This window comes from Solanum lycopersicum, chromosome 2 (assembly GCF_036512215.1).
Source record: "Solanum lycopersicum chromosome 2, SLM_r2.1".
Classification (NCBI taxonomy): Eukaryota; Viridiplantae; Streptophyta; class Magnoliopsida; order Solanales; family Solanaceae; genus Solanum; species Solanum lycopersicum.
In genome coordinates this window covers 51,926,852-52,065,548 of record NC_090801.1, presented here as the reverse complement: position 1 = coordinate 52,065,548, position 138,697 = coordinate 51,926,852, and the positions used below count along the sequence as shown (strand labels likewise).

General features: G+C 30.7%; 7 protein-coding genes, 1 long non-coding RNA gene and 1 pseudogene across 11 annotated transcripts; 3 read left to right on the top strand and 6 right to left on the bottom strand.

The window, feature by feature from the left end:
* Positions 1-19,124: 19,124 nt before the first annotated feature.
* Positions 19,125-19,601, bottom strand: LOC112940985 (uncharacterized). The gene is made up of 2 exons (XR_003245819.2): positions 19,513-19,601; positions 19,125-19,414 (listed from the first exon to the last, which is right to left on the bottom strand). It is a non-coding gene; the product is annotated as an uncharacterized lncRNA (long non-coding RNA).
* A 9,097-nt stretch (positions 19,602-28,698) lies between these two features.
* On the bottom strand, positions 28,699-33,312 carry LOC101244450 (probable esterase KAI2). The gene is made up of 2 exons (XM_004233401.5): positions 32,745-33,312; positions 28,699-29,445 (listed from the first exon to the last, which is right to left on the bottom strand). The coding sequence occupies exons 1-2, from the start codon at positions 33,110-33,112 to the stop codon at positions 29,001-29,003; spliced, it is 813 nt and encodes a 270-aa protein (XP_004233449.1). The 5' UTR covers positions 33,113-33,312; the 3' UTR covers positions 28,699-29,000.
* Positions 33,313-53,313: 20,001 nt separating this feature from the next.
* On the bottom strand, positions 53,314-55,645 carry LOC112940984 (probable esterase KAI2; annotated as a pseudogene).
* A 3,400-nt stretch (positions 55,646-59,045) lies between these two features.
* Positions 59,046-64,823, bottom strand: LOC101244153 (probable prolyl 4-hydroxylase 9). 2 transcript variants are annotated; one of them, NM_001309797.1, is made up of 8 exons: positions 64,367-64,603; positions 64,034-64,147; positions 63,012-63,169; positions 62,436-62,538; positions 60,877-60,972; positions 59,838-59,903; positions 59,625-59,744; positions 59,046-59,252 (listed from the first exon to the last, which is right to left on the bottom strand). In NM_001309797.1, exons 1-8 carry the CDS (start codon positions 64,487-64,489, stop codon positions 59,166-59,168), a joined length of 867 nt encoding a protein of 288 aa, NP_001296726.1. In that variant the 5' UTR covers positions 64,490-64,603; the 3' UTR covers positions 59,046-59,165. The 2 variants fall into 2 exon arrangements, with proteins under 2 accessions (NP_001296726.1, XP_019067505.1); XM_019211960.3 differs by having other exon boundaries at positions 59,060-59,252; positions 59,639-59,744; positions 64,367-64,823.
* A 1,437-nt stretch (positions 64,824-66,260) lies between these two features.
* On the bottom strand, positions 66,261-71,960 carry LOC101244737 (uncharacterized). Of its 3 annotated transcripts, XR_740192.4 has the most exons (6): positions 71,547-71,960; positions 69,817-70,671; positions 69,042-69,127; positions 67,956-68,096; positions 67,109-67,338; positions 66,261-67,029 (listed from the first exon to the last, which is right to left on the bottom strand). XR_740192.4 is itself a non-coding variant. In XM_004233403.5 (5 exons), exons 1-5 carry the CDS (start codon positions 71,805-71,807, stop codon positions 67,191-67,193), a joined length of 1,491 nt encoding a protein of 496 aa, XP_004233451.1. In that variant the 5' UTR covers positions 71,808-71,960; the 3' UTR covers positions 66,261-67,190. The 3 variants fall into 3 exon arrangements, 1 of the variants encoding a protein (XP_004233451.1); XM_004233403.5 differs by having other exon boundaries at positions 66,261-67,338; XR_011214621.1 differs by lacking the exons at positions 66,261-67,029; positions 67,109-67,338 and having other exon boundaries at positions 67,963-68,096; positions 68,924-69,127.
* Positions 71,961-72,945: 985 nt separating this feature from the next.
* Positions 72,946-79,034, top strand: LOC101245224 (uncharacterized). The gene is made up of 3 exons (XM_004233404.5): positions 72,946-73,277; positions 73,478-73,518; positions 78,643-79,034. Exons 1-3 carry the CDS (start codon positions 73,205-73,207, stop codon positions 78,760-78,762), a joined length of 234 nt encoding a protein of 77 aa, XP_004233452.1. The 5' UTR covers positions 72,946-73,204; the 3' UTR covers positions 78,763-79,034.
* Positions 79,035-84,091: 5,057 nt separating this feature from the next.
* Positions 84,092-88,051, top strand: LOC101245520 (phototropic-responsive NPH3 family protein). The gene is made up of 5 exons (NM_001346597.1): positions 84,092-84,287; positions 84,394-84,463; positions 84,942-85,502; positions 85,831-86,367; positions 87,284-88,051. The coding sequence occupies exons 1-5, from the start codon at positions 84,193-84,195 to the stop codon at positions 87,836-87,838; spliced, it is 1,818 nt and encodes a 605-aa protein (NP_001333526.1). The 5' UTR covers positions 84,092-84,192; the 3' UTR covers positions 87,839-88,051.
* Positions 88,052-88,544: 493 nt separating this feature from the next.
* Positions 88,545-91,286, bottom strand: LOC101245817 (uncharacterized). The gene is made up of 2 exons (XM_004233406.5): positions 91,035-91,286; positions 88,545-90,059 (listed from the first exon to the last, which is right to left on the bottom strand). The coding sequence occupies exon 2, from the start codon at positions 89,889-89,891 to the stop codon at positions 88,902-88,904; it is 990 nt and encodes a 329-aa protein (XP_004233454.1). The 5' UTR covers positions 89,892-90,059; positions 91,035-91,286; the 3' UTR covers positions 88,545-88,901.
* An 18,188-nt stretch (positions 91,287-109,474) lies between these two features.
* Positions 109,475-118,809, top strand: LOC101246108 (casein kinase II subunit alpha). The gene is made up of 10 exons (XM_010318867.4): positions 109,475-110,037; positions 110,136-110,265; positions 112,047-112,241; positions 113,411-113,568; positions 115,009-115,099; positions 115,382-115,447; positions 117,746-117,828; positions 117,904-117,967; positions 118,055-118,123; positions 118,380-118,809. The coding sequence occupies exons 1-10, from the start codon at positions 109,670-109,672 to the stop codon at positions 118,437-118,439; spliced, it is 1,284 nt and encodes a 427-aa protein (XP_010317169.1). The 5' UTR covers positions 109,475-109,669; the 3' UTR covers positions 118,440-118,809.
* Positions 118,810-138,697: the final 19,888 nt, after the last annotated feature.

Genomic DNA, 138,697 nt, shown 5'->3' with positions numbered 1-138,697 from the left:
TACTATTATCGAGGGTCGTGTCGTGCGCCGCGACAGATGCATGGACAAATATGTCCCCCATGGGTCCCGGACTGAGAGACAGCGGGTGTGTATCACTAGGTCAGACATGCATCATTATACTTGACATTGCATTCCATTGCATTGCACATACTTACCATTAGCAAACTTGATATCGTATTTTGCTAATCTTCTGATTGCCTTTCTGCGGAACTTGTGATTGATCAATATTGAGCTTGTTATTGCGGATATGTAATTTGTTGAAGTATTGTTATTGAGGATATGTAATTTGTTGAAGTGTTGCTGTTGAGGATATGTAATTTGTCTAAGTGTTGTTGTTGAGCTACGTGCTATGTAAACTGTGAGCTGTTAGGTTGGGTTGATTTTAATGCAGGTTGTAGTTGTGGAGGTTTGGTTGGGGGTGGTAGGAGTACCCGTATTTTATCCCCTTAGCTTGTGTTTAGACGTTTTACTTGCTGGGTACCGTGTGGTTTGGTACTCAACCCTTGCTACTACAAATTTTTTTGTAGGTTACTAGCCCGGACTTTGTAATATTTCCCTTCTCCTTTTCTGAGGTTTCTTGGAGATTTGTCAGGTAGTTGTTTCCATCGCAGCACACTTTCTTCTCCTTAATTATGATCTTGTTCTATTCTAGAAACAAGTTCATTTGAGACTTGAGTTTTTCTTTTGAATCAATTGTAATACTTTAGAGGCTTGTACACGTGACTACCAGGTTTTGGGGTTTTTATTAAGTTACTTATATTTTATTTCCGCATTTTATTGTAATGGTTGAGTTTTAGGCTGACTTGTCTTGGTGGGATAAGACGAGTGCCATCACGCCTATTTTTGGGTCGTGACAAAATGGTATCAGAGCCCCAGGTTCATAGGTCTCACGTGTGTACAAGTCGAGTCTAAATAGAGTCTCGATGATCGGTACGGAGACGTCTGTACCTATCTTTGAGAGGCTGTAGTGACTTTTAGGAAATATCTTCACTTCTTGGACTCTATTGTGCATAATTGGTCCCATTTTGATTCTTATCGTTTCACTTCATTCGCTCTCATTTATGTGATGACTCGTGCGTAGTTCCTTTTGTGAATCATTGACATGTCGTGTATTGGTTTGATGTTAGATCTGGTATTAAGGTAAAAATTATATACTTATGAAATGAATGCATGATCATATTTGAAACAGTTGAGTAAGGTTAGTTATCATTGTAAAATAATAATAATAAATATAGTACTTATCTGGTATATGCAAAATATGGAGTGGTTCAACAATTAAAAGTTAAATGTTTGAAGAATTGACTAGATAATAAATAGTGTAATACAATTGATATAGTTGTCATATCATTAATGGGTTGCTTAGCAAATGATGTTGCACCAATTTAGGTCAGAATCCATTCTGTGGTTTCACAGATTGAGTGTATACCAAAGAAGTTCATGATACGACTATTACAATGGTACTGATGGGTACTTGGTTAGAATTATGGAGTGTGTCACTTTTGATATTGACCTTGCTTACGAAAAGATACATATAGCTTGGGCTAGACACATAACTAATTTGGTGATAGTTTATGATTTTTTTAAATTTGGATATGATCTTCTCGATAGATATGATATGTTCTAGTGGTGGATGTACGAATTTTCACCATGTGTTGCTAGTGGTACATGAAAACGGACATGTTGATTGTTAAGTGCAAATACTAACTACTTAAGGAGTTATCTATTGTATTACATGCCCATATGATAAGATTTGGTGTTGAATTCATATTCAAGATACCAACTAGCTTGTTAGTATGAGTGGATGTGTTAAGCATTATTTACAAAGAAGCTTTTAGTGGTGGATCTTTGGTATGATATTGATATGTTCAGGTGGTGAAATGTCTTTTGTGGATTGTAAATGAGTGTTTAATTTATCATAAACTCCATGGAGGTGGACATATGGATGATAAACTTATAAGTAAAGGAAGTCTCAAAAATTATACTTGTGTGAATTTAATTGAGAATTTTAGTAAGAAAGTGCATATAAATTGAGTAAGTACCTTGGATGGTTGGCATAGCTATGTTCGGATTGTCATGTTAATGGCGAGGCTAAATTCGTAGTTAGGGAAACGATGAACTAAGCATGATGATTATGAGATTTTATGACGCATTATGATTGAAATGCAACTATATGATACGGGTGTTGGTTAAAACGATTTTTTATGGTAATGATGTGAGTATCTAAGGTTATGGTTGTTTCTATTTCATAATTAGTGTGGTTTATGGTAATTTTTATAAGGAGTTGGGATGTCATCGAATAAAATTGAAAGGAGCTAGAGCCATAATGAAAAGAATTAGTGGTATATAGTTTAACTTTCAGAGAGAGGATAAAACTAGGTTATTTTACTTTATTCGCAAGGGTTAAGGATGTATGTTCAGAGGAATTTGGAGAATTGGGTTCAGAGACAAGTGATTTTACCTGTTTCTTCCAGATTATGATATAATATAGTGTCACAAGACCAATAGATTGATTAAAAAAAAAACTATTGGATAAAAACTTGAGAAAGGAGTGTACGGACGTTCAACTCGAGTATGATCATTAATTCTTTTGTGGTTTTGAGTTGGTAAGGAGTATGATAAGATTTTTAGAAAAAGATATGGTAGGGTCAATGAAGAGGCGATCAATGATAAGCTAAAATATGTTAAGTAATTATTTTTTTTAGGTATGAGCTAATGTTGTAAGATAATGGGATTGTGTTACATGGTTGGGATCAAAACTTCAAGTTTACATGGTGAGTTTAGATTTGTGATAGTGTATCTTTTCAAGGTATCAATTGGTAAGGTAAGAAATGATCGATCACATTGAGTATGAAGCATTTAGAAGGACTTAAAATTTGAGTAGTACATTTGGTTACTTTTGATTGTTATACCTAAGGTCTCCCATATTGTTGGCCAAAAAAAAATATAAGACTGGTAAGTGAGTTAGCAAAAAGGAGAAAATTATGGTGTATTGAAGAGTTGAAGTTATTTGAAATTTCCGTCGTAGAAAGATTTTAAGAAAGGCAAAGGAACAATAAGACCTCTCATACAAACATTAGATTCGGAGGTGATGGTTGTAGTGATTTCGCTTTTGAGTTTAGATATGACTATGAGATGTGAACTAGTTCGGCACTTACTTACTATGGGTTTATTATTAACTTTTCTAAATATTAAGTTTTGATTGGGTTACAATAAATGACGTATGGAAGATTATACATGGTTATGTAGAGCTAGATTGTTCAGAATGTGATTAAGTAACAAATGGATGTTAAATAGTGTGGACCTACGGTTTTACATGGTTAATGAGGATTGGAGGGTATTAAAAGTATTTTATTGACGAGATAAAATAGATTGTTATAATGTGTTACATAGTCATTTTATGGTGAATAGAGGTTATGAGATTATAGTATACATGAATATTGGAGTGATCAAGGGTTTCTTTGAGTTATTGCATGAGGTAAATAATGTTACAGATAGTGGTTCAAAATTGTATGTGAAAGTTTAGGTGAAGTTGACATTAAGTGTGACTTAATTATTTTACCCTAAAGGAGAAATATAGATTTGAAATTAGTGTTATCGGTCTTGGGTGTGACTTATATCTATCATGGGACGCTTAAATGAAAAGATAAGAAACCATAGTTCAAAGTCTTGGAGACTACAATGTGCTTGCTAAGAAGAATGTGATACTACTGACAGTGTGAAAGTAAGGTAAATGGTTGGTGTGGTTATGATATTTGTTAATATTAAGAGTGTTGGCTTTGATGGAGTACTGTGAGAAGTATGCAGTGTTTGGCAAATCCAGCATGTGTAAAATTGTAATGGAGATCAGACTGGTTGATTTTGGGTGGGAAAAAAAATTAAATAAAAAAAATTAAAATTGAGGGATGTAGTAAGATGAATGGAAATATTGATATGGAATTTAAGGAAAAAGTATCTATTGTTATCGACCTTGATTCCGTATATTCTTAAGTTGACCATCTACTTCGTTTTGGACATGATTTGGAGTATGATTCATTGCATATGCCCACATTTTTTACATCTATGGGTGAATTCCTAGTGGTGGATCAAATGTACCGATCTTCTTATTTCCTCTTCATAGAGTAGGAGCCTTTGACAGAATCGGTCATTTCATTTATGATAATTTGGCGTTGTTGAATAGTTCAAGTATCTCAATATGTATACAGACACAACATTTATTATGAGAAATTATATAAGAAACATGAAGAGTTACAATTATCTAAGAATGTTGTTAGAGGTTTTGCATTTGAAGTATATCACTCACTGGGTGATTACTTGATCTTAGTCTTCTTTGGGTTAGCTAAATTTGATTCTCTATGGATGAATACTCAGTGTCTAAAGATAATATTTTATTTTTTTTAAATAAACTTAAGCTCGTGAAAAGATTGTGTTGGAAAATAAAATTGTTATAAGATATGTGATGGTATGTGCATTATAAGCGTCTGGTGGTTGGTTCAGGCTCACTTATGGTTGTAATCCGTATTGATTCAAAAGATTATCTTGGATATGTGGGAAAAGATTCGCCATGGTAACTGTGTGATTGTTCATAAGATGGTTCATAATGAATTCATGTGTTAGTTTGTGGCTTGGTAATAACTCCTGATTTGTATGTTTGCCAAAGCTTGATTCGAAAGTTTAGTTCTTAGTAATTGATCTTGATGAAATAGTCTTAGAGAAGAATTCACTTAGAGAGAAGAACATCCACCTAGTAGGTCATAACTTAAGCTTTTAGTATACGTCAGCTATTCTTCCTTCTTCTTCCTTATGTTCGAGGACAAACATGATTTTTAGTGGTGGATAATATAATGATCCAGATGGTCTTTTTTGAAAATTTCAAATATTTATTTAACTAGAGTAAATTAATTAAAAGTTAATTATTAAATAGTTAATTTTTGTTAAAGATTAATGGATCAGATTTTTAATTTATTTAATACCACTTGACTATATATAAGAAAATAAATTATTAGGGTTAAAATAATTTATAGAAGAAAAAAAAAAGAGGAGAAGAGAAGAACAAAGTGGGAGCGACGACGACAAAATCAAACGGTGATCTTTATTGATACACTTCCTTGTGAGTTACTATCTAATTTACAAAAAAATATAATATTGTTATAGCATAAAGTACATAAGATGGATAAATTGTATAGTTGGTTGTTCTAGAAGAATATGGGGTACATAATATATATAATTCTTTGAAGTATGAAGGATAAAGGCTAACATTACTAAGTACCTATTGATTTCCTAAGAATTAATATAAAAATCTAGTGCTAATATTAGTAGGAAACAAGAATACAGAATGATGGCATGTCTCTGCATATCACATGTAATAGGGTGGTTGTTAAAATAGATAATTAATTATTTGGTGTATCGAATGATTTAAATTTCCTTAAGGATATGCTAATGGGAAGAATTGAGACTTACCCATAGATTTAAACTTTAGGAAATTGATTATAGGATGGTGTGAGCTTTTGAGTCTAGGCTTAACCTATAGTAATGTGGGTGTTGTTAGTTTCGAAACCTTATTATGAATATATACTTGAATAGATTACATCAATTTGGAAGGTCAACAGAAAGGAAAGGCTCAAGTCCCAGAGTGATTATTCGCTTGGTTAAGGCAAGTGGATTTCTAAACTCTTGTTAAGTGTATGAAATGCGTGTATGTCCTTCTGGTACATGTTGGGAGTAACGGGATTGGTGATGGGTTGACTTGTCCACATTGATTAATTTTAATGATGAAAAGAATGGGGATAACAAAAGGCAATGTGATTAATTGTTTATGTGTGTTGTGTTGAGAAAGGGTTGAAGGCTTGTTGAATCATTGTTGATGTAACTTCATATTTGTGTGGTTGTGAACTGTGCGATGTTATGAAAATGGTCATCTCCTCATTATATGTGTGAACTTGTCATCTGCATTATTCTGAGGCATTGGTTGTGGCAAGTGTAATGTGCATTGAGAAATAATGGGTACTTAAGAGGATGTACCATTTCAAGGGACGTATCGCGCGCCGCGATGGATACTATATTTTGAGGGACGTATCGCGCGCCGCTATGGTTACTATTATCGAGGGTCGTGTCGTGCGCCGCGACAGATGCATGGACAAATATGTCCCCCATGGGTCCCGGACTGAGAGACAGCGGGTGTGTATCACTAGGTCAGACATGCATCATTATACTTGACATTGCATTCCATTGCATTGCACATACTTACCATTAGCAAACTTGATATCGTATTTTGCTAATCTTCTGATTGCCTTTCTGCGGAACTTGTGATTGATCAATATTGAGCTTGTTATTGCGGATATGTAATTTGTTGAAGTATTGTTGTTGAGGATATGTAATTTGTTGAAGTGTTGCTGTTGAGGATATGTAATTTGTCTAAGTGTTGTTGTTGAGCTACGTGCTATGTAAACTGTGAGCTGTTAGGTTGGGTTGATTTTAATGCAGGTTGTAGTTGTGGAGGTTTGGTTGGGGGTGGTAGGAGTACCCGTATTTTATCCCCTTAGCTTGTGTTTAGACGTTTTACTTGCTGGGTACCGTGTGGTTTGGTACTCAACCCTTGCTACTACAAATTTTTTTGTAGGTTACTAGCCCGGACTTTGTAATATTTTCCTTCTCCTTTTCTGAGGTTTCTTGGAGATTTGTCAGGTAGTTGTTTCCATCGCAGCACACTTTCTTCTCCTTAATTATGATCTTGTTCTATTCTAGAAACAAGTTCATTTGAGACTTGAGTTTTTCTTTTGAATCAATTGTAATACTTTAGAGGCTTGTACACATGACTACCAGGTTTTGGGGTTTTTATTAAGTTACTTATATTTTATTTCCGCATTTTATTGTAATGGTTGAGTTTTAGGCTGACTTGTCTTGGTGGGATAAGACGAGTGTCATCACGCCCATTTTGGGTCGTGACATTTTAATACACATATGTGAGATTTAATCTATTTTTTCTGATTACGAAACAAATACTTTATTTACCTCTGCTATTGAAGTTATGATTACAAAATTTAAGAAATATTTTTTTCCTATTCCTCAAATTTATTTAACTGCAATTCTTTTCAACCCCGAATATAAAAAATATGGTGCAAAAGCTTTAGTTGAATGCATTTATCAGAATTTTGATATTCAACCTGAAGAAGAACCTGATTTGGTAACATGTCAAAATAGTATAAAATTCTTTGATAAAGAAATGTATGATAAATATTCATTCTTAGATAATGTTGAAAATCCTCAAACGTCTATGAATCATGTAGATGGTCATGGACGAGTGAAACATAAACTTGGTCTTGAATCTTCTAATAAATGTGAATTTGTTAAATATCTTGAACAGGGTACGGATGATATTACAAACGATGAAGGTATACTGCAACTATTGAACTGGTGGAGAAATCGTGGAGCTCAATTTCCAAAACTTAGTAGGATGGTGACGGATGTGCTTGCAATTCAAGGATCATCAGTAGCTTCGGAGGCAGCTTTCAGCGCGGCAAGATTTCAAATTGGAGACCATAGATATTCGTTAGCAGAAGACAGCTTGGAGATATCAGTGTTATTTAGAGACTAGATAAATGCTGAGCGTAGAAATCAAGGACTTCCAAAGTTACATAGTCAATTTGAACTTTTCATAGATTCAGCTATTGGATGTGGTGGTGATGATGGCATCGAACTTCAAGATCGTCAATGAGCTTTGCCAAGACCAAAAGTTGATCACAATCAATCCAAACCTGAGTTAGAAAGAGGATTTACGGGACTATACAACTATTAGTATTACATTCGAGACATAGTTGAAAACAGAACTCTTCCTAGAAGGTGGTTGCGTAAGCTATGTACTCTACTAATAGTTGTAAATTGAAATTGTAATTTGTTACAAATTTAAATAAATTAAATTGATATTTTTTAATTTTTGTAATTGTTTTTATCCTTATTTTAATTTAATTTTTTAAAAATTACAAATTTTATTTATTTAATACAAGTTATAAATATAATTTATAAAATAAATATTAATGAATATAAGTAATAACTTATAAAGTATAAACTTCAAAAGATTTAAATTTTGAAAACTTTATTAGACTTTACTTGCAAACTTAACAACAACAAAAAAATTAATAAAATATATTTAAAATAAACTTAAGTAAAAAATTATAGTATAAATTTAAAAACTATTAATTTATACTTAAAAAAAATAAAAAGTAAAAATAATTATATTTTCGTAATTCCAAAAAATATCGTCCCGTTTATCCCGTCCCGTTCCATCCCGGTCCATTTCGGTTCATTCCGGTTCCATCCCGGTATATAGTGGAACGGGACGGAACCGATGAATCATCCCGGTAATTCCGGTCTGGTTCATCCCAATTCCGATCAACATACCGATCAACGGGTTTCGGTCCGGTTCGGCACCGGTTCATTCCGGTCCGTTGACCAGTCTTAGTTGAGATTTGGTAGATATATCAATTGTAGTATTACTTGAACAAACATGTTGCATGTTCATATTACCATTCTTGGGAGCTCATGAGTGTAGAAAAATCTTGACGAAATATGATTTCTTCTATCTGCTTTTATGAATCTTCCCTTCAAGATCAAATATTTATGAAAATTCCTTACTTTAACTTCTTTAAGCAAATAATCTATTGCCTTTTGAAAACTCTTCAAGAGTTTCAATTCTAGTTATCAACTTGCATAACAATATTTGTATATGCTTCATGCATTTTGAATCTATTTAATCCTTATGAGGATGATAAACAAGTTTTCCAAAAACTTGTATATGCTTTAGATTTTGAACTCATTGGATATTTTCATATCAATCTTGTCAAGTAACAACATTCAATATTAGATGTATGACATCTTTTAGTGCCTAGATTGCAAGTCAAATAAGTTTTATGCTTACCAAGATGCATCATTCCACTTTTCACTTGATAATTATTTCTACACAAGCATGTCTTAATAGATGTAGAATTCATATCCTCATTATCTTTTACAATATTGCGTGCTATTGTATCAAAGATATAATCAACGATATATCTTTTTGTATCGATTCACAATACGACAAAACTTATTGAGATCTCATCACTTCATTATTTTTAGGTAGCGACCCCTCTCATGAGGTTTCATAAAGTGTTATGTTGTAGACTCTCCAAGAGCACATTATCTTCTTATTATGATCATTTTGATTCTTTGATCTTCTCCCCTTTTCAAGGATTATTTTATTTAGAATTAATTAGTCTATCATAGACTTTATCCTTAAGGGACATTCAATAAGAGTATTTACAACTCTTCTACTGCTTCTAGTCTCCCCCTTATGTTAGACAATGGCGAATCTATCTTTGTGCATCATAGTATATTCATTAATCATATATTGCACATCAAAATTATCAGATGAAAACTATTTGGTCCCTGACCATAAACCAATTAACATAGAAATTGATCATAACTTATTGGTTTGATTCATACAATTATGTTTGTATGTAATATCATATTTCATATCAACATATGAAACTTTATTTTCGTAAACAATGATTTTACTATTTGAGACATGTAGTGTCACATCATCTTGAGTATTTATCATTATTATCAAGATAAATTGTCATGATTACACATTCTGAAATTGTTCTCTTAACTCAGTTATTTTTGCACAAACAATTTTGTGAATGTCAAACTACATGTTGACAACAAACGCACATGTAATTATCTTATAGATGCATCTTTTTATTATATCACATGATAGGTAAACGGGCCCATATTCACCTTTTATACTTTTCAGAATTTAGGGATTTAGTCCCAATTTTTGTTGATCCAACCAACTTTATCACGAGAACAAGCAGCGTAAAGAATTCTGGAAGAATCTTCTAGTTTTTTCAATGTATGTCCATTACTCAGTATGCACATCTTTGGGATGACCAAATTATTCATGCCAGCTAATAAAATTAGTAGAACTCGTAAACTCCAAGTTTACTACGCCATGTGCCTTTTGCTTTAGTAAATTTCTGATTTACTATTATAAGAGTAAATTTCAATTTTATTATTCCAACAGTAATTTTTAGATTTATTTCTTCTCAATTACTTTATCCTTTAGGTGAGTCGTGATCCAATCATTGAGTGAACTAATCTGAAAAAAATTGTGCATGTAACATATTATTTGTGCCAACATTTGTGCAAACATCAAGTTTCGAGATAATAATAGGCACACATGAGACCATATAGAAGAAACATTTATTAGAACCATTAAATATCTAAACAATCCACTAAGTGGATGACTAGGTCCACAAATATCTGTATACGTTCCTAGAACGCAGAGAATTCAATCTCAACTTTCGTTTATAATGGTCTCACAATTAACTTGTCTTATTAACAATCAGTACAACAAAATTCAAATCTAGCATAGTGGCTTATCACCTCATTCACTCTAAGGAATGGATCTGTATTTTTACCATTTATCAAAGGCTATCATTCTTCATGAATGGAACACAATCATCTAAGTACATCAAATGATGATAACTTAGTAGCTCATTCCATATTCATGTGCATCATTTAATCAATTGTCTTCTTTTAGACATTTGTGCACTGCTAAATTCACTTTGGGGAATGGATATGTTTCAACGAGATATATTTCATGACTAATTTTATCAAAAACTAATTATTTTCCTTAGTCATCATAATATTATCAATATGGTGCATTGAGACTCAAACCCAACGTCTTATGTCATAAATCAATGAGGGACTTGAATCCAACATCTTTCATCACAAAGCATCAAGACTTCTGATGTCTTACCCTCTTGGTGCGATTGGACGTAAATCCATCGTCTTATCATTTTGGTGCGATATAACTTAAATTCATCGTCTTGCCCACAATGAGGCTCAACCTCAAGCCTTTGAAAATAATTGCAATTTTATCACTTTTGATGATCATTAAAATGATTATATATTATAATTACACACAAAACTGAGACTAATGATTTCTTGTAATCAACACTAGCAGTTAATAGATATAGTTTAATAGATCACGTATCTCATGTAGAGATTGAAAACATATCTTTCACTAAATTGTGTTTATTTAATTATTAAAATAAATTAAGGAATTCTCTTCCCAGTCGGTTAAAATTAAATGTATAGAAAATCGACAAGTCTCTTTAAATACTTACTTTAGATGGTACCTCCAAATTTGTTACATAAATAATTATAACATAAAGATAAATCATACCTTGAAGATATAAGAACCTTATTGCATAATATATGCAAGGTATCTTTTGCACTTTTCCCGTCTTCTTCATAATTCTTTAAAAATAGAACAATCGTGCTGATAACGTGTTATGAAACTATATAAATTTAGAAGAAGAAGAAAGTAGGGAGAAGAGAAAAGACTTCTTATTTCTCTTGAAGTATATTCAGGATTCATAGATCTTTCCCAAATCTTATTTACAATGAAAGAAAACCCTTCATTTATAGAGAAAACCTTACTTGGTCCCTAAGTAGGATTCCTAACCATATCCCACAAGGATTCCACATAATTAGATATTCACTATAATACAAATTGTTTATAACACTTAGAAAATTTTTACTTCTTGCTTTGTTATTTGGAGCTCAACAAAAACTCTTTAAAAAGTTCATGATTTTCTATTTAAATTACAAACTATGCCTGCCATTAAGAATATGGTGGGTCTACTTTTTTGTTTTTTCGTTAATTTCATAAGACATGGGTCTCATATATTAAATATTTTTTACCTTTTTATTGTCATACATGTATATTCTCCCTATTTAATTTTATTTGTGTGTTATATAAGAATATTTTTTTATTTTTATCTATTCATTTTCATATATTAAAAACATCGACTATACAATAATTTTTTTTTAAAGAACGCTCTTTTCAATTAAATTACACATTATGCCTAAATAAATATAATATTTAAAAATTACGTAAAATATACTATAAATTATATTATTGGTTATTAGTATTATTATAAAATACAATTTAAAATAAAAAAAGTACATATAAAATATTTAATTGACTCATAAAATTCATTTCAGTGCCATATAAATTAAAATACTATAAAATAACATACATAATTGAAAAATTATATAAAATATATTATAAATTATAATAATTAATAATTTAAATATCATAAAATAAGACTTTAATTTAATTAAATTATGTCTTTAATTTTAGTCATAATCTGCTAGGTTCTGAACCCATAACCGCTGAACCAGGCCCTTTGCTTTATTTAAGAAATTTAGATAAATCCCTAAAAGTCCCATATCAGCTATTGTATGTGAATTTGTGATTAGATATAAACAATTACGTGGCAAAGTATAATCACTTTACGAGGTAGTATAATCTCTTTGATAATAAAATCCTGACTTTTTTATTTTGTTCCGTCTTAAATTTTTAGTACAATTAAATCTCTCTGATTCTTAATAACTTCTCTATTTTTAAATTGACATACTTATTAAATAAATTAATAATTTATATAATAAGTTTATTATTTTATCTCGATTAATTATTAAGTTGATGAATTAAAAATTAGAGATTTTTAAAAAATTATACTTTTTAAAAGTAATTAATTAAGGATATAAAATTTTATTATTTTTTATTTATTAAAATAAATAAGTAATTAAATATAATTAAAAAATAAATAAAAAATTAAAACACAGACGGAGTACTAAAGTAGAATATGATAATTTGCGGTGGACTCGTATTGAACAATGGAAAAGGTGGAAAACCATACTGAAAGAAAGAAAAAAAACAATTAAAGAAAGCAAATCAACAGGACAAATTAATGGAAAATTATTCTTTCACATGTCACTAGCATCCAATTTCTTCTTTAATTTCTTCCCACCAAACAACCCACTAGTTCTATCTTTTCATAATTTTTTTTTTAAAAAAAAAACTGTAAATAATAATAATTAATTGATACAAAAACTTTGAATATTTTTTTTTTTGGTAAATTCGTAACACAATGAGGTTTATGAAAAACATGGTGGTGGAACCTTTGTCACGATGAGTCTACCGTGCACGCATAAATTTAATCAAAGTTGATAAGTTGTTTTTTATTTAACCTTTGTGTTAATATTCATTTGTGATAGTAAAGACAAGCACCTGATAGTTATTTTTTATTTTGGGCATGTGCAATTAATAAAAGTGAACAAATGCTTAGCTTGTGCATGTGACCAATGTGACACTTATATATATATAAAAGTAATTAATAGGGCTAAAAGGAGTAGAAAAGTTTAATTTGAAAGAGCATTAATTTTGTTGGCAATATCATAACAAATGGTACCAATTTCCGTTCTTGTTGTATTTGATGTGTACAAGTCATTTTTTTCTTCAATGGGTATTCATATCATTTTCAACACGTATACAAGTGATTTCTTTCAACATCCTAAATGTACAAGCAACCTTCATTTCAATTTTTAGCTTTCGAATTAGAATCCTTTTACCTTAGTTTGGTTGTCGCTCGTTCAGGTGTTTTTGCTTCTACTCTAGTTTTAGAAGCATATGATAGGTGAAACGACCGAGCAAGGAGATTGCTCCAAGTTTTGGTGGATATATTATTCCTCACTGTTGCAAGAGGGATTCAACAGTTGTTGATTTATCAATTATAAGTCATTAACTCCTTATGGAACAAAAATTAGTAACTACTGCAATAACTAATTAGTGTTGCTCTGTTTAAATGTACTATATCATCTAATCTACAAATTACACTGCGATGCTCTGGGGTATAATAATGTCCTAATGCAGGCTGGTCCGTTAGGAAATGTCCAGTCCGAGCTGCTATTCGCCCACATTGTTCAGTTTTAAGAATGGGTGGGCATTTCCACACACGGTTTATTTCAATGGTGATTATTGTGTGATGCCACTGCCTGACTCATATCCATCTTTGCCAAATGGTACTAGTAAACGGGAGGCTTCACTGTTCATGACATACAACGTCTTCATACTTGTACTAGCATTATTGATTACATAATTATTCGAGTTTAACTTTGTTTGTCACTATCATTTAGTTATGTTCCTAAACTCCAAACTTTAGCCAATACCCAGCCCAAGTTTGATCTCATCTTTGCTCAATGATAGTTGTAATTCTTATAAAGAGAAAAAGGCATAAAGACACCGTTAAAATTGTCTTTTATTTACATAAAAACACCTTATGGGTTGTTACCAAGCACATAAGTGCGTCATGCAATATATTCACTACACCAATTTAAAAGCTTCATGTGTCATTATTTTTTTTCTTTATTATTAAGTATTTAATAAATTTATGTTAGCTTCCCCAAATTTAAACCAAAATAATCGTTGGTAACCCTAATTTTTTGATTTCATGGTTTTTTCCACAGCAAAATCAACATTGTTATTCTTTGTTTGACGATTTCATCATCCTCTCCAAGAAAATAAGATACCACTGTTGGCTAGGATCTGTTTTTGGAGCTTTGAAAAAATGTGCAGAAACTTTTGGGGCAATGAAGAATGTGATGTTATTATTCAATAAATTCAGAGTAAACACTCCCGAGCTTTGGATACTCATGTCTAAACGCACCAGCAACAGTCCATGCCTTAAATATTGGACGCAAGCGCTACTTAGATCTGGGCATAATTAGAGCAGATATGAGCTTTGCTAGCAAAAGGGTTACAACTAAAAGCAATCCCACATTCAAAATCTTGTTGTCACCTAATTCCATATATAATTGAATAAAAAAACCGAATGAAGAAAAAAAATGGAAATTTCTTGATGGTACATGCCAAACAGAGAAGAAAAGGAAAGAAGAAGACTTTTGTTCAAAGAATAGGGTCGTGGCGGGTTGAATTATATCATAGGGAGTGAGCACACGCTCCACTACATATATGAGGGAATGAGTCAAAATGATCCATTTACAAAGATATTAAATAGTTCGGTGGGGTGATAGGACACTTTGAAAGTTAAGGTGTCTTTATGTAAATACGGGACTATTTCGATGATGTTTTTATGTCTTTTCTCTTTAAGAAATACTTAATATAAATGTGTAAACCCACTATTATCATATGATATAATAATATGATAGATTTGAGCACCTCTCTATGAGAGGATAAAAATTTAAATCTAACAACAATCTTGTTTTTTTAGTAACACCTCTCTAAGTGGTTATGAGTAACTATTTTTACGTTTCAACTAATTTTCTTTTTTTTTCTTTAATTATCAAAATTTTCAAGTGTGTTACACTGAAAATTCTTTGAAAGAATAGTAGTACTTGTAAATTTTTTATATAATTAAATCAAATATGTATATTAAAAAAAATAGTAGTATTATCTATGTTGGACATATAATTTTTATAACTTGATGATTTATATTAAGAATCTAAAGATCATATCAATTAAATTTATATTTAAATGCATTTTTCATAATAGTGCATTCTTCCAAAATCATGAAGACGCCTGTGATTCAATATCTGACTAAGGAGGTGGAAGAGAATGATGAGTCTATGAAGATTGAAGAGTCAGATGAACATGACAAGGGTTTAAGTTAGTTTGCTTCAAATATTTGTGGTACTCTTTTGACATTTAATGTTTTTTCCCTCTATTGATTCGTAATTTCATGGTGTATCAAAGTATGTTTTGTAGATTTCAACAAACTAATGAATATATATAGTCGTACATATGAATAGTGTTTCTTATTGGTAATGAGTTTTATAATTTTTTTCTCAATTCTTATCAATTGCTTCAAAATTAAGTCATGACATTAACTCCAAGTTTCAAAATAAATAAATAATAATAATAAAGAAAGAGCGATACAATCACAAACACAAGTTGACTTCTTCCCCTTTGCATCGCAAGTTGCGCTAGGGAGACCTAAACTTATTCTCTTTTTAGTCTACCTCATAGAAGTTGGTTATTGGGCTGATGTACAAAGAAAGGAAAGCTAATATATATGATGAAATGAGGCTGTTAAAAATATCAAAGGCAAAAAAAAAAGGTACTATATATTAAATACGTAGTCTATATACATTATTATTTATCAATATACGGTGAGCGTATACAACAATATATAAGAACGGAAATTGAGTTGAAAATCCAAAAGATCAGCAGCTAAGGCCCAAATTCTAACCCAGGCAGACAACAATCGAACTTGGGCCCAAAATCGTTCTTTCATTTTTTTTATTTGATTCGTTGTTGCAACTTGTCGACTCTAAATATTTTAAGAAAAATTAACTAAACATCATTTTTACATATTTTCTATTATTTCATACCATTTCAAAAAATTACCAAAATTTCTCTTTTCCACAGTTTATCTAAAATTTCCAGATATATCATTGTGAATTATCAAACTATGATTTTTTCGTTTTTCATGCCTAAGATCATTCATGGTATCACCAATTAGCTCCATCACTCTATTTTTAAATTTCAAGTATAGATATAAGTATGAATCAAATTATATATATTTTGCAAATTTTAAAAACTAATGAATACAGGTATAGTCATACACGTGGATAGTGTTTCTTATTAGTTATGAGTTTTGATTTTTCATCAATTCAAATAAGTTGGTTTCAAAATTAGGTCATGCCATTAACTTCAAATTTCAAAAAAAAAAAAATAGAGAAGGAGCGATGCAATTGCAAACACAAGTTGGCTTCTTCCCCTTTCCATCTCGAGTTGGGCAAGGGAGGCTTAAGCTTATTCTCGTTTTAGTCTACCTCATAGTAGTTGATCATTGGACTAATATACAAAGAAAGTTAAGCTAATATATATGATGAAAACGAAGCTGTTACAAGTACCTAAGGCAAAAAAATGGATTGTATACATTGAATACATAGTCAATATACAGTAAATGTATATAACAATATACAAGAACGAAAATTGAGCCGAAACCACAAAAGATCAACAGCTAAGGCCCAAGTTCTGACCCGACAACGATCAGACTTGGGCCCAAAATCCTTCTTCCCTTTTTTTTAAAGGGAAAATTGTATATAATAGCAAACTAATAACCTAAAATAAATGGAGTAGCTAGGGTTTGATTTAATTGTGCTCCATAGCAAATGTTAGCCGAAATTTGCCAGGTGCCTCTCTCCCAAAAGTCTCGCTCACCACTCTCCCATTCTCGCCTCTCTCACTTTATACACAGAAGTGTATAATTTCTGTTTCTGTTTTGTATAAAGCGAGAGAAAATTGTATATACACATGCAAAAACATGTATCTTCGTGTTACACACTTAATTATACAATTTACAAACATTTACTTCAATTCAATTGTAGACAAATGCAAATTTTATACAAATATTGCAGAGAAAAAGGTCAACGAATTATACAATTGCAGTGAAATACAATTTTCTCTAGCTTTATACAACAGAAGTGTATATATTGTGTTTTTGTTTTTGTATAATCGAGAGAAAAACATATATCTTCTTGCTATACACTTATAATTATGCAATATACATACATTTTAATTCGATTCAATTGTATGCAAAGAAAATTTTATAAAAATATTACAGCGAAATAGGCAGTGAATTATACAATTGCAGTGAAATAGGATAGTGAATTATACAATTGCAGCGAAATAGGCCAGCGAATTATACAATTTAGGCCAGCGAATTATACAATTGTATATGTATAGCGAATTATACAGTTTTATGTTTGCTATGGAGCGCAATTATGCAAACTTTGTTATAGCATACAAATATGAATTTTTTGTTTGCTATATATGAAAGTTGCCCTTTTTTTTATTTGGTTAGTTATTCAATTTGTCTAACTCTGAATATATTAAGGAAAAATTAATCAACTAAACATCATTTTTACATATTTTCTATCATTCTCCAACATTTAGAAAAATTACAAAAGTTCCTTTTTTTTCACAATTTTCTCACTTTTTCAGGTATATTATTATACATTATTATCTCACGATTTTTTTTCTTTTTTCACATCTAAAATCACTCAGGGTATCACCAATTACCTCCATCACTCTATTTTTGAATTTCAAATCTTTTCTCTTTCCAATTTATATTTATCGTAATTTACTCAGCTTTGATCATCATACCTCTCTCTCTATGTAGAAAGTGAAACAAAAACACTATTTGGGAAAGTGACTCTCCGCTTTTCTTGTGGATATTTCACTTCCTATCAAAAACCTTTAGTTTCCTGTAAACGCTTATGAGCATGTGGTCAACTTAAAAAAGGAAAGATAAAATGTTTCAACCAGTTTAAAATTGACTTGTTGACGGTGATTGAACTTTATGGAGTTGGGTAATAGTGTAATTGTATCCTTTTTTAAAAAAAAAAACAAAAACTTTTTATCTACAAATTTAGTCAAAGATTCATTGTGAAAAAAGAGGCCCAAAAAATTAGGGGGAAAGGTCGAGTTGATGGTGGCTCTGGTAAGGGTTTGGGTTGAGATCTATCGGTGACATCGTTGTTGAATGTAAGAAAAGCTATGAGAGTTATTACAAAGCAACAAAAAAAAAGTGTAGACACATTTCTTCATCATTTTTTTTACTCTTAATAGATCAGTTTGATGATTTTATTTTCTCGATTTTTTGCTGTTCATCTTTTTTTGATACATTATTTTTATTTCTTAAATTAATGTGTAATTCCTTCGTTTGAGGATTCGATAAAGACTTTGAATCAAGATTCATGAGTGACATCATTGTTGAAAGCGAAAAATACCTCTCCATTAGTTGATAGAAAGCAAAAGAAAAAGTGTGCATGGAAAGACTTCTTCGCCTTTTCTTTTTTTTTTTGGCTCTTAGCCAATCAACTTATTTATTTATTAATTGTTTCTTTCAACGAATTTTTTAATTTATCTAGTTGATTTTGATTTCTAAATTAATTTATGATTTATTCGTTTCAGATTGATCTATGATTCATTGATATCTCAAAGTAATTATAACATTGATCAAATTATTTATTATTTTATTTTAGTGCTTAAAACATTATATATTTTATATTTTTGTTATATTTTAAAAATCATTTATATTGTAAATTTTTAAAAAATGTGTATAGATATAGTCATACAGATAAACATTTTCTTCTTATTGCTTATATTTTCCTCAATTCAAATCACCTAGCTTCAGAATTAGGTAATTAGATTAATCCAAAATTTGAAGAAAAAAAAATAGAGATAGTGAGCAATGCAATTACAAAAAAAGATATTTTGAAATAAAATTATACTTTTTCATTTATCTTTTCTTCTTTGTAGAAGAGCTAATAATTTGTGTAATTTGTAGTAACTAAGTAAGAAGATGACAAGATATACTGAGGGTGCAAATACAAGTATAATGTCCTGGACCTTCGTCATCACACCTTGAACCAACTACAAGTTTTCCATAACGTTGTTTACAAAATGATAAGCAAGATGGTGATAGTTGTGAACAAGGAATAGAAGAAGAAAAAAATTCATCACATGTATCATCGCCATTCACTTGTTTTATCATCAACATGCCTGCAAGATCAAGATTACGAATTACAAATTTAATTAGTCGCATATGTTAATTTAATTTTGAACAAATATAAATAAGAAAAATTATAAATGAATACAACCATAGATACAAATAATGAGAAAAATAGAACAGCGAAAAGATGCACCAAAATTTTCCATTGAATAATTTTGTGGTGAATAAAGTAGTCCCTCTACATTTCTTTTATAATGGTAGAGCCTCAATGAAAAATATTTAATTAACTTGCCAATTGAGGAAGATTTACTTTTGAAGTCAATATATATGAAGAATAATATGGAAAAACTATTAATTGTAACAACAAATATATACATATGAATAATATGGAAAAGTATTAATTGTAACAAAAATATATACATATGAGTAATATGGAAAACTATTAATTGTAGAACCAAATCTTAGATGTACAAAAGTATAATTTATTTTCTTAGATTTCTTGCTACAATTAATAATAATTGTTCAAAGAATAATTTATTACAGCAACAGTCTGAAGAATATTGAGAACTATTAATTGTAACAACAAATCCTATGTGTTCAAAGTTTAGTTTTTTTAGATTATACTTTTCCATAAGAATCGTAAATTTGAGGGGTATACCATGTTTTTTTCCCATGTAAAAGATAATAGATTTTTTGAAAATTAATTTTGAAAAAATATTTTTTCAAAAATAAATTGATTTTAAAAGTTTTATGAAACATGCTCTAAAGAAGCAATTATTTAAAAATTTGGCCAAACGCTAATTTGCTCAAAAATGCTTTTTAAAATACGAAGAATGGCCTAAAGTATGCTTAAACTATTAAAATTGATACAAAAATACTATTCATTATGATGCATTCATTATGATGCGCTCTTGAAGTTAACCTTTGTAGCCCTTTTATATCTTTATCATAAACGACCCTATTAATTAAATTAATTAGTCTTCTCAGTTAATACAAGCATGATCTAATTCGTTTTTTATTAAAAAATACAAGATTACAAAAACAATGCTTAAATCATTCAAAATATATATACTTTGGTGTAAAAATATAATGATTAATGCATCAGATAGGAAATATTTTCATCAAATTCCACCAAAAGAAAACCATAACAAAACAAATGGGGTGGAGTGAAGTTCTTCATGAGTTTTACATTGATTCAAATATGTTATGCTAGTATATTGTAATATAATTTTACATTTTTTTTGGAAAATCATTTTGAAATATAAAAAGTATTCTTACAATAAGTAAGAATACTTGATTAAGTAAATAAGGTGAGCAAGTACTAAAAATCATTTGAAGGAGTTCATGCCGGGAAAGGAAATAAAATTCTCTCTAAGTTGAAAGAAATATATGGTCATTTGAAAATTTAGAATTAGAAAGGGACATAAATTTCAAAGGAAGTGTTGACACTCAATTTTGATCATGCACAATATATATTAATTAATGAGCTTCCTAAATTTCAAACGATTTGAAATAATTGATTTTATAAAATTCAAAATATTTTTTAAGTTATTTTTATAGTTTTGTCACTTTATTATGATTTTTAAATAATATATGTCTTTACATAATTATGTATTTAATTAGTACAGTTTAAGAATATTCAAAAATCGTCTAAAAAAAGATTTTGCTTAAATTAATTAGTTTAATTATTTAGTTTATATTTTTGAGTTAACATTTTATAATTAAGTTAATTATTCTATTTCGTTGATATTAAGAAACTCATTAATTAATGGGAAAATTGTATATAATAGCAAAACTAATAACCTAAAATAAATGGAGTAGCTAGGGTTTGATTTAATTGTGCTCCATAGCAAATGTTTGCGAAAAATTGTCAGGCGCCTCTCTCCCAAATATCTCGCTCACCACTCTCCTCCAATCTCTTGCTCGCCTCCTCACCTTTTATACAAACACAAGTGTATAAAAATTATTTCTAATTGTATAAAGCAGAGAAAATTGTATAAATACATATATTTTTGTTCCCCTCACTCCCCTCTTCCAGATCTCGCTCGCCACTCTCCCAAATCTCACTCGCCACCCTCGCCTTTCTCACTTATACAAACAGAAACGAAATGTATAAATTGCGTTTCTGTTTGTATAAAGCGTGAGAAAATTGTATATACACATGCAAGTACATATATTTTCGTCCTATACACTTATAATTATACAATAAAAATACTCCCCTGCCCAGTTTCTTTTGCCTTTCTCTCTTTCTCGTTTTATACAATTTTCAAATTGAATCTAATTTCTCTATTTCTCGTTTTATACAATTCGATTCAATTGTATATTCTTTGTCAAGTCTCTTTTGTCTTTCTCTCTTTCTCATTTTATACAAATTCAAATTGTATATAATTGTTCTATACACTTATAATAATACAATTTATTTTATACACTTCATTTTTATACAGTTCTCTGCCTAAATATCTTTCTCTTTCTTGTTTTATACACTTCGTTTTATACAACTTGCTTCAACTGTATATGTATAGCGAATTATACAGTTTCTATGTTTGCTATGAAGCGCAATTATGCAAGCATTGCTATAACATACAAATATGAATTTTTTATTTGCTTTATGTGAAAGTTGCCCTTGATTAATTTATATTATTTAGTTTTTAACCGAATCACTAATCAGTGCAATTTGGTTAACTTGTTGAATTTATTGGGGAACTAAATTGCAATATATTGGGCCATTTCCTAATTGCAAATCTAACCTATTTTATTGCACCATTTTTGCCCTAAACCCATTTGGGACAAACCAAATTTTGGGTCTTTTATTATGTTCCAGCAAACTAGAGCCATCAATAGGTTTGTTGGGTCAGCTTGGCTTAACCCGAGGTTTAATAAGGTTAGATTATGATTTATGTAGCCCATTTAAGAAAAGGATTTTTTAGTCCGGCTTGAATAAGCCTGCTAATTTATGGGCTTGAGAAATATCGGTAGAGCCGACCCGTGGATCAATATAAATTAATTAAAAAATATAATATAATATTAAAATTTAAAGTTAAAAAGATTCCAAACTCAAAACAATTAGGTTAATATTTCTATTTAGATATTTATACTTTTAATTGAAAAAAAAAAACTTAATAAATATTATAAAGATAATTTATTTGTGCATATGATTAACAATTAGTAATAGTAACATCATGTAATATTGTTTTGTCGATATTTATGATAATATTTTTAAATTATAATATTTAATTTAATTTAATAATTATAAAAAATATTATTATTTCAAAAGTGGGATGACCCGGCAACCCTGCAAGCCTACGTACGATTAGCCCGGATGAGGTGGGGTAGCCCATATTCACAAGCTAACCCACTTCAGCCCAACTGTTTCTCAACCAGCCCAGGCCCACTAAAATACAATACCAAAGAAAACCCATCAGAATACATTTGTTGATCATAGTTGTCTTTTTTGTTAGATTCTTGTTTAAATGTTGGTGTCTAAGTCAATATTTCAAAACTTGTTTAGTTTTACTTGATGAATGTTTCTTTTAAAAACGGGATCATGAATGTATAATACTCCACTAGATCATTGCTTTTAAATTATTATTTTTCAATGCTAGTACTATATATAATATATCAAATAAAACAATTGATTATATTTTTCATAAATCTTAAGTTAGATATTTAGCCCAAACTTTGATGAGAGGAAGGTTAATAATCAAACCTAAACTTGAGTGAGTTAAATAAGTTATGATTGCATGAATTATAATTTTGACCAATTTGAACCTAAGTTGCTAATAATCAAATTTGACTTAAATATGCAAACGAAAAAAAGTATTTTTTTTTAAGTAAAAAACTATTTCTACAAAATTAATATCGTAGAAAGACCTTATTAGAATTGGTAAGGTAAAATCTAGTCCTCCTTACTTGTATTTATTCTTGTTGAGGATTTTATCTTATTAATAAAAAAAGGGATAATGCACAAGTACTCCCTTAACCTATGCCCAAAATCTCAAAGACACGCTTATATTTATACTAAGAACTTATTACCTTCCTGAACTTATTTTAGTAATAATTTTATGCCACTTTTCAACCTACGTGGCACTATCTTGTGCGCCCAACGATGATTGACTTTTTTCTACAAGATAGTGCCACGTAGGCCGAAAAGGGATATAAAATTACTTATAAAATAAGTTCAAGGGGTAATAGAACTTTAGTATAGTATAAGTGTGTCTCTAAAATTTCGGACGTAGGTTGAGGAGATACTTGTGCATTATCCTTAAAAAATGATTAATACCATAAAGCTTCACTCAAGAAAGTAACAGAAAATAATTAGTTATAAAGCACGTGAAATATGATGGTGGTCCACGGAAGACATGAACTTGACTTAGGAAGAAAATAAAATAAAAGAGTTATAGTAGGTGGTGATGATAAGAATTGGAAAGCTCCGTACGACCCTACCTCCATTTCTTGATATTGCTTAATAATAATATTATAGACGATGGCCAAGTTAAGGATTTGTTTGCACATAAAAAAAATAATATTTATTTATTTTTGTTAATGTATTTGAGCAATAATGTCTACTTATAAAGCATTCAAGTTAATTTTTCTTTGTGTTCAAGTTTATTAGAGTAGTTTATTAAGTAGAGGAGATAATATCTTATATGATCGCTCAACTTCGAAAAGTTTACTTAAAAAGTCATTTAACATTGTTTTTTAACACAAAAGTCACTCAACTATTGGTGTTTCACTTAGAAAGTTACTTTACTATTTATATTTCACTTACAAAGTCACTTAATCAATTTTAACAATTTTTTCATTAAATTTTGTAAAAATACTAATAAAATATTTAAAATAAATAAATAAGATGCTTATTTTAATTATTGTTTTTTACTATCTTTTCGGATAATGCACAAGTACCCCTCAATCTATACCCGAAATCTCAGAGACACACTGTACTATACAAAGATCCTATTTATTAGGTTGTACTATTTATTCTCCATTTATTCTCTGTAACAAAAAATACTCTGAATAATTAATATATACCCCACCGCCGTGGAAGTTTACTTACGTGATGTTACCACGAAATATTGATTTCTCTCTTTCTCTCTCTAGATCTCTCATCTCTTTCTCTTGAAAGTTCTTGTGTTCTTCATTCATCAAGTGTGTGTGGATTCGATCCTAACACTATTACCCCCTGAACTTATTTTAGTAATAATTTTCTATCCTTTTTGGCCTACGTGACACTATCTTGTGGGCTCAACATTATTTGACTTTTTTTTCAAACACGTAGGACGAAAAGAGATAGAAAATTACTTATAAAATAAGTTCAAAGGGTAATTCTCTGAAATTGCGAACATAGATTGAGAGGGAAATATGCATTTTCCCATAAAAAACAGTAAAAGATCGTTACTGCTACTTTTTTTTAATAACTTCTTATCAATTCCAAATTTTCTTTTTTAGGTAATCTTTTAACAATTTAGTTTTAGTGTTTGCAATTGTTACTCTACATTTTTACGTATTTAATTGGAGCGCATCAATAAATAATTAAAATAGATATCTTGTTGTTTCTTTAGAAATAGTTTAAGATAAAATTTAATGAAAAAATTATTTAAATTGGTTGAGTAACTTTATAAGTAAAATATAAATAATTGAGTGACTTTCTAAGTGAAACATCAATAGTTGAATGTCTTTTGAATTACAAAACAAAATTGCGTGATTTTCTAAGTAAACAACTTAAAGCTAAGTGACTTTCTAAGTAAAAATTCAAAGTTGAATAACCTCAAAGTACATATTTTTTAATTTCATAATTATATTCTTGTTTATGTAGTTTGATTCTTGGGAAAAGGGTCTGTTATACCCCTTTGTCATTTAAATCTGATATATCTCTTGTTATGAAAGTGATTGATATATACCTCTACTTATAAACAAATTGCTCACATATACCCTTTTCCTCTAACGGAAATGAAAAAATAATTAGTTTTAATCTATTTTTTTATTATTTTTTTCTAAAAAATATAACCCCTTATGAGTAAATTTAATCCTCGTCAAACATATTTTTTTTACTTTTTTTTTGTTTCAATGACTAATTTAGAATTATTATTTTGGTAATCAAATTTATTTATGTTTCACTAATATTCTTGTAAAACTTATTGTAGATGACAAAATATTTTTTTCGAATACAAAAATCAAATTACAATGTAGACAAAAAAAATTTAAATTTTTTTTCTTTAAACTAAGGAATGAAAGAAAAAATAAAATAAGAATTTTAGAAAAAAATAAAATAAGAATAAGAAACTCAAATAATTATAAATAAAAGAAGTCGAAAAATAATTTATGTATGAAAGAAATTTAAATATACCTTTAACTTTGATAGAAGAATCACATATACCCCTAAATAATTAAAAAAAAATAAAAGTAAAAAATATAAATTTAAAATTAATTTTTTAACTTTCGTGAAATAAAGGGTATATGTGAGCTCATTTTGTAATAGTAGGGGTATATGTGAGCCGTTTGTATAACACTAAGAGCATATATGAGTCACTTTCCTAACGAAGGTATATCAGGTCCAAATGACAAAGTTGAAGAGTATATCAGACCCTTTTCCCTTGATTCTTCTTTGATTTCACAGGTTAAAAAATTGAGATTTTAAAAAAGAATGATTGTGGAGATTAGAGTGGAACCTATAAAGATATGACATTTGAGCTTAACTCAATAGCAAAAGTTAGCTTATGAGGAAAGACTTGTTCAAATCTATATAAAAAGGCTATCAATTCATTCTCCAATCAATAGATCGGGAACCTAAATGAAGATGATCCTAAAAATATGGCACATGAGTCTAACTTACTCTAAAAATTAGCTCATGAAGAAAAGATTATTCAAGTTCATAAAAGGAGATCTCCAATTCATTTCTCAATCAATGTTAGATTTTTATCCGCTTTAACCCAATGTAAGACCTCTGTTAAAGTATGTGACAATGCAATGTTATATCAAATTAATGTATGTGATTTTATCTATAAAATCTAAATTCACAATTTTTTTCATACTAAAATAAGTTTAATAAGTATTAGTTACATTACTAAATATTTAAGAAAAATTAAAAGTAGATTATGTATTTTAATTGTCTAAATTAATGTAAAACTAAAGAACAAATATTCAATATTATTTTCATTCTTAGCGTTAAATTGATTTTCTTTTTGCATTACTATTCATTTGATTGTGATTCAAGTTTTATTATAATTATCAACATCTATGAACTATAATTTTTATTGAATTATTCCGAATTCTAAGTTTTAAACTTGAAATAATATACTAAAAGATAAAAATTATGAAATAGTATAAGAAATATTTTAAAATAATATTAAAGTAAATATTTTTATGTATAAATAAAATTTTAAAATTACATATATAATGTCGGATTGATTTTTTTAGTTAAAACCAAACCAACCCAAACATAGTCAGAGTTTTTTTTCGATACCAATCCACCAGTCGAGTTTTTTTTTTTCATTTGACTCGATTTACAATTTAATTCGATTTTCAGTTTGATTTTATATATACCAAATTGTTTTTTCTATTGAGTTCAAAATTAAGTTATAATCAGATAATAACTAAGATTACAATCTTGAGACTATTATCAGGATATATCATCTATCCCACATTTTATGGTATAAAGAATTTCATAATTATGATATGAAAATTTATCTCAATTTTAATTAATATCTTCAACTGTACTTAGAATAAACATATTCCAAATTTTATGCTAAACTAACTCCTCCAACCAAAAAATGATCAATTCATGCTACTTTTACCTTAACACTATATTTATATATTATCTGATTTAACATAAGCCTACAAGTTTTTCAAAAATATAAAAATAAAAAAGCATACGATTAAGAGACTAACCTTGAAAATCTTTAATTAATTGTATTCGATTAGGTTCAATTTTACGATTCAAATGCCTAAATTGAAAATTTCAGATCTAGCCTTTTAAAATTGGAAACTACAGATCAATCTAACTCAAAGTTGAAATATGATTAATTATCAATTTTAATTCGTGAGCTTATGGCCGCTAATGGTTTTTCCGTTGATTTTGACTAGTCTTAAAATTATGAAAATGGTTTGTCTGGCCTAAGTAAATTTATATTGGCAAAAGGTATGAGTAGCTTTACCATGATAATGGATAAAAAGTGAGGAAATGCAACAGTTATATACACTTATTTATATGGAGATATAAATGATTACATAGGAGTTGTCTGTTACTCTATTACTGTAGTGATATACATGGATATACACTAATATACTTGACGATATACATTGATAAAAGTAATTTTTTTTTAATCAAGTATAACATATATATATATATAGGAAATGCAACAATTATATACACTTATTTATATGGAGATATAAATGATTACATAGGAGTTGTCTATTACTCTATTATTGTAGTGATATACATGGATATACACTACTATACTTGACGATATACATCGATAAAAGTAATTTTTTTTAATCAAGTATAGCATATGTATATATATATATGTTGCCATGGAATGGTTTGAACTCGTGAATCATGAGATAAAATGTTTGGTGATATTTTTGGGCTTAACTTCTATAATTTTTATTTCTTTTTCTGATTCGAATGTGAGAGAATAGAGAGTTGCTCGGATAGTAAGCGCCCCCACTTTCAATCGTGATGTTGTGATTTCGAGCCACTAAGGAAGCAGAAGGCTAATACATGCATACAATGTGTTTAAATTTATAGTTCATTTTACTTTATTAAATTACGTATAATGCATTTTGCTTTAACTTGATGTAAACACCCGATACGAATAAATTTTTTCCTCTCTTGGGTTAGAAGAATTGGAGGATTTATCTAATCATGCAAACATTTTTGAATTTTAACTGCTAAATTTAACTATTCGTTAAGAAAAATTAACTTCATTGATTGTAATGCGCAGAAGTTATAAATTTAGTTTGACGTTCCAAACTTTATTAATAATCATTGAGGTCCTTTTAAAAAAAAAAACTTACTTTACATACGAACGTTTTTGTCTTTTTATTCCTGAAAAATGGATTATTCCATTTATCCATGTTGATGAAATCCTTCACTTGTCCTAGGGTACTAAATTTAATCTTTGATTTTAGATTTTATCAATAGTTATTAAGTGATGGATTATACATGTCAATTTTCTTTCTTCTTTTTTGATTGTCAAGTTTAAAAACTTAAAAAAGAAACACTTTTAAATATTATTTAATTTTGTGATATTAAACATGTTATTTAAAACGTTAAAATTAAAAAATTAAGAAACAGAAAAACATTAAAAGAAAAGTAAAATGAATGAAAACATTAAAATTGGAGAATAATATTTATTAATTAGTACCTTAATAATATAATAACTCATAAAAACAATCGAATGAGCGAGGATTTGTAAAACAAGAAAAATGCTAGCCCATGGATCTACATTTTGCCTCAATGCATTTATGGGTTCCCTCAGCTTATACATCCAAACATATTAGTTTAAACTTAGCACACACATTACAACTAGCTTGACAAGATAGTCAAATTTTGTACAATTTGCATAACAAAACAACAACACCCCTTATTATTATTACTCCAACAAAGTGAAGTAGTTACCTTACTCTAGTAGTAAATAATCAAAGAGCAATATCATGACGAATATGGCGAAGCAGCACCGGAATCACAACATCCGGTGAGCTGAGCTGCGGAAGATGTCCTTCGGTTGACATAACCTCAACGATAGATTCGGAGCCGAGGTTCTGGCTGAGATATTCGGACACCACCACGGGTACGGCCAAGTCCTTCATGCTCTGAATTATGTGAAATGGGACAGACACATGAGGCAACAAATGCCTTAAATCACTTAGGAATATGATTTGTATTACGCTTAGTGCAATGTCTGGTCTCATGTTGAATAGTGTCCTGCTGAATTCTTGGATTGCAACAGAATCCATGTCCCCTCCAACAACTAACGGTGCAAATCCTGAACACCAGGATTTGTAATTTGTTTTTACTGCTTCGAATAGTTGATCAAGCTCTTCTCGTTCAAATCCTCCGTAGTACTCCGAGTCGTTCAAATACCTAAAAGCAATGACAAAATCATAATTTGTGACATATATATGCACACTAAGTGCCCGTTTCGATTGACCTATTTTAAGCCATTTTGAAATGTTTAGTCAAAGTTTAAAAGTGCTTATAAGAACATATTTTAAAGTCAAAAAATCAAAAATAAGTCAAAAGTTATAAGTTAAAAATCCTAACTTATGATTTTTGGATTGTAAATCATAAGCTAAAAGTCAATCCAGACAGACCCGAGCTTAGGAAATTAAAATTTCTTTCATAATTTCATCACAACCTTTTGTGGTTCGAATCGAGTTTTTAACAGTTCCCTAATTACCTAATAACCAGTCAAACAAATACAAAATTGGACCAAAAATAATTGCAACAATAAAACAAGACAATGGGAAAACAAAATTGCAGATGTAGGCCCTGCATAAACAGAACATTTCCCTAGAAACTGTTTTATTAGATGAGGTAGGCCTGTAAATTAAATACTAATTAAAAGGAAAAAGATAAAGGAGTATATAAGATGTGGTGATTGAAAACTTAAATTCAAATCAAGTAGAATTGCAATCATAATATTTCCTTTTTGTTTCTTTATGTAACGACCTGTTTAGTCGTTTTGAGCAGCAGATTTTATTTTTGGAAAAACAGGCTGAGACGACGGAACCTACGACGGAACGTCATGGGCACGACGGACCGTCGAGGGTGTCTCGTCCCAAAACACTTAGAAATTCTGAAATTTGGGTGCTGAAATCGACTCTCTGAACTCTGTGACGGACCTGCAGGACGGACCGTCACAGGCACGACGAACCGTCGTGATCCACCGTTTCAAAACACTTCAACTCTTGAGAATTTGGTACAGGGAACGACTCTTTGAACGTCGTGACGGAAGTGCAGGACGGACCGTCGTAGGTACGACGGGCCGTCACAGACTCCTTAAGGAAATCGAGTCTCTGACGAACCTGCATGACGGACCGTCGCAGGCGCGACAGGCCGTCACAGGTTGCGTAATCCCAGTTGAAGTCGGAATTCTGGTTAAGTTTTAAAGGGGCGTTTTGGACTATTCCTGCTATAATTATATATTTCGTGGGTCTATATTAATAACTCAATTTCTTGGGGGATAAAAGAGGTAACCTTAAGTTAATTAGTGGGCTATTATTGTCATCTTTTATTCTTAATTATATACTAATTAGGGTAAAAGAAAGAGGGTTTGAATAAAGAAAATAGAAAGAACAAGAGAAAGAGAGAGAAGGGAATCGATAGAGAGAGACGATCGAGAAGGGGAAAAACACAAAGCTTTGGGAAAATTTGCTTGCTTGATCACGAATCTTCGGTGGAGGTAGGTTATGGTTTCTCTTACGATATTCGTAGTAAACTCTTAATAGAGAATGATATGTATTGATAATATTGTAAACCCTGCTATGTGCTTAATTGTATGCTTGCATGAATGTAATTATATAATTGTGATTATATAAGCATGATGAAGTTATTGAATCCCAAATCTTGCAAAATCATAATCTCTTTGTTAATAATGAGGCCTTGGTATAAAAGAAGGCGTGATGAACTAAAATAATGGGATTGATGATGCCTTGGTAAGAAAGAAGGCTTGATGAATTGATGGAAGGAGATTAGGGGATCGTGTCACGAACCGACACGTAGAATTAGGGGATCGGGTGTCACGAACCGACACGTAGTATTAGGGGATCGGGTGTCACGAACCGACACGTAGTATTAGGGGATCGGGTGTCACGAACCGACACGTAGTATTAGGGGATCGGGTGTCACGAACCGACACGTAGATTTAGGGGATCGGGTGTCACGAACCGACACATAGATTTAGGAGATCGGGTGTCACGAACCGACACATAAATTTAGGGGATCGGAGTGTCACGTACCGACACAAGAGAAGTAAAGATAATGAATCTTGAAAGATGTTAATATACTCAATCTAATGAACATGATTCCCAAATGAGTATGGTATTGAGGCTTGAGTCCTCATGTGTGAACTTGATGGTAATTGTTAATGATATAGTATTTGTTGTTGCTACATGTTGAGTATCATAGTTGATTTTATGATATTACTTGGTATATATTGATTTCTATTTTGAGTTGGCCGATGATATCTACTCAGTACCCGTGTTTTGTACTGATCCCTACTTTTATGTTTTCTTCTTGTTTATTTGTGGAGTGCAGCAAACGTGCCATCGTCTTCAACTCAACAGTAATTCAAGCCAGTCTTACTACATCGGAAATTCAGGGTGAGCTAATGCTTCTAGCTTGGACTGGATCTTCTTCTTCAAGTCTTGATGCCTTGAACTTCCGGCATGGACTAGCTTCTTATGTATTTTTAGCTTTTAGAATACTCTTAGTTTAGTCATTTGATCGTAGATGTTCTTGTGATGATGACTTCCAGATTTTGGGGAATAATAGATGTTGAATTTTAGAAGTTAATGAATTGGTCTTTATTTAATGAGTTTAAGTCTTCCGCATTACTTTCTGTTGATATTATATTGAAATGTTAAGGTTAGATTGGTTGGTTTGCTCACATAGGAGGGTAAGTGTGGGTGCCAGTCGCAACCCGATTTGGATCGTGACACTTTATTTGTGGAAAAGAATAAAGGACATTCAAGTATAAACTTACCTGGCTTTTTTGCCCTCCCCCCTTCTTTTTTAAGTATAACAAGACATGACCCCTCTTTAGGTTATCAATGGAATAGTTAAAAAAAATATATCATTCACCCTAATAATGATATAAAATCAATAACTACATCATATTTATTTTGGATCAATATATATGTATCTAGTATATGTATAATACACTATATACTAATAATAATAATTATTATTATTATATTTTGTAAACTTGATGATCCAGAGACTTCTACTATGAGTTATCTTATATTTGTCACTTAAAAAAAAAACAGGGGTTTACACCCAAAAGAGAAGGAAATAAACATGTAGAAGTAAATTATAACAGCTAATTGCACTCCCTTCATCCCAATCTATGAGATACTTTTTGTTTCTCAAAAGTGAATTTAATAATTTTTTGAAATTAAACTAGATTACTTTAATAATTTGAAATTAAAATATTTTAAAACTATGTTAAAAATATTATAAGATCGTAATTCTTTGAAAAACACATCTTAAAATATAAATAAAAACTTTGAGAAACAAAATAAAATAAAATATAAAGTAAGAATCTCTCTCATGTCATGTTCTAAAACACAGATCAAAATCTATACAGTTTAAATTTTTTTAAAAAGAAATCACATAAAATGAGACAGAGAGAACAGAGACGAGACAGAGATAAATTGTACCTTGGAGAGGCAGATACAGTGACAATTTTAGTGAAAAGATCAGGTCGAGCAATGGAAGCAATAGCACCAACCATAGCAGAAACAGAGTGACCAACAAAAATGCAACTGCGTATTTGAAATTCTTCTAATATCGCAATTACATCATAAGCATATCCTTCTAGCGAAGAGTAACGTTCAAAATCAAAGTAATCTGGATTAGTTGTTCCAGCACCCATATTATCAAACAAAACAACTCTATACTCATCAATCAAATGCGGCACCAGATGCTTCCACACCGACTGGTCAGTCCCAAACCCATGTGCTAACACTACTGTCTGCTCACCTGAACCTAAAATCTTCACGTTGTGTGCTTCTTCAACTATCCCCATTTTTGTTTGTACAGAAATTTTTTTTTGGCAGTCGGTTTCGGTTTTTGGGTACTTCTGTTGGTGGGAATTAAATGAGATAACGTGGCCGTGGTGCGGACTATTTAAAGCTTAATTTCGTTTAGGAAAAGTCGGATCCTAATATAAATATCTGGTACAGAATTTAAAATATATATATATATATATTTTATAAGAATTTAGTTAGATTTAAATATGAGTCTAATGTGAGTTTTAGATAGGAAAATAAAAAAAAATTATAAAGATTTAATCAGTTTTTAATGTGATTATCAAATGCAGAATAAAAAAGATACTTCTTCTGTTTCATTTTATGTGACACTTTTTATTTTTTTGAGGATCAAATAGTTTAACTTTGACCGGACATTTGCCTATGAAATTTTCAAATTTTTTGAAATTAAATTTATCTATTTGTAAACTATGTAAAGAGTATTATAAGTCATAATAATCGATAACTCAAAGTGTTATCAAAAACTTATGATCAAAGATGAATTTGATTGAATCTCAAAATGCGAAATATATTACATAAAGAAAGACCGAGAAAGTATTTTATAGGAATAATATGCAGCAAGTTTGATATGCGAAGGTGGATGCAGATTAGGTTAAAATACACTTAATATTTTTTTATGAAATATAAATTTATTTATGTGTCGTAAATATATTTGTATGAAGTTTGTAATAAAGAAAATAACAAACAAATAGCTTTGAAAATAATTTAGGACAGCTTTTGGAGAACGCTTATAACAACTTTTTAAGATGCAATTAGGCAAACAATTTAAAAATACTATAGTTAAATTCTGTGTAAAGTCTTAATAATATTTTTCTTGGAAAGTCTTGTAATAATTTATTTTTTTCTATAAATAGAAAGTTAAATTAGTTTATTCATACATCAAATGAATTGAAGGAAAATAATATCTATCTTGTCTACCTCTTGTTACCTTGTATTTTAGTGTTATTGATTCATAATGGAAAATTTTTATGGAAGTTTTAATAAATAAAAAATTATTTATTCATAATTTAAAAAATACGTGTATTATACTTGGTAAAAAAATATTAAAGTTCAACTTATTAAATTAAATCTTGCAAGACCAATGGATGGTTTTCGGACCATAACAACTACAGCTTTCGATTTTGTTTTAGTTTCTTTTTTTTTCTAGGTTCTATTTTTTGTTTTTGTTCGATGATTTTTAGGTTTCTTGGGAAAAATAAAAAAGAATATTTAACATCTAGTTTCTTTTACCCAATATCCAAATCTAATATTAAAATTTTAATAAAATTTAAATCACATATTATAAGATTTATTTAGGGGTAACGCTCCTGACAAATTTGTGATATAATGCAGTTCTTTACCCTTGTTATATATTGTATTTTGGATTATTATTTGTTTGTACTTTGTGGTCTGTGTTCAAAAGAATGAGAGGGAGATGTGTGATTACCACCACCACATATTTTGGAGTGTTATCTCTTCTTCCTTGATAAGATTTTCAACATTTGACGCCTTTCTTGTATTTCTACGGTTTAGTAGGAGTATTAAATAGATGGATTATAGAAAAATTAGGCTAATTAAAATAAATTATGTTAATAGAGTAAGAAATAGATCATATAGTCTAACGGAAGTTTCATTTTTTTATAATTTGTTTTAAGTTATTTATATGAGGTTGTTTGATAGGATATATGAAAATGATAATATTAAATATTGTGTATTAATAATATTTGTATTAGTTATAATAAGATTAAGATTATCTTTTTATATAACATTTAATTAAATGTATTAAATTGCATTATTTTGATAAAAGATATTTGCTTACAAGTATATCTCCACAAATATAGGAAGGATATGGAGGGATAATTGTGTCTTTTATCATACTAGTAGATGCATTAAATTATTTTTATTATTAATATTATAAAAAAATTTATGTATTAATTATATTTGTTTTTATATAATTAGTGCATGTACAATAACAAGTTGAAAAATTACATTAATAATAAACAAAGGCAATGTATATGCATTACTATTTTAAGTGTATGGTATAAACGACCCCTAACACTTCCTTTTTCTTTATTATGACAATAAATAATAGGACATCATTTTTAACAAAGAAATATATTTAAAATATTTTAATAAAGTTTCTCAGGTCAATTTTAGTTATTTATTAACCTATATTTTAAATGAGTGGAACTACCTGAATTAAAAATAGATTGAGTTGATAAATAAATTAGTTAAATTTAAATTAATTGAGTGAATTATAATTTTATTTTAATTTAATTTATATAATATTATTTGACTTAATATAAGATTTAAGAAAAAATAATTTGGAACAGAGAAAGTATTGATAGTAAGGATAAGATAAACATAAAAGATAAATTATCTCTTAACCTTTTAAAATTGAAAAAATATTGCTAGATAATTAATTGGGAAAATTTCATATATGGCAAACTTATTAGATTAAATAACATTATATGGGTATAGTTTACCTAATTACATAATATGAGTATAGTTAAGTTATTAAAGGTGTCTTTAATTTTGTATATAAATTTTTTATTATTATTTATACAATTCTATTTTAAAAAGTTGTTTGTAACTGAAGCATTAAATATGGTAACAATAAATCAAGATAATGCCACAATTTTAGGGAAACGTCCCTATTTTCAAGCCATACGTTCAAATTCAAAAAAAAAAAAATCTGTTTATAATAAGTCATGTACAAATTAATTTCTGTATATACATACCTACCTATACATACAAAAAAAAATCAAAAAAAAAAGTCATTCACAGATTATTTTCTGTTTATATATATGAACTTACCTTTTTTGTATATAGTATATACCAGCACGTATTCAATGTCTTTTATTGTATATGCACATTCAATTAGATTGCAATAAATATACATATACAATCTTATTGAATAAATGTATACATGTACAAAAATGCATTTTACAAATTTGTATAACAAGAGATATATGTTATTCAGGTTTTTAATTGTATATAGTATATACTAACACTTATTCAATGTTTTTATTAATTGTATATGCATATTCAATACATTATATTCGATAATTTATATATAACTACTACAATATACAAAATTATAATCACATATGATATTTTCCCATCTATATACAATCCCTACTACCAGCTATTAAAACAGACATGTACATATCAATTTTTGTATATGTATGTAAACTTAATATATACTAACTTCAAAAATTTGTATATAACTAATAGAATATACAAATTCTAATCATATATTCAATTTTTCCATCTGTATAACTAAGTCCAATTACTATTTTGTATATATATACAAAAACCAAAAATAACATAAATATGCAATATACTATATACAATTACTCACATGGAATATACTATATACAATACTTAATTTAATGGTTTTTGTATATTGACAACTAATTAACAAAAAAATTGTATCTAAATTTGTGTTTTAAGACACTACCTCATGATTATGAAGTTCTTCAGATCCGACTTCACAATCATTTTCCTCTGATTCAAATAGTACAACTTTCCTCTTTCTTGTACCTTATACAATTTTAATGCCTCTAGCTTTGGCATTTTTAATAACTTATTGAACTGCCATAAGGTCGTTTTTTTTCTTTGATCTCAGCTCTTCCATGGTTTGTTCTTGTATAAGTTGTTTTGATTTTCCCAAATACCCTACATTAACCCCAAATTCTTGAGTTAGCCCCATTGAAAAGGATGGTAAAATGTCAACAACATTGACATGCAAAGGACTACCTCTGGTAATCCTCAAAGATGTAGACGATTCGTTCATTGTTTGACGAATTTTAGATCTATCAAGAACAAAAAAACGATTATTTCATCAAAATATATGAAGAAAAAAAAAACAGAACACATATACAATTTTTAGATAAGTTAGAAAAAAAGGTAAACAACTAAAATTAAGGATAACTTACGAAATTGACTTCAACTTAGGGAGGAGACTTCAACTTCAGGAGGGATTACTGAAATTTTGGACAAAAATTCGAAATTCAAATCTGATATTGGAGTATTAAATGTAGGAGAAGACGTTAGAATAAAGAAAGGAGAGAGAAAATTAATTGTGAATAGGAGAGAGAAAATTAGATTGTGTATAATTATATACAAAATTAGAAAATAAGATTTTTATACAATTGGTTACATAATAGGTTGTGGGCTCCCATTAATTATAGCAAAATAAAATAAACTATAATTATATAATATAAATAAATTAAACTACACCCCTAATATATAATTAATTATGAATGTTTGTCATTTCATATAATTTTCCCTTAATTTTAATATAGTAGACAACTATTATTAAACGAAGAGAATAATTAATAATTCCTAAATCATTTATACTCATGGATTCTGTGATTTTTTTATTAGCGTTTTCATAGTCATCAAATTAAGTGACAATGAAATTGTACAAAGAGTCCAAAATTTTGTCAAAAGTGTAATGGGAAAAATATGAGTATGTCATATTTTGTTTATTAGAGGGTTAATCTAAGGTAGTCGTTATTTTTCCTGTCAAAATTGCCTTTAAAAGCATTAATAACTACTTTCAGTTGTGAAAATAAAGGTGAACAGCTAGCATTAATTAGATAATGTTGAAATATCATCAACCAATTAATTCTTCCAACTACTTTACTTTTCTTTTTTTTTCATCACACGTGTCTTAAGAAATTATGACTTATATTTTATTTATGATATCTAATCATTTAAAATATTTTTTCTTTAATAAATAGTTTTTCTAAATTTTATTTATAAATGAATAAAATAATTCAAGCAGTCATAATATTAAAATATGTCTATATTTTCCTTGCTTGAGTTTTCGTGGTAATCAACTAATATTTAAAGGAAAATTTCAAACATAGCAAAGATGATTGATATTATAATGTTTTATAATTATATTTTGAATAATTGTATTTTTTTGGTTATAGTTTCATTAATTAAATTTCATTGTTATTGTTTCATTTGTTATGGAAATTCGTGATTGTATGTTTATGTCTATTTGTATCTTTCGCTTGTAAATATATATATTGGGTAAGTATGTTTAAAATTTATATCTATATATTTACAAAAATATTATTTTTTCGCTTGTCAATATAGAAACAAGATAGTTTATTATGAATTTTTCATAAATCGTATACAAATAGCTAAGGCAAACAAATACGAAGTCCTGAATTGATACAATCAGAAATCGACTTATACAAATTCTGAATTTATACTTCGTAATTGAATTAGACAAATTCAGGATTTATATAAATCAGACCAATTATACAAATCAGGCTAATAACAAAATTGTGTGAAACTATAGCTGCTAATTATAATTTCCCTAAACAGTTGATGTAACAATTAATATGGTTTACATGGTCGTTATTCTGCACAATTTTTCTTAATATTTATTACTCACTTTATCCAATTCATGTGACACATTTCATATTTGGAGATTCAAACAGATCTATCTTTAATCGTAAATATTTTATATATCTTTTACATATTTTGAATTGTCAATTATTTTGACTTATAATACTTTTTATGTAGTTTACAAATATATAAATTTTATTTTAAAAAATTAAAAATTTCATCATACACAAATTTTCGGTCAAACTTAAATTGTTTGACTCTCGAGAAAATAAAATGTGTCACATAAGTTGAGACAAAGAATATACTAATTTCAAAAATTTATATTCCTCCGTTCCTTTTTATATGTATATCTTTCTATAAATAGGTAGTCCATAATACTTCCTGTGACCCTAATCACTTGTCCACATTTTCTTTTTAGTTAATCCTAGTTACTTGTCCATTTTGACAAATTAAGAAAGACCTATCATTTTTTGCATATTATACCCTCAATTAATTACTTTGAATATATTTTCTTAAAAATATTAAGTTTTTAATCATCTACATCATAATTAATAGGGATAAAATGATAAATTCACTATGTCAATTATTGATTTCTTTATAGGTGTGTCAATTAAGAACAAAGGAAGTACTTGTCATAGCATAAAATCAATACATAAATTATCATATTTTTTTTTTACCCTTGTGAGTTATTAGTCTTGTATATATACATTTGACCAACTTAGAAAAGCTAAGCAGTGGCGTCTCTACACCTTTGGGGGAAGCAACCGCCTTAGGCCTCAAAATTTGAAGGGACTCAATTTTTTTAAAAAATAATAGGTTATAATTTTTTTTAAAAAAAACTTCGAGTATTATTTGTAAAAAATATAAACTTTTCATAAAAAAGCAAAGAAGTGATAGAAGTTTGATAAATTATGAGTACTATATCTCAAAAAAGATAAAACAATTGACTATAATAAACTTCATAAAAAAATATTCTAATTTAAGACCTCCATTCGAATTTGACTTTAGGCACCGATTTAATAGAGCTGCCCCGAAGCTATGGTTAAATTAATTAATCAAAATAAATTACTTCATATTCATCGATTGAAAACTTCAGTTCCAAGAAAATTAAATAAGGGTAAAATAGCAAACTTACTTAGTTTCTTAATGCACGTGAAATCTAAAATTGTGACAAATAAATAAGAACGGAGGGAGTATTACGTAGATTAAATTATAGAATGCACTTGCTTATATTTTACTCCTTTTGTTCACTTTTTCTTGTTACACTTTGGCACACCTTTTAAGTAAATAATTAATTATATACTCTCTCTGTCAATTTTTATTTGTTATGTTGCGTTTTGCGAAAGTAAATTTGACAAAATTTTAAAGTTAAATTAAATTACGTTAATTTTTTTTAAATAGATATTCAAAAACTACACGAAAAGTACTATATAAATTGTAATTTTTTGGATATCAATATCAATATGAATCGGCATCAAGATTAGGAACGTGATTATAGATTTGAGTGAGTTTTTGGGTCTAAACTAGACATATAGTGATAAGAGTCGTGTTAGTTTCAAAAATCTTATTGTGGTTATTTATTTGTATAGATTGCATTTATTTGGAAGCCTAATGAAAGGAAAGACTCAAGTATCGAAGTGGTTGTTCGGCTACTTAAGGCAAGTGGATTTTAAACTCTTGTTAAGTGTATGGAATGCGTGTATTTCCTTGTGGTTTATGTTGGGAATAATGAGACTTGGTGATGGGTTGACTTTTCCACATTGATTAATTGTAATGATAAAAAAGAGGCAACAAAAGACAATGTGATTAATTGTTTATGGGTAATGTGTTGATGAAGGTTTGAAAGCTTGTTGAATTATTGTTGATGTGATATCATGTTTGTGTTTTTGTGAATTGTGTGATATCATGAAAATGGTCATCTCCTCATTATTTGTGTGAACAGGTCATTTGCATTATTCTGAGACATAGTTGTGACAAGTGGTATGTGTGTTGAGAAAGAATGAGAACTTAAAGAGGATTTATCATTTCGAGGGACGTATCTCGCACCGCAATGGATACTATATTTCGAGGGACGTATCGAGCACCGCGATGATTACTATTATCGAAAGTCGTGTCGTGCGCCATGACATGCATGACCAGATATGTCCCCTATGGGTATCGGACTGAGAGACAGCGGGTGTGTATCACTAGGTCAGACATGCATCAGTATACTTGACATTGCATTCCATTGCACTGCATATACTTATCATTAATGAGCTTGATATTATGTTTTGCTGATCTTGAGAATGCCTTCTGTGGAATTGGTGATTGATGAATACTGAGCTTGTTATTGTGGATATGTAAGGATATGTAATTTGTTAAAGTGTTGTTGTTGAGGACATATAATTTGGTAAAGTGTTGTTGTTGAGCATATATAATTTGTTGAAGTGTTGTTGTTGAGGACATGTAATTTGCTAAAGTGTTATTGTTGAAGTCATGCAATTTGTCAAAGTGTTGTTGTTGAGGATATATAATTTGTCTAATTGTTGTTGTTGAACTATGTGCGCTGTAAACTGTGAAATGTTAGGTTGGAATGCAGGTTATATTTATGGAGGTACGGTTGGGGTGTAAGGAGTACCCATATTTCATTCCCTTAACTTGTGTTTAGAGGTTTACTTGTTGAATACCGTGTGGTTTGGTACTCACCCCTTGCTTCTACAATTTTTTTTGTAAGTTACTAATCCGAACCTTTGTGACATATTCTCTTCTTTTCCGAGGCTTCTTAGAGAATTGTGAGGTAGTTGTTTGTCATCTCAGCAGGCCTACTTACTCTTGCTTATGATTTTGTTCTACTCTTGAAACAATATCATATGAGATTTATATTTTCTTTTGAATCAGTTGTGATACTTTAGAGGCTTGTACACATGACAATCATGTTTTAGGGGTATAATTTAAGTTGATAGTAAAGTTGTAGTAGATGAATTTTAGGCTAACTTGTCTTGGTGGGATAAGACGAGCGCCATCACATCCATTTTTGGATCGTGACAAATATATCTTAAGAAAGATTAAATAATTGACTATGATAAACTTCATAAAAAAAATATTCTAATTTAAGACCTCCTTTCGAATTTGGCTTTAGACCATCAATTTATTAGAGCTGCCCCGAAGCTAAGTAAATTATTCATGTTCATTGGTTAAATTAATTAATCAAAATAATTTACTTCATATTCATCGATTGAAAACTTCAGTTCCAAAAAAATTAAATAAGGGTAAAATAGTAAACTTACTTAGTTTCTTAATGCACATGAAATCTAAAATTGCGACAAATAAATAAGAACGGAGGGAGTATTACATAGATTAAATTATAGAATGCATTTGCTTATATTTTACTTCTTTTGTTCACTTTTACTTTTTTTTTCTTTTTTTTGTCGTGATTTTCGGATATCGCTTTGCGAACCCAACTAGTTGTACCCATTGGATCCCACTGTTTCAAGCGGGGTGCACCACAGTTAGTTTCACGGGGCCCTGAAAACGTGACCGATTTGTAATGCCTCCAGTGGCCCTGCTGGAGCTCGAACTAGCGACCTAAAGGACTGCTCAGGCCTTTACTAGCCGAGCTACCCCATAGAGTTTTTTGTTCACTTTTGCTTGTTACACTTTCACACACCTTTTAAGAAAATAATTAATGATATTCCTCCTCTGTCTATTTTTATTTGTCATTTTGCGTTTTGCAAAAGTCAATTTGATTAATTTTTAAAGTTAAATTAAATTAGCATTAATTTAATTTTTTTTAAAAATAATATTCCAAAACTACACGAAAAATACTATATAAATTATAATTTTTTGCATATCAATATGATGAAAATATATATCGTATAATGTCGGTCAAAGTTCTTATAGTTTGACTCTAAAAAGAAAATCATGACAATTAATTGTGGACGGAGGGAGTATAATATTTTATTAAAATATCTCCTATTAAATTATCTATTGAAAAATAAGTATTTAATGCTAAAAATAAAATATGAAAAAAATTATTATTTTTTCTTGATATGTGAAAAATGATAAGTAAAACGAAAAATTTATTTTAGAAATAAGTGACAAATAAAGGTGAATGGAGAAACATTTTTAAAAATAATAATTATTTTAAATTTATTTTAGGAATAAGTGACAAATAAAAGCGAATGGAGAAATTTTTTAAAAATAATAATTATTTCTTTTAAATTATTTATTTTTAGTATGAAGTTCTGGAGTGAGTACGAGATTAAAAAAAAGTCAAATTGTTTTTGTTACTTTCGGGGTAAAAGAATTCATAATACATAAACATGACTCTTAACTTGGCTTTATTGGACAACTGTGCCCTACAATTTTGAGTGTGCACAAGTAGACACTTAAACTTGTATAAAATCGAATAAATAAACACACATGTTCTGCGATATATTACAGATATGACGCCATGTAGGACATAATATTGGCATATAGGGTGTCATATAGGACGAGTGTGTCTATTTGTTCAATTTTATACAAGTTTAAGTGTCTAGTCGTGCACACACAAAACTAAAGGTCATAATTGTCAACTAACGCTAAATTAAGGATTATGTTTATGTATTATACCAAAAAAATATCTACGCAATACGTGACTTATAAGATCTGTACAACGAATAATTTATATCAAATCGCATCAACCCAATAAAAATAAATTTAAAATAGCTTAGAATAGACTCGACTAAATTAATATGAATATTCATTTAGCTTTAGTCCAACAGCTTGTGAGTAATTCACGTGCAATTTTGCAAGTAGCTTCTTGAGAAAAACCTACAAGTAGCTACGTAGTTAGCAGCTTTCCAAATACTTTTTTTTTTGTTAATTTTATAAATAGTTTTTTTGTAAGAAAAGAAGTTTGAAGAGAACTAAGATATCTCTCCTTCCTAAACTAATTTTCTACTAATTTGTTGGATATAAAAAGTATTATTTTTGAAAAATACTCTCTTAGGAAATAATGATTTTTTATTTAATTTTTTTGTTCGATAAATAAATAAAAATTTTGTCACATAGAATTATACATGTTTAATCTTATATAAGTTACTATGAGAAGTGGGGTACGATAGAATAGGAAATAGTAATATGGAATTGTGAAGATCGGACTACGAAGATGAGATTTTTTTTAAAGCTTTTCGAACATGCAAAGATTGCAAATATTATATGTTCTTCCATATTAAACACACCATATATCGCTTGTTATCTTATATTTTTATGAGTATTTTATAACAATTATATTCACTTATATAAGAAGCATCAATTTAGTTCTTTTGTTTCATGATTTTTGTTTTTGTCTGTTTATATCATGAGTTAATTTAGCCTACTTTTCGCGTTGTGTTTAAAGTTAAAACTATCAGAGATCGTGAGTTTGAATTTCGTCGTTATTCTTTTGTCTTTTTAAAATATTTTAATTTATTAATTTTGAATTCCTTTTTAGTATATTATATCTAAAAATTACATATATTATTATAAATCACAAGAATTAATAATTAAAATATTTAAAAAATATATTTAAAATTTAGTTGATTTTTTTAAAACTTCATACGTGTATATATATATGTATCAAATAAATTGAAATTAAAAAATAATATATATTATTTAAAAATTATATAAATTACAATAATTAATAATTATAAAAAAATTTAAAAACACATTAAATTTATGTAACTCTCTTATTTTTCATTCACACTATATAAATTAAAAATAAATAAAATAATATATATTAAGCTCGCACTTGATATTGACTCAAACTAACTTATGGACAGAGCGAGAAAGAATGAGAGAGACATAATGGACCCGCAAGCACCTTACAATGTAACACCTCGCAAGTTGGTCCTGACTTGTGGTCCGTTCGTGTATTATTCTGAGAATGAATTACTTGTCACTATGCTATGAGCTGCTTTCGTCTTTCTTACCCAAAACATTAATTACACCTATCTAAATATCTCAAATTTCGACTACTTAAATTTTCTCCGTTTATTTTTATTTGTTATATTATATTTTTTAAAAGTTTATTGAATTAATTTTATATATTTGATATTTCAAATAATATTTAGATATTTTTTAAAAATTATATAAAAAATATTATAGATAAATTAATTTTCTTTTACATATTAATATGATGAGAAATACGTCGTATTTATAATTTAACTTTAAAAAAGAAACTATAACAATTAAAACTGAACGGAAATAGTATTAAATAAAAGAAAATTTTGGTAGAGAACTACTAGTTCTGAACTAGGACTTGCGCAATGACAATGTGATCCGAATTAGTTATAACATTAATTGGCTTCGAATATATAAAAATTGAAAATTGATAAATTAAATTGATAATATATAAAGGGTAATGCTAAATGGTCAGAAAATTTGGCCAAAATTTTAAAAAATATATAATATCTTTTTTATTTTAAAATATATTGATCTTTTTTTTATTTTTTTAATTAAAATGTCTTAAAAGTTAAAAGGGTAAAAATGTTCAAAAAGATAAAATAACATGCGTAAAATACCATGCTAGCTAAATTCTGACCAAATTTTCTTTCATATATAAAATTAAATCGATCGATCAACAACCTTTTAACTCCTACTACATTCAAATAGCCAAAACTGAATATTTCTTTTACTGATGAATTAGTATGACTCCTCTTACAGCTAAATTATTAATTATGTTTAGAAGAAATGATAGCAGTAATACATGCAACATTTGATAGTAGTCCTCCTTTCTTCATTCTACTTGAACTCAATTTTCTTGCTTTTTTCTATCACATGCTTTGACTATTTTCGACTACATTTTTATTGACAAATTATGATATTTTCATCAACGAAGATTTGTGGAATATTTAAATAGATGCATTATGATTTAAAAAAGGTACGGATACAAAATTACATACAAATGTTAAAAATGGATATTGATTGAAAATAATTATGTGTTAAAATAAGCATATGTCATAATATAAAAATTAATATCAGGACCCAAGAGTTAAAAATGAGGCTCACGCGTTGAAAATTAGTACGGTTAAAAATGAGTTAGAACATAATTATGAATTTAAAATGGTTGAAGCTACTTAAAATATTATAGCAACGACAAATGGGCCGTTTCTAGTACTTCCATAACTAAAGGTTATTTGTGACGACAACTAAAAGTCGTCACAATAAACAACATTTGTGGCGACATTCATTGCCACAATAAGTAAGATTTTACGCCACTAAAAATATTTATACATCATATATTTTGAATTAGTCGCTACTGAAAGCAAGTATCTAATGGCGACTATGTCGCCACTAAAAGCCAAATCAAATGAGCGACACCTTCCATGTCACGACTAAAAAAGGACTTTTAGTAGCAAAAGTTGTTGCCACAAAAGCTAATAATACATTTGTGACAAGTTTTATCTCGTTACTATATAAATACTTTTACAACGACAATAATTACAACTAAATTAATATACCATTTCTGGCAAATTTTACCTCGTTACTAAGGAACAACTTTAAGCAAGAAGCCAAGAACAATAGTCACTACAAAAACTATTAAATTTGTCACCTCTAAATCGTATTTAATCAACCACCATACCACGACCCAAAAGGATAGTAAATTTTCAACAAAAATAAAATTCTCCAAAATTACTAAATAGTTATTCACAACATTCAATAATATTTTACATCGTTGCAAAAGTGTTGTCAAACCAAATATCGTAATTACTCAAACTATTCTAAAAATTGAAACACATACTAGCTAGTACATAAGTGATTTGCATGCCTATATACCATAAAATCAAAAAAACTTTCACTGAAAAACAAAGAATTATTTTGAAATTTTCATAATCTAATGCAAATTGTTGTGCTGAATTCGAGATAATACGAGAAAATATAAACGCGAAAAACAAGACAACAGATTTATTTACGTGGTTCACCAATAAGTTGGCTACGTCCACGGGAAGAGGGGGGACAGTTTTATTATGGAGAGGCAAAAAACAGAATACAGAATAGGGTTTGCCATAGCGTCTATATATAGTGCTAAGCTACGCCCTAACAGGCTTGGGCCCAACATACAGAATTGACAGATAATTAAGGGCCCAATACAACAACATTGTATACCGTCGGGCCGGGGCGTCTCCGACCCCCGGACCCCAGGCCAGGGGAAGCGTCGCCCCCCTGGACCCCCGACTCGCTGACCGGGCAGCGAGACCCCCGTCCTTTCTGTTGTAACGGGTCCGATTCAAGGCATTCAACACAAATAATGTAATAAAAATTTTGAACTTCTCTATAGTAGGGGTTCAATACAAACAACCAAAGCTTCAAGTTAGCAAAATGAATAAGGAGGTTGTCATTGCTCTTTATTCCACAGACAATTCTCTTAAAACAATACAACCTTGAAATCAGAATTAGGATGCAAGCATGCAAGCAACACCTTTATCAAGTAATTTTATGATAGAATGAAAAAGAAAAATCTTGACTACATTTCAACAGAGTTGACATTACACAGTTAGCATGAAAATTTTTTAAGTTATTGTTCTAATTATAATTATTGTGTATATTTTCAAATGCACGATAAGTAGTATCTCTGGATACTTTCTTCAACTACTAGATAAAAAGAAGAAAAGACATACAACAACATATAAAATATAGCAAAATAACAACGTAATACAAATAAATAGCAGTAGAATACAATCACTCAGAATTCAAATCAAATATTGTACTAGAATATAATCTTCAAAAGGAACCACAAATTTATCATAAAATACACACTTCTACACACCAAAATTGTAATTGAGCCATATTTTGAAAGTTGAACAATTATATAAATTTATATTTATCTCAGGAAATTTTGTCCAACTCTTTGTGTGTGCCATTCAGAAACCCAAATTTAGAAGAACAAAGTCAACTACATATATGGATCAAGTCCTAGAATAATTGTCAAAAAGTAAGAAAGAAGAATAGTCAAGGAAAGGAGAAACTTGTTTAGAAAGAAAAAGAACAAGTACATATTGCATTCTAGTCATGAAAGCGACCATTTGTTCTTTCATCATCTCTTCTTGTAACACTTCGGAAATTTAAGACATGTTCTAGAGCCTAACTAAGTGTAATACGGTTTAGACAGTGTTTGAAAGTCTAATTTAATGAATACAAGTCATTTAGGAAGTCTAGAAACCAAAACGTCCATGACGTCCGGAAATTAGTTCAAGGAAGTACTAGTGTGCCTTAGCCTATTTGACTAGCTTTTAGAAGTAGAAAAATGATGAAAATTGGTGAAAGGGTGTCTAACATGTGTTTAAGTTGATTCATGATCGAAACGTCTGGGGACGACTCCTCAAGGACCAACCAAGGGCCCTTGAGGAGGACCCTTGCATTTAGGGGTCAAGAAACTACCCAAGGCAGTGGGCACCCACGAAAGGGAATCGACTAGGCGTGTTTTGATAGACGGGGTGTCGATGCCATCCGTTGACCAACACGACAATCATGGTATATGCTAAGTTATGTGGTAATTCAAGTCAAATTAAATGAGTCACTACAATCATGTCATGTGTGTATGTGAGATATTTTGACCAATCACATAAGAGCTTTAAGCGTGGAATACAATTCGACCGACCAATCAAATCACATAGGTAGACCACTCCCTACAACTATAATTAGGGGTCTCCATTATTCTTAAAGGGAGATTTTTTTGAGAACATGCTCTCGTGGATCAAACACAAATACTTCTCAATAAGCTACAAGTTCAAGTATTCAAGCACTTGAGTTCAAAATACAACTCAAGATCAAGTCCACCAGATTTAATAACATGCTCAAAGGCCCTTGAAATCAAACTACAAGTCAAAATCAAATTCACAATTCAAGATTATGACCAAGAACAAGCTCAAAAACCCTTGAATTTAAGTACAAGTCGATATCAACTCCACAACTTATGATCAAGACCAAATTCAAGAACAAACTAAAAAGTCCTTGAATTTAAGTACAAGTCGATATCAAATCCACAACTCAATCAAGACCACTAGATTAAGAACAAGCTCAAAAATCATTGAATTCAAGTACAAGTCGAGATCAAATCTATCAAATTCACAAGTCAAAAGATCAAATCAGTCAAAATAAAGATCGAGCTTAAAGACACTTAAGTTTATATTCGAAAAAGAAGAATCCGATGATTTATAAATATTGTAACACTTAATACATTTTGAAATCAAATACTCTGTCCGTTTAAAAAATAATGATCTCATTTCTTTTTTAGTGTGTTTCAAAAAGAATGATCCTGTTTTTTTTTTTTTTGACAAAACTTTAACTTTAACTGTCCACATGACATGTTTAAAGATACAAGATTAAAGGACATTATTACATTTGACATAAATTTAATTTAGAACCACAAGATCAAAAAGTCTTATTTCTTTTCTTAAACTTCATTTAAGTCAAACTAAATCATTCTTTTTTAAACAGAGGGAGTACTACATTTTGTTACTCCATTTTTTCTGTCTTGATATTTGTATTACTCGGCTCGAAAACTTGTTATTTACAATACCCACACCTCCATTACCTCCTCATTATCTTCCACATTCCTTAATCTTTCCTACATTTTAAGGATTATTAGTATGTTTATAATTATCTTTTTTGTATGCCTACATGTAACACTATAAATTGAGGTTTTAAAGATTTGGGAGACACTTGTGAAAAAATAAGAACTTTCATCTCTCATCTCTACAATTCTTATTTCAATATTACTATTACTAGTTTGCTTTTATTTCATAATACATTATCAAGGAGAATCGCTAAATTGATTATCTTCATTAGTTTATTCCACTTAACTATAATCATTTTAATGGATGGTAGTGCATTAAGAATGGCCTCATGACTGATTCTTTGGCAGGGGTACCTTATTTTTCTCCCATATCAAGACATTATCGAAAGGAAGGTTATATTTTAGTAGTCAAGAAACAAGACATTTTAAAATGAATATACTTAATGCCAAAGTCTTTTGAAAATATGGGAGTTCTTGGATGGTCCAAATTACAGCCAACAAATACCTAGAGGGGTTGGGATTGAAGTATGTGAAAAAGCCAACTTTATTAATTTGTAAGTTGAATTGTATAGTTTATACTAAACAGGAAGATTTCATATTCCTTGTCTTAGCATCTCTCTAAACTACATCAAAAATAATCATTAACGGCAATTAATTAATAATAAAAGTTAATTTAATTACTACTGAAATGTATTTTTAACATCATTTAACACACTTTGTAAATGTCTCTAAAGTCTAGAAATCCAATATCAATAAATATTTTATCACTCTTTGTTAATCTATAGTTATTATCGCTAAAAAATCAATCTCGATAATGTATTTTTGCCGTACTTTATTAATCAAAGGAATACGAGCAAGGAATCTGGCAATAGTAGGTCAGGCAGGGTTCCCTTCTCCCTAATAATCCCTCGGGCGAAGGTATTTAACCGTTTGTAGCATGAACGTCAACAAATAATATTATGCTATGCATTATATAAAATACATAGGTTTACCCTTAGGATATAAAAAAACATACATAAATATCCAAATAATAACATTGAAAACTCGCATAATTATCGAAATAATATTATCGAAAACTCACATAAATACAAGTAATTAAGCTCTAATATAGTGGGATTGTATTGTTTATCTTTTTTTTTTAAGCACACGGATCAAGAGATCATTACACAAATATTAATCTAATTCCTGCCTTATTCATAATAAGTAGATTGTTGCATAATTTAGTATAGGTATTATATAATACCACCAATTAAATGTGGCATACGTTATACGATAATTGAACCTTGTATGAGATAAATCAAGCATTATAAGATATATTATCTTATGCGCTATTTAATATTAGTATTAATTATTTCAAATTATCAACCAAACAAAATATGTGTCAAAATTAAGGTGATGTGGCACCTCTTTATGACCTTCATTTGAATTTAACTTTTTTCATCTTTTTTTTTTGATTTTTTTTTATAGATAAATTAATTATTATATTATTAAAAGGTCACTTAAATTTATTATAAATAAATATTTTATTAATGGAGGATCATTTATGATAAAAACTCTTCATATTTTTTATTTACTTATCTCACTTATAATAAAAGGAGAAATATAATTTATTCATTTTTGACTTTTTTAATTTTAAATTAATTATTTTACTGTAAAAATATATTACTTTATTTATAAAAATAAATATTTTATTAATGTAGGACCATTTATAAAAAAAAAAACTCTTTATATTTTTTTTTCTATTTGTTTATCTCACTTCTAATCATAAAATCATAATCATAATAAATTTTCTTTTATATTTTAAGTGTTTTTATTTTTATTTTTTAATTTATTCACTAGGAGTTACTACCCATGACTTGCCTCTCTTTAATTTTTACTTTAAATAATATTCATAACTCTCATAATTTTTATGTCCCATGACCTCCAAATTAACTTTGTAAGTTTATGATGTCTTATGGTATTTTGTAATTTTGCCTATAAATTCGTATTAGTTTCATGAAGATTCACATTCACAATCATCATATCTCTTCTCATCATATAGGTTTGGTTTGTAACAAAAAAGGAAGCACATGAAGGTAAGAAATATTTCATTGTATATTTTTATTTTTTATTCCTCTATTTTTGTCTATATAAATTTGTATTTGGTTTGTGAATTAACTAACATGTAACAAAAAAAAGTATATGAAGGTAAGATATATTTCATTCTAAAGTCTTTCTTTTTATTTTTATGTACTTAGACATGCTTTCTTAATATATTATTTTTTATGTTTATATTATAATTTATCAAGTAAGTATGGTTGGAAAAACATCTATAATTCTTACCAATGTGTTGCCCCTATGCAATTGTTCTTTCTAATAGTTAATTTTTCAGATATAATATAATTTGATTATAATAATTGTTAGATTTCAAGAAATAATTATTATTTAGTATGGTTAGTACTATTAAATGATAATAGACGAATATATTAATATAGTTTATAGTTCGTTCTTTCTTTTGACATAATTATTTTTAATTGGTGTATGATTTTTTTTAATTCAGTTAGTTGCATATAATGAAGAGTTTGACATATGTATCAAAACATGATGGTGGATCTCTTTGCAAAGGAAGATGGTAGGAGGAAAAAAAATGAAGCATAATCTAGATTATTTTTTCACTTTGAATTGTATTAGCAACTTAGTTATTTTTGCTAGAGTTTTTTAAATTTTTATTTATATAAATAATTTAGCTAAATGTATTATATTGTCAATGCTAATCATTTGATCCTTTACTTTCTCTTTGTTATGAAAATTATATTAATATAATTATTTCATTTTAACAACAACAAAATTTATGATGATTAGTTTCATTTGTATTATAATTTTTAAAAAGTAATTAAAAATAAAATATTATTTTGATAATGTCATTTTTTGCGTATGTAACAATATGTCACCATTCTTTTTGCTTTGAGAGTATTTATAATTTTTAGTTAATCACCAATTATTATGTTTTCTCTGTTTTTTTTTTTTTGTATTTTCACCCCTTATTTTTATTTATTTATTTTATATCTAATATCAATACATAATTAGTATACATTTCAAGTCTAATAAATTTATACATTTGAATTATTTATAACTCATGTCTCTTCATCTTACTTGTAACGTTTGATATTAAATATCATTCATAACTTTTATATGTTTCATTTTTTGTAAGTCCTATAAATATTTAATTAATGTTTCAAAAATGATAATAAGCAAATGTAATAATAAAAGTTTACAAAAATCAATTTTGTTTTGGCGAAATCAGAGTTTGAATAGAAAATTAGTACTCCTACAAAAGTTAGAGAAAATTAAGACATATAAAATATTTGCAACCTAATACAGTGTATTGTTATTTCAACATATTATCTCTTATTCCATTTACTTCACCATCGTGAATATTTTGTTCTAAAATATACATATACAAAATAAATAAATATATTTTATATGTTTAAGATAAATCTATGATATAGCAGACGATGAGAAATATTAATATGATCTATATATTCGATACTAACCTAAATATTACATATTTTATATTATTATCTTATAAATATTTTATATAGTCGCGCGAATAGTTTCACTAGTTATTTAATATAGGTTAACCTAAATTAAATAGCTACCAGATACTCTCTCCATTCATTTTTATTTGTTTTATTTGACTTGACACACTCATCAAAGAAAACAATTATTGATATAGGTATTTTAAGCAAAAAAAAAGTGTTTTTTCTTGATTTAACAAAAGTGACAAAATAAAATAAATTTTTTTATTAAAAATAGGGAAAATTGTATATAATGGTAAACTAATAAATCAAATTAAATGCTATAATCACATTTTAATTTAATTGTACCCTATAGCAAACTGTTTGTCAGTCACCTCTCTCCCTTAAACTCTCGCTTGCCACTCTCCCTCTATCGTTCGCTTTCTCTCACTTTTGTACAAACACAAGTGTATAAAATATGTTTCTGTTTGTATAAAGCGAGAAAAAATTGTATATATACATATATTTTCGTTCCTTTCTCTCCCCTCTCCCAGATCTCGCTCGCCACCCTCATTCTATCCCTTATCCAAACAAAAACGAAATGTATAAATTGTGTTTCTGTTTGTATAAAGTGAGAGAAAATTGTATATACACTTGCAAATACACATATCTTCGTCCTATACACTTATAATTATACAAAACACACATATTCCCCTGCCCAATTTTCTTGTCTTTCTCTCTTTCTCGTTTTATACATACACACATTGTACAATTGATTTATATACAACTCTTTCTTTTGTATATGTATAGCGAATTATGAAATTGGTTTCTTTGTATATGTATAGCGAATTATACGTATTCATGTTTGCTATGGAGCGCAATTATGCAAACTTTGATATAAAATACAAATATGAATTTTGTGTATGCTATATGTGAAAGTTGTTCTTGAAAATAAGCAACAAGTAAAAGTGAATTATTGTGAAACTTCGCGATCAATAGTAATATCATGAGAAATATGACGAAGCAGCACCTGAATAGTGACCTCCGGTGCACTCAACTGGGGGAGATGACCTTCGGTTGAGATGACTTTGACAATTGACCTCCCGCTCAGATTTCGGTGAATATATTCCGAAACTGCCACTGGCACGGCCAAATCCTTGGAACTCTGAATAATGTGACAAGGAACCGTAACACGACAGAGAAAATACCTTAAATCGAACGTGAAAATTGTTCGAAAAACACTTAATGAGATGTCTTGTCTCACATTGAATAACGTTCTGCTGAATTCTTGAAATGCCACTGAATCCATGTCGCCGCTGATTACTAGCGGCGCGAAACCGTCGATCCATGACTTGTAGTTCGACTCCATCGCTTGACATAGTTAATCGATGTCTTCCTTTTCGAATCCTCCATAGTATTCATCTGAATTTATGAACCTATATAAAGAGGAAACATTTGTATCGTTGAGAATATAATTAACTACTAAAATTATGTTACGAAAAGTGTATTCCTTTTAACAACTTAAGCTCACACACTTCAGCATAGTATCAGAGCAGATAAATATGTTAAGATAGAATCTCACCGACATTCATAATAAAAAGAATATATCTACGTGCTTGCCCATGAAAAAGAATTATACCCACACATGAGTGAATGTGTTGAGAATATGATTAACTATAAAAAATATGTTTTCTCTAACAGCTTAATTCTTTAGATAAGGTAATCACTTATAATTGTATTCCCTTGAGGTTTTGAACGTTTTGGTAAAGATGCACAAATAACCTTGATTAGTTACAAGAGTAATAGTCTGAACTTTTATGTTATTTTTCTCTTAATCATTTCACTTCATTAAAAGGGCATTAGTAGAAAGTGACAATTTATTTAGGCCCTAAAATAGTTTCTCGACAGTTCATACTAGAGCGAGTAGTAGAGTACACTAAATATATTACTATTCTTACAAATCTTTTAAAAGTATGTAAAATATTTTGAAAAGGTATAATATATAAACATGACTCATAACTTGGCGTTAACGGGTAACTATGACATTTATTTATGGGTGTGCACAAGTAGACACTTAAAATTGTATAAAATTAAACAAATAGACACTACAACAAAAATGACCATTAGCGGCATTTAATTTTTAATTGTCGCTAAATATATATTTTTAGCGGCAATTGTCACTCTTTGTATATGTTCCTAAAGCCTTTAGCGACATTGGTTCTAATGATGCTTAACTAATGCCGGTAAAGACTTAACATTCTTTAATAGTGTCAATATTTAATGTCGCTAAAAGTTGTTTTTGTTGTAGTGAGACACATTTGTTCTACATGACACCCTACATGAAAAAATTGTATCCTACATGGCATCCTACATGTATTATGTCATGTAGAATACATGTGTCTACTTGTTTGATTTTATACAAGTTTAAGATTCTACTTGTGCGCACTCAAAGTTGAAAGAAATAGTAAAAATATTACAAAGTATGAATCAAATGTACTTAGTATTAATTTGAATCAAGTAAATGCATGAAATTCTTTCATACCACAAACAATTATAAATAAATAAATAAACAAATAATTGCACTATATTATATATCATATATAAGTTGAATATAACCTATTTAAATTTGAATGGCAATCACATTGATGATCTCACCTTGGTGAAGCAGAAAGTAAGATGAGTTTGGAAAAGAGATGAGGACGAAATATAGAAGCAACAACACCAGTCATGGATGACAAAGAATGTCCCAAATATATGCAAGAATCAATTTGAAGATCCTCTAAAATGGCAAATAAATCATAGGCATATCGTTCAAAATCAAAAGAATCTGGATTAGTCGAACCTGAGCCCATGTTGTCATAAAGAACAACACGATAATCATCGATTAAGTAAGGAATAAGATGTTTCCAAACTGATTGATCAGTGCCGAAACCATGACCAAGTACCAACGGTAGTCTTGCCTGACCCAATAACTTTAACATTGTGAGCCTCTTTAATTACTCCCATCGTACTCTTCACACAACAGATCCACTCTGAAATTTACTTATATATTTATATTAATATATATGTTTGGTCGTAGAATAAAGTTGTGTGGTGTGGAAACTAAACTCCAAAAGGTAATGCATGCATATGCCATAATTATTAAATAAAGACATAACAAAAAAGAAGCATATGCCATAATTTTTGATCATTTTCATATTGGCAAGCCACATAACTTGACTTTGGATAGATCTAGTGGATCGATACTGGGGTCACTCGAATCAATTATTTTTCAATTTTATTTGACTTGGAGCATGAAAGATCTTCGATAAAAATATTTTTTTTTGTCAATATATTCTCTCTTAATACTCAAGTACTTTAACATAAAGTTGTAAAGTGTAGATTTTTATGTGAAATTTTAAGAAAATCACAAATAAATGTTAGATTGAGAATCTCTAATTATAATATAATAAATTTAATACTCATCTCTCAAATAGTTATGCAATACTTTTTGCTTTTTGAGATTATTGATATTTTAGAATATATATTTTAATTTTGACATATTGATATAAGAGCAACAGTAATTTATGATATTTTTCTTATAATTTGTTAATAATTGATTTTAGTTTTAAAATACTGAGATAATCTAATTCAATTTAATTTTAAAAAATTAGTTATATAACTCTTGGAAAACCAAAAATACAGCATTAATTGAGTTGAAAAGAATTAAAAGTTCTAAGGATCAAACCCTTTCGATTAACCAAATTAATATTATAAAAATATACTCACTCTTTTTAAAAGAGTGATCTGATTTGATTTGACACAAAATTTAATAATATAAAAAATATTTTTGAATCTTTTGATCCTAAATTAACGTTATGTCAATTGTACAAAATTATCATTTAATCTTGTGATCTTAAATATACCATGTGAAAAAACTAAAATAAAAGATATTACCAAAAAAAAAATCATTCTTTTTAAAAAATTAAAGAAAAAACAGGTCATTCTTTTTTAAGCCGAGAATATGACCAAGACATGATCAACAAAGTAGATGAGGATATCATTATTGTGTTGGCCTCTTTTTCCAATTTATATAATTGTTGGGTCTATGAGAAAAGTCTACTTGCATTTAATAAGCATGCTAAAAAGTTTTGTTGCACGCGGAAACCTTCACCTTTTCAAATCCATTTAAAAAAAGTAATGTATATTTATAGGGATCTATTAAGGCCTGTGGGGGTGCCACGCCACTCACAGGCTTCGACAGAAATTCTATTTATGTATAAGTATTTATATATATAATATATGTATAAATAATAAACGTGTCACCCATAGAACAAAAATAATCTTTGGTGCAATGGTAGACCATCTACTTGATAGGTCTTAGTTCGTGGGATCGATCCAGCTAGCAACATTTTTTTTAAACCACAAGGCACATTTTCTTTTGTTTTTTGATTTTTTTTTACTTATTAACTTATCATTAAGTATTAACCAATAATTATTTTTAACTAATTTAATTTAATTCTTTGACTTTTTTTATAAGATTAAATATATGATAAAAAAATCTCTTCACCGTTGAAATCCTGACTCTTCCTTTAAACTTTTGAACAACAAAAAATTGTCATCAATTAAAGCTTCAGCCTTTCGTTCATCGCCCAATCATGCTCTCTCGTTCAGCCACAAGACGAATAATTCTATCTGAATCTAAAATTGATTTAATCAATGAGTCTACTGAGTATTAGAGACGAATCCAAAATTTGAAGATTTTGATGCACCAATACTATCTTAATTTAGGTAGTTAACAAAATTTTTACTATAATTAACGAATAATGTAGTATTAGATTAGTAACTAATGGCTAAAATATGATTTATAAGCTAAATTTAAAATAAAAATAATGAAATTAGACTAAATCGTATTTCCTCGAGTGGTTCCTCAAGTTTATACCAACTAAACAAGGATACCCCTTCGCTTCTTATGGGTGCACTGTTGATTATATCATATTTTATGTGAGTTTTTCATTATAGATATACATATATACACGTAATTACGTTTTTAGGTTAATAGATGCACGTGCACCCCTATCAAATCGTGTGGGTTCGTCTCTGCTTAGCACTATGTAGATCCGCCTCCGCTTGACATCCAGTGACTCTAAATCTTAGATCCGCCTCTATTAATTTATATCTATTAATTCATTTGAACTACTCATTTTATCATTAATGATATGGTTTAGAATTGCACAAAATATTTTTGACTTACACTAGATTAAGTGTTTTTTTAGAAAAAAAAAAGAGAAAAGAAATCTTCCTTAAACTTCAAACTCAAATAAACTATATCATAATTGAAATGAAGAAAACATTAAAATATAATTTGAGAAAAGGGTCTGATGTACCCCTCAACTTTGTCATTTAGAGTTGATATACCCCTTGTTATGAAAGTGACTCATATATACCCTACTTGTAAACAAATGGCTCACATATACCCTTTTACTCTAACGGAAATGAAAAAAATAATAATTTTAATCTATATTTTTATTATTTTTTTCTAAAAAATATAATCCCATATGAGTAAATTTAATCCTCGTCAAACATATTTTTTTTTTTGAATTTTTTTTGTTTCAATGACTAATTTATAATTATTATTTTGATAATCAAATTTATTTATGTTTCACTAATATTCTTGTAAAACTTATTGTAGATGGCTAAATTTTTTCTTCGAATACGAATTAAATTACAATACACACAAAAAAATAGTTTAATTTTTTGTTCTTTAAACTAAGGAATGAAAAGAAAAAAACAAAATAAGAATAAGAAATTCAAATAATTATAATAAAAGAAGTCAAAAAAAAATTTATGTATGAAAAAAATTAAAATATACCTTGAACTTTGATAGAAGAATCATATATATCCCTAAATAATTTTTAAAAAAAAATTAGAAGTAATAAATATAAATTTAAAACTAATTTTTTAACTTCCGTTAAATGAAGGGTATATGTGAGCCGTTTGTATAACGGTAAGGGCATATATGAGTCACTTTTATAACGAGGGTATATCAGCTCCAAATGACAAAGTTGAGAAATATATCAGACCATTTTTCCATATAATTTAAAAAGAGGTGGACCCTCGTGGATAGATATTAGATATGGTTGACAATTACATGTATTTGAGGGATCGTTTGCTTTATTTATGAAATGAGGAAAATGTCTTCGTGTAGCTAGCTAGATATTATTGTCAATGTAGTTTAACCTTTTCCGTGAGTTGCGTCCTTAAATTGAAGGCACGCCGACCAATTGATTTCGTAGTTTTTTATTTACAAAAATTATGTCTATTTTACAAGTGGTTACACACGAGAAAATCTGAAAAGATTATTTTTTTTCTTGTTCATTTCGTAAGTGGTTAAGAAATTTTATTTTCTCCTCAAATTGCCATGGAATACAACAATCCAGGCATGTGCTTTGCTACCATATACTCCCTCCATTTCAATTTAGGTTTTTGATTGGGCATCAAATTTGAAAAAAGAAATAATGCCTTTTAAAAGTTATGGTATAAAAAAGTCGGAGAGATGGAAAATGAAGAACTGGAAAGGATACAATAAATTCACATTATATAAATCTATCAACTCGAAAACTGTTTTCTTCACTCAGGTTAAATTACTAGAAATACATAATGAACAACACTTTATTGTACAGGCATTTACTCGTCCTGTTCTATATTCCTGATCCACTTGGTGGCCACCCATTTTTCTCCTCTTATTACTGGGCAACTACCGTGAAGTGATGTCTGCATTAAAATTCAAACAAACATGAAAATCGCAAGGCCATGTATGAATAATGAAAGTATGCATTACATTGTGTTGATCATCCTCTTCCTTGGTAATTTATATACGATCATTTACAATTTCTTGCATCTGGAAGAAGTAAAAGGAAGGCGAAGAGCATATTCTAATTGCATTAAGCAAACTAACATAGCAGCATTAGAATTTAGCAGCTACAGATGGCACAAAGTTCGCATTATATTCCAGCTAACCTATTGAGGATCAGCTCTTTGAAACAAATTTCTTAACTGACTGATTACTCCTTTCTATGTGTTATTGATCTTTATAACAAATCACCAATGAACAATCAGAACAATGAATGCATTCGAATAGCTCACCAAATCAATTGTACCATTTGGAAGCAGTGAGTAGAATAGAAGTCCATCCCCTCTGCGTGGCTTCACTTTCAAACCAATACACTTGCTGTAATCATAGGTACCATCCATATTCTGCGCGCTCTGTAGATGAACCACAAAGGACCATTTACAAGTCAGGCACACAAAGATAGGTAGTGATCGGCAGAAAGAGAGTAGAGAGTAACTTGATCTCACCTCAAAAGGGAACACAGTTTCCCCACCTTCTTCAACATCAGATAAATATAATAAGAAGGATGCAACCTAGATGAGATTAATGAAAGTTTAGTCCAGACAAGTAAAAACAAGCATTCCTTAACATTAAATGCCAGTGAAAAAATTCTCGACCAATGAATATGTCATGGTTAAAAGCGTAGTACAATCCCTGTACTTGCTCGACACATTTTCACCTGATGGTTCCAATTTCCAAGATTGAAGTTAAGATCAGAAATTTTCCATGAAGAAAAGAATAAGTTGGATATAGAGGATGTCACATCAATGGCAAGATAAGAAACCAACAGAACAATTATTATCATCTTGATTATTGAAGAGAAATTACTAAAGCAGTAATGGAGAACACGATAACAATTGAATTTCTTTAGTCAAAAGATAAAACAATATCTTCTAACTGAAAAAAACAGTAGACAGCGACATGTTTTGAAGACTTTCCATTAGGAGTGATATTTAGATTGTACAAATAAAGATGGTTTACACTTAAAGCATGCAACTAATTTCTTTTGATAAATTTTCTCATAAAATACATATGCTTAATGATAAAAAAAACTGCCCCCATCTTTGAAAAACATATTCCAATCAGAGATAAAGCAGCATATTTATTTATCAATTTTGTCATCTGACACATGCTAGAGAGAGTTCAGCAAAGTACTGCACAGAAGGACCAGCATTTGCAGTTTTGAGGTAAAGCGAGTAAAATGCCATATTAAAAATGTGGAGTTGTTGCAACCGAATTCTGCTTATTTACGACATAGAACCCAATACTTAAATCAAACACATCAAAGTTTTCTATTTTAATTATATGTAATCCTGGGGAGAGGAGGATGTATATGAGTAACATGGAATCATGGATAAGCACAACATCATCATGCACAGATAATCAAATACTATAGTATTCCACCATCCATGATGCCGTTTTGTGTAAGATTTCAATTGAACTACAAGAGAAATAGTGAGTCAATTAGAAAAAATAGCACCACTGCAAAATTTAGTTCATACGAACCCTTTGGCTCTTCTGAGGGCCATATTGAGCAGGATCGAAAGCATCATAATGTGACTGATATCTTTGCCCAATTTCATACCGCAAAACATTAAATGCCTGAAACACGTACAAGTTCACCGAAGAGCAAAGGTCAAATTATTCAGCTTCAAGAAAAATAATGACCGGAGGAATATAACACTTGGCATCGCCTGAAGCAGATAATCATTCAAAATCAGTAAGAAGCGATAAAGAGAAAATTGAGATACAATCACACCAATGTTTATTAATCTACAATGATCAAGTTAGCAGATTGACAAGCTGTAAATTGTCACGTGTACTAGGAACAAACATGTGTTATATATTTGGTTACTTGCAAAGCAAAATCCAGTAAAGAAATTGACCGAAGTATTATGGAAAACCAGCTCAAAACCTCCATACCAGGCAATTTCAGATGCTAATCAAACCGCAGATATTTTTTTTTTGATGACCGTGGTGTCTGGACCACCTTTCGCACACGTCCACTAATTCCACAGTATACCTGCCAACTCCCAACAGCAACAGGTACCTAGTAACTCTGTCCACCAGGGCTAGGACAAATAGAAAGAATCAACTAGTGTTTTTTGTCTCTTAGAACTGCAAACTTGACCCACTGACTCATGGTTTTGTCCTTTGAAAACGAATCTCTTGTTAGAAGCAGTGTATCCACACCATTATGAGATCTATGATCACCTACTCTATACCATAATCTCTTGCATCTTAGCTACTTTAGATTTAACGGCCTCAAAGTCACCTGCCAAATTCGGTAAACTGTCATCCGAGTTTCATTGCATTACCATTCTGAATTCTTTTATTACTTCACCGTAGTCTGTAACTTAATAGGCATTACTCTGAACTTCAAATTTCAAATATCACTTCTCAGATTAACATGACGAATCAGTGTTTCAGTGAGAAGTATTGATCTTGTATACAAAGGCTAAAATACTCCTTATCAAAATGAAAAATGAGGCCCACTTCTTTTAAGTTCTTCAGTATATCACTTGATAACATAAGATTACTTCAACAGCTAAATTGGATCCATTTCTTTTAAATTCTCAAAGCTATCAGAAATAAACATTTTAATCTTTTTCTTGGTATATTCGCTTTTAAGAATTATAAAAATTGAAGTCCACATAATTTATTCTATGCCAATCAAACGAGATATAAATGGGAAGTTCATATTATAGTTTTATTAAGATATCTAACTAGTTTCAAAATCACAATCTTTTTTTTTTCCCAAATACTAGCACTACACAAATGATGCCAACTAAACTAGGATGCAGAGTAACGACAGTTTTGCTGTTGCACTGAGCAAGATAGGTGGGGTAGCCGTTTGGATGGGGCCTTTTTTTTTTTTGGCGGGTGGGGGGATTTAGAATGATTTTCTTCCAAAATTCTGCCACTTATCAAATCAATAATATCTAAGACATGGAAGCAAAACCAAAGACTACATGTGGTGAGATGAGCTTAATGCAATTTTTTTATAAGCAGTTCTTATGAGCTTAATGCATTTTATATAAGATATAAATGTAAGTGAACTTTACCTCACCATGTGTCTTGGGGATCATTGTCGCTCTTGCAATTTTCTCCTCAATAAGATCCAAGATTCCAGTTTTGTCTTCTGATGCACTTATAAACGTGCCAGAACTAAAGAAATTGACAAGATAATGTAAATCTCATGCACGGTATGTAGATTCTTCTCAAAGATACTAACACATGAAGCGCAAAGTTCTATCATATTCTTATATTTTGGAGCAAATTACAAAATATTAGAGACAAGTCATTGAAACTTTAAAAAGAACAAATCACATGTGGTTTTGAACATAGTGAATTCGCTGTCTTCCAAAACAAGATGATAAATGAACACACACCATATATTCAGTGACCTAGTTTAGCAGAAATGGGAAGGAGAAGTCATGTTTGAATTGATTATCGTTTAGATCTTCTGACATTATCAAATAAGTTTTGGAAAAAATTACCTAATTAATAAGAATCTGATCACTCTGAAATTAAGACAATGTAAAGACTTAAATAAAGGTCTCGGTGTTCATGTTCAACATTGATAGAAAGTTCGCATAGAAACTGATTGACAAAAATGAGAGTTATGGAGTCGTATATACCTCGTTCTAATTCCTTTGGTGGTCTCTTCTGTTTCTCCTTTGCGAAGAGCCAATGATGATGGTTCCAAACTTGTCTTTGCTATCTTAATTATGCTCTGGCATTGTTCTATAGACGCAAAATTGGGAAAGTATAATGCACGAGGGAACCAGCTTAAAACCTACGCAAAGAATGTAAATATATTTACAGGCAAATGCAATATAAGAACTTAATAATAGTTAGACATAAAGAACCCTCATAGAGTTTATAAGTATAGAATGATTTAAATAATTACAAGTTTAGCAACATAGATTTAAGTTATAAAACAAGTTAATATGGTATCTTCCCAGCTATTGCAGAGATGTGACCTACGTACATACATGATGCGTTTGAGTCAGAGGCAAAAATCTCAGACCTTGTTAAGGGTGACTTATCAAACTGTATTAGAATGGACAATGAAACTCCTTGATCAAATCCAATGAAAAGTGAAAATTTAGGAGGATATATATCAAAGCAAGATTGCTCTGCATGTCTGATAAACATTTCCTAGATGCTTCAGAATTCAATTTACTAGCTAATAAGTTTGTAAACATGGAGAAAACCTGGGTTTACACTTGATGAAACAACCTCTGAGCTCTTTCCTGGTATCTATCTCATAGCCTATCTTTACATCAGCATAAGAGTACAACTAGATTATTAACAAATTCTGCCCCTGAATAATGGAGCAAATGCAGTTTAAAACTTGATATATACTATAGTGCCAGTTTGAACATTTGTTATTACTCTACACATGTTACTTACTTCAAGCCCCTTTGTGCTAATTTGAGCTCAAAATTTAGGGGACAATATTAGAAAAACATCTTAGACAAATATTCCTTATGGAAACTCTTCAAATAGAAATCTATTTTACGAATATGGCAATCAATTGACAACTGATTACACAGCAGAATCTCTGGACACTTCAGTTCGCCCTGCTCAGAAACGAGAACTGAAATCCGAAACAAGGAGAATTGACAGTTTCGCAACTGAAACAAGAGAAACACACCTGAAAGGGGATGGAAGTGAAGGAATCATCTCCAGACACACCGGTAGGCAAGGGATCAAAGTCCTTCTCCAGATCAACAGATTCAAGCACCCTCGACCTTACATTAGGTACATCCTACCAATTACCATACCCAAAAGTTCAATCAGCACATATATACAAACAGCGCAGATCCAGATTTACAAAATTAGTAAGCACTACTAGCTATTCCTTCTACTTAGTGACAGCAATTGCAGACTTGGTACAAAATTACATGTTCAATTGCAACTACTAAACAAATAATGTACCACAAAACATGTAATTAAGTATAAATAACGATTTGAAAATAGAAAGCACCTGCTGAGAGAAGAGAACAGAAGCAAATAATCCGAGGAGGAAGAAGAAGAGACATAATAGAAATACGGAAGGTAAGCCTAGGTTCCACCATCCTCCGATGACTGATTTCCCTCTGCTCTTCATTTTGATTGGAATCGCTGGGGGAAAAAAACTACTACTTGTATTAGTTCACAAAGTCCGGCGATCAAATGCCGACGACCTTTGACTTCCGTCGGCGGGTGGAAAGTCCTCAATTCTGATTCAACGGAACGTCGTCTTCGTTTCCTAAAAGGGAAGCGCCTAGCACGTACAGTTTGAATATTATCAAATTACAATTTAACCCATAATGTTTTACGAATTTGAAGATCACTACTCAATTTTGAAGAAAAAAAAATAGTACTAATAATTACTCCATCTGTAAATATACAGTCAGATACACTTTCCCGTGTCCAAGTAAAAAGGGAGAACCGATTACACTTGTTACGAAAAACTTTTTTTTAATGGCTCGAACCTGTTTAATTAAGGATTGTTTGGTCAATTATGATATCATAATTTGAAATTATAAGATGAAAATAAAATTTATTAAGATATGCGATATAAAATTATTATATTGTATATTTTCTCATAAATATAAGAATTTTATAAGTTGTAAACTATTAAAATAAGGGAAAAGGGTAAAAAAAGTATCTTTAAACTACGTGAAAGGAAAAAAATATCTTTGGCTGTAAAATGTTTTAAACTATACGAAAGGAATAAAAATGCCCTATGTTTGTTGTTTGCTCCAAAAATGTCCTTGTCGTCAATGATTTGATCCAAAAATGTTGTTATTGTTATATAATGGCTCAAATTGCTCATTTTTCAAATAAAGATATTATTATTTTCTTTTTAACACATTCTTTTTCTAACACTATATTTTTTTAAAAAATAGCATATGTTAATCCTACTTCATATCAGAAAAAAATAATAAGTATATTTCTTATTTGTTATTATTATTTTTTATCGTTATATAAATATAAATTAATGACGGATATATTATAATTTTATATATATAAAATATATTATACGTCGAAAGAGTACATGAAATTATTTAGTTTTAATTGATAAATGAAGTTAAAAAATTATTTTCTGCATTTTTATTTGTTAAAATGATTTTAGAAGAAATAAAACAAGAATAGTGTTCTTCAATAATATTTTAATTAAAAAGAAGATATGTTTAAAAAGAAAAAATACATTTATTCGTAAAAGGACATTTTAAACCCATTTTGTAACTATAAGGACATTTCTGGACCAAAATATTGATTACAAGGGCATTTTTGAGCTAAACTACAAACAAACTGTTCTTTTCACACGATTTAAGGACATTTTTGACTCTTTTCCCTTAAAATAATCACTATTATTTCTCATAAACATAAGAATCTCATTGTATATTACTCACATCGTTAAAGTGTGCTTCTCAAACTAATAAGTGATAGTTTAAAATTGAAACTCACGCTTTCACTGAAATTAAAAAAAAACACTAATTTAACTACTTATCTCAAGTAATTTGATAATGTCAAACGAAAAATAGGAAATGAAGTTGGTTGAATCAAAAGAGGCACGCTATGTTACTTTTTCAAAAAGGAAACTGAGTTTGTTCAAGAGAATTTTCAGCATTGACAGAAGCAAATGCTATTATTCTCCTCTTTTCACCTAGTGGAAAGCCATACTCCTATGGCAACACTGGTATCGAAAAAATAACTGAAAATTTTTATAAATGGAAATTAAATAATTCCCATGTTGTCGATCATGCTGAACGAGATCGAAAAAATTCTTGAACGAGATACAAAATTCCCATGTTGTTGATCATGAAGAACTAAAATCTTGAACAAGATCGAAAAAATTCGAAAAATGAGGTATAGGAGACCCACTGATGCGGTATTGGAAATGGTAGACCCACTTAAATAAAATGATAAGAAAGCCACTGTAGAACTGTTTACAAGATTTGTGTAATTGAACTCAAATATACTAAACCAGTAACTAACTACTGTGTTATTTTTCATAGAGAACTATTTGATGTTCTAAACTGTATAACAAGCAAAAAAGTTCAAGAATCATAAATAGTATATAGCAAGTGCGCATCAATCATCTGACCAAAAATCTACCTGCAATGCAAGCCAGCACACGAGAATTATAATTGTTGTCATCTGTGCTAACACCATTGCCTCTCTCTGAAATCTCAATGCTTCACTCCTTTGGCTTGAGGTGTTACTTGGTTTCTACGTAAGGCATCAAATGCCTTTTCAGGGACATAATGTTCTGATCCAAATATGGCTTTCAAGATATGAGGATCAGCATAGTTTAGCATTATGTTGTGTCACCGAAGACCAAGCCAAAGGCAGTACGCATGTAGTTCTTCACACTAACGGAGTATCATTCTTGATGGTGCTTCAGCAATTCAATTTACTCCATCCAGTAACCAATATAGGTCGTGGCACCAAAAATAAGAGACCAGGAAATGCAGCAGGACAGCAATCTCATTGGCAGTTAAAAGAGTTTAAGCTGCATCAATGTGCTTGGTGAATCAATGGCAGCATATAAGAAAAAAAATCGGTTGTATCCAAGCCTCATGGTGTTTGCTCATTAATCCACGAGCCATCCTAATGGACGCCCTAGCTTATATGAGGATTCTTTAACAAGAGTTTCACCTGTTCATCAGCTCTTTTTGAGAATTGTAAATATGGCTTTTAACACTTCCTTTGTGCTAATGGAATATAGATTTGTTACCTTTATCAAAAACAAGTACAGTTCCCTAATAACTTCTGGGGCTGAACAAGGATATGATGATAGAGCTGAATGTCACTAGGCATTAGCGTACTAGTCTCTTGCACCAGCTGAAAATTCTAGATAAGTTCAACTCCATAAGATCCTTCATTCTTTGTTTATTTCTCCTTGAATGTTCAATATCTAGAGTCCTGTAGGCAAGACCAAGCAAGTACATTGCTGGATGTAATCTCCTGCACAGTCAAGAGTATATCCGCACATTAAATGTTACTGCTTTCAAGCTAATGGGACATTCCTACAAAATTTCAAATGGCAATTCGTTTCTGCAACATCAAAACTTTCATATTACAATTGGAGATATTCCATATTCATGGGACATAATGAGAACGATAACCGATTCTAGCCAAGTGGCTTCGGCTAGGCTCATAAGAAATAAAGAAAGATTTCACATTAATCTTTTCAAGCAGGGTGCAAACACATCCTGCATTGTAAAATTAGAGTAATTTATCAAGATGCAAAACATCAAAGCATAGTTAACATATTACAATTGGAGATATTCCATATTCCTGGGACATAATGAGAACGATAACAGATTCTAGCCAAGTGGCTTCGGCTAGGCTCATAAGAAATAAAGAGAAAGATTTCACATTAATCTTTTCAAGCAGGGTGCAAACACATCCTGTATTGTAAAGTTAGATCAATTTATCAAGATGCAAAACATCAAAGCATAGTTAACAGCACAATTCATAATATACCTTAAAAAAATCTGCCACAGTGCCACATAGATTTATCATTAAATGGGTGGAGAATTTCAATTCATGTGTTTCAGGCTTCTACGCCAGATACTTACTTCTCAAAGTGATCATTTGCCTCCAAGCCATCCCAATACCTCTGAGATGGCACATTTCGGCCTTTCTTATCTCTGCCAAACGTCTCCACATACCAACCTCCAATGTCATGCATGCCACATCGAGGTTCAAATAGCCAGAATCTGTTGGAGAGAAAAATCATTACTAATAACATCAATAAGCAAAAAACCTGAGAGACCTATATCTCATATTAATAACAAGAAAAAAAGTGTTCGACTAGAAAACATTCTGATATGAATACTTTAAGCCCAATGTTCTATGCATTTCCTAATTTTAAGTTATGAATAATAAAGAAAATTCACAATCCAATGGCATCATCTGCAGGTCAACTTATATGGCCCACTTGTGTCTCTAGGAGCCGGAAATTCATTTAACTACTAATGAATCCAATCTAAAGAAAATCTAACAAAATTGATCAGCTTGATATATGGACACTGAAGTCGGAAGTTCCCACACTTTCAACAAACAAGCACCAAAGCTACCAACATAGGATGAGCAGAGCCTTGTGATATGAAATGGAAAGGAGACCAACTATGACTTTTCATGACATTGAAATGCAATAAACCATTATTACTAGCATAAGATTAGCTATTAGCTCTCTAACCTTTTGTCTTCTAATAGTTAACCATTATCTTGTTTTTTTTTAAGATTACACTTGTTCGCCATAAGCTTTCATAATTCCACCTTCTGAGAAAAGAGTAACAAAAAATGAAAAGAGAGGGAGAACAGGAAGAGAAACAACAGTGATAGAAGTAGAAAGAGAGGATATCAACCATGACCCACAATTTTTCTCAAAGTTAAATACGGATGACTAGACATCAATAAATGAGTAAACCATGACTTCCGTTAACAAAGTCATTCCTTTTCCATTATTCTTTTCCATCCAACAAAAAGCAGATAGACTAAATCCAGTTCAATAATAAGATTCTCTCTAGGCCCACCTCTTCACCTTATATTGAAGCTAGACAATAGGCACTAACGTCATGATAGTTTGGCGAAAATATAGGAAGAGAATAGTTAGCACTCTTGATGAGCATTGACTCAAAAGGTTATGTTATGGACTTTACTTGCTCGGAGGTAGCTTAGCTTTGCTGCATCTGCACTCACAGGTTAATACTTCATCTCCTAATTGATACCAGTGCATGTGTCTTACCTGAAAAAAGAGAATTTGACGCAAGTTAAAGTGGAAGATTATGAATATGATACTTCAAGCCAAACATACATCCATTCCAAGAAAAAATTTCGATAGTTGCAAGTCAAATATACTTCAAGACCAACCAACAACTTGAAGTCCAAATGCCAAAAATCATAGTGAGAGCAATCTGAGGACTGCTTATAAAAAAGTACTAATAAACAACTAGTATGCCTCAGTCCCAAGCAAGTTGGAGACAGCTATCTGAATCCTCACTAACCACGTTCCCGTTTAAATTCATCTCAAGTTAACACTACACAAAATAACAATAAAATTGGAAGGTATTAGAAGTTCTCCATATTTCCTACTGGCATAAAAACCGTTAATAAGGCTAAAAGACTCTTAAAAAGAGTAGCACCAAAAGTAAATATATTAACATGACTAAGACATATTCAATAACCATAAGAATTCTAAGCTTGCTTATCAAAAAGCACGCCCATAATTTTTTTTATTGCATTCAGACAGTGACATTAGAACGACACTTCCAACCTTATGAAAATATTTACAGCTACTTCTCAGAAGCACCTGCCAATTGGCATATAGGAAAAGAGAACTCCGCACCAACTCGCCCTTCCGCTCCCCTCTTTATCTAATGAAGGATATTTGACAGGAAAAAAGCTATAGAGAACAGTAGACAATATTACACTCACCAGCAATGTTCGATGCTTCATAATCTCATGGGTTTTCACACCGTTGTTGTCGTAAACATCGCAAGAACCTTCTTCAGGACTGGTCCCCAACCCTTTTATCATTCCCAGTGGAATGACAGACTTCCATCCGAAGTCCATTAGGTTACTTTTGGGGACGTCATGTGAGCTGAGGTAAACATGAATGCAGTCATCAATACCTTCATTCTGTATCCCATTATATCTACTCCTAGGTGGAACTCTTGTTGCCATAGCAACAAGCCTCCCTCCAACATGCAATTCTAAGTCTCTGTATGCATCTGATGTATAGTACTTGGAACTTCTCAATTGCTTTTGATCAGAACCAGCAGCAGCCGTCTCCGAATGCATTTTAATGGGGATGTTTTCAAGGGAATGAAATAAGTCTGCTTCTAAGGATGTCAGTCTCTCCATAGAAGCATGTGACAGTTCAGGGACATTTTTTGCTAAACAGACCATCCCGAAAAGATCTCGCCCATAAACCAGGTGTAGAACCTCAGCTGTTTCATATACTGATCGCTCCTCAGCTTCAAAAAACTCAGGAAGGAGATCTGACTCAATCTCAGGGCCGTAGAATGCTAACTGTAATGCTGAGTAAAAATCTCTTTCCAGTGCTTCCAAATAGCCTGATCCAGATACTACCCTTTTTTCAGCCAATATGTCGTTTATTGTTTGTCTATACCACTTTAACCATTCAACAACTTCCATTTCCTTGATTGCCGTGCTATAGGATTCATACATGCACATTTTAGAACCTTGTCTAGAATGCATATGAACAAGTGCTTTCCGGAATGAGAGATACTCGTCATAATGCGCTCTCCTCTCAGAATCGGATAGAATCTGCATTCCATTGGTTATCCAAGTAAATACTGTACATCTCTAGTACATTAAAAATTATCACTCTTTACCATGTATATGTGTGACATAACATTTTGTACTAATTCAGAAATTCAAGAGGACGTCTATGATATTAATTTATTGAACTAAGTCACCAACTAAGAATGAAAAGCCTGCCACAAAGCATATGCTTATATTTCTCTAAGTTCAATTGAACTCTCAATCAAAATTAAAATTGCGGCTCTTTCATATCCCAATTATTTTTACTCCTCAATCCTAAATTGAACTAGTTCAGGTCAATTATATGACTCGTCCGCATCCACTCCGCTCTGTTTGCGAATTTAATGTTCAGATAAATCATCATAATTGGACTATTTTTTACTCAACCCCTCCACAACTCGCCTACTCTATCCAAACTTGGAACCAACTACACTTCGCAAAAATAGGTAGAGCTAAACATCCAATGGTCTACTATACAAAATTTTAAATCCTCACTTTGAGCTAATAACAAATGTTCCATATGATGAATTGAACTAAGAACAATTCAACAAACATATTTATCCTAATAAGAAAGCACTCCATCCATCTCATTTTACTTGGCCCTGTACCACCATTTTAGCACATCAAGAGGTTTTTATTACTTTTTCCCAATATTAAACAACTATGTGAAATAGTAGTAGTTTCAAAGCATCGGTAATAAGTTAAGTTTAGAAAGATACACCTCGAACAAAACTTTCTATAACTTTCTTAAGAGTGTGTCAGGTAAGGGTCAAGTAAAATGAATCGGAGCAAGTAACTCAGTCAATTGAGGCAGAAAAATTTATTGAGGAATATGATCATAGTGAAAAATGAAAATTGTAAGGCAGAAAACGCATAACCTCATATGCAGCAAGTATTTCAATGAATCGCTTGGAAGTAGAGGAATTATGCGTGGAATGAGCAAGGTCGGGATGAGTCTCCTTAGCCAATTTACGAAAAGAATTTTTGATTTCATCAAAGGAGCTTGTTTCTGATACACCTAGAAGCTCGTAAGCGTTAGGTCCAGCAAATTCTGAACGAATCGATTCGGCTCCTATAGTAAGCCACCGGTTTGTGATGAATCGGGGATGACATTTGTGTAGTAGCAGAGAGAAAGCCATGTCATTCGATAAACCTGAAATTGTAAGAACCTGAAATTGATGATTATGACGGTAGAGAGAGTGAAGAAGAGGTTTTTCCGATGGAGAACTTCGTTTCTAAGATTAGGAGCCTATTGTTGAAGACGGTGGCATTCTTTCTTTTCTTTAATTAGAGAAAGTATTAAAAAATGGTGAATTGATATAAATTATTTTTTCCATTTGAAAAAGAATATTTAAAAAAGAAAGCAAATTATGTTAAATATATTAAAATGTTTTTTAATTTTGTAGTCTTCAATATGTCATATCGAAAGTTAGAATTAACTGTCATCATTAAAAAAAAGGCTTATTTTTTTTAAAAAAAAAACTAAAAAGAAATAAGATTATTCTTTGACCGTCTTAAACCTACATATATTTTCATATATTCTCCATTTGTAATGTGACATAACGAGTAACCTCAAACTCTTATTAAAATATCAGAATTTTAATTAAAAATTTGAAAAAAATAATGAAAACAACATTAATTTTGGCAAGAATTTAGAAATACTCAAATTGCAAAATAAAGTATAACTTTGAAAATAATTCAATTTCATACTAAATTTAGTCATATTTTAAACACTTTTTTTTGTTAATATTTTACCAATGGTTCAATTCTATCGACAGTTATTTCCCCTCGCTCTTGGAAAAAATGCAACTAGGGAGATTTTTTTATTTTTCGCTTGTAACGTCTTTTTCTTGATCTTTTAACATTTCTTTTAACTTATCAATGCTAAGTCACGAACTAAAAGATAAATATAGCAAGTAATCTTTATTTTTTACTTTAAAATTATAAAAAAAATATTAAGTTAACATAATTAGAAGTACTTTAAAATATTAATTTATACAATTTAGGGGAAATTAAGTAAACACCTCATAAAATAAAATAATTACAAAGATACACTCATTTATATATTCATATTTCCACTAAATAATTACTATACTTTCAAATAATTTCACTTAATTAATACTAAATAAGTATTATATATTGCATTGATATCATCAATAACTTTACAATTTATGAGAATTTTATGTTTATGAAAAAATATACAATATAAAAAATCAAAATTATATATTCAAATAAAATATTAATTTTATATCATAATTTCATGTCGCATAATTATACGAGTTATTTGAACATCGTCTTTGTAGAGTGCTTGACACACAAGAAAAGATCGATTTTCTAGTCTTTCGTTTAGTGGTAAGAAAGAAAAAGAGTATTATCCGAAATAATGAGAGTGTATATTAATAGCACATAAATCCCATTCAACTTAAAAATTGCACGCATAGAAAGGAGCCCTGGCATTCCCCGCCACGCTTTAGCGTCGAATTAGAAAGGAGCCCTAGGGTTTTTCTCTTTCCGACCTCTGAGTCTCAGGCAAATCATGGGTGGAGGCAACGGTCAGAAAGCGAAGATGGCTCGGGAGAGGAATCTGGAGAAGCTGAAGGGTGCTAAAGGTATTTTCCGTTTTTCCATCTACACGATCAAAATCTATTTATCTGTAATCCAGATCTTACTTGTATTACTTTTTGGTAAAAATTAAGTCGTATTTGTCCTTGAATTATCCCGATTTGATCTCAGTGTAGGTAGAAAACCTCTTAGATAAATAATTTAGCTCTATTTTGTATTAATTTGTTAAATCATCTCATATACGCAGGAAGTCAGCTCGATACGAACAAAAAGGCCATGAATATCCAGGTAATGTTTTCAATTTCATTTTTTTGCAGTAAAATATTGCAGTATTTTTTGCAAATTTAAGTTTTGATAGGAAGTATATCACATACTAATTATAATTATAAGTAATTGAACGAATTTGAATTCATGAAATTTGCGGAAGTTGTACATAAACTGACTTGGTATCAGCCATTTGTAGACTGAATGACCAACACTTCCCCGTCCAACTAAACCTGGATAGTAATGAAGTTGCAAATATCTTCAGTTTTGAAAAAGTTTCCCCTTTTTAAGCTATAAATATTATTAATACTAATAATAGGATAAAATTTTTCCGAGGGGGTGTTTTAGTGGTTGAGGAGTTGTGTGACAGCCTTGAATGTCAAGATTTGTATCCAACAGAGGTGATGTGACGTGAGTTAATCCCCTATAACTCTATGGGAGAAGGTGAAAAATTGTCTGTTGCCTAAGCCTTAGTGGACATAGTTACCTGTGTAGCTGTGCAAATAGCATATACGTGGAGCATTACTCTTGTATGAGTGGTTGATAATTGTCTCTAATATGCATCAATGAATGATAATCTTTTGATCCGTCAAACTTCTCTAATGTGCAAATTAAAATATCAAAGGTCCCTAGTCCCTATTTACATTTAGTATTTCTTCCTAGTTCTTTTCACTCTTTTCTTTTGCTCCTTTATGTGGGAAGTAAGGGAACTCTCCTCAATTTGTAGTTAATGTTTCTATTGGATTACTTGTCAAAAAAAGTTTCTTTTTGAAGTAAAACGCACTGCATTGATGTCTGCATTGTAGTGATGTGTTTTGAAATAAAAGGTGAAAGAGTTAGCTACCTTGTGTTTTTCCATTAACTTTTGTATGTCCGTCCCCCCCTCTTGAATTGTCCTATAGAACACTCTATGTATAGCTGCAACTTGGACTTCTTCTTTTCCCCTTTGTTAGAACTTGGTCTAGGTCTAATTTTGAGACCCCATTTTGTTGTTACAGTTACTTCTGAAGCTTAGAGTTCTGGATTTTAGATTTATTTGAAGGGGCAATGTTTATTAGCTGTTTTTCTGAAAGAAATGTATTATGTTGCATTTCTAAAACTGAATAACTTAATTTCTGTTTGTACCTAGGTGGAGATACTAGTTTCTGAAAGTTTGAATCTGAAAATTTGAAACTAAAAACTACTGGCAAAAAGAGATTTGCAATTGAAAACCAATGTTAACTAGGAAAAGTTTCACTTAATGGAGATGCAATCATCGTTAAGAAACTTATGTAACTACGTAAGTGAGAATAGATACATAAAGGAGGATAACAAGACTGTTGGTAGGACATTGAAGGGAGTTCTGAACTTTTTAGTTTATGAGGAATTTGATTGAATACATAATTTAATGTGTTAAGTTGACTGACATATCTTATTAGATTTGAAAGAAATTATTATTGTAATGCTAGCAAATTTAAGCTTAATATAAAAAGCATCATGTGAAAATTGAAAGTATAAATAGCCTAATGAATTTGAATTCATGAAATTTGCGAATTATATCAAACTTCTCTTCTTTCAAATTTTTTTTGAATGAATTAAGAGGTTGTATAACAAAAGCATCTAGAAGATGCAAGAATTTACAGAGAGAAATAGGCGATTACTCCTGTACAACAAAAAATAGCAGGGTCTGAGTTATAACCTATAGCAAAAACTCAAGGCTGTTAAACCATTGAGAGGGAGCTAATGAAATCTAAAAGGAGAATTACATCATTTACAGAGGACGGTTGCTCCAACTAAAATGATTCGTTGAACTTTTAGATTTCAAGGATCAGTTAGGAATTGAAGTCTCATCATAACATCCACAGTTTCTTTCCATCCATATACAACAGAATGTACGGATGGTACCATTTACAAGATTTTCTTGATGGATCTATCCACTTCTCTTAAGTTCCAACTTTCAAATGCTTTCCTGGGTGAGTTGTGTTGACCAGCTGGTGCCAAAAACTGCAAAATACATGGACCAAATGCCTGCTGCCACAGGGCAATGTAAATACAAATGATTCACTTCATCTTCTATAAGATGGAACATGAAAGGAATACTTAAGTTGATGGGTAATATGCATATTTTAAACTTTATCGCCAGCACTTCCTCTTCCAACTTAAATTGGAAGTAATGAAGAAGTTGCACATATATTCAGTTTAAAAAATGTATCCATCATTGGGGGACTTGTGGCTATTAATTGGATATAATTGTTCCCTTGACAATAGTGGCTTAGCAGTTGAAGAGTTGTAGTAATAGCTTTGGATATCAAGATTCATTGTCCAATGGAGGTGACATTTTGTGAATTCTTCCACCCTACACAAAAAGGGGTTGAATCCTTCTCATCAGCATATCTATGTTGCGCGGATTCTTCTTTTCGGCCGCCGGACCCGACACGGGTGTACGGTGCGTGTCAGATTTGGTCAATGCCATCTGGATACTTTGAGCAGAGTTGAGTAAAATTTTTTTGGGGGGGAGGGGGTGGATTGAGAATTCGAAAAACTCGTCAACTTAAAAAATCGCACTTCGGTGGCATTATGGGAGAGAGACGATCTGAGATGGATCGAACTTCGGCAGAATTTTGGGAGAGAGAGAGAGTAGGAATGAACTACGTTTGGCTGTTGAGGTCTTGTTGTTTTCTTAGAGGCAGGGACGACTAACGAGGCAGATGAAATAAAATATTTCCCTTGATGGCGGTGGCTTAGCAATTGAAGAGTTGTAGTAACAGCTCTGCATATCAAGATTCATTGGAGGTGACATTTTGTGAATTCTTTCCTCCTACACAAAAAGGGGTTGAATCCTTCTAATCAGCCTAGCTATGTCGTGCGGACTCTTCGTTTTGGCTGCCAGACGCGACATGGGTGTGCGGTGTGTATCAGATTTGGTCAATGCCATACGGTTTGAGCAGACTTGGGTACATTTACTTTTTTTTTTTGGGGGGGGGGGGGGGGTTGGATTGAGAATTTGGAAAATTCGAGGACTTGAAATTGATCGAACTTCGGTGGCATTACGGGAGAGAGAGAGACGACCTGAGATGGATCGAAGTTCAGCAGCATTCTGTGATAGAGAGAGAGAGAGAGTATGAATGAGCTAGGGTTGACTGTTAAGGTCTTGTTGTTTTCTAAGAGGCAGTGGCGAGTAACGAGGCAGATGAAATAAAATATATAAACTAGTGTTTTGCAGAGATTTTTAAATTTCTTGTATACCCTTTATGGGTTGCACCTACACATTTTGGCCTATCCACTTCTAATGACATTTTACCTTTCATGGGCCTACTCTTTGTATAATCAGTGTTCTGGACTTTTATTATGTAGTGTAAAAATTCTTTAATAACTTGGACAACATATCTTAATATTATCATTTACACATAATTCTTTTAGCTTTATAATTGGTTAGGAGCTAAGACTAGGATAACCATTGTGACATTTGACTCCAAATTGAACTCTACAGAATATCTCTCAAATTTAGACTATTTTTATAAATCAATTTTTATAATGTTGAATATTTTAGCCGAATCCCCTTACCTGTGTTTATTCGGATTCGGACCCCGGAATCTTAAAATTTATATTTGCCTAATCCGACGCTCGGATCCACACCCGTCTTGGATACCCGCACATGAGTCCAAGCAACATAGCAGCCTGGTCTTGGTAGGCAGGGCTATATGGTGTTGCCATACCTGTGCCAGTTGCACGTACTCGGTGGATTTGTCGAGGTGCTTGCAAGAAAATGAGTCCAGATATTAATGCAATAAAAAGGAATAAAAAATAGGTAGAAGTGTCATAAAAATAGAATAACTGGGGGTATGGCCCCAGTTAGTGATAAAATAAGAATAGGGAGGCATATATGGTGAATGTTGTATCCTGTTAGTCGTGTATTTTTGCATTTTCCTGTTTACCTTTTGTGTTTGCCATTTGGGAATGTCAAGCATATTGTTCGGGAATGAGTAGTTGAGGATTGGTTGATTGCTGATTTACAAATATCTTTTTGTCTGTCCAATAGTGGCACTAGCATATACAATAGCACCCAAGGGAGTGACTAGTGGTTAATAACCCTAAGGTCTTAGGTTCAAAACTCAGCAGAGATTAAATAACATTAGGTGATTCTTCCCATATGTCCTAGCCTTTGTGGATAGAGTTACCTAGTACCTGATGTTGGTTGGAGGTGGGAGGTATCCTGTGAAAATAGTCGAGGTGCGAAAGCTGTCTCAAGACACCACGATCAGAAAAAAAAAAAGAGAGTCTAACAATCTAATGCCCCCTCAGCATTGAAATATGTGCTCATTGATTTATTTGTATTCCACAGCGAGTTTTTTCATAACTATATGCTAACATATACCTGATTTAAGAGAAAACAAACATTAGCCAGTTCCTTCCATTGTTTTTGGCTGAATATTGGGAGATATAATTTGAAGTGATCTAATTTCTTTTGAAGGTTCTTACTTTTTAAAAATCTTTCAGTAAGCTTATGTTTTGTCAAATTGTGAACTACTCCTTGCCTAAACTTATTTGAGAGGGATAATTTGAATATATTCAAAGTCAATTTACAGTTTACTGTTAAATAGGCCAATTTGTTTTGGCTAGTTCAGCTTTCTTATTGGTTTTGCTCAACTGTTATGGCCTCTTGGTTTCAAAAGAGTGTGCGGAGTCTGTAATACCATCAGAATATTTCTAAATCATAGCTCAATTTCGGAGGAGCATTTTGATTATGTTTTATGATGTCATAGTGACTAAAATTCTTGATGTACTACTACTGTCTCTGTTATTCATTAAGCAAAATATCACATGAACCACCTATACTAACTTCTTCTCTTTGGCATATTTACCTCAACAGTAGGAGGTAGCGATATCATTTCTGTTGTCCAACTGTTGACAGATGAGGGACTAGTTGCATGAGTATATTTTTCTTGTAACTGAATTCCCTAGTTGGATATAGAGTGGATTAGGAAGTTCTATTTCCATGATTCTCAGTTATTAGCGAGCAGGCTTGTTTATTACAATTTTTTATAGCTTATGGCTAATGTAAGAAATTTTTTCTTAGCCATCAGTTAAGTTGGTTTGATGCCTGCAAACTCATACATAAACTTTCCTTTGGTTTATTGGTTAACTCGTCTGTTTTGTAAATGATGGCAGTGCAAGGTATGTATGCAGACATTTATGTGCACAACATCAGAGGTGAAGTGTAAGGAACATGCTGAAGCAAAGCACCCAAAATCTGATCTCTATGCTTGTTTTCCTCATCTCAAAAGTTGAAGTCCTTTTATGTGTCAAACATCCTTGCAGAAAAAAAAAGTTGGTATGATTAATGATCTACCAGTCACTAAATGCAACAGTCAGCTCAATCACGCTGTGAACTGTTTGTAGTTATTGTGTGTGTGTTTGTGAGACTTGCAACTTGTGTTAATGGTTCGTCTTAATAATGAAGCTTCCTGTCGACAAGACAATGTCATATGACATGAAACAAGCAGTTGCTGAAATTAAAACCTATATGTTAAGAAATTAGAAACCATTTGAGAACATCTAAATTCCAGTTTTCTTACTACTATAGTAATTAACCACCAAACCAATGAAGCCTCCATTACTATATCTTAAATCACTATGCTAAACGAACCTCGAAGATTGTGAATGGAGCTCTAGAATGTTCTCAACTCCTGAACATCGGGACAATAAAAATTGAGGGAGTTATCAGTTCACAGCTCCAATTTTCAAATATCATTTTTTAAGCTTATTATTTTATTAACTCCTTTTCAAATTTAAGAAAGATCAATGTCCAAATTAATGCCTAGTAAGGAAAATCTTAGTTTTGTTTCCATGAGAGTTCAGCTCAACAAGTAGTGCTTTAGTTTGATGACCCGTTACGTCCTTATGCTATTTAAAGACGTAAACTGTCTATCTGGAAGCTTACATGATGAAGTATATCAGCATTTGCTTCTCGATTTATGGATAGTTTCTTGGAAAAACTCTAAAATATTTTTGCTAATATGTAGGATTTGTGTAATAATGTTTGCATATTAGTTCTATAAAACTATAAATAGAAGGACATTCATTAGTAAAATCGTTAAGCAAAGTTCAATTAAAATTCTCCACAACACAATTCTTCCTACCAATTCTATGACTTGGCATAGCAAGATTATGAACAAGTAGTGCAAAAACAGGTGCAAGTTATCTAGTACCGTATGTGTACTTGGTTGAAGATTGATAACGTGACATTTAACTGTATTTGGTTGTTTTCATGGACTCATTAGTTCACACTCCAAAGAAACCAGCTGTATATTAGACCTACCATGCAATTATTTTTTTCAATTAATTGTGCCTTGTTGTGTGTGTTTTCCGCTTTATGTTTTCTTGCCCAAAACTTTACGCTGTTTTGAACTTGCTAAAATATATGCCCATTAGTGGAGATCAAGGGTTGTGGGATCGGCCAGGGGGTCGGGTCTTGAGTCGAGGTCGGGGCAGGGGTTCGGGTTTTGCATAGGGGCTAGCGTCAGGTCTCGGGTCTGGGGTCAGGATCGTTCTTGGCTAGGGGTGTCAAAAATGAACCCAAACATAGATAACCCGCCCAATCCATCCAAAATTTTAAGGGTTGGGCTCAATATAATTTGAATAGTTTCAATTTCAATTCATTCAAGCTTAATTCATCTTAAGAGAATTTTTAGTTGAGTTCAATTCAATCTCCAATTTTAATCCATTTTAAAATTTTTTATTAAAATATGTTCTCATATTGAAGGTATGAATTATTATCTATTTAACATCTTTTAGGATTCATCTATCCATTTGTTACTTTTTACAAAATATTTTCGAGTGAAAATTCAAATTGTGATTATAAAAGTTAAATATCAATATATTAAATTATTGAGAGTAATCGGGTCAAATTGGCCGGGTCTTTTTAGCCCATTTGAGCCCAAAGTGAACTTGGACGGATCAAGACCCAATTTGATTTCTCTTTAATCCATTTTAATATTTTCAATTTCAATCCAACCCGCCCATTTGATATCCCTAGTCTTGACCTACACTTGTTGAAGAGAGGGGCAAAATGTGTCCACAGATACTGGCCTGGTTTTTCGAATTTAAGTGAACGGAACACCGACTTTTATTACTCATTTGTGTACGAACAATATATATAATACATTTCTTTTTCGATCGATAAATTACTAAGATAAGTCATTGTCACAAAACTAGGGTCACATAGCTCTGGCTTATGCGAGTCATTTTTAGATAGTATGAATCGAGGTGAATCCAGAATATGAAGACAATAAAAATTAAGGTGAATTCGGGATATGAAGACAACGCAGGCATTCGTTGAAGATGAATGTATGTTAGTTGAAGCGAGACAACACTATCTCGTCTAAAAATTTAGAGAATTAAGCTACGCACTATCGTATAAATATAAAATTAAATGTAATTAAATTTGATGACGTGAAACAACATGATTCCTTTTAAGAGCTATTACTAAACAAAGTACTGTTTCCTTTTGTTAGGTATTGAGTGGTACTTGGTGGCTAATAAATTGCGGTAGCCTCTGTCACATCTATCACAATTACAGCTCAAAATTATGAGTATCGATCAGATACTGACCACTATTCCCCTTGTTAGGTATCATTTCGGACATTTAATTATATGTCAATGACTTGTCATATAAACCTCACGTACACCACAAGTTACAGTACTTGTCGAGTTATCATAATAGTAATAGTAATATTTTCTATAGAACTTACTCAAAATGAGTTCACTAAGCTATTTAATAAATATTTCTATTCGATCAAATATCATCATATAAATTGGATGAAGCATTAAAAAGAATTCATTAGGATTTTAAACTTGCTCAACCCAATGTCCTTAGTTTTAGGAGCAGAGTGAAAGATAGCGCCATGCAACATCCAAAGAACGTAAGTTTCAATTGTTCGGAAAAAAAAAGGCGTGCTTTCGATTCAAAACTATATTATTTTATCAATCATGAAAAAAGATTTTCATATTATGTACGTATCTCACACGATATTAATTATATGAGATTTCTTTTTGTTTAATCGCGATTAGTGGAATAAAAGTTTGTGGAGTACACAAATCAGTTAAGATATTCCGATAAATGAAGCCTCTGATGCTTTCATTGTGCTCCATAGATCAGGTTACATTAAACATTAATAATTACTAATGGTTGTTTAAGTATCAAATTTATCCATGTCACTAAATTCTATAGTCCCCCTTTATGCCTTGGCCACATTTAGCCTGACATTGACAAATTAAATCCCACTTCTCAAATCTCACTACCTGAATTTCGTCTTATTTACGCATGCAATATGTAGATAGAGGTTGAAGGATTTAAAGATTTTTGATGTATTTTTGGGTATTTTTGATGTATTTTTGGGTATGTTGTAAGAATTTAATGGAAAATGGAGGAAAGATGAAAAGAGAAGAACTTGAAGAGCTGTGAACTTACAAATTCTCTTGTGCTTTAATGAAAAAGCACTTGTCCCACATCAATAGTGGAAATAAAAATAGAAGACTTTAAATATAGAAATACTCCTATTAATTATCAAAAAGATTGAAAAAAGAACCCCACATAAAGAAAAGCAGGCTTCTAGCTTTTACTGTTAACACCCGGTATAATGATAAGACTGTTTCACTTTTAATTAATCAAAGATTTCGAGTCCGATTCCTAGATATAAATTTTTTTTTATTGAGGGCGTCCCTCGAAATGGACCAGCAACGTGCGGAGCATTTTTCCCAAGACTTAACTACCTCCAGTCACTACATTGTTCAGGTTTTATTTTGAATCAACTATTTTTATTCTGCCCACGTGGACTACCTAACTAGCAGACACAACTTAAATATAAATATTCAATTGGGACATGAACGTAAAACCTTACTTATTAAAATGACCAAAGTTCCATCTTATTCCTTATCCATATCAGAATAATTGAATTACTGGGATGGTTTTTGCCCGTTAAGAAAAAAAAATTAGATATAAATATTTTTTTATAATTTTTACCTTTATTAATTATTGTTAAATTAATCTTTTAAATTACTAAACATTTAACATAATAATTAATTCCATTACTAAATAATTCAAAAATGTCTTCAACTCATCACATAGAATTTAATTCAAAGCAATTTATTTTTCTTAAATTCATTACATAGAAAATTCAAATAGAAGTAAAAATAATTAAAAATTAAATAATTTAAAAGTAATCTTGAAAACTGAACAATTAAATTAATTTAAAATATGAAAAATATCCCAAATCATTTAATTATTTTGAAACAGAGGAAAGTACCTAAATTTCGAATTGTAACAATAATAAAATCATAAGTATTGTTCGTATGTAATTCAACGTATGTTATTGCGGATCAATCTTAAGTACTACTAATTCTTTTTGACAATTCGGGTGGTAATTGAACGAGTCAAAGACAATAAATGGGTCATATGACTTAACCCGTTAACTAATTGACCATAACTCAATTCATTCACTTTTTACTAAGATTTAATTGATATTTAAAAAAATGGTACCTAATAAATAAAAATTATTTAAATGACTTAATATAACCACAAAATTTATCATCACTCAATTTAAATTATATATAAATTTATTTGTTAATAAATATAAATAAACAAATCAATAATCCGATCGATAGAAAAGAAAATAATAGCATTATTGACCCAGTAATAGTTTTGGGATGAAAATGATCCACATATAGAAACTTGTTTTCTTTTGGCACCATCCTCTTGGGCATCTCTGCATGGCCTACGTCCAACACACACTCAATTAAATCATTTACTACACATATTTTTCTATTCAATTTTATGCGATATAATTTGCTTTAAAATTCGTTTCAAAAAAAATGTTATAGTTCAATATTTATCAATAATTAAAAAAATTAAAATATATCTAAATTTTAATCGAAATTGTTGTAACAATTTCAAACTTTGGACGAAACATATTATCTTTGCACTACTTAATTAATAGTATATTTTATAAGTATATAGATATCCACGTGGATATCATAAATATTGCATCATTTTATAATAACTTATCGGTACTTATATATCTTTAAAATACACTATTAAATAATGTTGGGGTAATAAGTCCTACCCAAAGTTTGAGATTGTTACAACAATTTCGGTCAAAGTTTTGATATATATTTAAACCTTTTTCCCTTAATAATTTAACTTTCAACTTCTAAAATCATCCTTAAAGAGATACCCCTCTGTTACGATTTATTTATCTGGTGTTAATTTGACAAAAAAGATTTAAGATTTTTAAACTAAAGATCTGTAGGATGTACCAAAATGCATGTTTTTTTCAAAATTAATGAAATATAACGGAGACGAATAAATTAAAACAAAGGTGTAATTTACAGTCACTCGAATATTTAAGACCTGTTTTCGGCCAAAAATTTCAAAAGTATTCCTCTAATTTTAAAACTAAGTATCCAATCAAACACTTCCATATAAATTGAAACGATTGGGAATAATTTCCATAGTACTATCTATGATTGGGGCCTATAGTGGGAATTCTGCCAACCTTATTGATTGTACCTTGTGTCTGATGATATGATATATACTAAAGGCACTTGAATCAAAAGATGCAGGCAAGGACATAGTAGTACTGGTTTTTGCTTCATCAAGAATTATACTTACCAAGTTTTTTTTTAATATAATAGACATCAAGGTACTTTATAATATTGGCCATGATGGATCTTGGTTCAGAGCAAACTACACAACCCTCTACTCATGTTAACAGAAAAGTGCTTCTTTCCAATGTTATGAAAAGGACTTCTGAATGGTATTCTATCTTCACTTATAAATTTTCCTTTTTTTTGTTCTTTTCCATCTACTATTTATGCAGTTTTTTCTATGAATTAAGAGTGACCTTTTTATAATATTTACAGGATTTTATCCCAGGATATCCCAAGTGATATAACTATTCATGTTGGAAGAACTTCTTTTGCTCTGCACAAGGTACAACTACTCCATCAAGATTGCACTTTTCAGTAACTAGTTATACTTATCATGATCAGTTCTTATAGTTATCTTTCGGAAGACTTAATAGTGGAACGAATTATTTAGGTATGATACATAAACTTACACTCAAACTTGACCTCAACTGACAAGTAAACACTCCAACTTGTCACTACTAAGTCAGTTGAACATTTCAACTTACAAAACGACCTTCTAGGCACCTCCAAAATTTATATATCATGTTAGTGTCGGGTTTCCACGAGGCACAGTGGGGACGAGTTGGAGTGTTAGTTGCCATTAGAGACTAAGTTGAGGTGTCTAAATGTGCACTCTCAAAGTTGAGTGCTTACGCTTACTTGCCAGCAGATGCCAAGCTTGAAATATGTTTGTTTATCTATTATGTCTCTTTATTTATATTGTCGGTGTATAGAAGTTAAAACGTTCAAATAAAGGTGCAATCTTTGATGTGTACATGCAGTTCCCACTAGTCTCAAAGTGTGGATACATAAGGAAGTTGGTCTCAAAATCCAATGATGCTAAGCTTTCTACAATTGAAATCCCTGACATTCCTGGTGGACCAGAAGCATTTGAACTTGCAGCAAAATTTTGTTATGAAATAAACTTTGAGATAAGCCCAGAAAACATTGCATTGATTAGATGTGTGGCAGAATATCTTGAGATGACAGATGACTATGCAGTTGGAAATTTGGTAGGATTAACAGAGACCTACTTAACTGAAGTAGGACTTAAGAGTATTGCAAGTTCAGTTTCCATATTACATTCTTCAGAGAAGCTTCTTCCCATTGCAGAAGATATAAAATTAGTGAACAGAAGCATAGACACAATTGCATATATAGTCTGCAAGGACAGTCAATATGGCTTGAATTCCTCCACATTTGATTGGTGGGCTGATGATTTAACTGTCCTAAGAATTGAGTTTTTTCAAAGGGTTTTGATTGCTATGATGGCAAGGGGATTCAAACAGTATGCACTTGGACCAATATTAATGCTCTATGCGCAGAAATCCCTTGGAGGTTTGGTGAGGTCTCATCCCTTGAATAGTCCTTTATGCTGGAAAGTTTGGGCTAATACATTCCTTTAAACATATACATGAGCAACTTTAGTTCTTTATGTTAATAAAAACTAAGCACATTTGGCTTCTGTTATATTTAAAACACACGGCAGTCATAAGGTCGTGTGTTCCAAGTATAACAGAAACTAAAAGTGCACAGTTTTAATAAACGCAAAGGACTAAAACTGCTAAGGTGTATGTCTGAAGGATTATTTTAGACCAACCACCAAACATAAGGAAGTAATTTTCTTTGTTAAGTGAAATATTTGTTAATATGGTTATCTTGTCATTCCAGGATATATCAGGAAAAGGGAGGAAACAGATTGAGGCAAGAATAGAACATGAAAAGAGGGTTGTTTTAGAAACTATTGTTAGTCTTTTGCCAAGGGAGAAAAATGCCTTATCAGTTAGCTTTCTCTCATTGCTTCTCCGAGCTGCAATATATCTAGAAACCACAGTTTCTTGCAGGGTTGATTTGGAGAGGAGAATGTCATTGCAACTTGGACAGGCCGTATTAGATGATGTATTATTTCCTTCATATTCATTGACAGGGGATACATTCTTTGATGTTGAAACTGTGAAACATATTATGATGAATTTCCTAGAGTATGAAATGGTGGGAAATCGATTAGGCTTCAACGATGAAGAGAATATGTTTCCATCAGCAAGTGACATGGAGAAAGTAGGGAAACTAATGCAAGATTACCTTGCTGAAATAGCCTCTGACAGTAATCTATCTGTTTCAGAGTTTATTAGTGTTGCTGAAGTCATTCCAGAGCAATTAAGGATCACAGAAGATATGATGTACAAGGCCATTGACATGTATTTGAAGGTATGCACGTAAAAATCTTCGATACCAACTACCAAATAATACTTCCTCCGTTTCAATATGTTTGTCTTGTTTTGACTACTTGAGACTGAGTTTAAGAAAGTAGTGTAGACTTTTGAATCTTTTGTAGTGTTAAACTAATATACGTAGAATGTACCAAAATGTCCATTAATCTTGTAGTCGGAACACTTAAACATATCAGGTGAAAAGTTGAAAATAAGGAGTTGTCAAAAAGCAAAAGAGACGAAAAAAGGAAAGTAAGACAAACAAATTGAAATGGAAGGAGTTGCTCCTTATAATCAACTGATTTAGTACCTTGATAGGCATATGTTCTTTAATGACATAAATGATTTATAGATTGCACCCGAAAATGTTGTTGTTTGGGATGTGAAGTAGTATTTGAATCATTATGATTTCTTGTATAAATCCATTAATGGCCTAAAACAGTTAAGTCACAAAATATTTTTGCAGTATACAGATGATACTAAGGGAGATTACATGTTTCTGCCTAGGCATTTGCAAGATCTTAAACATGTTCATGTTCTGCATTGACATGTTTCTGCCTAGGCATTTACAAGATCTTAAATATGTTCATGTTCTGCATTGATGTTCTTTTAAGTGTGTCATTTGTAGATCAAAAGTACTGTTCAACATTCAGTTTCATTTGATAAGGTTTATAGTCTAGCTGCAGAAAGAAAAGGGTTTTGAAACTTCAAATCATGCTATAGTATGTTATTCTATACCTATGTTGCTATATCAGGATAGCTACGAAGAATATTATCCACTGTGGTATGTCACTTTAACATGATAGTGTAAGAAAAATTATATATATTGTGAACTCATAAAACTAAAAATCCAAAGTAAATAACCCTGTCAGAGATACCTGTCGCTAATTTTCTAGCTTTTGCATAATTTGAAGGCACATCCAGCTCTAAGTGATGTTGAGAGGAAAAAAGTTTGCAGTGTTATGAATTGTCAAAAGCTAACTCGAGAAGCTTGTGCTCATGCTGCTCAGAATGATAGGCTCCCTGTTCAGATTGTTGTGCAAGTGCTCTACTATGAGCAACAACGCCTTCGCCAAGTAATGGATGTTAGTTTAGTAGGGGCAGATCCTCCTCTTCCTCCTCCTCGTCCATCTAAATTCAATTGGTTCTCCAGTGGCATTTCTCCTGTTACAGACGAAATCTCAAGTCTAAAAAGAGAAAATCAGGATCTCAAATTTGAGCTAATGAAATTGAAAATGAAATGCAGAGAAATTGAAAAATGTGATGACAAATCAGCAGCTAGTACCCCTTTGGGGATCACTACTCCACCTTCTGATAAGCCTCGTTTGCCACGAAAATCTTTCATAACTGCCGTATCCAGAAAGCTTGGGAAACTGTATCCATCATTTGGAGCTGACGAAGTCACAATTCCATCGCCCAGCAAAAGGAAAAACAAACCAAGAAGAGATAGGCGTAATTCCATATCATGATGCAACTATATTTTCCATTAGGCTGTTTGTTCGTCTTTGTTTTAATGTTTCTGCGAGTCATGTTGTTATATAAGTATATAACTTCTGCTTTAATCATAGGTCCTGTGATATTTCTTGCTAGGCTATTCTGATTGTAATGGCTATTGTTCTAATCTAATGTTGCCATTATAGAAGCCACAAACTTTATCTGATATATTTCAGGTAAGAACAAAAGGATTTTATCGTTTATATTATACTCTATGAAAGAATTCCATCCCAGCTATCTCACCAACTCATTACAAGTCTAGTTCTTATCATCCGCGTTTTCAAAAGGAAAACACCAGTGCATGATGAGAGACCGTATTCCAGATCCATAATGAGACATTAAGGTAATAATTTAGGAAACAAGATACAAGAGGTTAATATAGTATACGTTAAATAAATAACTCCATTTACAAAGATCAAAGCAGACAGTTAAGCAACCTGATGGGAAAGAAGGAAAAGACTAGTCTTTGAAAGTGGATAGACCGTTCACTCAGTGCTTCCGTCCACTTCTAGTAAGACGGGGCTTAACTGGAGCAAGAGACTTGACGGCAGCAACTAGAATGAAATATTAACTAATCGTGGAAATGCTGATGTCAGGCTCACCTATCAGAATCGGAACATACCACTTTTTTTTCAAGTTTCAACTAAATCTTTGACCAAACGCTAGCTAAGGAAATAATGGTACAAAGAGGCTAAAAATTAAACTTTATTAACAAACAACAATCAGTTACATGGAAGACTATAACTATTAGTTAGAGAAGCCTACTAAACTCTATTTGTAATGGCTACAATCTTATAAGTATTGATATCTTGCTACTTTATGAGGTAATAACAACTCCCAATTTAGAAATAATCAGCTCTTAGAGTATACACAACCTAACCTTGATCCAAAATTTTGCATAGCTCTAAACGACGTTGAAGCTTAACTACTGCTTGTATAAACTGCATCAACACCACTGTTTGACCAACTTTTAAAATCACAACTCAAGTCATCACTTTCAGATGGACTTGGAATTGCAACGACACCAATATCAACGCACTAATTGATCGATGGTTCTTCATATGCATGCAAGGAAATTTTCTCAAGCTGTATTTGGCTATCTTCCCCCAGTATCCTGGGATTCAACTCCATTGCAGAGCGAAAATCCAGCATTGAAACAGAAAAGAGATCACTCGGTTTCTGAATGTACTTCATGGGCCTTGTTTTATTTGAAACTGAAACAGCTTGGTCATGGATGCGCTTGTGTTGTGATTTTGACCCTGCTAAGTCCATACAAGGTTTTATTAATCTCTTTAAGAAAACATCAAGCCCATTATTCAACACATTTATGGCATCTGTTGATATCTGTACACCTTCTGTTTCCGACTTCTGTTCCAACCATTTCTTTAGAGAGTTGGAGTCTGGCAACTCACGAGTGCTATTACAAGTTTCAGTACCGTGTAAAGGGCCTGATCTGTGACATACTACTTTCCTTCTTCCCATACCACTCAGGGAGATGCCAAGGGGAGCAGTTACATGGCTTCTACCCAATGGTAGCAACTCAGTAGCACTTTGATGCTCTCGTGCTTTTGGTGCATTATCTTCACAAGCAGCAGAATGGGTTTTCCAATGAGGCTGTGGAGGACATGCCCGGTCCTTGAATCGACGATCACGAAGAGTAGGAGTTCTCCCCTTTCTAGGAGACTGAGGAAACACATCCCTGCATAGTGACTGGAGAGTGCCTCCTTGATATCCATTTGGAACTTTGACATTAAATGAAGGCTGCATTGTGCCATTCTTCGGTGGAGGTGTCTTAGCTGCACAAGCATTTCTTATAATTGCTCGCATAAGTGCATTATGAAGGCAGATATTATCTCTACCCAACAAACCAATGCAGAACTTCTCAAAATCTGACTTGTTAAGCTTTAGACTCAAGTATTTGCTTAACGCAGTAAAATACTTCTCCGCCTTTTGTTGACCAATCTTCCTTTCAAGCCGAAGCTTCAGCTGATAAGTGTCAATTCGGGGGCAATGCCGATTTGTGGGCATTCTTACTCCCGTATTCACTTTGAACACTGAACAGAAGCAGTTAAATAACCAGGGAAAGTACCATGAAATCAATAGGATAAAGAGCACCTCTGCTCAATCAATTAACAAAGCCGATCACAGCAGCAAAAATCCACTGTATGTTTTCCATATATCCTGTGTAATCAAATTCTGAAAGAAAATTTGTAAACAAAAGAAGAAAAATGAATCTCAATATGTATTTCCAATTGCAACAATGATTTATAATCTTCTAAATTCCATATTTTCAACTGAAAGAAATGAAACAAAGTAAAGAGTTCATAACTGCGGTAAGAAGTCGCTACAGTACTCTCAATCCAAATATCCAATGAAGAAGCACATATAAGAAAGACAAATCTTTGTCTTTTTCTATACACAAATTTGTAAGGCTCCATGTGATAGTAATCCACCTCATGGCGTATTTAAGTAAAACTACGTTTTAGTGTCACCTTACACGCACCTCAACTAATTCCATGGGATACCTGATACCTCCCACCACCTATAGGTACTACGTAACTCTGTGCACCGAAGCTAGAACAGATTAAAAAAAATCACCTAGTGTTTTATTTCCATTGGAATTTGAACCTGAGATCTCGTGAAGCTCAAACCACTTCATTGACCACTAGGTCACACCCTTGGTGAAAAACTGTAGCTATAGAAATCAAAAGCACAGAGGATGATTCATCGTCCACTACTTAATCTTTTCACTCCTTAATACTCATTCTCAAGAAATCCCTCATTCCATATACTGATCATTAATCACATTACATAGACTTTAATTTCAATATATGAGAAACAAAAAGATAAATCATATACACACAAAAAAAAAAATTGTTTTAAGTTATTGTAAGGAGCAGCCATAGTAAAACAGATAAACTCATAATTAAATACATTGTAATACAAACAGGGTTTATGCATATTCCAAAATTGACACTAAAATTTGCAAGAAACAGTAAAAATAAGTAACAAAAACAGAAAAGAAACGAACTTTACTACACCCCAAGTGAAATTATGGAGTTCAAATTCAAACCCATTAAGAGTAATCACGATCAAAACCTCAATGGAACTCAAAACAGTAAAAAAAAAAAACCATAGTAAATAGCAATAAGAAGAGAGAAAAAAAGTTACCTGAGCTAATGAAGTAGTAATGTAATGGAGAAAAGTGGGGTTCAGAGTTCAATTTTGGAGCTTGGATGGAAGATTAGGGCTTGTAAGCTGAATTTTTCGAAGCTTCTGCGCCGGAAGTCAAAGGAAAGTCAAAGACACGTGCGGGTTTACAGGTGCGGTGTAGTGAATGAGTCGTATGTTGTTTTTTTATTTGGATTGGTTTTTTTTAAGGATTTTAAGTCATTAGGGACTGTTTGGAAGTTGGAACTTGCCAGTATGTAAAAAAAATTGAGTTTGACAAAGTACACATGACATAAGTCAGCTAGTTGCTGGAGTGGTCGGTTCTAAAAACTAGAAGTGAGTAGCAAGCAAGTATAGGACCAAGAGTCTGTGGGGGTGGGGGTGGGGCGGGGGAGGAGGAATATATTAGTATGACTAAATTATTTTAATTTATTTTGTGTTTGTAATTTAATATTGTATGATTTATATTGACTTAATACGATCCTTAAGAAATAAATTTATTAGGAGTGTGTTTTAATTTATTTTATATTTTTATTTGTTCATTTATAACTTTGTCATTTTTCTTGAGAAGCAATAATTGATGTGAGTATTTTACTTAGAAAAAGTCATAAACCTAAAGTTATCGTGAAAAATCAGTTACGCGCTTAGACTATTATGACAATTCATTAAATACCTTTACTACTTTAAAGGGGATTTAATACCACCCTAAGAGGTGTAACACCACTCTCAAAGTATGTGGTGTATTACACTCGCTGTTATCTCAGCGATACGAAAACGTCATGTCAGAAAGTATAAATTTTTTGTTATAAGTATCTTTCATGTTTCTTTCTTTAATATTAATTAACTTTTTTTTATTAGCTATATTTACATTAATTAGTTTCTAATCAATTGGTAAAAATCTCTAATAATTATATCTTCTTCATAACAAAATTGCAAAGAAGGAGCTTTTGACAACGGCCGCCAAGAAAACTTTTCAAAATTCAAAGTTAATTTATGTAGTGAAAGAATTTCTTCTGTTCCAAAATGAACCACAAGAAGACTGCTTCAGATTCTTCCATTGATTGATCATGAATATCGAGCTTCAATTGCAAATAATTTTCAGATCCAAACACATTTAGTTTTCTTTTGTCTATGTTCTTTATGGTGGTTTCTTAAAAGATATGAAGGAAAATTCCGTTCACTCATCTGGTTTATTAGAAAAAGTCTCACCATAGCTCCACGATTGAGAAACTCTTAAAATTTTACTCCGTCGATAAAAGAACAAACACAAATTAAAATCCACAAATCTTGAGTCACCCAGTACTATTTTGATTTTTTGCAGGGAGGTTATGAGTAAAAAATGGTGTTTTTGAAGTAACTTGTTACTACATTGATTCTCGTTATTGATTGATCTAAGCTTATTTGAATGTGAAAAAGATGAGAAGGGTAGAGTATGAAGAAGAAGAGATGTGGGGATGGGATATAAGGAGAATTCTAATTTATTTAATTTTTTTATTTTAATAATTATCTGGCGTGCATGATTTATTTTTAGTTTATTTTATTTTGCCATGTCAGTTTTAGGGGGTAAATAAATTCACTTTTAATAGTATAAGTATGCAACAAATCATCATGATAGTTTGAGTGTGCAACTGACTTTTCGGTACAAGTTCAGAAGAAAATTTATGTCTTTTCCCTATATTTTTCTATGAGATTATTATATATTCTACCTCACATTAAATGACTTCTTATTGAAATGATATATAGTCACACAAATATCTAAAAATTGTTTTGAACCATAAATTTCTAAAGACTTTTTTTCTTAGACACCATCCAAGTTATATAGCGCCACGTAAAAATGAAATTAACAGAGCAAAAAAGCAAAGTAATAGGAATGTTATAGTAAAATGGGGAAAAAATATAAATTTCTCCTTAAACTTTTACCGAAAAATCAGTTACATGCTTAGACTATCATAGTGACCTATTATACACCTATACTATTCAAAAGTGAATTTTTAACCCCTTAAAACTGACGTGCCAAATAGAAAAACAAAAATAAAAAAGAGGCGCGGCAGTTTGAAAAAAAGAAGTTATAATCCTCTTTTCTACCCCCACCCCCACGCCTCTTCTTCATCACACCCCACCCATTGTCTTCTTTTTCTTCATTCTTTATTTTATCACACTTCTTTAATTATTTTTTTTATCACAATCTAAAAGCATTTTTTTTTATTCACAATTAGCTAATTTTCATAGATATGTTAGTGAATAATTATTTATCTAGATAAGTTTCGGTTGATTATTTCTATCTTTTTATTTTTTTGACTTTGTTAAAGAAATTTTGGTTGTTAATCAATTTTTGGGTTTGGTGATGATAGAAACTTTATAAATTTGGTGGTGATGGGTGGCGGGTGGCAATAATTAAAATAGGTAATTGAAGGCGGTGAAGAAGAAAAAATCTATATTGATAAAAGTGGTGATGATATTAGGCGTTGGGTGACAAAGAAGAAGAAGAATTGAAGGCGATACCGATAGTGAAGAACATAACCAATAGTGAAGGTGGGTTCGGATATGATTTTCCGATGAAATGAGAATTGTAAAATGGGTGAGATTTAGTGATGAAGAAGATATAATTATTAAAGAATTAAAATAATCAATTTGGGATTAATTAGAGTAAAATATAGTTAAGAAAAGAAAAGTTAATTAATAGAGAAAATAAAATAAATATAATTTATGACATGGCGCTGACGTAGAGCTGATGTGGCAACGAGTGGAATATACCACATAATGTGAGAGTGGTGTTACACGTTTCAGAGTAGTAATAAATTCACTTTTGAATAGAATAGGTGTGTAGTAGGTCACTATGATAATTTAAGTGTGTACCTAACTTTTCGATACAAGCTCAAGAGAAAATTCATCTCTTTTCCCTAAAATATAAGATTATTTTGTTTTGCGTTTGGTTGAAGTCAGTAGATAGTCATGAAATTATTTATCTTATCAATTATACCATAGTGATGGTATAAATTATCTCATATACGTGATGATATTACTTGTCCCAAGATAACTTATCTAGTTTATTCACAACCGAGGACCCCTAAGGGTGAAAGAAAAAAGTCCAGTCTTACATTATATCTAGGCTTAATACATATATTAGACTCTAAACTTGACTTTAAATTTTAACTTTGACCTCGAACTTTCATAATGCACAAACAGGCATTTTAACTATCCAACTTTTAAATAAATAAACACATGGGTCCTACATGGCACAATACACGTAGGACACCACGTAGGACAAAGAATGACATGTAGGATGACATGTAGTACATGTGTGTTTATTTGTTCAACTTTATACAAGGTTAAGTGTCTATTTGTGCACATCCAAAGTTAAAAGACATAAATGTGATTTGAAGCCAAGTTAAAGGACACACTTATATATTATGCCTTATATCTAATTATATTAAGGTAACATTCTTTTTAGCCTTCAAATATGAATAATTAACTCTCACTTTTTAATTTATTTTACCACTAATAACATCTTAGTTAAATGTCTTTTTTCCCTCGTTACTTAATATTTTATCTTTTAAAGCTACTAATATTTTTGTATAATCATGTTAAGTGATACTACTATATTTACATCTTTTCTTTAAAATCATCTTAAAGAATAAAAACTTCAACAAATATTCATAAATATAACTCTCATACTAATTTTATGTGTCACTTATTTTCTTTTTATTTTTTTATAATTTTTTTTTGTTTTTATCGATGAAAGAATTAAAAAAGAATATCTTTTATTCATTTTTTAAGTAGCTAAAAGATCTTAATTTTTTCCAATCTGAATGCGAGAGAACTAGGCAGAGCCACGTGACACAATAAAAATATATAACAATAAAACTATTTTATGATGCATTCGATCAAAAATATTGATTAGTTGTTTTATCGAAAAAATTGATTTCGAAAAGAGCTTGTTTTATTAAAAGGTATTTTCGACTTTTGGGAGTCGCCACTTAATTTTTTAAGAAAAATCAAGAAAACTTATTTTTTCAAAACAACTAAACAGAAAATAATCGTTTTGAAAACTTTAAGGGGGTTCGGGATTTATATTAGTGTCTTAGAAAGGTGTTTAAGGCACCTAACACTCCGTTAATACGGTTTTCTAGCGATTAACTTATTTGACTATTTTTGTTAACTTTTGCAATTTTGAACTTAGATTTCTCAAATATAAACAAGCTTACAAAACATTGTTGTTTTAAGATTCCATTTAAAGTTAAACCTCTTAAACTTTTAACTCTAAGCAAACTAGTGAATTTGAAACGTCTATTGCTTTAAGATTCAATTTTGAGTTTTAAGTTTGATAAAATAGAAAGACGTTTCGACGGGGTTTGGAGTTATTCTAACCCTAAACTAAAGGCATTCAAAACAAAACATAAACAAGTAGTAAAGAGAGAGAGAGAGAGAGAGAGAGAGAGAGAGAGAGAGAGAGAGAGAGAGATTTGGGTCCAAATTCGGGTTCTGTTCGCCTTGACCGAATTTTGGACCCATTTTCTTGTTTGGTTTTTCGACCCATTTCACCTGTCCTAATCTAAACATATAAAATAAAATACAAGAAAATAAAATGATAAGGGCTTAGGCCCATTACAAATAAAAATACAAAAATAAGCATAAATAAATTCTCCCAATTCGCCTTCCTCAAGCTCCTCCAGTCTTCATGGAATTCGATTTGTACGTCATGCTTTGGTGGGTTGACTCGGTAATAGGAAAGATGTGAGTCTTTAAAACTCTCTCGAATCGCATAAGTGAGAGTTCATAGTGAGCCCCCAAACGGATTTTACATGTCATAATGAAATAGGAAGTAAATTAGGAAATGCTCTCTCTCTAATGGATTTTCAATTTCAATTAGAAACACGTAATCACATGGCCAAATAATGAATCTGCAAAATGATGCACTCAAATAATACATGAATCAAACTTATTTTCTCTATTCTTGTACTAATTAATCCCCTCCCTTTACCAAATTCTTACTTCATTGACGGAAAGACCAAAACTCAAATCCTATATCGAGCAAACAAACCAAAATAATAATGTTTAATTCAAGACGCCACCTTAGGAGACAACAAATACTTTTAACACAATAAGATATCAAGCTAAATTCCTATTCAAAACAAATCAAAAGCAAAGCAAAAAAAAAATAAAAAAAAATAAATAAAAAAATATAACAAGCAGTATGCTAGCAATACATGAAAAACACAAAATTTCTAAAACAAGATTTCACCTAAACATGGGAACGAAACTAGTATTAGATAGTCATATTATTAAACCAAAAACAGTGTGCCTCCCACCCGTTTTAAGAATGAAAACCGATATCAAATGCAAGGTAAGCTAAGGCATGGTAACATACTTCAAAAGTAAGCCACTGCTACTTCCTCCAGCTTCATAAACATTATCGTAATCATAAAACATAAGCTCAGTTACGGAACAACACATTTAACAATTTCGAAACGAACAAGTAATTTTAAGGAAAATCGTAACATAACTCAGTAATACCATCACTAAAGAGACCAATGTCATGCTAGAATCGAAATATTATAACACGACACACAACACAGCCATGACAGAAACAAAACTAAAATTTTGTCAAAACCCATGGAGTCAATGGACGGTGATGTAAAGATTTAGCCTTTCCGAGCGATCCCATAACATTAATCAGGCAAAGAAAGTCGTGAAACTAGTACTGAATCAAGCAAATGAGGCCAATATATATATATACTAATTATATACATAATTATGTAAAATATATATATTATCTAGAAGTTATAAGAAATGACAAAATTACTCAAGATAACACGAACTTTATATATATATTTTTTTAAATTTATAAAACTAATTATTTTAACTTGTTTGGAAATTTAAGATGCTCGAAAACTAATCTATACCGGCGCGGGTCAAAATTGGGTGTCAACATTAGTTTTAAAATTATTTTATTTTTTATTTATATAAAATAGAGGAATTAACTAATCATATGTAAAAAGTGTGATAACTAATTTCATATAATACCACACACACACACACACATATATATATAGTCAGAATGGTCTCGTGGATCCTTATACTTGTATGCGTTTGTATTGTGAACCCTTTTACTTAACAATTTATCAACTAAACCCTTATACTCAATAAAATACAACATATCAAAACCCTCTAACCATTAACCAGACTTATGTGACATTAAGATGGTTGAGTTGACAAGAGTGTGACTACACGCAGGTAAAGGCGAGTGGACTTCATATTTAAATGGAAAAATACCCAAATACCCCCTCAACCTATGCCCGAAATCTCAGAGACACACTTATACTATACTAAGGTCCTATACCCCCCTGAACTTATTTTATATGTAATTTTCTACCCCTTTTAAGCCACGTGGCACTAGTTCGAAAAAAAAAGTCAATCATCGTTGGGCCCACAAGATAGTGCCACGTAAGCTAAAAAGGGGTAAAAAACTATTAATAAAATAAGTTCAGGGGGTAATAGGACCTTAGTATAGTATAAGTGTGTCTCTGAGATTTCGGACATAGGTTGAGGGGGTACTTGGGCATTATCCCTATTTAAATTATAAAAATATTTTAAAATAAAATTTTCAATTAAAAAAACTAAAATTATAAATTAAAAACAAAAATAGGTCTTCTTCTTCCTTGAACTCTAGCAGCCATCCCCACCCCCGTTTTCCTTCTTCTATACACTTATTGTCTATCACCTTTATGCATTTGCCGTCACATTTCAAGTTATTATCACTGAGAAAGAAAGTGTCGTTGATTTTATGATGGTGCTTGTCAGAATCTACTAGTTCAAAATGGAGTAAGAGAGACACGATGTTGATCTAATTTCACCAGAATGGGAGGCGGCGGCGAGATTAATTGGTAAGACGAAGAGGATGGAAAAAAGAAGGCGGTCCCTGGTGGGTGGCGCGGTGTCTTTCGGTTTAGGGTTACTAATCTTATGGTGATTGAAGAAAGATGGAAGGAAAATAGTGAGGTTCGCAATGGAAATGGAGAGCTGCAGGTCTTGCTGGCAAGAAGAGCGGTGGTGGCAACGACTTTCGCCGGCGGATTTAAGTGTTACATTAGGGGGGGGGGGGAGGGGTTGTGGAGTCCCAAAATTATATAAATTAAAATCTATTATTTTATATTTTACTTAATAAAACTTTGTTTAATAATTTTTAAAAATAAATAATAAAGATAATTATGACATGTAATTAATTTAACTGATGTGGATTTGACATGTCATCTATTCAAGGCGAGTGGACTACACACATGATAAGAGGGGTTTGAAAATATTCGTTTAATTCAGTTTGAAGGTTTACTTGGTAAATGGTTAAGTACAAGGATTCACAATACAAACGCATACAAGTATAAGTGTCTACCAGATCATTCCGCTTAAAATATATTATGGCTCGTTTGGTTATAGATTTTCCAAATAATATCCCGGGGGAGGGGGGGGAGAATTTGGCAAATAGTGTTTGTCCATACACTTTGTCATTATTTGACAAATATCCCAAATTTTTAAATACTAATTTTTCTAATATTTCGATCAAATCTCATTATTTGGGATCTTTTAAAAATTGAAACTTTACCTCAAATTTTTATCTTTTACAAAAACACCTTCTTTTACCAAACGGTCAGTATGTAGTCAACTTATTTAATTAGTATTATCACATATCCTTTGTAAGACTACCTAATTATTCTCTTTCATCAATTATTAATTTTCATATTTTTATTTTTAAAGTCAAACTATATAAATTTTGATTAATATTTTATAAAATACTCTTTTATATATTTATATATAAAAAATTATAATGTATAGTATTTTTTATATAATTTTTAAATATTTAATTATTTTTAAAAATATTAAACTAATAAATTTAATTTAATTTTAAAAATTAATGAAATTAACTTAAAAAAATGTAATATAACAAATAAAAATTTTGGTACTTAACCTCCTCTTCCTCTTTGGCGGCTGCGATGCCAAAGTTGTTTTAGGAATAATCAGGGTGTCCCATCAACTTTGCCCCTCATTTTTCTAGGAAAAAGGCACAAATATTGAATTTTTTTTAATAAAAATTTATTTATGATGTCAGTTCAAAATTTAATTTATATGTTATTTTTATTTTAAAAAATGTCATTCATATTGTTATAAGTAAACTAAAAATATTTTCAATGTCAATTATAATTCGGTGTACTAACTATGATAATCTACCCCAAATAAGCTAATCATTTGCAAAAGCATTTTGTTTTTTTTTATTGAAAAAAGTAACCAAGGGTGACAAAAGAATTTTAAAATTAAGAGAAGCAAATAACACAAGTTTTAACCATTGAGTAAATATGATAATTTTAATGTTGATGCTACTAATTTTGTTATATAGAAAAGACATAAAATCATCACTAAAATTGTTATGTATTTTTATAAAGACATCTTAACTTTGAAAATGTCCTATCACCTCACAAACTTTTTAATATCTTTATAAATAGGTCATTTTGACTCATTCCTTCATATGGGTTAACGAGCGTGATGCTCACTCTATTCAATCCGTTTAATCCGGTCTGATTTTTTACTAAGGTAGAAAAATCTTTTTTTCTTTGTTATTTTTCAACTTTCCAAATTCTTGATATTTTCTTCTCACTCTGTCAAGATTCTTGGAGGAACAAGAAATTGAATTTGATATTTTCGATCAAAATCTAATCACAAGATTTATGAGGGTGTCCCACCCCAGTATGACAAGCTAAGAGGATGGTTATTCTTGATGCTTAAAAGGTATTGAAGCTCCAAGCTGCACACAAGTAAGAGGAAAGAAGAGAGCCAAACTTCTCTTGGGAAGCTTTCATCAAAGGTTGGATGGAACCATTTTCGATAAAGTCAAGGAACTCGAGAACAAGAGGATGAGGAAGGAGAGAGCTCAGATAGCGTACGATAGGAGAAAGAAGATCAATGAATCATCTTAATCTCGACCTTTTTCTTTGTTATATTGTCTTTCTGAGTGGTGTATTTTCAGTTTTGCATTGTTTCTCCGACTCTTTTATCGTTCATTATTTTTTGTGACGAAATTGAATCTGAAACTTTAAGTGATCCAAAAGAAGAAAAAAAAATTCTACTAAAAATTAAAAGAGAAAATAAATTCTTATCATATTGCGTTTTGGGAAGATGATGAATTTGTCAAAGAGAGTACCAATGTTGATCTTGTTTTGGAAAAAATAAAGAATATGAGATCATGAAAAGTGGGCTATCAATGGCTCTTTTGAGTTTTAATATGGCGAAGATGATATAAATTAATAAAACAATTAATGATAGAGAAATAAAGTGGCATGTGACACTTTTAAACTGGTTAATGACATTTAAAACATTACATCACGCTCCTCATCTGCGTGGTCACAACGCAGAATAGAGAATGGGTCAAAATGGCTCATTTACAAAGATATTAAAAAGTTTTATGGGGTGATAGGACGCTTTCAAAATTAAGGTGTCTTTATGAAAATACGGGACAATTTCGGATGATAAGTTTATGTCTTTTCTCTTTGCTATACAAAGACTTTATCTTTCCTATCGCTCCGTTCATTCTTCTGCCACCGTCATTATCACCATCACCTCCTTCTCCTCCTCTTTTATCGCCATCATTTTTTTCATCACCGCGATAGAAAATAGTTAATGACGATAGATAATTGCAGCGAAAGATGACAAAGAACAAGAAGACGGAGGAAGAGAGAAAGAATGAACAAGGTTGAGGGAGATTGAAAAGAAAAAAGAAGAGGGGAAAATTTAAAATTTTAAAATTTAAAAGAGGCGGGGGGTTCAGACTTTTTAAAGATTAGTATACACCCCAAAGTTTTTCATTAATTACATTTGATCAAGTCAATGTCACCGGCTTTGATTTAGGGCCCGTTTGGATGGGCTTAATAAAAGCAGCTTTAAAAATGTCACGATCCAAATCAGGCCGCGACTGGCACCCACACTTACCCTCCTATGTGAGCGAACCAACCAATCTAAACCTTAACATTTCAATATAATATCAACAGAAAGTAATGCGGAAGACTTAAACTCATTAATAAAAATCAATTCAATAACTTCTAAAAACTCAACAACTATTATTATCCCCAAAATCTGGAAGTCATCATCACAAGAACATCTACTTCAAATTACTAAAGCTAAGAGTATCTAGAAGCTAAAATACATAAAAAAGCTAGTCCATGCCGGAACTTCAAGGCATCAAGACATGAAGAGGAAGATCCAGTCCAAGCTAGAAGCATTAGCTCACCCTGATATCCGAAGTAATGAAGACTGGCTAGAGTTGCGGTTGAGTTGAAGACGATGGCACGTTTGCTGCACTCCACAAATAATAAAGAAGAAAACATAAAAGTAGGGGGTCAGTACAAACACAAGTACTGAGTAGGTATCATCGGCCAACTCAAAATAGAAAACAGTATATATCAGATAACATCATAAAATCAACTAATATCCTTAGCATGCAGCATTTACAATTACCATAACCCATGGTTACAACACAAAGCACATCAATGAGGACTCACGCCTCCTCATCATACTCATTTGGGAATTAGGTTCATTAGATTAAATATATTAACATCTTTCAAGATTCATTATCTTTATTCCCTTTGTGTCAGTACGTGACACTTCGCTCCTCAATATACTATCCTGGTGTCGGAACGTGACACTCCGATCCTCATTCTATCCAGGTGTCGGAACGTGACACCCGATCCATATTCTATCCTGGTACCGGAACGTGGCACCCGATCCATATACTATCCTGGTGTCGGAACGTGACACTCCGATCCTCATTCTATCCTGGTGTCGGAACGTGACACCCGATCCATATTCTATCCTGGTACCGGAACGTGGCACCCGATCCATATTCTATCCTGGTATCGGAACGTGACACTCCGATCCTCATATACTATCCTGGTACCGGAACGTGGCACCCGATCCATATTCTATCCTGGTGTCGAAACGTGACACTCCGATCCTCATATACTATCCTGGTACCGGAACGTGGCATCCGATCCCCTAATTTCACTACTTTCGTTCATCAAGCCTTCTTTTATACCAAGGCATCATCATTAACAAAGTAGATTAGGGTTTCTTTTTCAAGATTTAGGATTCAATAGTTTCATCATGCTTATTTCATCACAATTTTATCATCACAACATGCAAACACATAATTAAGCATATAGAAGGGTTTACAACACTACCCAATACATATCATTCTCTATTAAGAGTTTACTACGAATAGTATAAAAACCATAACCTACCTCCACCGAAGATTAGTGATCAAGCAAGCAATTTCCCCAAGCTTTGTTCTTCGTTTTCTCTCTTCCTCGTTCGATCCTCTCTCTCTCTTTGTTATTTCTACTTTTCTTATCCAAACCCTCTTTCTTTTACCCTAATTAGCATATAATTAAGAATAAAAGATGGCAATAATAACCCACTAATTAACTTAAGGTTACCTCTTTTAATCCCTCAAGTAATTAGACTTATTAGCATTAACCCACTAACTTTATAATTAAAGCAGGAATAGTCCAAAACGTCCCTTAAAACCTTAAAGAAATCCGACTCCGCCTGGGATTACGCAGCCTGTGACGGGCCGTCGTGCCTGCGACGGTCCGTCCTGCTGCTCCGTCACAGAGTTCAGAGACTCAATTCTCTGAAGAGTCTGTGACGGTCCGTCACGTCTGTGAAGTTCAGAGAGTCGATTTCAGTACCCATTTTTCAGAATTTCTAAGTGTTTTGAAACGAGACACCCTCGACGGTCCGTCGTGCCCATGACGGTCCGTCGTGGGTTCCTTCGTCCCAGCCAGTTTTTCCAGAAATAAAATCTGCGCTCAAAACGACTAAACAGGCCGTTACAAAAAAAGTACTTTTGAAAGTGCTGAAACTTATTTTTAAAATAAGCAGTTATACATTTGGATAAAAGTGCTGAAGTTGTTATGCCAAACGTGAAAAGGGAAAAATAGAAGAAAGAGATGTTAGGGTTATATGGGTAATTTGGAGATTGTATAAAAATATTAAGGGAAAAAACATAAAAATGTGGTCAACTTAAAACAGCTTATAAGCTAAAAAAAAAGAACACCCCTACCCCAGCTTTTAACTTTTGGCTTAAAATAAGTTTTTTTTTTAAACTTAAAATAAGCTATTTTGAGTATTGTCAAACAGTTAAATAAGTTAAAAACCAACTTTTAAGTCAGTTTGACCAGCTTTTAAGCTGAGCCAACCAGGCTCTTAAAGACTTTAATGACATCTTTTTCCAGGTCTGCTTACTGGATATATAACTTAACTTAATGATTTTAACTGATTATCGATTTTTAAATTTACTAATCTGATAGCCAATTAATAAGACATTAATTGATTTGATAACGAACTTGCAATTATCAAACAATTATTAGATGATGTATAGAATTGGCAATCAAGCTTGAAATTTGAGTAGTTGAGTAGCTAAAACATAGAGCTAAACTGAGCAAAAAGAATCTAATATTTTGTTATAAATATAGTGAACGTCTATCTATTAAAGAAAATTTAGATACCTAATTTTGAGACCAAGTCAATTTTTTCCTATAAATAAAAGGATTCTCGTCATTATAAATCATCATTTCGAGAAGAATAATAAGTTTTACCTCTTCTGATCTCTATTTTATTCTCGTTATATTATATAGTTTCATAACAAAATTAATATTATATTAAGATTAATAGTTATAACAATAATACAATTCTTTGCCCTATTATTATTCTAAAATATTTGGATATATATTAATTACAAAAATATCTAACTTCCTTGTAAAACTACTAATATCTCATAGATACCCTTTTATCCTTGTGAAAATTCTTTGCCCTATTATTAGGCATTGGAATTGCCCCATAATTGAGCAACTTAAACCCCAACTTAGCTTTACAAGCTGTGCAATGCTAATTAATCGTGATAAACAATACAAGAAGAACAAATACGTAATTTATTATCACTATATATTGGATAAGTGATGATTAATAATCCTTTTAATTTTCTATTCCAACACTTAATTTTGTGTCCTCAAATATAATGTAAAAAATATGTAGTAGATCACTAACAACACCGTCGATCCGGATTATTTATATTTAGGGTAGATTAATAATAGTCTCATAAATATATAAACTTTGAGCATTTTTTATCTTTTAATTTACCAAATATAAGTATTTTCGTATCCATCAAGTTTAATATATTGCAGTTCTTAAGTTTTAGGAGAAATGTGAATTTTTTTCATTTAATTGAAAGGAATCGCAATTCAATAAATTGTACTATACACTAAAAAAAAGTAAATTAAAATAGCACAAAAATAAAACTACAACCCCCAAATCTGAGTCCAATTGATTATCTTTTTCACGTAGTTCCCTTTAAATCTAATAACTTTTTTTAAAAAAAATATTTATGGACACCAAATTCAAAAGGGTTCACTTTAGGCAAAAGTTAAAGGACACATACTTGTCAAAATATTTAAATAAAATACATATTTTAAATTAACGCAAATATAATAGCATCTCCAATCATATTTTGAAGAGTAAAATATAGAAGAAGAGTTGGAGAGGGTTGAAGAGTCCTTTTTTTATTTTATTCTCTAAAAATAAAAAATAAAAAGTTAAATTAAAATAAGTCAGAGACAATGCATATATGTCCTAATTTAGATTTTATTATATGGTCAATATTATTTTAAAGGCAAAGAGGAAAACATAATACTTTGACAACCTGTTTATCATGATTGCTTGACGGTTCAAATATAAATTAGTAATGAATTACCATAGTAAGTAAAGTATGATCCTCGCATCTATGACATCTTTTTGCTAACAAACAAACGATGTCTTTTCTTCTTCTTCTTTTTTTTAAAAAAAAAAAAATCAATTAAAAAAAAGACTAATCTTTCCTTTTTAAATTTTAACCCGTATTGAGTATTTGCTTTAAAGTTCATCATATTCAAATTTCTATAGAATAAACTCATTTTGAAAGGCAAACACTTTAAAATTATAAACGTACAATTCATATTTAAATTTAAACTCGTAATATTTGGCTAAATAATAAATGAAAAAGAATCAAAATTGCATCTGAACTATGTGAAATAAATTATTTATACTTTTTTTTTGCATTTTGGGATACAAGTGTCTCCGTTGTTATTCTAAGAGACCACAAATACCCTCAAAAGTTAACTCCCTACATTTTTAGAGACGCAACAATCCATGAGGGACTAATCCTTCTACCTAAGCGTTGCAACTAGAATTTACTTAAAAACTAGACTTTATCGCCGCAAAAGCTCATAATATCGCCATTACATGTTTTAATTGATTTTTAGCAAAAAATTCTCATTTTTATTTTTTTCTTCAATGTTTTAAAAAAATCACAAATGATATCGATCAAGGAGTTTGAAGACATTATATGTTTTATTTTTATGCTATATGTAAATGCATAAAACATACAATGATTACTACGAGGTTTGAATTGAGAGATAATTTTGATGATTTACGTAATAATATTGGATGTTTTAAATATTGATAGTGCATGTTATTTATTTTAGAAAATTTAGTTTGCAACTGAAAATTAATTATCATATTTTTTTGTTGGAAGAATAGGTTTTACTAGCGAGTGGCTATTACAACTTTAGTCGTCACTAAAAGTCACTCAAAACCTGGCAATATTTTGGAATTCTGTAGCGACTTTTGTTATCGCTAAAGGTGTAGTTCTTCTTGTAGTGAATCCTAGTTGGCAACACACAAGTTGAGGAATAAGTCCCACGTGGACTGTCACGTCAATGAGAATTTGAATAGTTAACTTTTGAGGGTATTTGTGGTCTCTTGCGATAAAGTCAGGGGAACTTTTAATCCCAAAATATAGTGAAAGGTATAGGTGGTCTATTTTGCATAATTCAAGAGTATTTTTGACCCTTTTTCGAATAATTAATTTAAAATATACTATGTACATAATAAATTAAAGAGGTTATTTTCACGTGTATAAGAATAGTACTAAATAAATAAATAATGTTTGAGATTAGTTATACTTGACTTATTTCTTCTTTATTGTTTGATTTGATATGATTAAGGACAATTTCGTCTTTAACCTAACTTATTCATGTAATACTCATTAATTATAAATCTTGTGATACTAAATATGATGTATAATTAATGTTTTTCGAGCTTCAAACAAAGAGGAGCTTCTTCCAAAGCATAATTAATGTTTTTCGAGCTTCTTCCAAAGCATAGGGCTCCTCTTTGTTTGAAGCTTTGCCAGGAAGCTTCTACTTGTTGAAACTTTGTTTCCCCTAATTCCAAGATTACTTTACTATACACTTAAAAGTTGGCTATCTTTATGGCATCGATTGTACAAGTTCGTGAAGAGGGCTGGACGAGTGGAATGAGGGAAAGCGGCTCGATCGACAAAAAAGAAGAGTAGGCTTTATCCTTCCCTCAACCTCCCCAGAAAGAGTCCATTCATTGTTGTCTTGGGGAACCAGAAATGGAATCGGTTTAAGAACCAACCATTGAAATTTCAATTCCCTATGTTTCTACTTACGTGTCTACTTTTTTCTTTTATAGTTGTCTATAATTACTTATTCATTTTGACAAATCAAGAAAAAATAATTTTTATTTTTGCTATAAAATTCCCAATTAATTATTTTGAAAAAGGTAGAACTTTTTGAAAATATAAATTCTTAATTCGTTCACATAATTGACAGTGTGAAATGATAAACTCAATATATCAACAATTATTTTCTTAACAAGTTTGTTAATTTAAAAATGGACAAGTAACGAGAAACAGGAAAAGTACATATATTTTTGAAAACACTATCAAACAAAGTACAACCTCCAACCCACATTAGATGATACCTTATCAAAAATATTTGTCTCAAATTTTTATTACTTACTAAATTATGATAGAAGACTTGGTTTTCTCATTTGACTCTTTTTCTCATTTGACTCTTATACAATTAATATGACATTGAAATTTCAAACAAATTTAGAAGATTTTTCTTTTTTTTTACAAAATGCTAATTAATATAAAGCAAAGGGCAAATAGTAATAATCAATTTATTAATAATTTCTTAATAGCCGCGTAAAATAGAAAGTGCATATCTAATATGAGAAGAATACAATATTAAATAATGCCAAGACTATTGCATGTTTTGTTTTTCTTCAATATATGTAGAATTAAGGGTGTTCATATGTCGGTTTGATTGGTTATTGGTCAAATCAAAATCAACCAACTTAATCAGTTTTAAAATTATCAAAATCAATATCAATTTGGTAGTTATCGATTTCAGTTTGGTTTTGTTTGGTTATCCGGTGATTAATCATACACAAAAATTTTAAAAAAATCATTCAAAATGTGAAAAAGAGACAACAATCCATTAAAAAAAAGTTAGAATGACGGAAATTTGTTGAATTTCGACCACTAAATTTATAATGATTAAAATTTTAAAATTCACTATATTAGCTTAGAAGGAAGTGACATTAACACTTTCAATCCCACAAAGAAATGTCGTAAATATATACATGAAATCAATAATATAAATGTTTTTACCTTGAACATTTTGCTTTTAATAAGTAATTATAATGAAAACACATATAAGATCTTTAAAAATGTTTACAAAAATAATATCTTAAGTATGTATATTAATAAAATATATGTATATAATTCATCGATTTGTTCTGTTGTTTCTTCAATTTTTTCTGAATAAAATTATAATCAAATCAGATACTATCGATTTTCAAAAATCTAAAACCAAACCCAAATAAAATCGATTTAATTTAATTTTTTAATTTGAATCAATTTATATCTAAACCGTGAACGCCCTTAGCGGGGTTATTTGGTTCATGAAACAAGATGCAATATCCAAAATTAGATTTGGACAAAAGATACAATGGTTTTGAACATAAATTAAAACTATTTTTCACTTTTGTCCTTTTATTATTCTTAAAATTAATGATTCAAAGCAAAATCATAAATATGAATAAATAACGTTCTTCAAAATGTGAACTAGGAGCAAAAATTAGAAGAACTTTTTAAATAAATCTCTTAAACTTTGAGCAATTAACTTATTTTAAATATGGAAAAAAGTCTACCAATCCACTTATTTTGATATAGAGAAAATACTTTATTCGATTGAAGGTATAAATTTATTTGGTTGAACGATAAGATAAATTTATTGCTTCAACCAAATAAGGTTTTAATTTGATATTAAACTTAGGAATTGTTTGATCGGAAACAAATTATTCTAGGACTAATTATCCGAAGTAAGTTATATTCCACATGTATATTGATCATTAAGCAATAAATGATAGGATAAATAATCTTAGGATTACTGAATACCTCCAACTAAATACAAGATAAAGTAATCCTCCATTTATCTCTAGATTTTTATTATACCTTATAACTAACTCACAACAAATGACACTCTAATCTTAAATATCCAACACAATAATATTGAAGTAACTTGATATGCAAATCAAAGGAAACAAAAATAACCTAGTACGTGAACCAAATGAAATGAAAAATTAATCCCTTTCTTCATCTTTACTCCACTATATTAAAATAATTGTTCAGTTTAAAAATCAAGAGATAATTTAGAATATTTAACATTTAATATATTTTTCAAAACATTACATTCAATATTTTCATGCTATTAAATACTATTTAATATCTAATAAATTTCCCAAACATTACATTTAATGTATTTAAATGGTATGTAGTAATATTAATGTTATTACTTATTATTTAGAGCCTGTTTGACAATACAGTTAAAATGATTTATTTTAGAAGCATTATTTTAAATAAATTTTGAAAAAAAATAATAATTTGTGTTTGATTAATTTATTTGAAAAATATTTTTCATAAGTAAACTGTATTTGATTGATCTTTTTCGAAAAGTATTTTCGCTTGTCAAATTACAGAAAAATAACAATTATTAATGTAATTTTAATATTAAGATTATTTTATAGATAAATTATTTAAAACATCTACCGTAAAAAAGTTAATCAAACATAAACTTTTGTTAAATTAAAATGTACATATTTAAATTTTCAACCTTACAAAAGTATTGTTGTTATCTTTTTCCTAATTCTATAAAATCATACTTAAAATAATATGTAAAATACTAAATAATTATATATATATAAATTATAAAATTTATTATATAAAGATAAAAATAAAATTTAACCAAACTTATGAGATGTGTTAATAATTAATAAAAAGTATAGTGATAAATACGTATACATGAAATTAGTTTTGATACGAGTAATTTTTTATTTTTACTTAAAACTGTTTCTGCTTCTATATAGTTTTGCCAGATACATAATTATTCAACAAAAATGTTTTTTTCTCAAAATAATTGTTTAGATCTTCCAATAGCAATGCCAAACACGGTTTTAGTGGAAGTAATATTAAGTATAGTTTTCGATTCGATTTTAATGGTGACTTCAATGTGTGCTACGAACTCTTTTAAGTTAAAAGAAAGAAAAGAATACGCTAGTATACGACGCCGTTGGATTGAATTAGGTGTAGACAAACGCATGAGATGCAAAGACGAAGAAACCAATGAGGAGGGTTCCACTTGAAGCATAATCCCATTTTACCCAAATATATAACCCTCCTCCGTTTCATGGCCCTACGGCCTTCTCATTTCTTCATTGTTTCATTCCACCACCGCCTCCTCTCTCATTCTCCGGCGACCTCTCTTCTTCTCTTCCCATCTCTGCTCCGTCGTTTTTCCTCCAACACTTCGGTATCTCTCACGCGACACAAACACAAATCATCTTCTCTACCTCCTCCTCCTCCTCCTCCGCCGCCGCCGTCGTCTTCTTCTTCTCTTCTCCGACCGTCGGCGACTCTATCCGAAGCCCTGGCGCAGAAAATTGGAAAATCTATTCGCCGTCCCGGCGCACCTTCAAAGGCCCGGGTGTATACGGATATCAATGTGATCCGACCTAAAGAGTATTGGGATTATGAATCCCTAACTGTTCAATGGGGGTAATTTGTTGATTTATTTTTGTTTGTGTTTATTATATGTGTTTTCGAGGCTGTTTAGATGGAATTGATGTTTTCTGTGTTTGTTGATTGGAATATAGGGAGCAGGATGATTACGAGGTGGTAAGGAAAGTTGGGAGAGGGAAGTATAGCGAGGTGTTTGAGGGAATTCACACTACTAATAATGAAAAATGCATCATCAAAATCCTTAAGCCAGTGAAGAAGAAAAAGGTTGGTTGTTTTCCTTCTTTGCTTCTTTATATATACATATATTCAAAGCTCGTTAATAAGGTTCTATATATTCTTGTAATTTGTGCTTTATAGAAATTTAAGGATTTTCGTTGTGAGGTGCTGAATTCTATTGTTGGACGGCTACTATTGCAGCTTGAGGGATGAGAACATTTCATTTGCTTGTGCGTTATATGAGTGTAAACTAGAGTAAACTCTTTCTTTTGGGTAAGTAATGAAATATAATACTCACCTATGATGTTGGAATCAGCTTATATGAGAAAGAAAGACATGATTGAGTTTTGAAAGATGTGGTCTACCACTCAAACTTGGAAACCAAACAGAAGGTGCAGTGGAAAAATTAGAAAGGAATTTTGAGGTTTCTTTTTCTGCATGCAGGTAGATCCTTTAGTTGCTTCTCAAAGCTGTAGTCCTTTCCCTAAGTTAGCTTTGGTGAACTTACTGCAGTGTTAACTTTTTTTCCTTGTAGTTGCACGAACTAATTAGGTAATATCTTCTTAGAGACATCCCCTTTTACTCAACATGATATACATCATCCACCACTTACATCTAGAAGTGTTATCATTACTAAGTCACATGTTTCTGCTAAGCTTTGGAAAGGCACCCTCTTTTAGTCTTTTACACCGTAATAGATGTCGAACACAAGTATTTAAAGGATTAATCTATTCTCATGTTGTATTTTGGTTTACAGGTTTTAGTTTCTGTTTGTTCCATATGTGAAGTAAGTTTGGTTTAATACAGAAAGTGTTGGAGATAACAATTTATTTTCTTTGTTATCAGTTTTTTTGCTGGTGGGAGGTAGGGCTGTTGGGAGGTAGGAGATACCCCTGGAATTATCAAGGTGCACACAAGCTAGCCTAAGTAGCTTTGTGATAAAGAAGAACTCGATCCAACTGGATAAGAGAAGCATCAAAGATCTTAACAGAAGCTCGTAAACCTCATTTTCTAAGATGAAAAAAACCAGAACTAACAACAATACCAATTTATGATATTCTAATTGGACATTGATATACCACAACACACTACTACACCTCAGTCCCGAGCAAGTTGGGGCTGAGTATAGGAATTCCAAGACCTTATAAATCTTTCAAGAGAACTTCCTTCAATGTTATTTTAGGTCTCCACTCACCATGATTTCACACCTAGAGACTGGCGCCTAATGATGTTGATGAAATGCATAAACAGTCTCATGCAACCTCTAATTTTAACCTCAATGGTGCGACTTGCACCCCCTGGAGCTTAATTTACCACATTCTGCAATAATGTTGCAGTATCCTTGATGTCGTATTTCTACATCCCTAAATATTTTTTTTGTTTTTCTTCCGCCAAACTTGTTAAACGTACAGAGGCCTTGTTTTGATGTTCTTCAAATTTGGAAGTCCTTGTGTCTATTGTCCTGAGCAGTTTCTTAGAATGCTCAAGTTTTTAAAAGGGCTTGTGATTTCGTAGTTCTATGTTTTTTGAGCTACGTAATGTATTATTGATATTATTCAAGCTCATCAGATATCTCCAGGTTTTGACTTTCTTTATCTTCCATTCTTTAGCAAAATGAGTTTTTTCATGTGTATATCTCTTAACTGTTCTGTTCTGTCAACTTACCGTAGTAACTCTTGATTACTTATGAGTGATGGACATATATCTGCAAGTTCTGTGTGCATTTGCCTTTTCGTTGGCACTCTGAATCACACTCTTTTGTTTATTGCAGCATATCTTCGCACCTTTATTTAGCTCTGGTACTTATCTGTTATTGTCACTTACTGCAGATCAAGCGTGAGATTAAGATACTGCAGAATCTTTGTGGTGGACCTAATATTGTGAAGTTACTTGATATTGTCAGAGATCAGCAGTCGAAGACCCCAAGTCTTATATTTGAATATGTGAATAACACAGATTTTAAAGTGCTCTATCCAACTCTTTCTGACTTTGACGTTAGATATTACATCTATGAGCTGTTGAAGGCAAGTTTTCTGTTGATGTGGATTTTTAAGGCCTCTCAGTATATGTTTTTTTGTGTATCTCCAATATTTTTCTGATTTGATTATGGGCAGTTGCTATTGATTACAGTATTAACTATTAGATTATTTCTATACAGGATGCTGCTCCCTTTGAATCTCTTTTAAGATGTAACCTGAAGATGATCTGTGCAAAGTGTTAGAGATAATAAACTTATTTTTGATGAGGAATTTCACTATTTTTGAACAAATTTCACAGAAAGATTATGTGCATAATGGTTGATCTATTTTTGTTTTGAATTTGACATCTTCCTCAAGTTTGAATTCTTCCCTTAGGTGGGAAAAATGATTTCCCGACTTTTGAACTATTCTCATTAACTGAACTCTCCTTTCTTCACATCTGAAGCTGTTCTGTGAATTATGTCTTCCATATTCAAATAATAATGTAGCTAGACGTGGTAAGGTCTGCGTACACGCTACACGCCACTTGTGGGAACATTGGATATGTTGTTGTATGTTCTAGACATGGATGGGCAAGTTGACCTGGCCATCTCTGTTATCAGGAAAAAAATGTATCTAAATATGATTTATCAAAACCAAAAATCTGCAATTACATATTTTATTTTCTATCTCCATGAAAGTTAAAGTAGACTAAGTTCCTTGAGATGGGGAGGGAGTACAACTGAAAGCTCCTTGTTTTCTGTTATGAGTGGAAAGGACACTTTCCTTAGATTTCTGTTGACTGGTGAGGTTTGGGTGTATAATAGGTAATAATATCAGCTGAGGTTCGTATTGTTCTGGTCTGCTGGGTAATTTGATGAGATTTCCAGAGTACAAGGAAAAAAACATGTTACAGAATTGAAAGATAAATTATTGGGCATATGAATGAGACATGTTATAATGGAGCAAAATGTTCATTGGCAATTACTAGTCTGGGATCATGACATAGTTGTTTGTGGTGCTGCTGTTGTTACAGACTTGACTATTAAAATCTTAGATATATTCTTTGTTATGCTGTTTATTATTTGTATCAGGTGTCATGGCCAGAATTATCTCATATTTCTCGTTCTTCTCATTTTCGAGATGATGCATGTTTCCATATTATGCTGTGCAGTTTGATTTTTTCTTGAGGTGTCACTTTTCAGTAAATTCAAGTATTACTGTATCCTTTGCAGGCATTAGATTATTGTCATTCTCAAGGTATTATGCACCGGGATGTGAAGCCCCATAATGTGATGATTGATCATGAGCAGCGGAAACTTCGACTAATAGATTGGGGGCTTGCTGAATTTTATCATCCCGGGAAGGAATATAACGTTCGTGTGGCTTCTAGGTTCGCTTTTTCTTTGCTGTTTGTATCATTTGTCTTCTGAAATTTAAAGTCAAATAAATTTGACGTTTGAATGCTAGACTGGTTCTCTCTTGTTCAGTGTTTTTATTAATTTAGTGAAGGCATAACCTCAATTTTCTTGTAGTCGTTAGCATTTCCTTTTTGGGGGTAAGTAATAGAAAATTCTGCATATTGGATATATAAAGGAAGACTAAAGTTCCTTTAGCTTTGTAAGGAGTCCATGAACTCCATCAAGTGTCAAAATCAATCATATTGGTCATTCTACCCCAAAGTACCAAATTTTGTAAAACATATTTTAGATTGTTTGCAGCATCAAAATTAAATATTATTTTAGAACACCTGTGATTATGTCCTTGCCTACATTCCAAAGCATCATAATAAAGGGATATATTGTTTTGAGTCGTTTATTGGGGTTACCCATCCCGTTTCCTTCTCAGCACAAAGAGCGCTTGTCACTGCTTTTGGCATCACCAATTGAACACCATTCTCTCGAAATCCTTTTGCACTTGGTGATGAACAAAAACAAATGATCCCTCTGGTGTTGGAGAAATGAACATCTTTTTAATTGTTTTGGATGAACTGAGAATCTAGTTTATCTTAATTCCAATTATTGAGCTTCGAAATGACACTGGTTTACAGAATGAAACTGATATTGAGGGTTTAAATGGCTGAGAGTTCAGAAGCTATCATGTTTTTAATAGTTTGCTGTATTTTTGGATGATAACACAAGAAAGATTATACTTTAGAACTGCTAGGGGTAATTCATGTACTTGTTGTGTCATTATGCTCTAGAATCTAAGAGGATAACTTTGGTGGGAGCTGGAGGATATATAGTTAGAAAACTATACTGAAAAAAAGTGCATATGTAGAAAATTGTACTTCCAGTTCTTCCATAGTGGGGCTAAATTGTTGACTCATACTTATGTGCTGGATTTATTGTCAGTCTAAGAGTAAGATTTCATTGTGATAGGAATGGATTGTTGAGAGACAGAGATAAGGATAATCAAGAAATGGATCTTGAAGTGCATAGTTTTGTGGATCAGAAACCCAGCTGGGGTAAGAATTTGGGTTGTGTTAGCCTGTTAGGAAGAGAAGGGAGGTTTTTGAGCTTTGAAGAATAAGAGCATAAGGGTTCTGTCTGACAGCTATTTATGAATCTTATTCAACGGGTACTACCTCTGTTACAGTTATGGGCATTCCCTCATCCGCTAAATGTTAAACTTACACTTCCATGAGATTTTATAATTAAGTGACACCTCACTTAAGTGATTATAGAATCCTAGTTTTTTTGCTTGCTTTTGTCAGTAAAGAGATATTACCTTTTCTTCTCAACATCCATAATCTAATAATTTAGGGAGGGCTTATTTTCTTTTGCCTTGTAGTTTTAAACAGACTTTCTGCCTCCTCTCTTTGTGGTTGCAGATATTTTAAAGGCCCTGAACTACTTGTTGATTTGCAAGACTACGATTACTCGTTGGACTTGTGGAGTCTTGGTTGTATGTTTGCAGGAATGGTGAGCAATTTTCTTTCTTGCACCTTTATTTTTTTCTCCACTTGAGCTATCATACAGGTGCCCATGTGAGACTTTATCTTGCATGGGTTATGCTTTCTACTTTTTTTTTTAGACTTGGTCCATGACTTGGTACTTACATAATGCCATTCATGACTGTTCGTCTTCTGGTAAATCGTGCATGAATGGCAGATACTGAGGCCCAAAAGTCAGAACTTACTTGTGTGTTAAGGTGTCCTCTTCCTCTCACTTTGATGCTTACTTCTAAGGAATTGTGCTGTATAGATATTCCGGAAGGAGCCTTTCTTCTATGGACATGACAATTATGATCAACTTGTGAAGATTGGGAAGGTATGTAGAATATCCTCCATGAAGTTGATTATCGTACCCTTTTGATGTTCAGACATTCATAAAGCCTACAGTTGTTTTTTAAGTATACAGTATGCATGATTTGGGAATTAAGTTACATCTTTTATCTATTTAGTTTTTGGTAATATGGTAAGTCACATGCGAATCTAAGTCAGAAAGAATCATAGCAAAGTTTATTCATCCAAATCAAAGGGTTTTGCAGGCAATATGAAATTGTATATTAGTGATTATGATAATCACCTACATAGAATGTAAGTCTCGGATTGTCTAAGTCAAGCTACATGAATGTGCAAGTACATTATGGTTTACACGTAAAACTTCCACTTAACTGTATCAGTGAAGCATGAACCCATTTTTCTCAGTCCACAACCCTTCATATGAAGTTAAACAGGGTCCACTATAAAAATGAGACCAAACAGTGAATAAAGGGAATAAGCTTTAACTGGAAGGGGGGAGGGTGGGGAGAGCAGGAATGTCAAAGCAAGAACGATAAGACAGCTTGAAAATTGGTGGCTCATCTGTCCACTTGCCAGCCTCACCAATGTATCACTATCAGTTTTCTCCCAAGACAAAATGTCCCGAGACCTGATGGCCTTTACTGTCCTATTAAGCACGAGATAGCCCCTTTAGTCCTGTACATGCTTACTGTCCCATACATTTTCTATCACTTGTTAACATCATCAACTCCCTGCTTATTCTGTTTCTGGAAATTAGTAAGCAAAAGTATTTTACTACTGCAAATTACCAGTTGATTGAATAGTGTTTGGGCTGTACGAAGATATTTACGTTGCCTCTGTTTTTTGCAAGCAACTATGAAATCTGTCATTTTTTCCTTTTTTATGTCCATCCGATTAATTAGACCAGAAAGCTACTGCATGAACATTCCTACTACAACATACATAAGAGTGAATTTTCCCCTCAAAACACCTCTGGCTCTCTCTAAATTGTCCAACAGACGCATGTGGGAATTATTCTCTTGATCTTCTTGAGCTCTCTGTACCTTCCATCTGCTGAGAATTTCTGTAATGGTTTGATGTCATCACCCATTTACCCCAAAAATATTCAAAGTTAGGCTCCTTATTCAGATAGTGAAAATAGACGCTCTATCTTTTACCTTACAACAGCAACAACTTACCCAGTGTAATCCCACAAGTGTACACTAGTGAGGTCTGAGGAGGGTAGTGAGGTAGAGAAGCTGTTTTCTGTAGACCCTCTCGCAAGAAAAAAAAGAATAAAGCAGGTCAGGAAAAGAAATGACACAAGTGAATAAGCAATGACAAAATACTAAAGAACGCATGACAAAGCTTAAAATGTTAAGAGGGCGGCGCTAAATACAACACATGACATGCAGGCCAGGGATCTTTTATTTGCGTTGAGGGACAGCTGTGACATCATTATATGTCTTGTGGGGATAATGCAAATTGCTCAATAAATAATTAGCAAAAGGGCTGCATGTACTATAGTTACCTTTCTAAAGAAAGGCTGCATGTATCACTAATACCAATATTTGATGTGTACCATTGAATTAGTCTAACCATAAGCTTGACTAAGCAACTGAAATATTTTGTTGGTGGGTTGCTCTTGAACTCAGACCTGTCTGCTGTCTAAAGAATATGGTAGATTAAAAGTAAGTTCGTGATGCAAATGATGAGCTAACACTGATCTATCCTCATTGGAGTGCCACTTTGTGTTTATGTTGGACTCTCATGTCAGTATTCTGATAAAAATAATCCCACTTGTCTCACCTAACCCAGTGGCGGACACAAGATTTTCATTAAGGGGTGTCAATGGTTATAGTTAAAAAATTATAAATAGGCTAGTAGGGCTTGAACACACGACCTCATATAGTGTTTGTAAGGCCGTAACCACAGTTTCAAAAAAAGTCCGTAACCAATAGACTAAGCCTTTAACTTGTTTCAAGTGGTGTCAATTTATGAATTTGTATTTATATTTATAGAACTAAAATTTTATCACTATATACAACGTAATTTTTCGACGATCCCCTCGACACCCCTTGGACCAAGGTAGGTCCGCCACTGACCTAATTCCTAGTAAGGATATGATTTATCGGCAAAATGGAAGTATAACTCAACTATTTGTTCGGTCGTTTCTTCACTATTCATCATCCTTGCTGCACTGGGTTTTAAAGTAATTCTTAATTATTTTATTTTGGACGGTGCCAAATATTTTACAAGATTACCAGGCTAATAAACATACATGAGCTGTATATATGCATTTTGAGAAGAGACCCCTTAAAAATTCCAATGTTATGGTCTTCAGGTTCTGGGGACTGATGAATTGAACTCTTATCTAAACAAGTATAGATTGGAATTAGATCCTCATCTTGCAGCTCTTGTTGGACGGTTAGTATCGTCAAAACTATCCTTTGTGATGGACCATTTTCAGCATATAATTAAATATCTTCAATGTTCGTTCAGACACAGCAGGAAACCATGGGCGAAGTTTATTAATTCTGAAAATCAACATCTCGCAGTGCCTGAGGTAAGAAAACTTGTCTCATTAGATCTCATACAATAAAATAAGGTGAAATCTATTGACCCAAAAATTTGCAATGCTTAATCTTTTTAGGCGGTTGATTTTGTTGACAAACTGCTCCGTTACGATCATCAGGAAAGACCGACTGCAAAAGAAGCAATGGTAAATATTCACTGCCTTTCCTCTCTACCAATATGTTATGTCACTTGTATATCAGGCAGGTGTACCTATGAAAAGTTTTTCTTCTGGACTTGCTAATAATAAATAAATAAATGAATGAAGTTTTCTGCTGTACTAAAATGGAAGTTATCAATCAAGTATAAATTTGATAACAAAAATTTTCACTTTCTCCTCTAGTCTTTGATTGGTTCAAGTTTCTTGGAAACATTGCTTACTGTAATTGTAATCTACATTGCAGGCTCATCCGTATTTTTATCCTGTACGAAATGCTGAGAGCAGTAGAACCCGCGCTCACTAAAACTAAAAGATCTAGCAGGCAATGGATCAATCTGCTGACCTTCTTTTGCAGTCTTTATGTGATACGCTGTGCTGATTCATATATGTTCTCTAGTGACGGGCGATTATTATGGACCACTCCTGGTTGATTTGCTGGTTTTATCAGATATAACTCATCTGCACCAGTTTTGGGTTTAATTGTATTGTTTCTTTTAGCTGTTTGTGTGACATAGGTAAAAAATAAGCAAAAAATTCAATTTGTTTTCTCATTTCCTGGTTTAGTCAACTTCTAGTTTGTTTTCTTTTTTTATTTACTTTTTGTGCTTCCGTAAGGTACAACTGTATGAATTCATTCAGAGTGTATTTTGTGTTCTTGAAAACTTTTGAACAAATGGATGCCTTCCCTTGTATCTCAAATTAGTTTTAGACTCTATAACTAGAAATATAAGTCACTACTGCCCTGCCTAGATTAGAGAACATTTACATTCCCAAATTTGTGCCAACAAAGTACCATGTATTCATATCCAACGATGTGTTTTTGTTAAAGATGCCACGTCGACCTTTAACAGACCTTGATATAGTTCCATATGTTTTCACATTTTACTCGTATCAGCTATTAATATTGTTAAGCGTGTTGCAACTTTGTTATCGTTGAATAATTTTGTCGAACTGCTTCTGCTATCCTGTCATTAGGATTAATTACAATACAAGAGTATAAGTTACTGGTTTTTTTTCTTGTCCCTATATATTAGGAAGTAGAAACATTAAAAAACTGCCGGCATTTAACTTTTACTTGATTTTTTTTCTTTTCAAAATTGATATTTCATGTTATAATTTCAATGAATAAGCGTCATACATTTTTTCTTAGTAGTCATCTAATAATAAGAAAGGGAAAGACCACTTAGTGCAGTGGAATACGATAGAGAGGTCAAACACCCCCCCCCCCTTCCCTTCTCCCACTTAGCTCATTGGGGCCTGCTAAAATGTTAACTTCATTTAGAATGAGACATAAGAATGATATATACAATTCACTAGCTAAATGGTTAATAATGAACGGGGACCAAAATAATAGGGGAGAGACAGCTGAAGGACATAGTAATTCATATTTGTCAATACAAATAAAATTAGATATTTGGTAGCATTAAAATGAGATTATAGTCTTCTTCTCTTTTGGTCCCATTGTTCTGGACCAAATCTGTATAAATTAACCCAAAAGGACTACATTTATAGTCCATTGAGCTTTCATTTGACACATGCCTATTTGGCATCTTTCTTTTCACTCACTTCTGTCAGCTTATGTTCTTTTCAACTAAAAAAGAGGGACCTCAAATCACATATTATGATTTATCAGGAATCTCAACTTTTGTGGGATTATCATACTTTCTCCATCTTGACTTAAAAAGTTCCAACAATAGTAGTTTCACCATACATTTTTCCTCTTAATTTGTCTAAAAAATATCATTTTTTTAAAAAATAAAATGATTTACTATCGCATAAATGGTTAATAAGTATCTTAAATCATATATTTGAGAAGTCTTCATTTTTTTCTTAATATTTATGTTAAATCAAATGATGTCACATAAATTGAAACGGAGCTAAGTAGTTAGTATTATGCACCACTTTGGTAGACCCTGCAAGTCTAATCAGCATATCACAATAAGAAGGAATAATGCACGAGAGAGTGTAAATTCTTTCTGCATTATAACAGGTTGTCTGCTTGGTTTATCTTTTAAGTAATAATTGATTCTAACTATTATTTGCTATTATCAGTAATTATTCTTTTTAGGCAGTTTCATCGTGTAAGATTTTTATTTTTTTAAAAAAAACACTCTGTATATTGAGGTTGAACTCTACATGTATGGAGAAGATGGACTTTAATATAGGAGTTCAATTTTATTATAATTCACTTATCAGTATTCTTAGGTTGCTGTTCTAAAAATTTTAAATTTATAAAATTAAAATTCTGGTGTTGAAAATGACAAGTTATTATATATTGTGTGGATCCCTTGTCATGTCTGGGGATTCAAGATAAACTTGAGCGATTCGAACGCTATTTATCTGCCACGTTCCACTATGGCCCATTTATTCCCTTTTACATTTACAAAATGCCAAGTATATACAATTGTGGTGGGCTCATGTCCTTTCGTCTTCCACGTGTCATTATGACCCATTTGATCCCTTTTGTGTTCATAAAATTGAGAAGTATTGGGACATCTATAAATTTAACGTAAATTATTAGTCTCGTTGATAATTGCATGACATTTTTAATAAAAAAGCTGAAAGAAGTATTTAAAGCATTGTTAATCTTGGCGAGAATGTAAAGTTGTATTTCACTTGTGTTGCAAGATTGAAGTATACTTAAATTCACTTAGTCAAATAAAAGAATATTTTTAAAACAATTAATAATTCAAAAATAAAACTAATAATTTACGTTAAATATATATAAATATCGTCAAATACTTTTCTCTTTACACTATAATAAAATATATATAATTATGGTAGGGCCATGTCACTCGTATACCACGTGGCATTATGGCCCACCACAATACTTTTTTGATTTTGTAATAAAAAAAGAGAAATAAAATATAACATAAATTGAGAAGGAGTAAGACGAGCAACACAAAATATATATTTTGAAAGATGCTTAACGAGGTAAGGACAACACAAATCAAATGAAAATTTAGCATGTCAAAACTTGCTCCATCCTAACTCAACCTATAATCATTTACGAATATAAAACAAGTTATTGCATGTTTAATTAAAATATTAATTTGAACATATTTTTTATATATATATATATATATAATAACATCACCATCATCTAAATTTCAATAACTTTAGATCTTGACACACTTATTTAAGTAAATCCATTGATATCCACTCACTTGAAATCATAGAATCCACCTTTCTTAATTGACAATCCAGAAGACAAAAGTATGCACACATGACATGGATGAATAAAAGTGTTTGGATAAAGGGATGGGATAAAAAGACTTGTCAATTCAATTTCGAAGTGTATTCAATAATTGTTCGAAAATAATTTTTAATTTTCTTATATTTGAATGATCTTTAAAGTTATTATTTTAAACACATAAAAATAAAAAAGTAATGTACTAAAAAATTAAAAAAGATCAAGTTTTATAACAAATATTTTATAATAATTGTGTTTTGGATCTCCTTTTAACACCTAACATCTTTTACATCACCTTAATAATCCCCATTCCACCTCCCCTGACTCTTACCCCGCTTTATTTATTGTTAAAATTATATAGTTTATCAGTATTCTTACTTGCATAGAACATAAAATAAATTATTTTTAGGGAAAATACATTTTCAATCATACTGAACACACCCTTACTCTTGTCCTTTTCAAAACATGGAAGCTTTTAGCATTTTTAGAGGGCTCCGATCCCCTAAACTAAAATCGAAAAAAAGCCCCATACAGCAATGTTTTTCGTTCCGGAAACAATTTGTCTTTTGCACTACATTATCTCCCCCACCCCAATCTTAGATATAATAGTATTTTTTTACACTTAACAATTAATAATTTGCTCTACAATTTTTGTACTTAACAATTAGTCAAATAAATCTTGTAGCAAATAATTTCACCTTTATGGACTATGATGTGAAGCATTAGCTGAGAAGGGGTAGGAAACCGGTTGGTTGGGCGTGAAATATCGAAAATTAAATCATCAAATTAAATTAAGATTTTTTGTTATTCTGTATTAATTGAGTATCCGGTATGATATTTGGACTTAAGATTTTAAAATTAGGATTTTTGGAGACTATTGATCAATCCTAAATATTCACAAAGATCAATGGAGATTAAGTGAATTTGAAGCGCTAAATACATCACTAACAACTTTCGAATAACTGAGAAATCTGAATAACTGAGAAATCTAGAGAGAACGGAGAAATCTAAAGAGAGAAGAACTAAGGGATAAACAATTTGTACCTATTTATCAATAAAATGTTTTTTCATATTTTTCTTGTGATTACATCTTAATTTCAATCCTTTTAAAATTTGTTGCAAGCAAATAGATACGTCCAATGGACCAAATATATTTTTCGTCTCTTTCCTCACAAATTAAATTTTTGCAAATCTGAAGCTATAAAGACAAAGTTTGTAAAAGCTCCATTATTTATGTCTTGTCTTTGAGTTTCATCAAATCAATTTTTTTCATCAATTTTCACCTAAGTTTTCTATTTTGTTGTTACATAAAGTTGTTTCTATTTCTATTATTCTAATTGGATTGATAATATTGCTATCATTTAACTCTTTTGAGATCAATTTATACATAATTAGAGTAAACTTATTTGCCAAAAAATAGAGAGGAGAGTCAATCTTTTAGTTATTTAGGCTTTATTTGTTTGCACTTAATGAAGGTCCGAATCTCAATCATTCAGATTCAGTCTATTAAGTACGTTTGGTTTTAAGACTGAATCTGAATCATTTAGATTCAGCCCATTAAGTTCATTTGTTTTATTTTTTAAAAAATCTCTTTATGGGTCTGAATGAATTAGATCTCTAGGAGACTCTTAACAACATTCAGACTCATTTAATAAGTTATCAAATAATAACATCACTTCTCTGCTTTAAGCGTGCTTTTTTATTTCATAACTAAAAACTTTATTTCTCTCTTTTCTCAATCAAATACCATTTTCCCTCTTGAATTGGTAAGTTTTCAGAAACCCTTTCAATTTTTTTTTTATATTAACAATTTTCGTGTATTGACTGTGTCAAGAACACTGTTAGTGTATTAGTATTTATCCAGGTTTTTGAATGAAAAAAATTGTATTCCAAATCATGATTATTAGAATTTTTATTATTCAAAAGTGGTATATTTTGTTGAAATGAAATTTTTATGGTATTTTATTAATTTAATCTTAATTTCACATGCACATTCAGATATTGAAAACAAACAGCATTAATTATTTGTCACTATGTTTTGATCATTGTTATCCATTGCATTGTATTGTATCGTTACTATACATACGATGTTTGTTTTGATTGTTACTTAAAATGTATTGTATTGTATTGTTAAATTTCGTTGTTATGTAACAATGGAAATCCCTATTTTATGGAACAACCAATTTGATGTGTTCCTATTGTTACTTAATTTCTTTTTCCAATTATATAGTTACATAATATTTCAAAATACTATTTTACCCTTTATCTTAATTATTTTAATCTACTCAAACCTCCTACCCTAGAATAATTAAGGATATTTTAGTAAATTTATAAATTACAATACAGTACGATACAATCAAACCAAACAATTAAAATGCTATTAAACAACAACAAACAATAGAGTCTAGCCAAACATTGTATCTATCATACAATACAATATAATAGAGTACAATACAATACAATACATTATGAAACAATGATAAATATGATCAAAACAAAGTGTTAATGTTCAGATTTAAAGACCACATCTTAATAGTCAGATGTGTATTCATATCAAAACACCTGAATCTTAACGCAAATTTTAATATTCAGATGTGTATTCAGATTCAGACCTCTTAATCTTAATGAAAAATGAGGCCTTGTAGTGGAGACGATTGATGATGTAGTAACTAACGTGATATTGATGGTTGAGAGTAGTAGTTACGATGATAAAGTTGATTGATATGAATACTTGTCAGTTGTCACTGTTGATAGAGATGATTGAAAAATATGTGGTGGTCGACGATGTTTTGGTGATAGTTGATGACGATGATGATAGTAATGTTTGTAAAGGTGATTGACAATTGAAATATATACTAGTAATTGTTGATGATAATAGTGAAGACGACGACCACTAATCGATAATAGTGTTAGGTTTAAAGATGTGAACAGGATATGAAGAGTTGTGACTCTCCTGAAGGGTTATCACTTTGTCAGAGGGTTATGACCTTTATGTAAGGTCGTGCCTTTTCCAAAATTTTGTAACCTTTCTGAAAGGTTGCCTTCTTTACTAAGGTTGTGACCTTTACCCTTTGTTGGCTATAAATAGAGAGGTTGTCTCTCATTTTTCAGCATAGAATTCTTACCTCTTTTGCATACATTTTTTACAAAACAAAATCGATCGATTGTGTCTGTGTGTGTGATTCATTGTTGTTATTTTGAGTTTGTTGAAATTATTGAAGTTTGAGATACCGCTACGTCTTTAATGGTTAATTCATTTTATCTTAGGAGGAATTAATCTGCAACCTTGGGTATTTGAGGGGATTAAATTTTGTAAGGACACATAGTGAAATCTGTGAACTCGAAATTTTCTCTGTATTTTTCTTTCATCTTCAATTATTTTTTCTGGTTTGCTAATGTGAATTATAAGAGATAACAAATGTTCCTCATATATGTACAGTGGCTAAGCTAGGGTATTTAAGAAGGGGGTTCAAAATCTGAAAAAGTAAACTACGAAATAATCGAAAGGACTCGACATCTATTATACATACATAAAAATATGTTAACCATGTATAAATAGTACTATTATTTTTCACCGAACTTTATGCTAGCTCCGCCACTATGTAACTTATTTCTAAACCAAACAATCCCTTATTTACATATCTTTTCTTTTTCTTTTTGGCAAAAAGGCTGTGATTGAGCTTCATGTTTCTATGCACTAATCACATCAACTAAAATCTTGCAACATATCTTACTGCGTTCCAATTCGAAAATCTACCACATTTCAACCATAAAACATGGAACATGTGACAAACACATTGAAAATTTAAACATATTTAGCACAGACATAAAATACTTATTTATATTATAAATATAAAAAGAATATAAAAGTGTAAACATTGCTACAAGATATTAAAATTAGGATATGACTTTTGAGTGCAGAGGTAATGAATGGTCCAGCTGGTCCCTCGACAATGTGTAATGTAAAAATCATAAACTTGTAAAAAGAAATTCCACCATATGCACAAATTACTCTGTGTAATGCTAAGTACAAATGTATCAAGGACGGACGTAACATATATTATCTGATTCATATGAATTCAGTATTTTTAATATAGAATATGAAATTAATGTATAAAAATTCACTAAAACTTTAGCTAAGATTAAATTCATAAAATTCTAATATGTTTAATATAGAAATTATTAATTAAATTTATAAAATTTAAATCTTAAATTCATTCGTACGAACATATACATACATGATGGCTATTAAAGGTCATTTGAGTGGATGTGTGGGATGAAGGAATGGCCCAAGCCGCTGAAAGTGGCTGATGGATAGCTGCGGTTGGTGATGGAGCATGCATGCATCTCATCACAGAAAGGACAAAGAATCACTAACTTATATGCTTTTCCATATCTATTAATTTTCGAGGATCTATTTAATTAATTTTTAAAATTAAAATAAATTAGAATAATTTAATATTTTAAAATTAAAATTTAGTTTATTTAAAAATTATATATTAATTCCAATAAGTTGTAATTTTTCTCATATTAATATGATATAAAGTCATGTTTTAAAATATTATCTAAATTTCAATTATTCTAACTATCTAAAAAAAATCGTGATAAGTATTTTGAAATAAAGGAAATACAATAGTAGTACTTTCACTATTTCAGTTTTTATAACAATATTTGACGGAACCTAAAACTTAAAAATTATTTTATAAAAAAACACTTTATTTTTTATTTTTAACTAAAGAAACTTATATCATAAGATAATTCATAAAAATTCAAGTTAAAATTATCTCATTAAGGTGAGTATAAATATGTATCTTTTTTTTAATTCATTTAAATTTAAAATTATAAAATTACCGTACACTTTAGACGGTTAGATGGATTAAATTATGACCAATTATTTGACTCTTATTTAGACCCAACACACTTTAGGCGCGGCTAACTCACAACTCATTTCTTGAGTTAATCCGTCTAGGTTGATATGAATTCAGTCTAATTTCCATCATGAGTAATAATAAAGAAAATAATGTTAAAGTTTTTTTATGTTAATATTTTAGTAATGGTTAGATCGATTTTGTTGTATTAGGTAAAATGGTGGCTAGTAAAAAAATACTCTCATTTTTTAGAAGATGTTGATTGCAAAAATGATGATGTCAGATGGGTGCGTAGATATATTAAAAGCAACGGAATTATCAATGAGGATATCTGGAGCAAAGTGGAATTGCCTCTATACTGGACACGATAATGAGAATGAAGTTTAGATTGTTTGGGCATATGATAAGATGAAATGCAAAGGCTATAGTGAAGAAGTGTGAGAGGCTGGATGTAGTGGGTACGTACAAGGAGAGGTATAAGAATGCTGATAAAGTATTGAGGAGAGGTGATTAGACAAGTGATAATCTACACGGCCTAGTAATTTACTCTATATTCGTCCATGAATGATACAAGTTTCCTAACGTGTTTCAATGTAACAGTAAGAACAATAAGAATATAGTCCCTCATTTAAAAAAAAATGACTTCCTATCCTTTTTAGTTTGTTTAAAAAAGAATGACCTCTTCTTTTTTTGTAGCATTTCAATTTCAGCTTTCCACGTGACATGTTTAAGGCCACAAGTCTTCTTTATACTCTTAAACTCCGTGCCAAGTCAAACCAGATCATTTTTTGTGAAACGGAGGGAGTAATATTTTACGCGGAAAATACCCGGCTCGAAAGGTGTAAAAAATCACAACCTATACCCTGCGAAATTTAACTCCAACTTGACTAAATCAGTGAGATTGGACAGAAAATAGATTACAAACTTTGCAACCTACGAAACTAACTCTAATTCCTTAACTTCAAGCTATGGATTTAGATTACAACTCTTGCAATCGTAGGAACTAATTCTAATTCCTAAACTTCAAGTCATGGATTTTTAAACACACAAATTTAATAGAATTTTTTTCATACAAAATTTGGATCAAATCCATGTTTATTTGGATTGAATAATTAATTTGGGGGGATAATGCACAACTACCCCCTCAACCTATGCCCGAAATTTTAGAGCCACACTTTTACTATATTAAGGTCCTATTACTCCCCTGAACTTATTTTATTAATAATTTTCTATCCTTTTTTAGCCTACGTGGCACTATCTTGTGGTCCTAACGTTGATTGACTTTTTCTTTCAACCAAAACGTCCATGACGTCCGGAAATTAGTTCAAGGAGGTACTAGTGTGCCTTAGCCTATTTGACTAGCTTTTAGAAGTAGGAAAATGATGAAAATTGGTGGAAGGGTGTCTAACATGTGTTTAAGTTAATTCACGGTCTAAACGTCCTAGGACGACTCCCCAAGGACCAACCAAGGGATAGAAAATTACGTATAAAATAAGTTCGTGGGGGGGGGGGGGGTAGTAGGACCTTAGTATAGTATAAGTGTGTCTCGGGAATTTCGGGCATAAGTTGAGGGGCGCGGGTCGGAAGTCGGTGGGGGAAGGAGGGGGACACTGGGCGAGATCTATCAGCAGCGAATTCCCCATACAAATAGAGGCACCTATCAAAAAGATACTTCGAAGGCTTCGGGATCGAGGTCTCATTAGCCGAAGAAGACCCTGGCCAATCCACGTGGCCTGCTTGACAAGTACTTGTGCATTTCCCCCTAATTTGGGCTTTACAAATAAATAAGTCCATTTTTATTAAATTCAAGTCCAAGATCCATTTTACCTTGAAGCCCAAAACTCATGTCACGTGTCACAGTGACTAGACATTGACGCCACATGTCCAAATGAAGGTGATGGTCCCAGTCAAATGCAAGAACGAATCACAATCCGCCAAGTGTCAAAATAACATTCTTTGGCCAATCACAAGCAACCTTGTCCACCCCCTACAACTATAAATAGGGGATTGACATGACATTTAAAGGGGCATGGAGAAAACTCTTCAACAAACATTTAGCAAATTGGAGAAAGCTACAACATCAATCTCACAACTCTTCGAAAGAGTGGTCAACTGAATTCTTCCCGGAGATTGACCTGAAACGACGAAGCGCTTTCCGACGTCCCGGAGATCGACAACATCTCAAGGAGGTCTACATCATCCAACAATTCGAGAAATACGCTATTGAGGGCCCTCGAATCACGGAGAAACTTAGGAGAGAGAATCAAGATAACAATGGAATTGTACTCATAACAATTCAATAATAAAAATCACATTTTTCTTTTATTTTGCTCGCAGTTAATTTTTCGCGCTTACTAAAATTTGTTGCAAACAAGATTCAGATTACAACTCTTGTAATCCTAGGATCTAACTCTAAATCCTAAACTTTAACACAACCTCCAAAGGTAAGTTTTTTTCCAACTCTTCGAGTTATCACAACCTAAAGACAACACTCTTAATTAAGTTTATAATTCATTGAACTAAGACTACATCAAGACTCAATAAAAAAAACTCCTAACACATAAACCCAGCAAAAGGATCAGGTTCTTCGATATGTTCCTTCAGCTTGTTGGTAGCACTTGCGAAGTCAAGTTTTTATATTATCCTTTTTGCTTTGTAAGTGCACACTTATTTTGGACGACTTCACCTTTAGTTATAGACCGTTCCTTGTCGAGTTTTATTTCACTCGGGCTTCTAGAATCCTATTTATCCTAGGTTACTTCTTTTATTTTTTGAATTCTATTTTGACTTGGACCCCTCCTGCCGCGTTCCTTTCTTTCTGATTTTTTTGTGATTTTAGACTCATTCTTCAAATCAAACTTCTTAATTCTTTTGTGTTTGTAGTTGAACTCCAACAATTTTATTCACAAGTCACCTGAAGAGTTTTACTTCAAGTGAGATTCCTTCTTTAATTTAAACTCGATGATTCTTTTACATTCATTCACCCGATGTTAACTTACTTGAGATTTATCACAAAACTAACTTCATCCATTCCTTGATTTTTCAATTCACTTGTCTTTATTCATTATAAGAGCTTGCCCCAAATTTAACTGCAATGTATTTTTGGACCGTATTGACCGATGTACTTCATCTTTTTTTCTCAATCATCAAAACTGCATAAATCCCGATAATAAGCCATAACAATTACAATTTATTAAAGACATAATTATAGATATGAGAGTGTGGAAGTCGCAAATTAAGATATCAGACAGTGAATTGTTATTTGTAACAGTAATTGTCTTAATCTTGTTATATATTTGAGCTCGAAGCCTAAAGGGCAAAAAAAAAAGTCAAAAATTCCAAAGGAGTACATAAATTTTTTTTAAACCAAAAGGGCTAAATCGCTACATTAGAAGCGATTTTTTTTTCACTAAAAGCCCAAAATCGCTGACCTACCAGCGATATTGACTAAATTTTTTTTCCAGAGAAAATTGTTGCATGGGTAGCGTTTTTGGCAAAAAAATTTTTATAAAAATAAAATCGCTTTGACTGTAGCATTTTTTTTTTTTAAATATCGCTGCCTAGGCAGCGATTTATGTGGGAAATTATTATATTTGTTGCATTTTTTTTCTTTCTTTCTTTTTAGAAATCTTGGCAGCTATTTTATTTAAATAACTTTTATTAAAATATTGCTGCCAATTATTTGTAAAAAATTTGTATTAAATGTTGGTGAATCATTTTAATAATTAATTATACAATTTTTTTTAAAAAAATTAGCACTGATTTATTTTTTTTAAAAAAAAACTTCCACCAAGCAGCGATTTTTTATTTTAAAAAATTAGGAAAATAGCTGCCAAGAAATCTTTTTCACTAAAATGCTGTTTTTGTATTTTTTTTTAAATATATAAATATTGCAATTGCGGTGATTTAAAAATTGTAATGCGATTTTTAGTTTGATCAAAATCAAAAAAGAAAAATCGCATACATTTAATACGACTTTTTTTTAAAAATAATTGGACGATATTCTTAAAAAAGGAGAATTTACTAGAAGCGATTTTTTTAATTAACAAAGAAAAAAACTTTTCTTTTTTATAAAAATGCTGATTTTTAATTATTTTTTTAAAAAAATCACCAACATTAAATAATTTAAAAAAAAATAATTGGTAGCTATATTTTTAAAAAAATATTGTACTTTAATAGCTGCCAAGGCAGCGATGACAGTGATCTTAAAAGAAAAGAAAAAAGTTCCATAGAAAAAAAAGTCGCGGTAGCGATTTTCCATAAAAAAAAAAAATCTAACAAAATCGCTGCTCAAGCAGCGATTTTTTTTTTAAAAAATGATAAAAAATTTGATTAAAATCGCTGCGTTAGTAACAATTTTACCCTTTTAATTAAAAAAAATTAATGTACCTCTTTAAAAAATTGTGTTGCTTGTGCTTAGTTATTAGAGTATATTGTTATTGCTCTTTTAATTAGCTGCTATATTTTTCTCCACTATCGTTCTTTACCCTCTTCTAGACTTAATTTAATTAGTTGTATTCGAGACAAAGGTCTCTTTAATTTAATTAGTTGTATTTGAGACAAATATAAAACAATCTCTTTTATCTTATTCTTCTCAAAATTCACTTCACTTGTGAAATTTTTGAGAAAAGTTGTATATTATGAGGTTACATATATTATAAGTTAAATTTGGCACATATATAAACTTAAACTAAAGTAGAGGAATTTGGGTAAGGTAAGACCATATCCAAGTGTTCGACACATGGCATACATGAGGGCAGAAGTACCAAAGAAAAGGCCAAAATTAGAAAAGACAGGTCCATGTATATATTGTCTCCTCAATTATATAGTACAAAACATATCCTTACTATATCTATCCATCTTATGTTTCTCTCTTTAAATTTTCTTTCTTCTGCCACTCAAAACCTGTACGTTATGGACATTTGCCTAGTCATTTTTGTGTTACAAATTAACTTTTTTCTTTTGGGGGGTGAAGAATTAAATGAAAAGATTATCTTTGTCTACCTGCGAAATGATTAAAACTCTTCTTTCATTAACTTTTGTGTTGTCCAAAGGTCGCGTCTGTTATTCTACGTATATGGTGTGTAATTATTGAGCTAATGTTAGGTCGGAGGTTCGAAAATAGATTTTGGAGTCAAATGATTTCGAAAAAGATAAAAAAAAAATTGTATTACTTAGAGTGTAAGTTCAATTATGGATGAAGTGAAGACTCACATTCTAGTGTTCTGAGTGATAAGAATGTGCTGACGAAAATATAATTTCAATTACTGAATAGAATCAGTTTTTTTTAATCCATATAATAGAGGCATAATTCATAAATATGCCTTTAACTTGCTTCAAATCACATTGATGCCTTTCAATTTTGAGTGTGCACAAGTAGACACTTAAATTTGTATAAAATTGAGCAATAGACACACATGTCCTACATGTCATTTTTTGTCCTACGTGTATTTTGCCATGTAGGACTCATGTGTTTATTTATTTAAGAGTTGTTAAAATGTTTGTTTGTGCATTATGAAAGTTGGAGGTCAAAGTTAAAATTTGAAGCCAAATATTAAGCGTTGTGGGTGTTCTAAAGTGAAACTATAAAAAAAAATATAAGTTAACAATGAGATTCGAACCCTTAGTACAACAACATTAAAAGAGTCTTAATTAACCATTCTAGAATCATTGGGCCAACTATATGATTTATTCATTGGGCGCTCTATGTTAATTTTATATAAATATCTATCAATTTCTACATAAATATATATATTTTGTAATGAAATTAATGTGTGCTCAAACACCCGGACGAACACTATAAATCCGTCCCCGGAAGGATTCAGTGACAAAAGACTGACTACATAAAAGTCCAAAAACTCAATGGTCAACACCTATATATGTGTTCCACCAAGTTATGTATATAATATATTGATATTGTTATTATATTATTATTAGTACAATTTAAATGTTATGGCATGTTTTGTTATTTAATACTTAAGCGTCGTTTGGTATAAAGATTAATAATGCAGAGATTAGTAATATAGGAATTGGTAATGCTGGATTAGTAATGCAAGAATTGGTAATGTAAGAATTATTATTATCAAGTGTTTGGTTCATTTTTTTAAAACTAATTTTGTGTGTGCTTTAAAGCTCTACAAAAAATTCTTTTTAATTATACTCTTAAGTTGTTATCGAATTTTTGTATTTTATGTAATTGGGTCAAGGTAGATAATTGACAGATAATATTATTTTTTATAGCATTTTTAACTAGATAGGAGAATAAAACTTTATTATCATATTCACTACGTTCTCACTTATATTATTTGAGAGTAAATAACTGTCATCTATAAATTGGAGTTAATATCTCAAAATGTCTCACAACTATAATAATATATAGGGAAAATTTATTGAACTTTGTTTGTATCAATAAATTTTTTAAAAAACTCTTTATCATATAATAAAATAAAAATAAACAATAGATATAGCAAAATTAATTAAACTATTTTTATGATCGAGATGTTTTATTTATATGTATATGCTCTTGTTTTAGACTACTTGTGAAATGTTTAAGGAACTTCCATTAAGAGATAATATTTGACTTACGAATTGTTCTTAAATTCATACATTAACATTATCATATTAGTCGGATTATCATATTTTATATTAATAATAAGTAGATTAAATAACTCATGTTTTAGAAACAAAAAGTTATATCTAAATAATAGATTTGCAAATTAATTTATTTAAACAAATTTATTAGTATAAATATAAAATATAAAATCAAGAAAATAACAAAATGATTAAAAGGATTTGCGGGGGTATTTTTGTCTTTATCTAGATTAGTCCCATGGTATTAAATTAATACCACCAAATGGAAGGTATTAGTTATACACCATCTAATACCATGTAGGGTGTATAACTAATCCATGGATTGATCCAAAATTCCTACCAAACATAGAATTAAATAATACGACACTTAATACTTATACTATTTTTCCTAATACTTCCTACCAAACGACCTCTTAGAGTAAAGTTCAATACATTCTCTTTTATATAAAAGTAAAGTTTTTTTTAAGTACTATTATAAATGGTGATCCTAATTAATGATGATTAGGTGGCCCTGGTTTGCTTAAATTACGATAACAGCTATTAGACACATAATCTAACATTTTGTTTTTTGGGTATATGATAATTCGATCCTTTGTCGGCATAACCTTTTTTATTTGAAATTTGTTAGGATATTAAACCAATAAAATCATATGTTTAATGGTATTTATCATACATTAACACCATTTCGATAATTTCATCATTATTTGATCCTGGCATGCTCATCTTTCATAATAATTAATCCTTGACTAATAGGAGCACTACCTCCATACAAAACTTTGTTGTACTCCTCCTGTCCATATATTATATATTATTTTTAGGCTTTGTCTAGTCATAAAAAAATGTTCATTTATTTATTTGAATTATTTTTTTATTAGAAAATTGGCGTTGGACTGTAAAAATAAATTCTAACTTGAAGTTATGTTTAAAGTAAGGTAATACATAGCCTCCTTACTTTTACTTATTTCTATTAAGATTTTTTTATTTCTAATTAAAGATCGCTAGACACTTTGTCTAGTAGTTAATTTACCTCCAAAAAATAAATTGGCTTCTGAAATTGTATTTCAGTATATTGAAGTATGCACATTATATTAAATATTTTTCGTTAAAAAATTATACCCCAATATAACTCAATCTTCAACTCTAACTCTAATTCATCAATAATTCAAATTAAAATAAAAATAATTTAAAATCTATATATAGTCAAATGTCTGTTTAATTTATATTTGGTTTTAAAATAAATGATTATTTACATAACCAACAAGGTATCAATTATTTTTAAAATTAATTTATCGAAAATGCATTTTACTTTTGAAGAAAGAATATTTTCCTTTTTTTAAAAAAAAAAAATGCTCAAAATATGAACTGAATATCATAAAAATAATTTATCGAAAATACATTTTACTTTTGAAGAAAGAATATTTTCTTTTTTTAAAAAAAAATGCTCAAAATATGAACTGAAAAAGTATTTATTTCCCATCGCCTTATGTCAAGAGTAAAAAGAATTAATATTTGGTTTGACTATTTAATTTAATATATCTTCGTATGTCTGCGGTGACACCAAATCTTCATTGTGGTCCATGTCCCCAGACAAAAGAATAACATAACAAAGATCAATAATTGTGCTTAGGTATTTTTATCATCTACTAATTGACTTGATAATAGCACATTGATGATTCAGAAAGATTTAAAATAGTCTATTAAATATACTTTATTAGTCAAAGCTTATAAGATAATAAAAATACAAAATTACAATTAAAAATGAAATAAAATTTCTTCAGGCTGAGACGTAAATACTTCAAAATTTTAACAAGTTTTATCAACTAAATTTGAGAGAAAATCTGAAAAGAAAGATGAAAAAGATTTAACAAAAATCACTAAAAGGTTTCATCAAATTCTAACGGATCATAACACAAAAAATTATATCAGACACAAAAAATAGATTGAAAATAGCATAAGTAGCAATTTTTAAAGAGTTGCGTCAAACTCTAAAAATTGATCAACTACAAAAATATCAACCCCAAATGTGATTTCCTCCCACTATTTTTTTATTTTGTTTAAAAATAATTTCTTTCAAAGCTAACAACAAATATATTAAACATTTAATTAAAAAAAATGCTTACGTTTGATGAAATTAAAAAATTAAAACTGCTTAAAAATTTATTCTAGAAATTACTCTTTAAAATTGCTTTAAAATATATTGAAGAAATTGCTTTGAACAAAAGGGAATATTTTTGTTATTTTATCCCTAATTGACTATTGATAAGAAAAAATGGTTAAACCCAAAAAAAGGGAAGAAGAATATCACACGTCTCGAGATTAATTCATTATACTATATGTTCAAATATGCAATTATTTTCTCTTCGATAAATTGGGAATATATTATAATGTCGTCGCATCTTTTTTGTCTCGACCAAAAAATTGAACATTTTTAAATTGTAGCTCATATATAGTAAGATTTCAGGTGAACTAATTTTCCAATTAATTAGTAGAACATTATATACTCTTAGAGTATAATTAAATGAAGATTACTTAAAACTAATCAAGATGACATCACGTTAAGTGTAATGACATTAATAATATCATTTTCATGAACAATTAATTGTCGGATATATTCTTTAAAATATGGTACACTCATTGTCATCACCAATAAAATGTATAATCTTCACTTCTTTTCTTTTCTAAGCATGTTTATCTCTAGATAAATTTTGATACGGATTAGTTAACTTAGAAAGGTAAGAAAAAAGAAACAAAATAATGACATATTTGATTAATTTGGTGTTGGATCTTGTGACATATGAAACATTGACAATCTATACATACATACCAAATATTTTTTATGATGTTAATTAATTTATGAGCCTTAATTGCTAAGAACTTTCGAAGAAATGACAAGCATAGAAAATGGTCAAACATGATTTGTATAGACACTGATCAAGTGGATTAAGTGTAAATTAGAAGACGCCCTTTCAACTATATTTTGTTTCATGCACTTCATAAATTATAAAAACATAGTCAAATGACTAGATGGGATGATTGTTGTAATTTTTTATTATTTTTTAAAATTCGTGTAACTATTTTTTTTTAATATTTACTTGAGTTTATAAATTGAAATTAATGTAGTTAAATAACGAGTAGTACCTTGTGCATGATGGGTCAACAGGTAAATAAAATTAACAATTTAAGCTATAATTAAGTGTAGACGTTTATCAGTAATTGAATCTTCTAGTTCTTTTTATTTGACTTTAGATGAGCGTATTAAAAAAAAACTCTAACAGGCTCTACAAAAATCGAACTTACGTAAATAATGTAATATAATAGTGACTTGTGGCTGGGATGAAAGGACAATCAAAATCTAATATAATTAATTTTATGCAAAATCTATTTCCGATATCCAACCTAGGAATAACAATTAGAATTTTCTTTTTCATTTTCTTGGTTAAAAGCATGACATAGCATAGTAACGATGTTTGGTCCGCAGCTACAAGATTCACCTTCCCTTGAACATACGTTTTCATTATATCTACATAAGTTAACTTTTTAGTCTTTCGAAAACGCCCCTCTCCTTACAGTGAAGCGGATGAATGTTTATCTGCTTTGTCTGGAGTCTACACGCTTTGTTCTTCGTTTGTTTGCGCACCAATCTAGAATAACATATAATTGTTATTCTATAAGAATAACATATAATTGTTAGATATTACGGAGGCTGAATGAGCATCCTATCCAATTACTGCACCATTTTCTTCTCTCTCATTTGGTCAATACAAGTTCACCTGATACTAGTATCTTTACGAGAAATTTTATCATAGAAATTTTCAAAGAAATAGCTTAGCAACTACATTTTTACAGCTCTTTAAGATATTTTAAGCGGTTCAATTCATTCCTTTTAGCTATATAATCATGCGATTTATGAGAATTTAAAACTATAAAAGACAATACTTTTATGTTAAAGTAAGATGTTCTAATTAGTGTTTGGTAGAGTTCTAACTCTTTTACTAACCTAAAATTGTTTGAGTCATACAACGCTGTTAAACTGTTGTATACTAGATAATAACTCAAGAGTTAAATTGATGGAGTGATGAAGATTATACTATAGTAGATTTTGAATTGTGTGTCTCGGTTTAAATATTTATTTATTCATTTTAATTCTTAACTATGATTTTTAATATATCCACCAACACTAATTAATCTTATATAATGTTTATCTAAATTAATTGGATCAGTTGGTTTTCGTCATGGAATCTAATGATTTTTAATCACCAGCACCCAATTCTTAAATATTTTGTAATTTACACGAAAGTTCTAGCACAGGAAAAAATACTATTCATTAGTACATGCTTGACAAAGCTTGAATTAATTTATTTTTTTCAAAACTCAATCATCATGTACTTTAGTGTTAATTTTTAATTTGCACAAATAGAAGTGGTACCAACCCTCTGATGTTAAATTTTGTCTTTGTCTAACACTAACTGATATTTTGTAAACAATAATTGTCATTAGTTGATAATGGGCTAAAACTATGTCACCTAATTAGTGTATGAGGTCTATAGAAAAGTTTTATTACAAAGTTTTAGAGTATTTAATTAGCTCTAAGTTTGAAAGTACAATAATTTACACAAAAATGATATAAGAATGATGCTATCTAGACATACAAATACACTTGAGTATTTGTGATGGAACTTACTTGGAAAGTCGAATTTCGTTTTCATTATTTAAATTAACTAATTAATTAATTGAATTGAAAAAGAATAAAGGAAAGAAGGTCAATTCACTAGTGAAATTGACTTGATTTGGCCGGAAAGGCCGCGTGAATTCTAATTAGTACTTTTTCTATTTCATATCAGTTGTCAAACACCTGAGTCAAGCATTAATAATTTTAAAAAAATTAAAATAAAAATAATAAGTTTTTATTTTAATTTTGCTCGTAAAATTAATTATAATAACTAATATTATTACATTGAAAAAGTTAAAGCTTTAATTAGTAGAAAATACTTTCTATTTATCATTTCTTAAGAAACATGGAAAAGAAAAAAAGTGACATATGGAACTGGAAAATTACAAGTTCGTTCTCAATTTTTTCCTTTCACTTCTCTTAAAATTAAATATGTTTTTAAATATAGACTCAATTATTTTGTTGTCACTGTCAAGCAGAGTACAATTTTAATTAGGGTCTAATCGAAAATATCGTAACCTATAGTATAATATAATAATAAAAGAAGTTGCATCGAAATATATTGGAAGGGGTGCAATTCTTTATAAGCAATATTTATTGTGGATTTATTTTTTTGGCCATGATCATGACATTTCCATTTAATATGCAATCATTGTCCAGACCGTTTTGTGCGTTGTAATATATTAATTCAATTGTAATATTAGTTTTTTTTTCTCAAATTAAATGTATAAAGATTGGGAGGGTCACTTTCTAAATATAAAATAAAATCAACAAATAAAAGCAAGTTGGACATAGTCAGCATTTTGTTTTAATTGGATTCTCTTTTTCTAATTCAAAAAATCTTAGGTTTACTTATTGAGACGAATCTAGATCATGATACATAGTTAAATCAAAATTAAAGAAGCGCTTATTATGACCCAAAGAGATTTGGAAGAATCGTTTCTTGGGTGATTCGAAGAGATTTAGCATTAATTTGAACATAATTATTCATAATTGAGCAGTCTACGAAACCTCATCCCAGGGCAAGCCATCCTATAACTTGGGATACTCTCATAATGACTATTGAGAAGATTAATAATCAATCTCGAGCCTTGCATCAATACGCTTTTAATCAGTTTCAAATTCAATACTAGAATTTAGACACGTACTACTAAATAGCTTTTTCAGTTTTAAATGTAGTCATTTTACATTTAAGTGACGATTCAAGTTTTTGACCTAAAAATAATCCTCTCAAAAGAATA

What these genes read in the sequence shown, in the direction of transcription:
- LOC101244450 (XM_004233401.5), bottom strand. Translation starts at nt 33,112, where the DNA reads ATGGGGATAGTTGAAGAAGCACACAACGTGAAGATTTTAGGTTCAGGT. An exon ending in ACTGTATCTGCCTCTCCAAG is followed by an intron (nt 29,446 to 32,744) that starts GTACAATTTATC and finishes CATTGCTTTTAG; the next exon opens with GTATTTGAACGACTCGGAGT.
- LOC101244153 (NM_001309797.1), bottom strand. Translation starts at nt 64,489, where the DNA reads ATGAAGAGCAGAGGGAAATCAGTCATCGGAGGATGGTGGAACCTAGGC. An exon ending in CTGTTCTCTTCTCTCAGCAG is followed by an intron (nt 64,148 to 64,366) that starts GTGCTTTCTATT and finishes GGTAATTGGTAG; the next exon opens with GATGTACCTAATGTAAGGTC. An exon ending in GCCCTCAGAAGAGCCAAAGG is followed by an intron (nt 59,904 to 60,876) that starts GTTCGTATGAAC and finishes AATCTCATCTAG; the next exon opens with GTTGCATCCTTCTTATTATA.
- LOC101244737 (XM_004233403.5), bottom strand. Translation starts at nt 71,807, where the DNA reads ATGGCTTTCTCTCTGCTACTACACAAATGTCATCCCCGATTCATCACA. An exon ending in GCTAAGCTACCTCCGAGCAA is followed by an intron (nt 68,097 to 69,041) that starts GTAAAGTCCATA and finishes TCTCTCCAACAG; the next exon opens with ATTCTGGCTATTTGAACCTC. An exon ending in GCAAATGATCACTTTGAGAA is followed by an intron (nt 67,339 to 67,955) that starts GTAAGTATCTGG and finishes TTGACTGTGCAG; the next exon opens with GAGATTACATCCAGCAATGT.
- LOC101245224 (XM_004233404.5), top strand. Translation starts at nt 73,205, where the DNA reads ATGGGTGGAGGCAACGGTCAGAAAGCGAAGATGGCTCGGGAGAGGAAT. An exon ending in GAAGCTGAAGGGTGCTAAAG is followed by an intron (nt 73,278 to 73,477) that starts GTATTTTCCGTT and finishes TCATATACGCAG; the next exon opens with GAAGTCAGCTCGATACGAAC. An exon ending in AAAAGGCCATGAATATCCAG is followed by an intron (nt 73,519 to 78,642) that starts GTAATGTTTTCA and finishes AAATGATGGCAG; the next exon opens with TGCAAGGTATGTATGCAGAC.
- LOC101245520 (NM_001346597.1), top strand. Translation starts at nt 84,193, where the DNA reads ATGATGGATCTTGGTTCAGAGCAAACTACACAACCCTCTACTCATGTT. An exon ending in CTTCTTTTGCTCTGCACAAG is followed by an intron (nt 84,464 to 84,941) that starts GTACAACTACTC and finishes GTGTACATGCAG; the next exon opens with TTCCCACTAGTCTCAAAGTG. An exon ending in CCATTGACATGTATTTGAAG is followed by an intron (nt 86,368 to 87,283) that starts GTATGCACGTAA and finishes CATAATTTGAAG; the next exon opens with GCACATCCAGCTCTAAGTGA.
- LOC101245817 (XM_004233406.5), bottom strand. Translation starts at nt 89,891, where the DNA reads ATGCCCACAAATCGGCATTGCCCCCGAATTGACACTTATCAGCTGAAG.
- LOC101246108 (XM_010318867.4), top strand. Translation starts at nt 109,670, where the DNA reads ATGGCCCTACGGCCTTCTCATTTCTTCATTGTTTCATTCCACCACCGC. An exon ending in TCCCTAACTGTTCAATGGGG is followed by an intron (nt 110,038 to 110,135) that starts GTAATTTGTTGA and finishes ATTGGAATATAG; the next exon opens with GGAGCAGGATGATTACGAGG. An exon ending in AACATCTCGCAGTGCCTGAG is followed by an intron (nt 117,968 to 118,054) that starts GTAAGAAAACTT and finishes TAATCTTTTTAG; the next exon opens with GCGGTTGATTTTGTTGACAA.